The following is a 144,179-nucleotide window of genomic DNA, read 5'->3' as shown; positions in this document are numbered from 1 at the left end:
GGGTGGCAAGGGGCCGGCAGTGAGTTGAGTGGGGCTGGTGGCCGGGACCCCAGATCAGCGGCGGGCTGAGCAACTCAGCCTGCTGCTGGCCCAAGGTTCCGTCCGCAGGCTCCTGCCAGCCGGGGTCCTGTCCGCCGGCCCCGCTCAGCCCGCTGCCAGCCAGGGGTCCCGTTCTCACAGGTCGGCAGTGGGCTGAGCGGGGCTGGCGGCTAGGACCCTGGCTGGCAGCAGCATGCCAGTAAAAATCAGCTCGCATGCCAACTCAAAGCATATGTGCATGTTACCGCAGCTCTGGCAATACACATGCCTTTGCGGCATGCACAGAAGTAATACTGATGGATAAAAGATAAAAGTGAACAACTACTCGTAGTAATCTAAAGATCGTAGCAAGTACATGCTTGGTGTGTATTAATATACAAAATTTCTCTTTTTGTTTTTGTTAAACCCATTTACAATGGATCGCTGGCTAAAAATGGGAAATTTGAAATGTACAAAAGAAAATTATGAAGGAAATACGAATGCTAATGATAATTATTCTGAAAAATGCAGTGATATGGCTACATCAGACAATTGTTACGACAAAATTTGTGAACCATCTGTAAGTTTATTGAATGTATCAGCTGCAAAGAAAATGAAAAAAGCCCACAAATATGTTGAATATCTTAAACTGGGATTTTCGTGGACTGGCGATGAGGTGGAGCCTGTTCCATTATGTGTGATTTGTTACAAGACTCTCACAAATGAAAGTATGAAACCATCCAACCTAAAACGCCATTTCGATAGCAAACAAAGAATATGAGGGAAAACCTGTAGATTTCTTCAAAAATAAGTGCAAAGATCTCCAAAAGTCCCAGAAAAAATTCATAATGTAATGGGAGGTGAAAATATGAAAGCTTTGGAATCTTCATGTAGTGTGGAGTACTTAATTGCAAAGTCCAGAGCTGCTGAAGTAATTGGCGAGACATTAGTAAAAACATGCAGGCAAAGTGATGGTGCAAATGATGACTGGAGACAAGGCTAGCAAAGCTATAGATCGTGCCCCTCTCTCAAATAACACCGTTCATCGTAGAATCACAAATATGGCCAAAAATGTAAAGCAGCAATTATTGTCAAGAGTACAAAAGAGTTGCTACTATGCACTACAAGCGGATGAATCCACTGATGTTGTTAATTTAGCTAATCTTTTGTTGTTTGTCAGTTACGAGCTGAATAATGAAGTCCACGACGATATTTTGTTCTGCTAACCTATGCCAACACATACAGCTGGAGAAGCTATTTTTAAAGTTATTGATGACTTTATCAAAAACAGGGACTTGGATTGGGGTCCTTGTGTTGGAATAAGCATGGATGGCACCGGAGTCATGATTGGTTCAAAGAAAGGAGCTGTTGCACGTATTCAAGCTGTTGTGCCAGAAGCAAAATTGACTCATTGTTGCATTCACAGGGAAGCACTCACCACCCAGAACATGCTGGCAGATCTATAGCAAGTAATGGATGAAGCTGTGAAAATAATCAATTTTGTGAAAGGCCGCCCACTGAATGCCTGGCTGTTTTCTCAGTTTTGTGATGAGATGGGCAGTGATTATACACAACTCCTGTTTCACACTGAAGTGCTTTGGCTTTTGCATGGAAAAGTTCTGAATCACCTTTTTGAGCTGTGAAAAGAACTTCCCTCTTTTTAGATGAAACCTTTAACCTGCCAGACCATATACACGACTGGAAATGGCTGTGCAAACTAGCATATATTGCAGATATCTTTGCTCATTTAAACAACTTCAATCTATCCTTGCAAGGGAAACTCATATCCATATTCCATGTTCAAGACAAAGTGAGCGCCATGGTCACAAAATTGAAACTGTGGCATAAACGTCTTAGTCGTCATTAACTGGATTCCTTTCCATCTCTTCATGACTTAGTAATAAACTCGACTAACAAACTTGATAGTGATGTGTTGCAAACCATGAAGCATCATTTGGAAGGCTTGCAGAAAGATCTTTGTAAGTATTTCCCTGAACCAGATGGCACCTTTGAATGGATAAGGAACCCTTTTATCATCAATGTTCAAACATTGCCAAATAATCTTTCTGCTTCAGAAGAACAGCTCTTGGAGCTGGCCACAGATAGCTTCCTGAAAAGAAAATTTGAGCAAAATACACTGACATCATTTTGGTTGGGGGTTAGCTTTGAATATCCAGCTCTATCGGACAAAGCTGTAAAGTATCTTCTGCCTTTTCCCGTCTCGTATTTGTGCGAGATCGGATTCTCTGCGCTGGTTGGCATCAAAACAAAAAACCAAAATTGTCTTATTGATGTGGAGCCCCATCTTCATCTTAAGATCACAAACATCCAGCCAGATATCCTCATGATAGTGTCTGGTCAAAAGCAGTTCTCTCTCTCACACTGAATAGTTTGGTCTGTACTGAAAATTTTTCAATACCAAAATAGTAAGTATTAAAATTAGTGCTTTCTTCATTAGCCTAACCAAACCAGCATATTTTAATTTCAGAATGATACTAATTCACCATATATTCACTGTTGATTCACTTCTATTGTTTTAATTATTTCTAGTACTATTCCTATATGTAACTATTATTTCTTTTAAAAGTTTTTTTTCAACTGTATGTAATATAATTTTGTATTTATTTCTAATAAACATTTAATCCAGAATGAAATGAATTAGGAGTGTGTTATAAAAATGTGGCTACCCTCCCCTCAAATTATCTTCACCAGAGAAGGGTGACACCAGTAAGACAAATGTCTCAAAAGGAGTACACAAGTATTGTAAGTTTGGGAAACACTGCCTTAAGGGAATAATATGCCCCAGCTACTTCAATGTGAACATACTGGATTAGATTAAATAAGTTTATTAACTACAAAGAGATAGATTTTAAGTGAGTACAAGTATTTAGGCATAAAAGTCAGAAATGGTTACAAGAAAAATCAAGATGAAATGCTTACTGATGCCTAATTTAAACTACATTAGATTCAAAGCAAACTTCTCACCACATACTTCAGCAGATTACTGAGCTGACTCTCAGGTCAGGACTCCCTCCCCCAGAGTACAACAGCTGCTTCTGTCTCTTCTGGGGCAGTGAATGTGATGGATCTGGAGAGAGAGGAGAGTGCATTGGGATGTCTGTCCCTCCTGTTTATAGTTTCAGTCCCCCTCTAGGAAACCATTTCCAGCTGAGACTCGGGAGACAAAGAGGCTATGTGGAAGGGTATTCCCTACTGTTTTTTTCCACATGTTTGAACTTCCTTTGTTTTCCCTCCCTGTTTGATGACTCTGTTTACTCCTTAAGTGCAAGTTAAGGCAAGCACACCTTCCTTCCTTTGTTTAGAACAAACTTGACTTCTGCCTAGGCAGGGGTGTGGGAATTGGAACATGGGTTGGTAACATCAAACAGGGGAATCTTATAACTTCATGTACAATTTTGCCACACATTTTTCTAGGATGATACTGACCAGCAAATTATGAGTTTTCATATGATATCTTACAAGGCATACTTTGTACAAAGAATCTTGCAGTAGAGTGGAGGGTGGGAATATAGGGGTGTATTCCATCACAGAAAGGCAGTGTGGTTTAGGGACTAGGGTACTAGACTAGGACTCAGGAAACAACGTGTCTATTCCTGGCTCTGACCTGCTCTGTGATTTTAGGAATAGAGGAGATGGAGAGGTGCAATGATTTGCCTAGGCACTAGAAAGAGTTAACCCTATGGATTAGGAAGGGCTACAATGATTAGGGGGTTGGAACGGGTCCCATATGAGGAAAGATTAAAGAAGCTAGGACTTTTCAGCTTGGAAAAGAGGAGACTAAGGAGGGGATATGATAGAGGTATATAAAATCTTGAGTAGTGTGGAGAAAGTGTGGAGAAAGTGAATAAGGAAATGTTATTTACTTGTTCCTATAAGAACTAGGGAGCACCAAATGAAATTAATGGGCAGTAGGTTTAAAACAAATAAAAGGAAGTTCTTCTTCACACAGCACACAGTCAACCTGTGGAACTCCTTGCCTGGGAAGGTTGTCAAGGCTAGGACTATAACAAGGTTTAAAAGAGAACTAGATAAATTCATGAAGGTTAAGTCCATTAATGGCTATTAGCCAGGATGGGTAATGAATGGTAGCCTCTGTTTGTCAGAGGGAGGAGATGGATGGCAGGAGAGAGATCACTTGATCATTGCCTGTTAGGTTCACTCCCTCTGGGGCACCTGGAATTGGCCACTGTCGGTAGACAGGATACCAGGCTGATGGACCTTTGGTGTGACCCATTATAGCTGTTCTTATGTTAGTGGATTGTAGTGACTGCTGAGGCATTCAGGAAGAAGAGAAGATAGCAGCAAAGCAGACATGGGGAGGAAGGAGGGAAGGTTACCTGAATCGCCTGTTATGTGACAAGTGAGGGTCTCTGGGGCACAGAAGGAGAGGAAATGGGTGCAACTGTGCTCCCAGAGTGGGGAGAAGCAGAGCAGACTTTCTCTGTGAGCTCTAAGTCTGGGATTCTCTCACTATTTGGTTGCACAGTGCCTAGCACAATAAATAGCACAACTGGAACACAAAGATAATAGTGCTGAAGATAGATGTTAATTACCAGTTACAACCTGAGATGTTTCATATGTAAGCCCACATAATACTAGTCATCGAGTCCATGGAGAGAATGCAGATAATATCACAGTTCTAGACAGTCTACATTTTAGACCAGCTAAAGTCACTATAATCATCTTGTCCAACCCCAGCATGAAATAGTCCATATAATTTCATCTTCTAATGCCAGTGTCGAGCTGGGACATATCTTGTAGCAAGATATCCCATCTTTATTTAGAAACTTTAAATGATGGAGAATCCACCACATTACTTGTGGACCTGTTCCGGTGGATAATTACCCTCAAATCACTAGAGAGGGGTGGAATGCTGCTCTCCTGGAAAAGGATTTAGGACCAATCTTCAGAGTCTATTAACAGAAGTTGAGACAGACAGTACAAGCATGTGGAACCTTGAGTAGCTGTGTTAAGCTAGTAATAAACCCAAATCAGGAGAACTGTCACACTCAGGAGGGGAACCTTTCAAGAAATAAATGAAAGTTGTTCTTTGACCCTTTTTAAAAAAAAACAATTGACTCTTCAGTCCCATGCCTGAAAGAGATAGATGTGCAAGGAGGAGGAAAAAAATCACCACAGAGAACGGGCAATCAAGAAACTGAGTCAAGAGAAAAGAAACAGAAGCAAAGGAGACTGAAGAAAAGGCTTCAGCTACTTCTTCTAGGCCATCTCAATAGTGTATTAACAACTTAGGTCCTGATCCTGTGCATAAATGAACCTCAGTAAGTTACTGTGCAGGTTCAGCACTCTGGGTGTATATGTAACAGAACGCAGGGAGTTAATGGGTGGCCTGCACTCTGATCATTCTGATGCTAATTTGCTCCCCCAGGGAGATCTGAGTGGGGGGATTAAATGTAATTAGCTAATCAGGATAGCAGGCTGGGTGAGCTAACGGGTTAGTTAGCCCATTAGCTGAGGATGGATAAAAAGGGCACAGAAAAGCAGTGCAAGTGAGGGAGAGCAAAAGCCTACCTCAGCCCAGTGTCAGAGCTCTAGGTAGGGAGACCGTGTCTCCTCTTGGGCCCAGGGAAAGGGTTGCGGATACAAGGGACATTGTAAATAGTATTGCTTCACAAATCTGTAAAAGGTGGAAGGAACATAAATCACCAGCATAGTGTAGTGATCCAACCAGTGGAGTCTGAGCAGGTTTCTATAGCGCAAAAAGGTAGGAGGCTAGGAATGGACGACGCCTTGCTACCGAATGTATGGGTGTTATGTAATATCATTTCTAGATGCTTCCAATTAGCCCCATGGTAGTATTAAGAAATAGCAAAACAAACAAGGATTATAACATCAGTATCTTGACAGGACATGAAGAGGGGGAAGTCTAAACCTCTAAAATTTCTGCATTTTAGACCATCACATATTCATGAATATTTTTATATATATACACAAGAAAACTATTTTTCCCTCCTTTCTTTTTGGGTTGGATACCTATGAACAGTGGGTACTTTTGACACCCATATGTTAAAGCAGATGGCAGGTATTTCATTACCCATAAATCTGTAATTGTTATTGTCAGAAAGAGCATATTCAGTTTGGGAAGTATTTAATGTGGCATTTCCTCAAGCAAAACTTCCAAAATGTCCAATAATTTAACCCATTGCTTGCAATTTAGTGTCTAAAAAGGCAGCTTCTCAACTGGTGTAAATTGGCATCACTCCGTTCTTGTCAATAGTGTAATGTGCTTATTTACACAAGCTGAGTTTCTGGCCCTAAAAGCACAACTGACATGGGGAAAAGGAAAAGAGGCAGCCAAGTGAAGCAGAAGAGAAAGTGAATAGCAGAATGCAGAAAAACGAGCTATAAAATATAAGACATTTTCAGAACAATTTAGGAAAACAGTGCTCCTCATACAGACCTATATTTAAAAGATTTCCAGTGAAGTGAGTGCATACGATTGCATGAACAAATAATCATAAGTACTTTATTTGAGCAGATGCACATCAGCATGGAATTATGTCAAATACAAATCAGACTGTGTTAGCTTTTTTAACTATAAAAGTTATCAAGAGTAAAAAAATAAATCAATGATCTCTGTTGAGCACTAGGAGACTTCCATCTCTCACTACGTGATAGTATTCATGACTATTCTCCTCTGCATCCCTGAAAGGGATGCATAATGAACTGAACTGACTTCTTTTTTAATAAAAGCAAAATTTCCATTGAACTAGAATCTACACGTAGTCACATCAAACTATAGCAACCACCTCAAATTTATGTAACATCCATTAGACAAATAGTTGTCTGGGAACACATTACAAAGAATGAAGCTGGGCTAACCTATAACATACAGCCTCTGGAGATGTGTTTTTTGAAACCAGAGTTAAGGGTACCTAATGCATCTGAATGATGGTTTTTTTCCATAATTGTAGTGTAAACACCTTTTGAGGGAGAAGAACATTTTCAAAATGTGGTGTTTTCATATCTTTTCAGGGACATTATGATCATCTAGTCTGACATCTTGCACAGCACAGACCATAGAATTTCATCCAGTGATTCCCATAGCAAGCCCATAAGTTATCACTGAGAGGCAGAGCACATCTCTTTTAGGACAGCTGACAGTTATGAAATACAAGCAGCAAAGTCAATTTATATTGTTCTAATTTGTACTTGTATCTTTTTCACAACAGCTACTCTCTCTCATGCATGGCAAGTAACAGGTACCATAGGCATTAATGATATAAAATGTAGAAAGCCTGGTTCTTCTCTCATTTACAATGGGATAAATCAGGATAATTGACAGATTTACACTGGCATAAAAGCCGGTGCAAGTGAGATAAGAATACAGACATTATAGATAGATTTTTCCATCTTAAAAACACTACAAATATGGATTATTCCTCTCTATACATATTATACATCCCTTCATATTCTGCCAGCTGACACACTTCCTCTAACAGTGCACAGATTTTTGCTGAGAAAAATGCCAGTTCTTTTTCCTGGGCTGCTCCTGTCCTTCCCCGGGAAGCATGTTCTCATTGGGAGTAGCTTCTTGGCAGACTGGGCTTCTTGCCACAGTTTGGCAGATCCATTTTGCTAAAACAAGGCCTTCCTGGATGCGTGCCTTTGGCAATTCTATCTTTAGAAGTCTCCTATCTTTAGAAGTACCTACAAGGCTCCCTGCTCTGGCTCCAGAGAATTCCCTACCTCCAGGAGCAAACCTTCTAAGCACCCTGCTCTGAGGTGTTCTCCAAGGAACTCCTCTCCTCAGGAGCTTCCTGTCTCCTCAGGAGAACCTTTCTTAGCTAACCTCAGATAACCTTTGTATTAGCTTCAGGTGTTTATTTACCATTTAAGTGGCCATCTTGGCAGTCAGTTACCCCCATATAGGTCTTCAGAAGGCAGTCATGAGAAGACTAGGAGTACTTGTGGCATCTTAGAGACTAACAAATTTATTTTAGCATAAGCTTTCGTGAGCTACAGCTCACTTCTTCGCATGCTGTAGCTCACGAAAGCTTATGTTTCAATTAAATTTGTTAGTCTTTAAGGTGCCACAAGTACTCCTGTTCTTTTTGCGGGTACAGACTAACATGGCTGCTACTCTGAAACATGAGAAGACTAGTCCTTGATGCCCCAGGACACATGGGCATATTCATTGTATCTCACTTTCACATCATTTAAATAGCTAAATGAAATTCCTCTGAATGTGGAACATTCAAGGGAGCTGAGTTTGCTGGATTACACATCAGATGTTAAGCAAATAGCTCTAAATTCCTAGCAGCATTTTGTCAAATCCCAAGAGCCAATGTTATCATACAAATGGCTATGCTATTTAATTCCATTGTAATAGGTCTGGTGCATGGGAAGTGGACATATCATTGGTCTTCCTGCCATGAAATGTACTCTTCCCTGTGAAAATAAAGAGCAAGCATACAGCAGCACATCTCACAAAATAGTTGACAATATTAGCTGCATGGCTAAAATCAGAATCCGGTCCTAGATGAGCTGAGACTGCACATTCCTTAATTATATGCTTCCAGTCTGGCTTCTGTCTGCTCCATTCCAAGGAGACCATCTCTATAATTGTCAGTAATTTCCTTCTAGCCAAGTCTAATAGTTTCCTTCTTTATCATCAACCTCCTTCCACTTGCTGTTGCTTTTTATACAGTGGAACTCTCCTTCTTCCTTCCTCTCCTCCTTTGCCTTCTATGTCCATGTGCTCTCCTGAGACTTTTGCCAGTGATCATTGAAGTCAACAGGCATTGGATCAAGCCCTTAGTTCTTCTTTTATTTGTCGGCCCACCTCCTCCTCCCTCATCTCTTTCTCTGCCTCCCAGGCCTAAGTTCTCTTCTCACTCTGTGATCTCCTCCTAGGTGGTGTCATCTTCTCTACATTCCAGTATCAACAATTCCCAGATCTACCTCTCCACTGTAAAATCTACCTCCCTGCAGTCATCATTCATCTCTGTGACATCTCCTCCAGAAGGTATCAATGCCACCTCAAGCTCAACATTGGCATATAAGCCTATTATTTTCCTTCTAAAACTCTCTTCACTGCCTCACCTTCTCATTTGCTGTTGACAACACCACCAGCCTTCCCATTACACAGGCCCACTTCATCTCTGGCATCCTGGCCATTGCCAAATCCAGCTGCTGCTCACTGTACAGCATCTCTAAAATTCAACCCTTCCTCTCATTTCCCACAGTCAACACGGTGGTCTGTGCACTCAGTTTCTCACACCTCGGCTACTCTTCCCCACTCAGGCTTCCTGTTCTCCTCTCTTTTTCCATTATAATCAGTCAAGAATGGTGCAAACAAAATTTCTCTTTCTTGCAACCAAGCACATCTCTTCTTCTCTAGGCCCCTCACTAGTTTCTGTCTTCTAATGCACATGCTGTGACTTTTTTCAAAGCCACACAGGGGATTTGGACACTTAATTCCAATTAATTTGAATGGGTGTTTGGTATCTAAAACCCCTAGACACCTTTGCAAATCTCATCCATGAAGTTTCATCTTTCCCTTTTCACCATCCGGACATGCATAACTCAGCTTCTGACTACCTCTCTGTCCTCATTTCCTCATATATCCCTTCACTCCACTCAAGAGTCACTATTAGCTGTTTCCTTTATCTCGTTGTTGGCACAGTGGCCATTCTGCACCTAGTGGCTAGGGTGCTTTAAGAGATATTGTCCCCAATATCTTCCCAGATCTCCCTCTAGGATCGTGTCGTTCCTCTCAGCTCCCAGTGCAAACACTAACGCTGAACATTCTGACCTGATATTTACTTAGTATAAAAACACCTAGTGGAGTGTGCACTCCTTCCTGAGTGGTCATCGCAGCGTTAAAATGCAAGCATCTCTCTTAGATTTCCTCCGGAACTAGTGATGAGAGATCTGCAAGAAGTTGTGAGGGTCTGTGTGTTCAGATAAGCATCCAGAAGTTACCCCTATCTCTTTGGTGTGGAAATTCAGGCTCCCATCATTCTTTTTTCCTTACAGTGGTATGAGAATTATTGCAAAAATAGCCTGTCTTGCAGCTTTTTTTTTTTTTTTTTGCTACTGATCATTGCCAAACCCAAGATATTCTGACACAAGGGAAAATTATAACAAAAAAACAACGTTGTGGAGCCTCAATAGAGCTTTTGAAGGCATAGTTAAACTGTGAATCTAAACCCAGGACATTGATAGCATATGGTCCTTATTGTCACCTTTGTTTGAAAATATACAGTGGACCCTATTCTGCTCTCATTTGCAACAATATAATCCCACTGAGCTTTATGTGGCTGCAACAGCTTAATGGAGAACAGAATTTGGCTGAGTAGGATCATGTTTTTACAGCACAAAAAGAAATGCAAATGGAAGTGGGGAATGAGATGAATGAAATAATAGATGAGTCAGGAGACTAATAAGGGTTAAAAAGAGCCTTTCATGTCGTAAGGCTGAATCTGATTCCCATTCAAGCGAAAATTCCCCTTGAATTCAGTGGGAATGGGATTGAGCCCTAGGTCACCAGTTCACATGTAATGTAAATTGGTACCAAATGAACATTTTCACCATCAGTTGACTGCTTGGTGGCCTGTGTTACATGAGTTAACAGTGTGTGAGTTAAGCACTAGGGCTAGGTCAAATTCCAATTTGCACAATCATATTCTGCCTACAGTAGCTAAGTGCCCCTTGAAGTTTCAAATGGACATAGTCTTCACAGCATTATGGTAGCCATGTATGTCCCAGGATATGAGACACAAGGTAGGTGAGGTAATATCTTTTATTGGACCATTAGAAGTTGGTGCAATAAAAGATATCGCTTCATGACCTTGTCTCTCCCACAGTATTCACAGTCACTTGCTATCTTAAACTGTTGTGTTGCAATGTATTGTTAACAGCTGCAGTTGTGCCACCACCGAAGAGCTACATTGCAGAAGTGGGTCAGTAATCCCACCTGGTAATATTGTATTAAGTGCTTTAAAATCTTTTGGCATGAAAGGTATTATGTACAAATTATTAACAAGGCCCAAGCTTTCTCATTAAATGCATCAGCAGGCTTCTTTATTGTCTGTACCATGTTGATTCATAGCATTAGAGTCACAGAATACATACCAAATCAACGGTGTCTATAATATCTTCCGTCTGAACTTCCATCTTCATTAAAAGCCTGAACCATTAACCATTCAACTTAATGAAAGTCTTCCCATGGACTTCAACAGCCATCAGATCAGACCTGAAATATATTTGTTCTATCTGACTTAACTGGTAGAGTGGGCAAAGGTACCTTCAGTGATGGCCTATGTATCAAGATCACCTTTGAAGAACAGGTAATGCACTAAATGTAGGCCCCAAAACTGTTCCCAACTCTCAGCCATCAACAGCACAGAAACTACAAGGAAAACCAGAGGCAGAATGGGTTAATATAGGATTTGAATGAATCAACAGAAGACGATATGCTGAAGGAGCATCACGATTCTATCTTCCAAAAACAAAAAATGTACTTGGCCTTCAGCTGTTTCCGGGGTAAGTGAGATTTTAAATTACATAAAGGAAGAGAAAAAGTCTTCTACTCAGAAAATGATCAGGCACCTATAATAAGGGCCACTCTAAATATAATTTTGTAAAATGCCTATTGCATCAATAATTTGCCTGTTTCAAAATAATCTGTGGTGCTCAGACTAACACTTCTCTGTACAGCTTTTGGGCACAAATCATCTAGGGAATCTACATTCTTAGGATGCATAGAGTGTATCAGCTTGCTCACTGTTTCACCCACTTTAATAATTCTGTTCTCCTCCTTTTCATGTTCCTTGATAGATTAAGCTAGTTCTCCCTTTCTACAATCCTATCTGATTGTCGCCTTGAAGTCATATCTTCCTACCCAGTGGCAACTTACAAAAATGCTCAGGTCCATTTCTGAATGAGCACCAGGTTCACATAGCATACCATCAAAAAATAGAATATGAATTTTACGACACATAATATAAAATAAGCTTAATACAGAAATAAATTGAATGCAGAATCCTATATGTATTCATGTACTCTATATTACTGAATTTCTACATTTAAAGTAATTTTCTTTTTTTGTTAATTTTGTCCAGTTAAATGAGTCTCCTTTCTAGACACATCTTATCATTTGTATTCTGTTTTACTCATATTTTTCTATGCCATTCCGGCCCTGCTTCAGCAAAGTATCAGGTACGTGAACAGTCCCAATGGAACTACTCAGGTGCTCAAATTTAACCCTGTGACTCAACACCTTGCTGTATCAGGTCCTCTTTCAGTATGTATTCAATGGATCAATAATGTTTTATGTTGTTTCCCAGAATACTTTTGATACTAAAGAACCCAGACTCAGTTCTGTCCTCCATTCTGCAGGGAGCTAAGAATAATATCTAATTTAATGTGCAAATGAATACCAAATAACTGGAAATGGAGTTCAGCCAAAGCTGAAAAAGATGCCAAACAGTAGATAGAAAAAAAAAGATAGTCACATGAATTTGATCTGATTTGTTATTGCAGCAGATGTTCCTAATTAAACCAACATCGATAATTAGTCAACATCACCCTTACAAAACTGAAGACACTAGATATTAGCTTTCCTATTAAAATACATTAATAAGCTGCTTTTGTCATCATAGCACATTATAGAAAAAACATGCAGGCAGTGATTACACAAAAGCAGAGGAATTTCAACCCCGTTTTCTACAGACATTTTGATCATTCCATCTATTCCATGAGAAAGATATAGATCAACATCCCACCCACGCAACACCCCCCCCCAAAAAAAAACCCCAAAAGGGGATCAGTGCACACTAGGCTTAATCCTGCAATGCAATCTACTAGACAGCTCACTGCACCTGCATGGATTCCACTGGCCAGAGCACTTTGCTATCATGGAGACCCATCTGCACATAGGTCAATTCAGGGCTGAGGTCCTGGTAGGATTTTGACATGACAACAAGCAAAGGAATGAAACCCCAAGCAATCTCAAGAGGAAATGATTTGTTTTTTTCCATTTCCTTGATGTGGGTTTTGGGGAGCATCTTTGGGGAAGCAATTAGGAGTGGGAAATCTGATTTAGATAAAATTAACAACTTCCCAGCTGCAGTCTGTTTTTCAAATTGTACTTGAACTAACCCCTTTAAAATATTAAATGTTCTGATGAGTAATCCTGCCTGTCATCTCCCTCCTACCCAGCCTCCATATCTGGGGTCACCAGCTGCCCCACTCCCCCTTAGTGTTTCCTGCACAGATCTGTTCTCAGTGTGGTTAATATTCTAAGTAGCCTTTCCGCTCCTCTGTCCTACAGTGTAACCTGGAAATTTTCTGCTGGGCTCCATTTCTGCTGACCCTTTAAACTATATGGCACTCTGTGGCTGATTGGAATAAACTCTGCTCTACCTTGATTAACTTTTTCAGTAGTTGAGTTTCTACTAAATTGGACCATTTGCTACTTTAAGTTCTGCATGTGCCTGAAGACAGCTTAAGTGTCTTGTGATGTGATAGTAGCAGGCAGGGCAGTTTATCTGGTTTCCTACTTCTTTGAATGTTCTTAAATTAAGACTTTTGTTCTCAGGCCTCAGTAGTATAGGCTGCATAGGAGTTACTTGGTTTCCTTACTGTTCTTCTCCAGGTTCACTAACCCGGTCCCAAGGCTGATTCTCAGTGTATACAGCTATAGCTGGTGGTCATTTAAATTTGAGGACAGAATCTACACATATTCCTGAATATAATCTTCATATAAACCTGTTATAGCTTTCAACATCATTCACATTAGGCTGACCTATTCCCCCACACATATGTTGAACAAATAAATATCTATGTAGGCTGTTAATAGGGGACCATAAGTGCTATCACTTAGTGCTGGAAGTGTATTTCAAGTTAGTGCTTATACCAAGAAAGTAATTGCTGTATTTTTAAGGCTGTTGGTTGGTCGATACTAGTGTTAATCTAAAAGATGCTGAATGCATGACAAGGCTATTTACTGCTTTCTCTTATCTTAGAACATCTTACTATCCCTTGCCACTGTTAACTCTCCAAATCCTCCCCTTTTTTTCTGCTGCAAAGTGTTTTTCTGTCAAACTCTGGCTCCAGTGATATCAATGGAAAAACTCCCACTGACTTCTATAGGGCCTTCGTCTTTTGATTCTTTTTTTAAATTCTTCTGAATGTTTCTGTCTGTTTTGTTAGCTAGGAATTTGGAGCTCATAGCAGCTTAGGTATTTTGCAGTAACTGTTTTTGCGATGTAATAGCAGCAAAGACAGCCCTTTTCACTCAGGTAGTTCTTCCTTACTGGTTGCCTAGTCTCTACTGATCCTCCATAGGATCTAGACTTATACAGGAAACAACCCCAAGTGTTCAAAAATCATGAGATTGCCTTTAAAGTCATGAGGTTTTAAAAAAAGAATGTTTAGGTTCTCTTCATTTGTCTTCTGAAGTTTATGCCTTTAGGGTTACATTTTCTAGCCTCTCTCTGCAATTAGGAGAGCTAGAAGCTTCCTCTTTTTGAGAATGGAAACTAATCCCATAACCACAGAAGCTGGGGCTTTAAGAAGAACAGAAAATATCACAAGCTTCCCAATAAAATCACACAAGTTGCCAGGACTGGCTCCAGGCACCAGCAAAGGAAGCAGGTCTTTGGGGAGGCCAATGGAAAGGGGCTTTGGCAGCGGGTCCCGCAGTCCCTCTCGGTGTGAAGGACCCGCTGCTGAATTGCCACAGTGCAGTAGAGCTGCCACCAAAATGCCACCAATCACAGCTTTATTATTTTTTTCCTCCCCTGTTTGGTGGCTTAGGGCAGCAAAAAAGCTGGAGCCGGCCCTGCGAGTTGCAATCTTAACCTAAGTGCTCCATCTCTATCCCCCAAGCCTGACATCTGATCTGTGTGGCTGGACACTGAAACCCAACCAGAGTCCCATGGAAGTCAAAGGGACTCTGTATACACAGATCTGCCTGCACAAATCAGATTAAAGGATTGGGACAACACTGAGGAAGCAAGACAAATTAACTGGCTTGGACTAAAGGCGTGCCAGCAATTCCACTGCACGAACTAGCCAGCATATGTCAAATCGAGACAATATTGGTCACTGAGCCATGAGGCCAGCTGCTTTACTTTTATCAAGCTATGCATTTCCCAAGGTTTAACAGGTTTGGCTTTCTATAACGGCTGCTGTTACAGTTGAACTCATTATGTTGCCACTCACATTAGCAGTGTTAATATTCAGTATCTAGGTGCATGTACTTGTCAAAAATCATCATACTAGCATTAGTTAATAGATACGACAGGAAAAGATTTTATTGATGGAAAATCCATTGAGATTTTCAGGTCTAAAAATTCAAAAGTGAATCAAGCTCTGGTAATAGACATTATCTGTTTTGGGGGGGTTTCCTTCTTAATTATAATGTGTAAAAATAAGTAGAACATCTAAATGCTTCTCATTATAGGAAGCCTGTTTTAATGCAGTGACATATTTTGTTTTCACAAAACAGAAATGACTGGAAATTGAGTGAATACAATCCAAAATATGTTGGGCCAGATCCTCAGCCAGAGTAAATAACTGAAGTTAGTTGATACACTGACTTACTCCAGGTGAGAGTCAGCTCCTGTCTATCCCAGACTGCTCATCTTTTTACTCTTTGGCTACAGATTTCTTTGGTTGTCTAGAAATGGCTTCCCAGTGTGCACAAGGTGCTGCATGTACTCTACCTCCTTTGCTTCTGCTCATATCACCTTCTGTGAACCCTTTCTGTACTAAGATAATTCTTACACAGTTCAAGTGTTGGAAGGTGTCACGGGTTTCTGCCTTCTTACCCAGTGCCAAGGCTGGTAAAATAAGAGTTTTCACACCTTCTTCTAGTGTTATATCCTTGTGCTTTATTTTACAGTACCACCATGCAGTCCTCTTTATCCCCCAACAGTTATCCCCTTTCCAACCTGTTCCAGGGTCTCTTGGCCCTTGAGGTTCCCTTCCTGTGGTGAGGAGATAGAGCTGTAGCCTCCTATTCCATCCCAGACCAGCCCCCTCACTGAGTTTTGTTCAAGGCTTTTATAGCCCTCCCAGCCTTCAGCCCAGCTGTATCCGCTTAACTCAGTCTATTGCAGTGAGCCAGCCCTCGTCAGGGCCCTCAGCTGGGCTCCCTGCTGGCTGCTTTGCATCTCAGCCCTGGCCTCTCTGCCTGAAAGCAGGGCTTAGCCAGCATTTTAGCAGGGCATTCAAGGGGTTTCACCCCTGCCCTGCCACAAGGGGACTGGACATTTTCATGGACAGTGAAAGTATCCATAGTTGCATTAGACAGGATAAACAATTTAAAGGATATATACTCTCCTGCTTCAGGTCATAGACCAACCACTAACTGATGGTGGTTAGGAAGAATTTCTTCCTACAAATAATTTATTCCATAAGTATCCTTTACAAAGTTTTCTTGTGCTGTCCTCTAAAACATCTAGTACTGGGCATTGTTAGAGGCATAATAATAGAGTAGACAACCCCCTAATTTGATCTTGTATGGCAATTGCTATGTGCCTAGTGCATTTTTATATATATAAAGCATATCTGTAGAGTGACTTATATCCTTGCTGGCATTTACCCTTGCCAGCAGATCCTTCTGGGTAATGAATGTAATAGCTCCCATTACAATAGATGATCTACAATAATGCCAGCTCTAAGCAAACATAATTCTAACTGAGCAGAAGATTAAAAATAACTAGAGAAATAGTGTGACAGATGGCATCTCTCATGCTGCCGTAACATTTGGGGATGTTCCATTTAATGCTTCTTTCAGCCTCCCAATTCAGAACAGAAAATCCAATTAAGTTAAGCATGTTATGGTAGTTGACATTTTTCTTTGATGTGTTGATCTTCTACCTGAAGGGACTAGGGTGAATTTAGTGTCCAGTTTTGGTGATGAATGGGAGGCCTGGTCAGCGAGCAGACATACTGAAGGCTTCCCCTGCTGTGGCGTGAGGTACCATTCAGGGGGTAGCAATGTATTTCAGTCTCTCTGCTCTTTCAACCTTTCATCTCTTGCGGAAAAGCAGTGAGTTGGCCAAATCTGTGCTGCAATGTGGCCAATATTTCCTTGGGGGGAGATGAAAACCAGTGAGTGTATTTTCTGTATAACTTACTTCTTTTCATAAATCCCACTTCCACCTGAAGCATAGGTAGTGTTAACTTCTTTGGTGGATTTGCACAGGGTCATGCTCCAACTTTGGGGTAGCATTATGGTGATGGGTGCTAGAAAAACCCCTAAGACAGTTAGATAGGTCCAAGACTTTCTCTATACCTTGTCATATGAAGGTTGCATTCAGCTCAGTTGTATATCGTAAGAGTCTGGAGAGACAGGGTAGATGAGGTAATATCCTTTATTGGACCAACTTCTGTTGGTGTGCCTATCAAACATGTGGTGTGCCTCATCCAGTGCATCAAATGCCCCAATAACAACTATGTAGGTGAAACCAGACAATAACTATGGTCTCAAATAAACTTGCACAGAAAAAAAGATAAAAGCACCACATCACCTGTGGGTGAACAGTTTTGTCAACGCAGGCACTCCATATCTGATCTTTCCATACTAATCCTCAAAGGAAACCCGCACAACATCTTCAAAAGGTGAGCCTGGAAATTTAAATTCATAATGCTGATAGACACCAAATATCATGACTCAACATGAATACTGGCTTCATGGATTATTACAATAATTTGTAACACACACCTGCTACTAACCCATAATGGCCCCCTTCATACCGCATTTGCACAACAATCTAACCCTTATTGCCCAGTTTATTTCAAGTGACCATTTCCTACAACGTGTGTTACCCCTTATAGCTCAACCTCCCACCAACAGAAATTGGTTCAGTAAAAGATATTACCTCTCCTATCTTGTGTGTCTCATACTGAAAGTTGGACCAACACAGCTCCAACACTGCAAACAAATAAGATTCCTCATGCAAATAAGGTTTAAATTAATGCTCCCACCCCTAAGAGTTTCCTTTCCTCATTGTCCTTGGTTCAAGCCAGGTGAAGACACTTGCAAGCTTCTCTTCTGAGAGGAGTATACTGTAAACCTGTTTTCCAATGTGCTACCTCTATCTAATACAGCTTGTGATTAGCCTGATAATGGAACTGATGCCATTCTCATGGAAACATCTCTGATGGGATTTCATGGCTCCCATGATACAGGGTATCCTAGGAATGTAATTCAAGGACTCACTGGATCAGCAAATTATTATTAAGACATCAAACCTTTCACCCTGTCTCACTGGGGTGGGGCTGGGGATGAGCAGTTTGGGATTCAGGAGGGGGCTTTGGGCTGGGGCAGGTGGTTGGGGTGCAGGAGGAGGTGAGGGCTCCAGGCTCTGGACTCTGGGAGGAGTTTGGATGGGGGAGAGGGTTCCAAGCTGGGGCAGGAGGTTGTGGTGTGGGAGGGGGTTCAGGGTGCCGGCTCTAGCCATTTGTGCTTACCTCAGGATGCTCCCAGAACTGACCAGCATGTCTGGTCCTAGACGGAGGGTCCAGGGGGCTCTGTGCATGGCCTGTGCCCATAGGCACTGCCTCCACAGCTCCCATTGGCCATGGTTCCTGGCCAATGGGAGCTGCGGAGCCTGTGCTCAGGGTGAGGGCAGAGTGCTGAACCTCCCTGTGCCTAGGAGTCAGACATGCCAGCTGCTTCTTGGAGCTGCACAGAGCCAGGGCAGGCAGGAAGCCTACCTTAGCCCCACTGTGCTGCTGACCAGGCTTTTAACGACTTGATCAGAAGTGCTGACTGGAGCTGCCAGAGTCCCTTTTTGACTGGATGTTCTGGTCAAAAACTGGACGCCTGGCAACCCTAAGCAGAAGAACAATCACCAGGAGTCAACAGCTGAAGCAGTAAAGAACCATGTGTGGATTATCTCAGTCCATCACTGAAATCACAATCAGAGCTAAGAGAAACCTCTGACTTTAACCTTTCTGTATATACTTAAAGGTGGTACGTTTGGATGAGAGCTGACAAAACAGAATATGAAAGTTGGTCCTACTGCTGCCTGATATGGACCTGTTCTGTAGATTTTCCAGGACTTTCATTTTCCACCAACATTAAATTTATATGAAAAAGGGAATTTTAAAAACACTTTAGGATTATAGTTACAGCAATATATGTGTGAGGCTGGATCATTACAGATTGGTGCCCAACTGTTGGCTTGAACTCTTGTGAACTTCAAGCACTCTTCATTACACTCAAGGATGAGTGGGGCTTATCTGCCAAATGTTAGCAAAAGGAAATTCCACAAGAAAGAAACATATTACTTTAGTTTTAAAGGGTGAATAATTTTTCTTCCCATTCCATCAACTACCTCTTAAATTCATCCTAGAGTAGCACTGGAAGACTTTGGGGGTAGGTATTTACATCACAAAAACACCACTATCACCATTTATTCCTGGTTGCCAGCTCAGCCAAGAGTCCAATTATTAGGTACTAGCCATGGAACCCTAACTCATGTTGATGAGCCTCTACTTATGTCAATAATCCCATTGATCTCAGTAGGGCTTCTCGTGAGAGTAAGTGCTCAGGATTCCACAACTGGGAACTTAATATGCATGAAGGTTTCAACTATCTTCTAGCCTGCAGAGAGAGTTCCCACTGTGATTCAGCCTGGCCAGGGAGAGCTATTGCTTCTTTGCTGTACCTTTCCAATGGATAAACTAAAGGAAAAAAACTACACATAGAAAATTACAAGATTCTGTGATCTGTACAGTTCCCTGAAGTCCCATGGGGTGGATGATGAACAATCTCTCTCACGTTAGGTTCCTCAAACAACAATTTGCAGAGTTCAGCAATTACAGATTTGTGACCCAACATCAGTTTACATTGTATGACTTTTTGGAGAGTAGAAATGTACTTTGAGGGAACTGCAAAGTTCTGTAGCTAAGTAAAAGCTAAAGAATTTTTAAGTCACTTAAAAATGTTTTAAATCTCTACCTCTGCCCCCAATCCTTGAGGAGAGTGGGTATGTCTACATTGCAATCTGGATAGCATGTATAGGCATACCCAAGCAAGCTTTGATTGAGTAGCTTACTAAAAATAGCTATGTAGCCCAGTGGCATAGGCTAGCTGCCCAAGTATGTACGCACGTACCTAGGTTCCCAGCTGGGATTGTATTTGCTTGGCTGTTTTTTTTAGCAAACTGGCTCAATCAAAGCTAGCTTAGGTATGCCTAAACGTGCTGAAATCATACCTCCCGGTTGCTATGTAGACATGTGAAGTAACATTTCACACAGTCCCAAAGTACGATAGCTTTTTTGACAAATGAAGAATACAGATGGCAGGGGAGGAGGCAAGAGATTTCACAGGAAAAAACTAAGTCTATAACTCCAACTTCGGTTCCATAAATGTGGTGTTCTGTACACTTGCAAGAAATAGAAATAGAAATTATTCAATCCGAGTGTGAGTTTTCCCTGATCATTATTACAGGAGAGAGAATTGCTATTGATGGCTCTGGATCCAAAATCAAGTTCAATTGTATTGAAATGGGCCACGCTTTTCACCATTTCTGCTTTTGTTGGGTGACAAAACACAAGATAATGCAATGCATTTCTTAATGGGCTAATTTTCTCTACAGTGCAACAAGCTATTTTACTATGACCTTGCAAGCACCAAAAGAAGAAGAAAGAACATGATAAAAGGTATTATTAGAAGTGCTTTCTTTCACTGCTGCTAGTGGAGAGATATTTATTTTTATTTTCCATATTTCAAAGACATTGTGTGACATGTTTTATGCACCAGATTCACTTTTCTTCTGTCAAATCAAATGAAAAACACAACTTGGGGAATTTTAAAATACAAGCCCCTCTTCACCAATTAAATATATAATTTGTTTAAATGTGGCTAAGCTACTTTCTTCATCTCTGGCAGTTTTAATTTCGATACTGTGCTCCCCGAGGATGGCTTTATTTGTGCAGTGCTTTATTTTTAATACTGTACATCTGATTTTTACTCATGTTGTTTACCTTTGGTTTCTCTGCTGTTTGGTTAGCAGGTTTTGGGATTTCTGCTGATTGTGTTTCTAAAAGTATTTTACATTTCTTAAAATGCACATAAATACATGTAACACACACAAACAGTCAATGACAAGACACATTGTGTCTTGATATATGTGCAAATACTGGCTAACGGGCCACCTGAATGTGGGATTTTTCATGAAGAGGCTAGAAAAATCAGAGCTTATGTTTCCTCTCATCCAGGAGTTGGTGGGAGAGGGAGGAGAACTAAACCAATGGCTGTCCCAAGATCCACACACACATCTCAGGACACCTGCAGGGGACAAGAACATCTTCGCAAAGGCCTGTTGCCTCTATAATGTTCGTTTGGTGCATTTCTCTTCCATGATGCCATAGGGTGACTTTACCAATGGGGTTCTCCACTGGTTGAGCACCTCTGACTGGGAGTCATTTTCATGTGGATATCTGCTTGGATTTTCGGAGAGCTAGACTAATAGCAGCATCAAGGAGCACAGCAAAAAAATCATAAACTGTGTCCATGTAGAAGCATGTTTCACTCTAAAGCTAACATGGTTCAGCTTGAAACATTGGCTGAGTGCAATTCCTGCTCCAGAGTCAAAGCAAGAGGGTGACCTTTGTAACCTACTTGTGGCTGCCACCTTTGTTCTCAATGGAGCAGGGGAAAGAAAGTCTAGTAGCAGGGAAGAGGACTCTGCTACCTTTCTCCCCCACAATGCAAAGAAGCCATACTCAGCCCCAGCCTCAGCAACCGTTCACTTCTCTTGCCATCCTGTCACCACCACAAGAAAAGTGGGCTTAGCACCAGCCTCAGTAGGAAAGATCTTCTCAGGGTTCTTTCTCAATCTCTTTTGTAAAGGCACAGTCCCTTCTATAAAGTGACCTAGCTCTACAGATTCATCAAAACGTAATGTAGCAGGACAATACCAACACCCCAATCTAGTCTTCCCTGGACCTGGGGTAGGATGTGCCTTGTGGTGACTCCATAAAATCCCTGGGTGGGGTGTTTTATAAAGCACCTTAAAGCCAGCCACAGTCTAAGATATAAGGATGTTTCTAGAATCCCTTTTAATTTCCCTCTCCCACTCCCCAAAATAAAAACAAGGAGCTCCAGAAAAGCCGGGCCATACTTGGAAGACATTCAGGATGGTGGAGCGGTGCAGGAGACCCACAAATCTGTCACCAAACAAGCAATGCAGGAACTTAACCTGAATTTAACAACCATTACTGAATCTAAATTCTCTGAAACACAAGTGACTAAGCACCAAATCGCTGCCAGGGCAGACAGCTTTCAAGGTCAGATGGCAATGTCTGAAAAGAGAGTTAAAGCCAGAGAGGAAACTCAGATGCTGGCAGAAGCAACACTTAAATGGCTGAGAAAACAAGGTGGCCTATGCAGAGGAGCAAGCTTAGGATTCAGAGAAAAGGATCTGACACACCATTATTCTTTTTGTTCTCCCAGAAGGCTTTTAGTTTCCTATTATAGGCAGGTTTTGGCATGATGCCTCCAGCCATCTTCTGTGTAGTGATGCATCTCCTCCCCTGAAAACCTCCTAACATAGCTCTGGCTTACAGCCTTTCACATCCTAAAGGTTATTATTTGAGTAATTACTTTCTGAGGAATTTTTTTGTACTCTGTTAATACTGAAAGAATCCAGTGACCCTGAGGACAATCTCGACCGATCCAGACATGATGCACATATTTGTCTCCGAATAAAAGCTTGCATCTGAGAAAAAATTTTGCACATTCCATGCGTAGGTTCTGAGCCTGCAGTCCTGTAGAAGCATAATGCCCCTTGACTTCCATTTGATGTCAGTGGAAGATTTGCCTAAGCAAGGCTAAAAGACTGAACCAGAGGTGATAAAGTAAGTGTTAGATAATTGAACTGCATAAACAGAAAATACACTAGTCTGGCCAAAAAAAAAAAAAAAAAATTTAAAGACAAGCAAGACAGTCTTTCACTTACAGAAAGTGATGGCTTGCAGAATGCACACTATTTAGCGAGGCAATACTAGGTTATCGGTTAACCACTTCTCTTAATTATATATAATAATTCTTCAGATCTGAAGAATATCTCCGTGTAAGATCAAAAGCTGGTCTCTTTCACCAAAAGTTGGTTCAATAAAAGATATTACCTCCCCGACCTTGTCTCTCAAATTATTATGGGTCAGACAGATCTACATCAATCACATTAAAAAAACAGAACCAAACCACAAACTAGCCATAGAATTCTACACTTTTGAAAAGATTTGTCAAGGCACTGAAACTAGGAGGAAAGAGTTTTTGTTTCTTGGTTGCTTGGTTTTTAAAGAAGGGCTCAGTTTTTACTAAAGATCTGAATCAGGAACCCCACCCCTAACTGTGTTTCAAAAATGTTCAGCAATAGTAAAGGAAACATAAGGCTTAATTATTAGGACTGCTTATTCATTGCACAGCCACTCCTATTACAAATAATTGTCATACCAGCCAGCTTCCTCTTCCCGTTTGCTAAAAATGAAAACACCAGGTGAATTAGACATTCAAATGTTTGAGTAATGGTCTCTTTGAAATGTGTTCTCATAAAATAGATGATGGATCCATGGTGAATCTCATTCTAAACTCTGGGCTACAATACATGCAGTTAGATTTTTGTATTTCACTCCTGTCACTATGACTGAATTACAAGTATTGTCTTGTACCTTTTGCTTATATACAGCAATAAGCTCCACAGACATATAAAACAGGAGATGCAATTAAAAACTTGTTTGTGTGTATTCCCTAAAACACTTTTCTTCCTCTAGGATGAAATACCCACCAATCAAGTTTATTTGGATAAGAAAGCTCGGGATGTTAAGTTAGCAAAAAAGCCCTATAGAAGCAGCGGGGGCGGGGGGAATATTGATTAATGAAGCAGAACACAGAGATAACTATCAATCTTATGATGTAACTGAAGCATAACATTGGCCAAAGTTCCAGCTGACCTTTAAAATAGCATTTAGAAGGCTAGAGTCTCTGGGGTAAATCTATTAAAATGGAACTTGCTGAGCTCCATCACGTGAGAAGCTGGCCCATGGTATACACAGGGGAATCTACTGCATTTACAAACCCTGTATTTGCATGTACTAAAGGAGTAACTATGCACAAGATTTGCATGCAAAACGATGAGATTTGTACATATGTAAGGATGTGTATGCCAATGATGTGGCATGTTTATAGAAATGTGACCCACTACACCTATATTTCTCCATAAATTTTGTACAGAAGCCCAAGATGTACAGATGCTTCTTTACAAGTGATTTTTCTACTATCAATGAACAGACTCAATAATCAAAAGAGAGACGACAATATGAATTCCATATTATAAGGACGAACAAGAATTTTATCATCCATCCTGACTATAGTTTAAAGAAAGAAGGGAGGAGCAGGGAAAAAATAACCCCAAAATTACCTTTTCTGCAACTCAAAATGTGGAAATGTTCATCTGAACAGCTACCACATCGTACAGACACGAAAGGGTCCATAAACAAAATTAGACTTTTCCTCATATAGTTATAATGGCAAAGACGGTTCCAGTTTCACATCACAGTTTTGTCCTTTTGCACACTGATTTTCAGCACTCATATTTTGCTCGCAGTATGGCTAACTGTGGGCCAGACTGTACCTTCTAAATGCATGCACAATGGGAACCGTCTTTTCAGTGGTGCCCATGAGCATCTTGTAAGTTTAGCCACCTTCGCTGCCCCATCCCTCACCCCCTAAAACTCTGGATACCAATGCACACATCTCTACACTTTGCAGGAAGTCCTGAGCAGCTTGTAGAGGATGGAGAGTAATATTTATACCTAATAGGTTCCATAGAATTTAATGAGATTCCATAAAATATAATGAGGTAACATTTCCGTGCACAGTTCAACCTGTATAGAAATGAATTACAAATCCTAAAAATAGAATTAGTAAGATAAGAGCAGCCTCCTAATCAAAACAGATCAAAAGTGGAACAGATTGAGGCAGATCAAAACAGCAACTGAATTTAATAGAATAACAATAATGGGCGACTCAACTATCTACCTAAAACATAGTAAAAAAATCACAACAGTACAAGGCTTAGAGAAGGTGAAAAAAAATTATATCTTACAATGACTGATTCTAGAATCTAGATTGAGGCGGGCAAACTATGACCCAAGGGCCGAATGCGGCCTTCCAGAAGCTTTAATCCAGCTCTCAAGCTCCCTCCGGGGAGCGGGGTTGGGGGTTGCCCCCCTCCACGCAGCTCCTGAAAGCAGCAGCACGTTCTCCCTCCAGCTCCTATGTGGAGGGGAAGCCAGGGGGCTCCAAACACTGCCCCTGCCCCAAGCGTGGCAGCAGCAGCTCCCATTGGCTGGGAACCGTGGCCAATAGGAGCTGCAGGGGTGGCACCTGCGGACAGGGCAGCGCACAGAGCTGTCTGGCCACGCCTCCGCGTAGGAGCTAGAGAGTGGACATACCGCTGCTTCTGTGAGCTGCTTGAAGTAAGCGCCACCCAGAGCCAGCATCCCTGACCCCCTCCCATGCCTCAACCACCTTCTCCAGCCCTGATTCCCCTCCCACCTTCCAAACCCCTTGGTCCCAGCCTGGAGCACCCTCCTGTACCTCCAGTCCCTCATCCCCAGCCCCACCTCAGAGCCCGCATCCCTAGCCAGAGCCCTGACCCCCCTCCCATACCCCAACCCCCATTTCGTGAGCATTCATGGCCCACCATACAATTTCCATACCCAGATGTGGCCCTCAGACCAGTTTGCCCACCCCTGATCTAGATCATACCAGAAAGCAGGCTATTCTGGACTTAGTCCTAAATAAATACTTGCAACATCAGTTTCTCATCATCACTAAAACTTTCAAACCAACCTTTGCTTATTGTGCAGGCTTAAAAATTTATCTCCTATGAAAACAGAATGAAAATTGTTTTACTCAACCATTTAAAACCAATATTTTCACAGATCTGATTCACATAGTCTGTATATTTTTTATGGCATATTTAGTCCAGATAAACTACTACTGGAAGGGAAAGTCCTAGTTTAATGGTTCTGGGATTTTTTCCCCTAGGGTTCATATGAGATTTAAGTAGAAGAAATGTCCTTTGTGGGAAAAATCAAATATATCTAAATATACCCAATCCAGCATCTAAATCTAAATTAACATGTGATTTACTTTTGGAGAGTCTGATAAAAATCCACCCGGACACACGTGTATCTTTTTTATTTTAATAATGGAAGATAGAAAAAGCAAGAATAATTTTATGTGGGGATAGAATGTAAAACTCTTCATATGACACATTCCAGAATGACCACTCCTAAACAAGAAAAAGAAATCCACTTGCTGTTTTTGTATATAATTAAAGATCCCAATTATAATTTGAGCTGCATACTTTCTGTGCAGGAAGGTGCTGAGAGAGCAATCTGCTGCTCCAAAACAGTAGGAAAACTGTCAAATGAAACAGAGGTTTCTGTGCTGATAACTGCTCTCTTTCAAGCTGCCCCCAAACTGTTCCCATTTGGCATAACCACTAAGAGGATTTGATCCTGCTAATTGTTCATCAGAATTGCAACGAGATGTGTATGGCAGGCTGTACCTTCCCCAAGATATACTGCAGGAGAGGTGTACATTTCCTTTCCTGCATCTAATTGTGTGCTTGCTTCCATTTAAAAAAGCAGCACTAATAACTTGAGACTGTCCTTCAAACCAGTTTCCAGAGAGTAAGGAATGCAAATGAGGCATTTATTTTAGAGATACGCACAGACTGAATTATCCCCTCTCATCTAATTTCTTGGCAACATTAGCATGAGGTGGGCCAGAGTTTCATAGCTAGCCTCGTGCTGTCTATGCATTTGTGTGTCTACTTTTTTGTGCACAATTACCACACCTGCATATGTAAATTGGATTATTTATGCTACCTTTCCAGCCTCCGGACTCTTGGCTGCTGTAGGGACTGAAACAGCCCTGAGCATTGTAAAGTAGCCCCTCTGGGCTGTGGCTCCATGGGGGAGCACAGCAGTATGTATGCAGCAGCGTGTCTGGAGCTGCACAGAGCCAGACACGCTGGTCTGAGTGGCACGGTAAGGGGGCTGGGGGATTGGAGAAGGGGTAGGGAGTTCAGGGGGGGCAGTCAAGGGACAGGGAGCAGGAGGAGTTAGATGGGTCAGGGGTTTAGGGGGGCAGTCAGGGGACAGGCAGCGGTTGGATAGGCATGGGAGTCCCAGGGGTTTGTCAGGGGACAGGTAGGGGGTGGGGTTCTAGGGGGGGAAGTTGGGGGGGGTCTCAGAAGGGGGCAGTTGAGGACAAGGAGAAGGGAGGCTTAGATAGGGGGTGAGGTCCCAAGGAGCAGTTGGGGCAGAGGTCCTGGGAGGGGGCAATCAGGGGACAAGGACCAGCGGTGCTCAGGTAAGGGGTTAGGTCCTGGGGAGCAGCTAGGGGCAGGGGTCCCGGGGGGGTGATCAGGGCACAAGGAGCAGGGGGGTTGGATGGGTGGGGGTTTCTGGGTGGGGGGGCAGTCAGAAGGAGTGGATGCTGGCAGGGTGGGGCTACCCTCCCTCCCCCTGGAGTGTCCTATTTTTTTGAATGTTAAAATATGGTATCCCTGCCCTTCACAGCGCAGCTCTGCATTCATAGCAGGCTGCAACATGAGGTCTCAGCTACCTCGGTCCCTCCCCCTTCCTTTCCTGTTGGTAGTGGCCAAGGGAATGCTGGGAAATATAGTTCTTTCCCTGATTCAAGGCTGGCTCTATAGGCAGGGAGCTAACCAAGGAACTACAGCTCCCAGGGCCCCCTGTTGGTTCTCAGCTCCCATACTGGATCCCTGCCGCCCCTGCAAATGGGCTGCCCCAAGCAGCTGCTTGCTTTGCTGGTACCTAGAGCCACCCCTGATCCCTTAACAACTGAAGACAAATCTGGGGGTGGTGTAGCTCCTCTGTCATCTGCAGTAATACCTCAATAAGCAGAGTAAAATGTGTACATAATATGGCTACATGGTTGCTCTTGTACCATTTTCCATCCTTGATTCCACCCAGCTACTAAAATCCCATAATTAACTTACTTAAAGTTTTCAATGCATAAAAGAATGCCATGGCACGTCTCTCTCTTTTTAGTTTTCCTTTAAAAAAATCATTCTCTGGTTTACTGGACTCTTAGCCATTTATGTTGAGTCCACAAAAGTTTGCCCTAAGTTAGTCACCTTCAACGTGATGTACAACCGGCAATTGTAATGTATAAAGAGCACTTTTCCTGACTTACCCTTTTTGTTGGTGAATGCCTTATTCTTGTGTACGGACACTCTTTAAAATGGCTACTTCCAGGTCTAAACGTTTCAGATATCCAGCACTTTTTGAAGTTGTTCATTAGGCTTTTGAACATTTTATTGTTCCATGCAACCACTTCAGTTGGAACAGATTTTATATTTCAGCTTTAAAAATAAAAGTTGAGGGGAAAATAGGGAAAAAAAACATTAGCCATTAATTTCTAAACATACTAGAGTTTAGAAAGATTTATAAATACTCTGAAAAATCTCTCCTACAGAGCAGAGATTGAGATATTTAAAACCAAGATGTTCTTGTAAGTGTCTGATTAGTCATAAGCTACTGCATTTTTAAAGCCTAGATTTGATTCTTGCTGAATGAGGTTGCTTCAGTTAATAAGTATTGTATTTAGCCCTTCACTTATTAAATCACAAGGCATCCCATATATCAATTGCCTTTTCCTCTCAATTGCCTGGCAACTTTGACTTAATAACTAGACTACATTTTCTGGAGACAACTCACTACAAAAGTTCATAAGTCAAAACAATTTCAATAAATGTTGGGTTAAATCACTGACTATTAACATAGAATTTCAAGTGCTTGCAATTTAATCTTTCTTGCTTTGATCACTGATGAAGTAAAGGATTTGAAACACTATCTCTTTCAGCAAACACGGTACAATTCTGCTTTCAAGATTTCTAGTTTTTTCTTTGTTATAGACCTCCATACATTTTATTTTTCATTTAAACTTTTTAACAAAAAATACCTTTTTTGAATACAGCAACATTTTTTCTGGAAAGTTTTCATTTTGGTTGAAACTTCATTTTTTGATGCAAAATGCAATATTTTTCAGGTTTTTTTTTTTTAAACTTATCCCCTTCCTTCTATCTGGGAGAGTAAAATCAATGAGGTATTTTTCCCAAAACATGAAAAACTTCCTGAAAATTTAAAATGAAATGAAAATCTTTTGATTTTTTTTTCAAAATGTGCTTTCCTTTTCTACCAATTCTATTTATTTTTTTAACGAGCTCTTTGAAAGCAGCTATAGCACTGCATAAGTTTTAAGAATTTTTATTTTTTTAAAAAGAGCAGAGGTTAAAGAATATGTTGGGAAAATAAACTGACTAATATCTGTGAAGAACTCAGATTACAGTGAAAGGAGCTATATAAAAACCTATATAGACTGACCCAACAACTCAGGGACCAACCATTTTAAGAACAAATAAGTGGATAAAAGCAAAGCTGGTCAGAAAATTTTACTTTTGCTGGGGGGTGGTGCGGAAGAAGTTATTTTTTTGGTCTGAAAATCAAAAATTTAAATACGGAAATACACAATGGTAATTCATAGGAATTCTAGCTCAAATGTCTCATGCCCCCATTTCTGGTCTGTGGACTGGGCTCCCTGGCTGGACTACCTCTCTCATGATGCACCATGATCTCCTTGATTGCTAAGATACCAGGGTGCATCATGGGATTACAGTTGCCATAAGGCATCATGGAAGATGTAGCTGAAAAGTCAACATTCCCAAAGCAAGCAGACATTATTCATGGAAACCTTTGTTCTGCAAAAAAACTCAATTTTCTATCATAAAATAGTTTTGACAGAAAGTTTTTGACCATCTTTCAACAAGAGAAAAAACTCTTGATTGAGAGAGGCCTAAATGGAACATCAGGAACCAATAAGAACATAACAATGGCCATACTGGATCAGATGAATGGTCCATTTAGCTCAGTATCCTCTCTTCTAACAGTGGCCAGTGCCAGATGCTTCAAAGGGAATGAGCAGAACAGGGCAATCATCAAATGATTCATCCCCTCTTGTCCAGCCCCAACATCTGGCAATCAGAGGTTTAGGGACACCCAGAACGTAGGGTTGTATCCCTGACTGTCTTGGCTAATAGCCATTGCTGGACCTATGTTCTATGAATTTATCTAATTATTTCTTAAATCCAATTATAGTTTTGGCCTTCACAATATCTCCTGGCAACAAGTTCCACAGGTGAAGAAGCACTTCCTTTTGTTAGTCTTAAACCTGCTGCCTATTAATTTCATCGGGTGACTCCTGTTCTTGTGTTATGTGAAGTGGTAAATAACACTTCCTTATTCACTTTTCCCACACCGTACATGATTTTATAGACTTCCATCATACCCCCACTTTAGTCGTCTCTTTTTCCAATCTGACCAATCCCAGTCTTTTTAATCTCTCCTCGTATGGAAGCTGTGTTATACCCAGTCAGCTGCAGGTTTGCATGGAAATTCAGGTCATCATGAAACGCTCAGAAGGGCTCATAAAATCGTTTTTGTGCTCTTATAGTTCCCAGTGTATTACCATGAAAGTTCACTGGACGCTCCATAAAGCAAAAGAATGAGAATTATCTCTACTTCTATCTGGGAATATTATGGTAAGGAAGCATGTTCTTCTTTCCATTCAGTATAAAATTGTTACCTCTTGCACCAGCTATTGTGGCAGACAGTGCCCCAGAAATTGCCAGAGCTCAGATGGGGGATAGAGTGCATTTTCTAGAAGGGTAATCACTGACAACACAAGGAGAATAAATTAGAGTCAGGAATAAAAGAGGATATTAAAGCCCCCGTGGCACCATCTTAAAAGAATTTCTAATACTCAGAGATATTTCAGTTTCTGCTCTTTCCACATACCATTTATAATCCAGACAAAGCAACTTTGAGGAAACAAACGAGGTGTAATTTCAGGCTTATTATGCATTCAGTGCTTTGTCATATTTATTTTATATTATAGCTTTAAAATGTAAAAAGGAAATTATTAAAATGCACAACTTACATTTCAGCATTGTTTTATTTGGTGTTAGTTCCGTTTTGAAAAGTAGTTCCCAGATGACATTTTGTCCTGTCAGCTCACTTTAGCTCTCAGACGACAGAGTTATTTATTCTCTGGGCTAACCTTAGATTCTTTATTCTTTATTATTTATTTACTTGCTCACTTGCTTGGGCAAAACTCTTAGAGGGTTCAGACTGGGGTGGGGAATACTTTGAGGGCCTGATTCTGGTTTCCCTTTCAATGATGTAGATCAGGAATAAATCCAATGTAGTCCAGAGATACACCGATGTATACGTGAGATCAGATAAGCACATCAGACAACCTGTGCCAGAGTTTCTGCAGCATAGGATTTTGACTGATGTATCCTTTCCCTGGCTGCTGAGTGCAGCTGAAGTGGATTAGAAATATAGATTAAACCTTTCAAGCAGTTCCTGAGCTCGGAATACAATGCCACTCATTTTAATCATTTGTTTATAAAGGGACCCAAGAAGAAAAATGCCGTGTGATTTCTTTATCAATGTTCTTGATATTTCAGGTAGTTCAGCCTGTCATTTTTATTTATTTATTTAGTGGCTTTATTAAATATGCACACCATCCTTTGGGTATGCTTACAAAATATAAACTTAAATGGAACTGACATAATGTCAAGCTGAAAACACCCCTCCGGAGAACCCACCTTCCCAACCTACCCCACCAGAAAACACGTGCCTTACAGCATCCCCAGAAAGTCAATATGTCAAGGCAGCAGGGAATGCAAATTCCAGAGTTAGGGGCCTTTGTATGGAAAACACTCTGCCACCAAACATACAAAGCTAGAGAGCATCAGATCAGTCCTTCGGGCTGATCTCCACTGCTGGCCCAGAGCACAAATGCGGGGGATGGGTGCGATTTCTACAGCAGCCAAGAGACATATTACCTTGAGCTTCTTGGAATAAAACAAATTTGGAATTGCACCTAAACATGCCTGGAAGCTAATACAGTCTGTGGAGCACAGGTGTAATCCAGACAAGAAGCACAGCCCTGTAACCAGAGAGCTCTTTGTACAAAAACGAGGGTCAAAAAGAATTACCCAATATGGATGTAATATTTTTCAAGTGTCAGATCTTCATCTGGTATAAACTGGCATAGATCTGTTGACTTCAGTGACGTGCTGAGTGTCTGACTCTTACTTTAAAAACAAATGAAAGTTGATGGAAGTTTGCCACTTTGCACCAGATAAGGATCTGTCCCTCGGTGTTTAGGGGAGAATTAGGTCCCTGCAGGAGATCTTTTCTGCCTGTTGCTGATGTCTAAGAAATCCCCCTTAGTCCTAACTCTTCAATGACCTTGAGGAAGTCCAGGAGTCACCATGGATACAAATGACTTTAGCAGACTTTGCCACCTGCAGTCTTGACTTATACCCTCACTCACTAATGTTCAGTCACTTCCTGATTCTGAACCTTGTCCTATCTCCCTTTCTATCTGGACTGCCACAATACACCCTGAGGCTCATGATACTTCAGCCAGTATCTCATACAGGTGGTTCCTCAGAGATATACACTCGAAACTTCCACAACAGTTGGATGATTAGGATAATTAGACTAATGCTCCGTGGATTAATCCTGCTCCAAAGATTGATGTTCACACAGAAGCCCATATGTCTGGTTTTGCAGACATGTCCAATTCTAGCACCATGGCAATCTTCATGCACAGTCATACAGGCCAGTGGCACAATTAAAAAAAAATCTCCCAATAATTTCTGAAATAGCCCACCTGACACATAACAGCTCAGAGCAAACTGTATTGAGGAACCCCCTTGCAATGTCAACAGCTCAGATGAGCAATGCTAAATGGCTGGCACTGGCCCATGTCATTTCTTTCTTGCCGTATTCCTCTTCAGTTTTCCCTCATTGCAGAACAGTTTTAAATTACATATCCTCTCTCCCAGCTGTCTTGTACAACTGTGGTGACTTGCTCATCTAAGCGGTGAACTACAAACAGATGTTGTGCATGAAACAGGAACCACTGCAGTTGACATGTATTATCACATGCCAGACGGTGGGGCAAAAGGACAGAGCCTGAGATGAGGAGGAAATCGTGTATGACATGTCCTTCATTTCAATGAGTAGCATGTCACTTCTGGCCTAACTTTTCATCTGCTCCGTTAAATGTTATTTGACAGGTCATACATCTGACTGCTCGGTCTCGGTTATATATACATAGTATAATGAGAGACATAATGGCTAGGCAGTAGGGAGAGCGGGATCCCAGCAGTGAACCATGAAACATACTCTTTGAATTATGTACCAGGTTTTCAGGACATTTTCATTAAGGTGGTCTGACATTTCTTATGAGTGTGGTCCAAGACCACCAGTGAGCATACTTTCGAAGAGAGATTACCAATGGGCAATTTGTTTTTTCCTATCAATCATGGATATGCCTCCAGTAATGCTGTTTACAGCTCACCAGACTAAAAACATTGTTCCAAGCAGTAATATGTCAAAGGAGCATGGGGGACCTGAGTTAAAATGTGAGAACCAATGTGTCTAATGAAGATGCTGAGATGGCCAATCTAAGGGGTGAAGCAATACAGAATTTTGAAACTCCACCTTTAGCTAGGTCAAAGTTTCCCAAACTATGGAGCTTGGACTATCAGTGGTGCCTGGAGAGCTCTCTGGTTACATGGTACTGCCTTTCCTTGTTTCCAGCTGAGAGATTAGAACAGAGGAACATGATAATACCTAGCTCTTATAGAGTATTTTTCTTCAGTAAATCTCAAGGTTTTTAAATTTATATATCCACACAGGTAGAAAAGTATTATCCCCATTTTTACAGAAGCACAGAGATATTTAAGCCCTGTCTATATGTACAGATCTGCAGTGACGCAGTTGTACCAACATAGCTGCGCCGCTGAAGTGCTTCTGGTAAAGGCATTCTAGGCTGATGAGAGAGAGCTTTCCCATTGGCACAATAAAACTACCTCTGCGAAGGGCAGAATCTAACGCTTATATCAGCACAACTTATGTCGTCCAGAGTGGAAGATTCACACCCTATTCCTGAGGGAATTCTGTGCCAATGTGCATGTGCAGAATTTATGTCCCCTGCAGATGTCCTAGGCTAAGGCCCTAATTTCTGAACCATCCTTCCTCTCAGAAGAAGCAAAGAAATAAAGAGGAAAAGGAGAAAGTGTGATTTCTTTTTTTACGAAAAGAACAAAACGGTTATCACACTGAGGCCTGGTCTACACCTAAAACTTACATTGACCTAACTACAGTGGTCAGGGCTGTGAAAAATTCACAGTTGGGAATTCTTCCATTGACTAGCGAGTGTCTAAACTGCCATGATACAACAGCCAAACTGCAGCTGTGCACTTGTAGTGTAGACATACCTGATCCATCTGTATTTTAGAACTGTTCATGTTGGGGGCGGTTTAGCTGCATATGACTCATGCAGAAACAGTATTGCAAAAGCTGTGGGTAATGCTCGAACCCACCACAGAGATCCTGCTGATCTCATTATTATCTGTATTAGTGTAGCACGGCCAGCACCCCATCATGGGATGTTATTTGCCTTGAGTAGGACCCTTAATTTAAATGGGACTAGTACTTACATAAGTTAGCAAACAGAATTTGTACCAGTCATTCTACCTCAGCCTCCTGCGTGTATTTAATCTAATCATGATCCAGCAAAGCACTTAAACGTGCTTAACTTTAAGTTGTCCCACTGGAGCCAATGGGCCTATTCATGTAAAGTTAAGCATTGTGCTTTTTTGGATCTAGGCCCTACTGACTAAAAGGTTTTGTAAAACAGCCTGCTTACTTACTTCTAACACTTCAGCCCACGATTTAGGAAAGTATGCAGTCATTTCAATTCCATAAGAATGAATATCTTGGCCAAGAGGAGATACAAAATCCCCACCCACCTCATCTCGCTTATCTTTTGGATCAGCTCAGGCAACAACTAACTATAACAGTCAGAGAGGAGGCTGGGGGAAGGAGGCCTCATGACAGTGTAATGCCTACAGGGCCAACTCCAGGCACTGGCTCAGCAAGCAGGTGTTTGGGGTGGCCAAGGGGAAGGCTTTTTGGCAGCAATTTGGCGGTGGGTCCCTCGGTCCCTCTCGGAGGGAAGGACCGGCAGCTGAATTGTTGCTGAAGAAGAAAATGGCGCGGTGGAGCTGCTGCCAATCACAATCGTGGCTTTTTTTTTTTTTTCTGTTTGTGGGGGCAAAAACCATGGATCCAGCCCTGAATGCCTAAAATCATTTGTATTCAGTTATTGACATTTTCCCAAAAGCTTTTAATTCTCAGGTGTTCCCAAAGCAAATGCAGTAGGATGCCTGTGGCAGATTTAGAGCTAACTGGGATTATTGTTGGCAATGCTGGTACAATACATGCAGGCAAGAGTCCAGTATGCATGGAGGAATATTTGTTCCCATGCTCCAACTTAGGTTTTATTCTTGATACTCAACTGCCCGGAGTCTGATCCAACTGAAGGTAAGCCTGGCCTCTGAGGCCATGCCAATCCCACAAAGTTGCAGATATTGCCTGTACAGCAAATCAGCCTGTTCAGAAGAAAAGCTGACCTGCTGTGCAGAGCCAAAAACCTCCTTTGCTGTGCACAGAAGATAAACAACCTTCCCATGCTATGCTATTCTGTATCCCACACCCAACCCCAGGTGTTCCAAGTGTTGCTACAACCTTATAATTGAAATAGTAACATCTTTAATGCCTCACTCCTCAAATTGTGCCCCCAAATTGAGGGGAAGAATTGTACCAGACAGTTTATCGGCCATCTAAGGCTCCCCGTGGGTGTTGAGGGTTTTCCAGCACCTCACCACCCCTTGTCTTTGGCATGTTTCAGTCTTCTCACGTGCTGGCTGTAGCTCAGCATCCTGAAACAAGCAGCCACTGGCCACAGACAGCCACTGACTTCCAGGTCTCTGCTGACTTTGCCCTCTCTTGTGCAGGCTAGTGACAGACACACATCAACCCCCAAGCTCCTCTGCCAACATCCCCCTCTGTAGCATCCAGCCCCCGTCATTGGACACTTACAGAAATAACTAGTTAAGCTGTCTCAGAAGAGACAGCGTATACACAGCTTGGCTGTGTCAGGATCAGTCTTTATAACAACACAGCTCTGGAATCTACCGATAGTGCAAACAAATGTAAGTTTATTTATAAAGATTAAGAAAGAGTGAGCAAGGATAATAAGACCAATAGGTTACATGTCAAACATAAGAGATTACATGAGTGTCAGTCTAAACCTAATTCGAACAGGCTAAACTACTTATCTAAAGCAATTTCTCCCAGAGTCACTAGCCCACATGGCGAGGATCCAACTTTCATGAATGCCGAAAGCACTATCCTTTTTGCTTCCTCAGTAAAGGATAAGAAAGGGGTCCTTCTTCCTTCCTCTTGTAGTCCAGTGACCCTTTGAAATGGTCCTTTTGTCGTACGCCACCGGATAAGACTCTTCTTCCCCCATTGCTTGTATTCCAGCGTGCTCCCCCTCCCTGGCATTGGTTTCACATCTCCCCATATTAATCTGCTTCTCCTGTTGACCTCACATGCAAATGGGGCTTCCTTTCTGTTGACTTTACAATGTTTAATGTACAGCATAGACAGGGGACCAGATAAGCTTTTATCTGGCAGAAGCCCTCTTTCTCCACTCTGCCTTGTTACAGACTTTAAAACACAATTCCTTGTACAGTGTCAGTACATACTTTTCACAATGAGATTCATGACCACTGTGCCATCAGCGTTCATCTGATACCTTACAAGGCATATTTTAGATAAATAATATGAAAGCAGTGTGTTGGGTGAGGTGAGTTTATCAGGCCTGATAGGACTTGCTGACCCAGAGAATTGAACTCTTTCCCATCTGGCACCAAGAAGCCTCTGGGTCGCACCATCTTAATCTTCATACACGATGGTTTGTGGAAGTTTTCTCTGAATCACCAAAGTGAAACATACTTGCTCACCAGGGCTGGGCTTGTGGGGAGCAGCTGGGAGAAATCTTCTGTACAGCAGGACTCTTGCTGGAGCCCCAGAACCATGCTGCCAGTTTTTGACCCCCTTAAATTATTATCTGGCTGACTGAAGGGCAGTGAGGAATCTGATTCTTGCATTAGGTCATGGGGATGAACTGGACATTGAGCAGAGACATCTCCTTGGAGGCCATGGGACCCACTTGCTATCCTCAGAAGGAATGCTAAGGAGTGCATATTGCATTTCTCAGACTAAAAGACAGCAATAAATGTGTACACAGCAAATCATACCAAGTTACTGTCTAATATCATTGAAGTTGGTAGTTGCCTCAGCACACTTGTATTTGTTTTTATATGTGCCTTTTACAAAGTGTTAAGGTATTGGATTGGAGGAGAGTACTTCAGTCCAAGTAGCTGGGTAGCATCCTATAGAGTTTGTTTGCAATACCAAGAGTCAGCTGTTTCACTGGGCAGGCTTAAGAGAAAGGATAAGAAGTATCTGAGGACTCAGTAGTATCAGCCTGAAGTTCAAAGGGAATGGGAAACAGCAGTGAGTAGAAGGAAGGGTATTGTATTTAGCCACACGATGGCTCAATGCTAGGGCTTTGCTTGCAAACTGAATTGGCAGATAACCTGATAACAGCTGCCCAGTTCATCAGCCAATAGGACATGTACTATCACTGGAGAACAGCCTGGCTGAATCTTGTTAACCTGTCCAGAAAGCCAGGAAGGCTCTACTGACTCTATTGGAACTATTCACATGCTTAAAGTTAAGCACATACGTCAATGCCTTTTTGGATGATGGCCTAAATGCAGCTGAATTTCTAGGTGAGAGACCTACCTGCCAGGATATAACCTATCATTTCTGTTCATCAGCCCTTTAGAGAAATAAATCTGGTACTGGGAAACAGAGCACTGAGCCAGAAGCTAAGCAAACAAACAGAACATTCTATGACAGAGGACTTGGAGATAATTATAATACTCTTTCAAGTATCAGAGCGGTAGCCGTGTTAGTCTGGATCTGTAAAAGCAGCACAGAGTCCTGTGGCACCTTATAGACTAACAGAGGTATTGGAGCATGAGCTTTCGTGGGTGAATAATCTTTATAAATAAACATGCATCTGACGAAGTGGGTATTCACCCACGAAAGCTCCTTCTCCAGTACCTCTGTTAGTGTATAAGGTGCCACAGGACATTTTGCTGCTTTTATAATACTCTGTGCTACTATAAAACCTCCTATCCAAGGAGCTTAGAGTACTTTATAAGCATGAATAAATCAATATCGGCAATGGGTATTATTTCTATTTTACAGAGCGGAAACTGAGCCAGACAGAAGTTGTAACTTGCTCAGTGCCAGGAGTAAAATCTAGATTTACTAATGCCCATGTTTCTATTTCCACGTAGCCTCCAGAAGGAAAGATGATCTTGTTATGATACGGTGGGCAATGATCTTCTGTTGCATCTTTTGTTAATTATATATATATTAACAAAGATATAAAGAAACCACTGTGTCAATACCTGAGTGGCATCAAGCTCACTGATTACTAGGGACTGACATTCTGGTTCCATGCTCTCTCTGCATCACACCTCCCCTTAGTTATGGCCTGCTGAAAGACATAAACCTCCTCCCTCCCCCCCAAAAATTAATCAACTAACAATATTACCAGAACTTTTAAAATCCTATGGGGAGGAATTTCTTTTCATAACTAAAATTGTCTAGTGCTCTCAAGTTTCCTGTGTCATCGTTTCTGATATCAACCATTAATAGCAGAAAAGGGAGGTGGATCAGTGCGGATGGGGATCTAAACTGAAGGACACCCCAGTGTATGTTCACAGTATACACACACAGATTAGATTAAAAACATCTAATGCTGTTGCTGGAAAGTTGCCTGTAACACGACTTTTATTATTAGAGTCCAGAAGGGTAACACAAAATACAGTAACCAAAAACTGAGAGAGACAAAGCAGTCTGCTCCCTAAGGCAAAGAGGCACAGTTCATTCCATCCTGTTCCAGGCTGGTTCATTCCAGACTGACTCTGATTGCACGCTTTCCTACAGAATCCCCTAGCCTGCAAGCAAGAACAGGAAACCCCTTACAATTAAAGTGGCAGCCTACAAATTTGAGGACAATTTTCCAATATACCACAACTCTTATAAAGCAAAACCAGCTGAGAGGTTTGTACAAGGAGATGAGCTAGCTAGTTACAGACCTAGGAATGTGGATTTTTGTACTGCATACCATAAGCCTATCGTAACTGTGTAGACAATGCTTTCATTCAACTGTATAAAGTGGGTTTTAGTATTTGATGGTGTGTTGTGCTAATGCTGTCCATTGAGCGGTTTATTGGATGAATAGGTCAGTGTACTGGAAGCATGACAATTTATCTGTCCTGAAATCCCACAAGTAAGGAGCACTTTCCAAAGAAGGGCTGTTTGTCCGTGACGTATGTCTAGAATGCATGCCACTGAAGTATCACGGAAACCCAAATGTTGCCTTTAAGAAGGGATAGCCTAAAGAAGCTGGGGGTAAATACAACAAGGAACACAGGAGAGAAGCCATTTGCCAGCTGGAAATGGCATAAAGAGAGTAGCAGCCAGCATTAGATCATCATGGGTCACCACTTACTACAATGAAATCTACCAGCTATCCACATCTGTCACAGTTGATAGACTGTATTAAACAACAAACTTGGCTTGAGGTGATGTGTAATGGGGTTTTTTCCAGTTAAAATTGTTTTTGAACAGCTGTGGTGTAGTTATTGAACCATTATATAAGCAACAGATTAGAAATTACCTGTGCACAGAAATATTTCTGTTAGTTGGAAGACGTCTAATTCAGTGAGGAAAAACTCTGTCAAAGGTGTACAATCTGTCTTTGCTGCCTTGACTTAGTGACATATATTGAGCTGCCTTAAAAACTGATGTTTGATTGCATTGTATAAAAAATAAAGCTTCTGGACTGTGTAATAAAGGCGTGACTTCCAGAGTGCTGGAAGAAGTCTGAGTTTTATTTCCTCATTGCCATCATGTGACATGGGCCAGAGTTACAAAAGCTCCATAACCCTTGTCATACAGGTGGCTTTGGCTACTGTAACATCCTCCTTTGATGTGTTTTGTTTTTAAAGCCAATTTAAATACAAGATGATACCAGTTGGAAATAAAAAATACAAACCAGTGCAGCCAGGGGTGAAAGTAATAATAAATTCTTACCAGTACTGGGGCCGGCTCCGGCCCCTGGAAGGGACAGGGCCTCAGGCGGAAGGGACAGGGCTGGGGGGGGTCAACATCCACCAGCCAGCCCATCCAGCCTGCCTGACACCACTGCCTGGGCCTCTGGCAGTGATTTAAATGGACCCAGGACTCTGGCCGCTGCAGTGGGAGCAACGGCTGGCCCATGGGGGCAAAAAAGGCAATGACATTAATGTGCTGCCGCGGCAGCACTTTAATGTGGGCTGCGTATGGGCCAGTACGCTTCCTACCGGTACACTGTACCAGCCCGTACCAACTTACTTTCACCCCAAATGCAGCCAATTAGTAAAACATACACAGAGAGAATTGTGCATAGTGGCAGCCCGGATAGGTGCCCTGAAGATGGGTCAGGTAGAGAAGATTATTCTGTCTCTCATTACCCAGGTGTCAATAACCTGTTATCTCTAACCCGCATGGGCTTTCTGATCACACAACCACTGCTTGGTCAGAAAATAGTTCCTTCTTCGGCGTCTTCAGCTGCTGATGTGCATCTGCCACCTGAAATCTGTGTTTGCTTCTCCTTGCGTTTTCCATTCTCAATGGCTGGTTGGGCATGTTCTACATCACACAGTCCACAGGGGTCAGAGAATCGGCATTCTGCTTGGCTCAGTATCCACTGTAGCTACCATTACAGAATGTGTATAAATGTTATATGCGGCAGGGAATGCTATGGGAGTCTAATGATATAGACTAAGAATGGCCATTAGACTACAATTAGTTCTGTAAGGAAACCCTACAGCAATTAGCTAGTGTCTTCAATAGAAACATAACCATTAGCCCAACTAAATTCCTGGGAGATATCTAATGTGTACTGGCAATGGCTTTCCTTTCCTCAATTTCCATGGCAATTCCTGTAATGATTCGGTTAGTGCCAACTGTGATCATGTATATGCATGGGCTGTTTCATCAAATCTGTTAGTACTTCAGCTCTTGCAAAAAAACGTGAATTAGATTCTAAACACAATTGAGTCATAAGAGTGTTTTCAATATTCAGTGAAAGCTTTTTACTCATTTGCAAATGTCTATTTCCAAACTGTCAGTTCTCACACTTCTGTGGTATGGCAGCAGAACAAAATAAAAACAACGCCTCCACACAGAGAGAGAGATACACACACACACACACACACACAACTATCGTTATTATGTACTGTACAATAAATAAAAATCTTAGACTGTGGTGTGTGTCCCTCATAACAGCTGTTTTAATTTCTGTCACATTTGCACTAGAAAGTTTAAAGACAAGAAGCAAAAGAGGACCAGAGGACAACAGCAGAGACCAAAAGGATAAAATGGGTATGGGAGAAACAGGCTGACAATCACTTCATTTCTGACATCTGCTAAATGAGAAAAATACCAATGCCTGAGATTCTTTGAAGTATGAGACCTTTTTCAACAGCAGTGGCTGGAAGGTCTTTTCTTTCCATAGGCCCTTAATGGATTTCAGGGAAGAACGAGTAGGAGCTAACTCTTTTTTTATCTTTTTTGTTCTTGTGACAAGGTGGACTAGGTCTGGAAGCCCCGTGCTGGAAAAGAGCAGAGGAGAAGTCCTCCAGGCTGCCTGCAGGGGAAGGCAGCCAATAAGAGGAGCTGCTGGAGTGGCCAGTCGGGGGTGAGGAGGGCCATATAAAAAGGAGCAACAGGTACAGAACAGTTGGTTGCTGCCTGGCTGTCAGAGCAGCAGGTCTGCAGACACCATACTGTGGGTAAAACTGAGCTGTTGAAGACTGGGGAAGTGAAGAAGGAGCTTCTGGCAGGCTTCAGGGACTGACCAACTAGCCGGACCAACTGAGGTATCACAGTGGGCCCTGCTGGACTGTTTTATAGAGGGCAGTATCTCCAAGGGGAAGCCTGGGCAGAAGGTAAAGACTGGAAGAGGATTGTTTGTTCTCTTCCACCTAGAGACAGAGTGTGTGACTAGGCTGGAGGGCTGAGTCACTGATGACCTGCTGAAGAAATCATTGGCTGGGGTGGCTCATGAAAGGTGGGTGCCACCCTGTTGTGAGAACTAAGAAATAGCAGGCTCACACCTGAGCAGAAGGGGGTTCTCATGAGAGGTGGGTGCTGACCCTGTTACCATTCTCTAGTAAAATACTAGAAAGGAATAAAATGTCTCCCAAGGGAAAAAAGAGAATGAACAATGGAAGGGGGTGATGAGACTTTTTTTATTCAAATAACATAATACTCAATAATGAGCTATGGTAACCTTAAGTAAAGAAACTTCAAAACTGGTACCAGGCTGCAGCAGCAGGAGAGGCTAAGAATCAAGTTGGGGAGCAGATGGAGTCTTGGAACAAAAGTTAATGTGGAAAATCAAAGTAAATCCATCGTTAACATGATGATATAGCATCTAGGTTCTCTGTTCCAGGACGGATTGTCCTTCAGCGTCTGGGGATGGGTGAGAGTTAGCTAACTGGGTGTCTTGGCTTGGCTGAGAACATGCTGGCTTTTAATGGATTCTCCAATTGGTCTGGTGGATTTTAAGAGGCCTTATGTTTTTTTCCTGCTGTCACATTACCTTGTCCCCATTTCTTACACCCTGCCCTTCGTCTCTCGCACATGACAGCTCAATCTACAGACTTGGGGAAAGAGGGAAATCTTCTGCTTCCTTGTCTGTGGGTTGAGGGAGAAGGCTAGGGAGCAGGAGAACTCCTAGGATGGTTCATGCTTCAGTGCCACGGCCGTGCACCTGTGTGAAGCATAGCCGTGGGGCAGGCTGTGGGCCATCCAATGTAAATTCATTCCCAAAGCAAAGACCTAGATTAGGACCTTGACAAAGATTCTCCACCTATCCATCCTGACTCTTTGTGCTATGACTTTCTTATCACTACCTTTTTCACACAGCTCTTCACTTCTGCTGTTTTATGCTGAGCAAAACCCAGTGGTGGTTTTGGTTTTGCAGAAGCTCAGTAGCTGAGGGGCAGAAAGGGAATGTTTTGCAAACCACTTTAGTAAGAGTGTCTATATCCAAAGAACTCGAAGGATGAAATCCTGACCCCAAGTCAAGTCAATAGGAATTTTTCTTTACAAAAAATGAACTCTGTCTCACTATAACTGCCTGAGGAAGACATTCATCTCCCCATTTTACAGATGAGAAAGCTACAGTGCACACAGGCTCAGTGAATTACCACAGGTCACATAGTAAAACAGTGGTAGAAACAGGACTAGAACGCTGACATCCAATTCCACTCTTCTCTGCCCACCAGATGACCCTCCCTGCCTAAATTCAGCACAGACTTGACCTAGATCCGTTTCAGCAGTTCTCAGATTGTGGGTTGGGACCCCAAAGTGGGTCATGACCCAATTTTAATGAGGTTGCCAGGGCTGGCTTAGATTTGCTGAAGCCTGAGCCACACCACCCAGTGCTAAAGCCTGAGGGCTTCAGCCCTGGACAGCAGGGCTCAAGTTACATACCCCCTGCCTGGGGCTGAAACCTTTGGCCTTCAACTTTGGCCTTCCTACCTGGAGCGATGGGGCTTGGGCTTTGTCCTTCTGCTCCTAGGCAGCCAGGATCAGGTGGGACCTTCCTGGGGTTGCATCATAATTTTCGTTGCCAGAAAGGGGTTGCGATGCAATGAAGTTTGAGAACTGCTGGTCTATTTATAACTAGAATTTTGTGTTTCAATGAATGACACCACACTAGAGCAAAAATAGCAAAATTGGCTTTAAGAGTGTGTGGGGGGGGGTGATGCTGGAAGTGATGTTTTGCTGTGTGTCATTGGAATGCCACCAAGCTCCTAATACTTCGTGCCAGGAAGATATCATAAAATTCCCATTAAAACACACTGCTTTGATACCCTTCCTGCCAGTGCTCTGGGGAAGCCCTGGAGCCTGGCAGTTATCATTCATTATGATGGTTTCATGCCTCTCTTCAGGAAGCAGCATCTTAAAAAAAATCACATGATTTCCTACCACCCAATCCTTTTTGTTTTTCCTTGCGAAAATGATTGTCATATTGTGACCAAGACTTACAAAGTCTCCCTAAAGACAGGAGCTGACAGCCACAGCAATTTGATTCTGGATGAGCTGCCAAATTTTGTGGTGGAGATGTTTTTTTTAACGCTGTTTTAATAACAATTGCCAGAAGCATTTTTTAAACACTTGAAAAAACTGTTAGTTTGTGACAAAGACTTTACATGAACAACTATGTTTTGTTGATATTGGTTTTCCTTAATGTTCCAATTAGCTGCAAATACTGTGTAGCTGAGTGTTAAAAATAACTAAGTGAGAAATCAACACTGAAATCTGTGACATATAAAACTGGGAGATCCACTTATAATTGGTGTAGCTATCCATAGTCAAAGGCTTATGGAAGCTTAGGCTAGGAACTGAAGAAGTAGAGCTGAGGATTCACAGGTGGCACTCTTCTCTCTGACCCTAGTCCCGCAGCACTAATCTCAAGATGCCTGCTCCTGGGTATAAAGTTAAATACATGCATAAGTGTCTGCAGGATTGAACCGAGTTCAGTGTTGAATCATTTCCCTAAGTTAGTAGGCCTGTCATGGTATAATTCCCCACTCTGAACTTTAGCGTCCAAAAGATGGGGTACCAGCATGAATTCCTCTAAGCTCAATTACCAGTTTAGAACCTGTAGCGCTGCCACCAACCAGGAATTCCAGTGCCTGGTACACTCTGGTCCCCACAAAACCTTGCCCGGGGACCCCCAAGACCCAGTCCCTCTGGATCTTAACACAAGGAAAGTAAACCCTTTCCCTCACCGTTGCCTCTCCCAGGCTTCCCCTCCCTGGGTTACCCTGGAAGATCACTGTGATTCAAACTCCTTGAATCTTAAAACAGAGAGGAAAATTCACCTTCCCTCCTCCTTCTCTCTCCCCCTCCCAGACTCTCCCTGAGAGAGAAAGTAATCCTAACACAGAGAGAAAATTAACCTTTCTCTCCCCCTTCCCTTCTTTCTCCTCACCAATTCCCTGGTGGATCCAGACCCAGTCCCCTGGGGTCTCACCAGAATAAAAAAACCAATCAGCTTCTTAACAAGAAAAGCTTTTAATGAAAGAAAGAAAAAACAGTAAAAATTATCTTTGTAAATTTAAGATGGAATGTGTTACAGGGTCTTTCAGCTATAGACACTGGGAATACCCTCCCAGCCTAAGTATACAAGTACAAATTAAAATCATTTCTGCAAAATACAAATTTGAACCCCTTCCAGCCAAATACACATTTGCAAATAAAGAAAACAAACATAAGCCTAACTCGTCTTATCTACCTAGTACTCACTATTCTGAACTTATAAGAGCCTGTATCAAAGAGATTGGAGAGACACCTGGTTGCACGTCTGGTCCCTCTGAGCCCCCAGAGTGAACAACAACCAAATTCTAACAGCACAGCACAAAAACTTCCCTCCCTCAAGATTTGAAAGTATCCTGTCTCCTGATTGGTCCTCTGGTCAGGTGACAGCAGGCTTACTGATCTTGTTAACTCTTTACAGGCAAAAGAGATATGAAGTACTTCTGTTCTATTAACTCTTACTTATCTGTTTATGACAAGGCCAGATCACTCCCTACATGGCGGTATTTATAAGATTCCTCTGCATTGTCTAACTCCAGGGGAAGAATCAGCAAATGGCAAAACTTGCACAACATCCAAGTCCATGTTCTGTTACCATTTGAGTGCTCAACAAAGCTCCCATTGACTTCAGTGGGACAGGGCTAGTCCAACTGTCATTTTTAAGAATGGTAGTTGTGTTAGTCTGTATCCTCGAAAAGAACAGGAGTACTTGTGGCACCTTAGACACTAACACATTTATTTGGGCATAAGCTTTCGTGGGCTGAAACCCACTTCATTGGATGCATGCAGTGGAAAATACAGTAAGAAGATATATATACACAGAACACAAAAAATGGGTGTTGCCATCCTAACTATAATGAGAATAATCAAGCAACAGAGTCCTGTGGCACCTTATAGACTAACAGATATATTGGAGGAGTCTGACAAAGTGAGTATTCACCCACGAAAGCTTATGCTCCAGTACGTTTGTTAGTCTATAAGGTGCCACAGGACCCTTTGTTGCTTTTTACAGATCCAGACTACACGGATACCCCTCTGATACTTGAGAGTAATCAATTAAGCCCACAAAAGCTTATACCCAAATAAATTTGTTCATTTCTAAGGTGCCACAAGTAATCCTTGTCATTTTTAAATCTCTGCTGATTCCTGGAAGACTTGCCCATAACAAGATGCATTTGTGACAGATGAGCTCTATCCTGCAACATCCTAGATAAACTGTATGGGATTAATTCAATGAAGTTGATCTTAAGTTAAACCTCGTTAAGTTAAATTTGATACCTTTCGGGATCCATTGTATTAAAAATGAAATTATGCAGTTCTTATTGTGGAACTGTATGTAACGCCTGTAGTAGGAGTGGAATGTTAATGCAATTCCTCCAGTTATCTGCCCTTGCAAGCCACTCCCCTGGAGAGATGTCCATATCCCAGGTAAAACTGGATTCTCCAGAGACCAACAGACAAAGGATTTTTGGATAAATATCTTGGTTTTAAGCAGGTTCAGCGCCTTTCTTCCTGACTCAGCAAATGGACAGGATCATTGGTCCATGGAGGGTCCCATTCCTTAGGGAAGGGTTGGAAGGACTGCGCCTAGTGAGGCCCCATAAGACTGTGGTCATTCTGAGCTGAGGTTTTTATGAACTTGTGATCATAGAAGATACCCATTTGTAGGGTTTTGCAGGACCGCTCCTGCCAGACCCTATGTTAGAGTTGGGGGTGATCTCTAGTAAGCTTATTAGCATGTGTGTATGGGGTTTTTTCCTTAAGAATAAAACAGCTTGCATAAAATGCTGTGCTGGGGAAGTCACACTGTAGCCATCTCTGAAGAGAAAGCAAGCAGCCTGCGCAGCCTGGCTCTACTGGGAATAACACAGAGAAGGAGGGAAACAGTGCAGCCTGGAGACACTCTTGTCAGAAGGGGGTGAGATGCAGGTCTCCAGCCAAGAAAGGCAATGTCGAGAACTGGAAGGCTGAGAGTGTGTGTCCTTGCTGGACCACGGAGAGGAAAAATCAGGTGCAGTTGCTCTGAACTGAGACAGCATTCAGGTTGCTAAAAGTCAGTCTTTACTACCTGGTAGCTGCAAGTTAAAACGTGTTGTCACCTTTATAAATGTTCTGTTTTGCATAGGAATGAAATTCAGACATGTCTTTTCACTTTATACATGGTCAGCTACCAATCATAGGGATGTAAGTATCTAATACTGGGACATATGTTGCCCTCAGTTATACCCATGCGAAAGAAAACATAGTCAATAAAGTGGCATTGGCATAATTGAGGGCAGAATTTGGCCCACTGTTACAGCTTTCCTTGGGAGGGCCAAATCCTGCTCACCTTAATCACCTGCATAACTCCACTCAACTGATGACACAAGTAGGATTTGGGCCTTGATAGTTTTAAAGTAGATCTTGAATTCCATTGGCATATGTCTGCAACAGTAGCTGTTTGTGCTTGTTAGAGTTTACTTAAGGATTCTCCCCACCTCCCATAACAGTTCTATGAATCAAATGACTTTGGATAAACTGACCTCCTTTATTTTATTTGCAGAATAACACCTTATAGGTAGGACAGCTTGTCTGCTCCTTGCAAGCCCTGATTTGTGTGATTAGTTAATGTCAAGGGCATTGCTGCATTAGGACCTTCATTTGCATTATAAGAAACAAGACCTGTCCATTTTAAAGCTTAGGAAATCCCTCAGTTTCTTAATTTGAAATTTTACAACAGAAGTCATCCAGTTTCTGATTTAAAAATGTGCAAATTGATTTTTAATCTCTGGCATTTCTATGCTGGATTACTACTCTGTTTTTATTAAATTGGGTTATTTGGAAAATGGCATAATGTTTAAAAACTTACCTTTTTTAGTAAGAGGCCACATTTTAAAGGTAAATATAGCTGCTTACATGCTAGTTGCATGGACAACTGTGTATGGTGTTTAGTTTTTTGAACTGGTACTTGGTTCTTTGGCAGCTGTTCTTGTTTTGGTCATGTACCCTGAAGCTGATTTCAATTTAAATGTTATAAAGGAAAAATGTCTAATGTTTAACTGAAGCATGTTCTATGTTTTATCATAGATATTCCAGTTGTAGGTCTTGTATCGAATATTTATAGAAAATGACTTGGCATTTTAGATATTTTTCCATTAGCACTAATAGGGTCAAAATAACTTCACACAGATAGTCAATAAGGATGAAACTCACCCCTGTACAGAGGGCCAGCACAAGATCTATATACCACTTCAGCCTTGGTTTGAAGATTCAAAACAGTCCTAAGTGGTGCATAGGTTTGTACTGGCTCTCTGCACAGGGATGGATTTATTGTAAGAGACCACAGTATAACAGCCACAATGCAATTACTTTTTGTTCTCAATAGCACTTATAGTTGTCAGTAGCTACCAGTGTGGTGCTCTGCTCTTGTTCGATGATGATAACAGTCGGCTGCGTGCATGTTCCTCCTGTGCTGCCCCGGCTCTGCACAGATAGCCGACACAGCAAACCCCGAGAGAACCCCCAAAGACTCTAGTAAGGTACGAAGGAACCCGAGCCAGGTTTACTGTCAAACGAAGCACAGTAATAGTTTCCTGTAGACTCTACAGAACATTCTACAGACATGTGACCCCTGGCAATGGACCGGCTCAGTCGGTGACGGGACACTCCACTGTCCCCTAGGCTGGACAAAAATACACACTCCAGGACCTACTTTTATACAGTTACAGGACAGATTACTCATCCCTAATGACGTATTGAAGTACAGCCCCTTGGCTCATTAGGGTGCTGTCTCCTCCTTTGATCATGTTGTTTCAAACAGATGGATCTATCCATCATGCTGTCCTTTTGACCCTCTTTAAGATGCACCTGCCTGTTCCTTGTTATGTCTGTGGGCTGTCCTGATATCATCTTGGCACAAGTTCCTCTTATTAGTGCTTATGTGTGGCTGCACCTGCGTCTAACAATCCTCTTCTCACCAACTTCTGTGAGCGGGGCCTGCCTCTGGCTCACAGTCCAGCTTTTGCTTAGCAATGACTGGAAGTACTTTGGTTCAGGCTTCAGGCCTCAGACTGGGCCTCTGACACAAGAATTTGTTTCAGGACCTCATCTTACTACAACAGTGAGAAGGAGTTGCGACTAATTGGTTTGTGTACATTCAGCATGGACATGAGATGATGCAGAGTAATGGCACTTCGGATAGTTTCAAAGAAAACTAAGGGGAGTGGAGCAGAGGACCAAGGAAACAGACCTTTCGGGGCATGTCTAGGCTAGGAAAATAGGTTGTTTGCATGTTTTTAAACCCCATGTTGCACCTTGTAGACCAAGATAGTTAGCTGACTGTAGTCAATCACAGATCCCTGTTAGAGTTAACTGACTAATATGCACTAAAGCACTGCTCATTTTCCCAGTCTATATAAGAACTTCTGTTTGGTGCTGTCCCCATGGTGAGGAGCTAGGGGGTAGCCCATGGACTGTGCAGGTCATCCCCAAACTCTATTCCCATCCTTCCACTCTGGAGTTTCCATGTGGACGAGCTGCTTTTCTGCACTGCCAGGGACTAGCTCTAGGATACCTCTCCCCACAGCTGAGCATTGGCAGCTGCAGAAAGGACTAAGAGATAATGCTTCGGGAAGCAGATCTAACTCGCTGGATCATTTATTATTCCTGCTTCTCACCCTCCTGCTTCTGGCTCTGCCCCTTTAAAAAAAAAAAGTGAAACCTCAACCACTGTGACTCCATTCCTGTCTCCATCATAAGTATATATTGACCCTTCCGCTGCCCAGGGGTAGGAGAGAGAAGCAGGGATAGTTCATTACACTACTGATTTTTGCTAGGTGCTTAGATACCACCATGATGGGCAACAGGCCCCTCTACAATCCCCTCTGACCACCTACTAGAAAAGAGGACTGCAAAAAATCCCCTGTCTCTCCCTCATGCTTAGCTTCAAGTTCCAGGCAGTGCTAATGCATTCACACTGGGGACCTGGGGGGCTCTTACTCCCCGTGTTTTTATGCATGACCCTGTTATGGTCAGGCACAATCTGCCCTGTAGTTCCGATGCCTCGGTTTAGTGCACTTACCCATTGTTGCATGAGAATCTGTGCAGCCTGCATAGGCTAGGAATTTCTCAATCTTTTCTTCATTTTCCCTTCTCCTTGGTATATGAATGCATTGCTTTTTTAAAGTTATGAGACAAAGAGCACTGGCTGAAGGGAGGCATAATGAGGGCATGGGCCATGGACATGGGGATTGCTGCGAACAGCTCTGCTGTTGCAGCTTGCACCTGACCTGCAGCACCTCTGACATACCAAGTTCTGGATGTCTGATGAACAGGGACTAGCAGACGTAGCAAGCTTTTATTGTGCAGAAGTACAAAGATGTGAACCAATGGCCACCGAGGGGATTAAAATGAGCCTACTAAACTTTTTTTCGCTTGCATCTTAATCAGCATTTTGAAGATACAGCTCTTAAATTATAAAACACTAACCAGCTGGGTTACCTTGCTCCCAATCTCCACATTGTGTTGAGTTTCAGTGAGGCCCAGTTCCCTGTGCCTGATGCTACTTGTTTCTATGTGGCCATTGTACTGGGCAGTCCTCAAAGCCCCAGTTTGAGATACTTTTTTGACAAACTGGGGAGGATGAATAAAACCATCTGTGTATAGAAGAGTGATTTTTTTTTTTGAAGGTAGGTAGCAGACTTGGAGCCTGCTTACAAGGATAAGTGACACTTTAAAAACCCTTAGCTTTGGCAGGTTTGGCGTGTGGCTCACTCGTGCTCTGATGCACTTTGCTTTAGTGCATTCACATTAGGAAATCCTCAATCTCTTTTTTTTACATATTATATTTTTGCCAATTATAAAGGCTTTTTATTATTTAAAAAAGGGTTATTTATATTCACAAAGCTAAATAAAGATCAGTGTCATCTGGGGGGAAAAATCTTTCAGAAAAAGGCTCAGTTAAACTGTATGCCTAACATAATCTACATTATATTTGATCAGTGCCTCAAACTTTGTCTTGCAGCCCCAATAGAAACTCAGATTATTAGACTTGTTAGTGAAAAGTCTGGCATCATGTGTTCTTTATACTATATTATCTGGTAACAGCCACTTTCTATATGCTACATACCTGGGCAATCAAGTCTTAGCAGATCACATTATAGAAATGATGTCCCTTAATGCGGTTAAAGTTTCTTTGTAAGTTTCAGGATGGTATTGTTAATGACGGGCTTAGATTATTATAAATTCTTTTTATGATGATTGCCTTCGTTTGGTACTTTAATAATAATGTTAAAACACAATGACAAATGTATAAGTGAATCTAATATTGTACATCAGGCCTTTAGAGATTAATGGTTTAGCTGAACAGTTTAATGCCCTTTGAGATGTCAGCTCACACAGCCTATCTGTAGGAGGTGAATCAATCTAATTGTTCTATCAATGTCAATACGTTTTGTTAATGTTGGAAAGCTTTGCTGCAGATGTATTATGTTCTATTTTAATATTTTGGCAAGTCCTCTGACTCTGAGTAGAGTAATAAAGCTTTTACCACTGACAGTGAATGACTGTAATCTGCATTCTTTGAGTTTCTGGATGCTCATTTTATGGGCCAGATCCACCCTCTGGGGGCACAGCATGGTGCAATCTGCCTTCCCCTACACCCTTAGAAGCAACTGTGCTGAAGAAAGGATTCACCCCCAGATGTCAGGGGGCAGGGAGAGAAATCCAATCCAGGCTCTGCACACTTTGCCAAGGATGGAATTACTAGGTGTCTTGCTTACAACACTCCTGCTAATACAGCGCAGAATAAGGTTTGCTTGTTTTTGTTGGTTGGGTGGGTTTTTTGTGTGTTGTGGGGAGTATGTGTGTGGGTTTTTTCCCCAAAACAGTGTCACACTGATTCTCATTTAGTTTGTGATCCATTATGGCCCCTAGTTCCCTTTCTGCAGTACTCCTTCCTAGGCAGTCAAGGCCCATTTTATGTGTGTGCAACTGACTGTTTCTTCCTAAGTGGAGTACTTTGCATTTGTCTTTATTGAATTTCATCCTATTTGCTTCAGACCATTTCTCCAGTTTGTCCAGATCCTTTCCAATTTTAATCCTATTCTCCAAAGCACTTGCAACCCCTCCCAGCTTGATAACATCAGCAAACTTTGTGTGCTCTCTATGCCCTCATCTAAATCATTGACAAAGCAGTTGAATAGAACTAGACCCAGGACTGTTCCCTGCCAGACTCCATTCTATAGGCCCTTTCAGCTTGAGAGCAAATCACTGATAACTACTCTTTGGGACTGGTTTTCCAACCAGGTATGCACCCACCTTATAGTAGCTCCATCTAGGTTGTATTTCCCTAATTTGTTTGAGAAGCTCATGCGAGACAGTATCAAAAGCCTTACTAAAATCAAGATATACCACATCTACCATGCTTTTTCCTCCCCACCTATCATCAGCAAGACTTGTTATCCTGTCAAAGAAAACTATTTGTTTTTGACAAATCAATGCTGACTGTTAGTTATCACCTTATTATCGTATATGTATTTGCAAATTGATTGCTCCACTATCTTTCTGGGTACTGAAGTTAAGCTGACTGGTCTGCAATTCCCCAGATTTTCTTTATTTTCCTTTTTTAAAGATTGGCACTATATTTGCCCTTTTCCAATCCTCTGGATTCTCTCCCATCTTCCATGACTCTTCAAAGATAATCGCTAATGGCTCAAATATCTCCTCAGTCAGCTCCTTGAATATTCTAGGATGTATTTCATCAGGTCCAGGTGACCTGAAGATATCTAACTTGTCAAAGTAGTTTTTAACTTATTTTTTTCCTTATTTTTTTCCTATTTCAGCCTCTGATTCTATTTCATTTTCACCAGTAGTCACTGTTAGACACCCAATTGCTAATAAGCTTTGTGATGAAAACTGAAATAAAAAATTTAGCACTTCTGCCATTTCCACATTTTTTGTTATTCTTTTTCTCCCCTCCCCCCATTGAGTAACAAGCCTACCCTGTCCTTGGTCTTTTCTTGCTTATAATGTATTTGTGCAATGAGTTTTCTTGTTACCCTTTATGTCTCTAGCTAGTTTAATCTCGTTTTGTGCCTTGGCCTTTCTAATTTTGTTTTCTAGAACTTTAATGTGGGGGTTTTAGCAGATTTTGCTGTGAGCAAAAATAGACTGAGGGTCAGATTTTCAGAATGGCTCAGCAGCCATGAAGGTACACGTAAGAAGTGGCAACACTTTTCCTACAACTCTCAGCACCCAGCAGCTCCCACAGAACCTTGGACCTGCTGGCTGTTGGACTTACTGGAAAATTGGGCCCATGTTTTTTCTCTACGGAAAAATGCAAGGTGTGCCTCAGGCTATGGCTACACTAGAGAGATTGCAGTGCACCACTCTAAGCGCTCTAGTCTAGCCATTCTACGCTGATGGGAGAGAGCTCTCCCATTTGCTCAATCCACCCCTCAACAAATGGCAGTAGCTATGTCACCATGACATAACCCTGTCCAAACCGGCACTTCGGTTGGTGTAACTAATGTTGCTCAGTTGGGTGGCTTATTCACACCCATGAGCAACACAAATTATATCTACATAAATGGTAGTATAGACACAGCCTATGACTGAGATGGGGAAATAAGATCACATTGTGTTTCTTGTGCTGCTGGAGCTCAGTCTTAGTCGGCAAATGCTTCGTGATTCAAAGAAAATGTCTTGGCAGTGACTGCACCTGGAGAAATATTCAATAGCAAATAAAATCCATGTGCCGTGCTAAGTTATTTCTGGAACCTTAGAGACTAACAAATTTATTTCAGCATGAGCTTTCGTGAGCTACAGCTCACATCTTCGGATACAGACTAACACAGCTGCTACTCTGAAATAAGTTATTTCTGTTTTTTTCTTTTATGGGGTAAGAGTAGGAGATGGAAAGGGTCATGAGAACAATAGAGAAGGTGAGAGAAATCTCACCAGATATCAAGTATTATGGGGGGCCAGCAAAGAGCAATGGAAGGTCGGTGTGATTTGTTGGTTAGAATACAGGTTAGAATACAGAGTCAGGATTTCTTTGTTCTATGCATGTTTCTCCTACTGACTTGTGTGACCTGGAGCCTAAAGGAGTCAGGTATCCAACGAAGGAGACAGTCTTCTTCTCATGTGCTCATTCTGAACTTCAGTGTGAGTAAGACATGACTCCCTTAGGCTCCTTGGAGAATCTGTCTTTTATCTGTGGCTTGGTTAGCTTATCTGTAAAATGGACACAGAAATACATACCTTCTAATGGTGCTGTGGGGCTCAATTAAATAATTGCAAAGTGACTTGAACTACATAAATACAAGTTGGTAGCGCCTTCTCCCACATCCCACCTGATTGCTTCAGAGTCTATCTCTCTGGTCACTTCACCGACCATAGCCTGCACTTTGAAGAGTGCTATAACTTCAAACCCTGTGAGCAGCCCTGCTCTCAGCTCTGGTTATTGATGGCTGATGTGATCAAAGAAAATGTGCAACCAAAAAAGTAAAAAAAAATTATAATTGTCATACAGTAGGATTTAGCCTGACTTTAACCTGCACAAACACAGCACCCCGTCATAACAGTGGCCCTTGCTGGTACATCTGGGGGCAATGAACTCCTAACCCTTGGAACTAAGCACCTGAGCCTTGACTATCTAAGCTAAAAGATGAGCTACATTAGCTTGAAGGCAAAAGCAGACTCACAAACCTCTTCGCATGGCCTAGCTACTAGAGGGAATAAAGGGCCACGCTGTGTTAGCAGGGGTTATGCTAATATCATTGCAGCTCATGCGAGTTTTACAATTGGCTTGAGTGGGATCAAGATCTGGTCTTAAATATCTGAGTTCATCCTAGGTACAATGAGTATAGCACCTTTCTTTTTTTTTTCCTAAAAAGGCTACATGAATAGAAACTCAATTACATTGAGGAAGATTTTTCCCTCTGTGGTAGAATACTTTTGTTTACTGTGTCATCCCTCTCACTGTCTTTCATGTCATCTTCCTGAGTGCTCCAAAATCTCTATCTGTTGGCAGGTTCTCTTGCCCTCTTTCCACATAGTACTCTCACTCCATTGCTTTAGACAGCTGTCAGCTCTGTAGCTGTAAAAATGCATCAATCTACAAAAGACACTGTATCAAATGTATGTCTGGGCCCTTTGATTCCATTCTTAACTGCTCACTTTGTTCCAATTAAAAAAGAGAGAACACCATTATCTAACCTGCTCTCTAAGGATTTAGATAATGTCATCTGAATATTTGTCTCACAACACTTGATTCCATCACTTGTCCCTGGTACATGATGCATAGGCTTGACTATTCATTTGTGGAGACAGAGGAGCAGATGTTCCCCAGCTGTTACCTGTTTCTGGTGGTCATTCAGTTCAGCAGGAGTCAGCACAGTTCAGCCTTGTGCAAATGCAGCTTCAGGACATCTCCAAAGTTCATTCTTATTCACGCGTCAAATTCTTTTTGCTTGTGTTCAGAATATAAAAAATAGATAAGTGACTTATTTCACAAGGTTTCCCTCTACCCTCATCAACAGATAGTGGGCCCAGGTCACAGCTTGTAGCAGTGCAGCTTGCACTCCTCTGAACCATTGGGGTTGCTACTCTTTCACCCCCACCCCAACCCAGGGAGATCATCCTGCAGGAGGGCAGGCTGAGACTGCACCATGCAGATACCTGTATTGTCACAAAACAGAGAGAATCCTCTATTCCACAGCTGTCAGCCCCACATCTCTCAGGAGCAACAAATTTATTTCAGAAGTTATTTAAAAGAAGAAAAGTCTTGGAGCAGGACTGTGGTGAAATGGGTGGATGAGGGAAGGCAGCATCTGAGAACATGCTGCTGGTAAGGCATGCTTAGTAAGCCCACTGCCACCACTCCATTTCTGAGTCTGCTGAACATAAAAAAAGGAATAATTTAGATGAACTAGAATCAAAAGCCCAGGCTCCCACATACCCAATCTTGAAGTGGACCTGGATGTGTAGCTTCATTTTGGAAACAGCCACTCTTTATGAAGGGCAGCACCAAATCCCTGGATCGCAATACCCACCAAAAGCTGAACTGTTAGAAATTCTTCAGCTGTGAATGTTTTGTCTCAAACTTGTATCCAATAATTAGGGACGGGTAAGAACCAGACATCCATATCCCAGACCTGATGCTCCCCCTCAACTTTTCCAATAGCTGTATTCCAACTTCACAGCCTGCACCTTTCTAGTTAAAGATCCCTAACCAGAACCCTGAATCCAAATGCCTCTTTCTTTCAGAGAGTTCAGATCTGGAATCTGAGCCAAACTTGGCATTTCAAACCCATCTCTAGCAATACCTTAGCCTGTTAGAACTTCAAAGCACTGTACACATTAAATATAATCAATCTGCCTGGTAACCTTTCAGGATTAAGCGTAATTCCATTCTGCACAGAAGCTTGTGCTTCTGGGAATAAACTAGTCATATAGGTGCCAAAAGGATTTTCTTCCTTCCCACCTATAGCATAGCCAACTCATTAGGTGAACTGTGGTGGAGAGCGTTGTCTTCCTCTGAAGGAAAGTATTCATACTTCCCCAGACATGGTACAAGATTTGATGGACAAATGATCTAATCCAGTATGTCCAATCCTGCGTTCCTAACAAATATGCAAAAAGGGATAAAATTGACCAGTATCACCCTACCTGCTACAGCCTCCCTGAACCTAGTGCTTTTATGGGAAAAGGAGAAAGAGAATTACAAGTGTGACTAGAGCTAAGCATGGAAACTAGCACAGACTCCATTGATAAAACTGGTTTCCGCAGAAAGGAGGTCTGCTTGCCAAAATGCGTAACATTTCACATTCTGTGCATGCACACCCTGGGGAAAAGAGATGTTATTTTATTGATAAGATTCCAGCAAAGGAGGAGATCCAATTTTTTTTAAAGAACAGAGTAGAAAACTGGGAAAGAAAGTAGACAACAAAAATCTACTACTATTGCTTTCCTAGGTAGAGGGAAGAAAGCAATTAATACTTTTCAGAAATGTACATTTGCTCAGGGCTTATTTTAAAAATTAGGCTGAAATGTTGTGATCCCCAGAGCCCTTTGGGTATTAGTACCAATGTCCAGAAGAGCCACCATATATTTCTGGGGATGAACAATCAGAAAATAAACTTATGGAGGCTACAGGGACATTGCCACACGTGAAATATAAAGACACTTATCTTTTTTTTTTCTCCCAGCACTCTCTCTTGGCTTTATTACAGGAGTGCAGGATTTACAATGGAGTGAAGGGGAAAACTTCATAAAAATGTATATTTAATTTGCATCAGTGTCTTGCAAAGGTCAAGGATTTTCAGGGTAAAATCCAAATGCTTTCCAGTAACCAGAGAAACTACCTGGAGTTTCTGCAGTCTTTTTTGTAACTATATTTAATATGATTCTTTTTATAATTAGTATGATTAATATTAGCTTTTGCTGAATCAGCATCATTAGATTTTTTTTTTCCTTTTAGGATTAAGCTCATGTAGCTGAGGCCAAAGTGAAAATCCAGAACTGTTGGATACACTTGGTGGATGCACCATCTGGTGTCTCTTGTTCCTTTTCTAACCATCCTGTTACAGAAAAGCAAATAAGATTGGTAAGTATTAAGTGCAGAACCAGTTGGGTAAACTGGTATCAGGTTATTGAAGAACTGGCATTTCATACCTATGCAGCCAGATTCTTGACTGCGTAAATTACAGTAGCTGTATTGAAGTCAATGCTGATTTACACCAAGTATCTGGCTCATGATGCATAATTTTTTTAAAAACCTTATGTGGGGGGTGAATGACACAGTTTTTAATACTTTGCAGAAGCACCAGATTCAAAGCCCTAGAGAATAAGAACATAACAGAGGCCATGCTGGGTCAGATGAATGGTCTGTCTAGCCCAGTATCCTGTCTCCTGACTGTGACTGATGCCAGATACTTCAGAAGGAATGAACAGATAGGGGATGGATCTCTCAAGTGTCCTTATCTAGTCCCAGCTCCTGGCAGTCAGACATTTAGGGATACCCAAAGCATGGGGTTGCAGACCTGATCACCTTGGCTAATAGCCATTGATAGAGATCTTCCATATAACTGGGTTTAAAAAGCATTAGATCTACTTTGTTGCACTGGGATGTTGTGAAGGCCAAAAGTTCACAGAGTGACTGTGCATTGTGTGAAGAATGAAGTATTCTATTTAACCACAGAATAATCCTGGCCTGGGCAGTGGTAGCACAGTCTTCCCGATGTATCTTACCCTGACCAGTGCAACCACATCTCTGAATGAACGGCTAGATCAACATCCAAGCACAGATAGTCCTTAACCCCATGCTGAGAGAGCCATTAGGATTGTCTCAATGCCAGGTATTTTCTAAGCTAGTGGAAACCCCCACTAGAGGGAACAGAGAATAGGGCTTATAACAGTGTATCCCCCACAGAAAGAGAAACTTAAGACCGTGTCTAAAATTTTCAAAAGGACTAAAATCCCATTTTCAAAAGTTACATATGCTCTTGTGAGCCTAAATCCCATTGGCGTTCAAAGAGATTTAGTCTTCTAAGTCACTTAGAAGCTTTTGAAAATTTGACCCAGATCCTTAGCAGGTTAAAATCACTGCAGCTCTGATGTGAATGACCCTTAATTTTTTAAAATTGAAATGTAGAAATTGGAAAACTTGCCTATTGCAGCGCAAGTGGCAGAAGGAGGCCTATGCCCTGTTGGAGCTGCACATTTTTCTTTGTTTCCCCACCTGCAGTTTTCTCCTCTCAGTGGTGCTCAGGCACTATGGAAGGATTTTGCTGTGTGTTTGATTAAGATATTTTCCAATTGTCACAGTAGCAGCCTGTAACTTAGCAACTCTTGTCTCTGTCAGGTTGGGTGAGGGAGAAATCTGAAGAAGCCCCTAGTGACATGATAGAGAAAGCAGGCCTTCACCAGAGTCTGCTAAAATCTTAGATGCCAATGACCATGCTTTGAAATGATCCTTCAAACACATTTTCTTTTTCTAACTTCGCAGAGATTCTTAACCACATGCCAGCTTCAGAAGTTGTTTTGGAATCTTTTTTCCTGAGCCATTTTGGAGTTTCCAGAGAATGAAACAAAACTGAAGGTTTGTTAACAGCTGCAAAACATAACCATCTCCTTCCCCTCCCCCACTTCACTTCCACATTTCCTTTTAACTCTCCCAAGGTTCCAAAGTCACTAAGCAAACTTGCCTCAAACCTTCTAAAATAGGGTTGTAAATTTCATCCCAAAAGGAATGTGTTTTAAGAAGTACAGAGGGTGCTAACAGATATGTGCACATAACCTTAACTTAGGGTGACCAGATGTCACGATATTACTGGGACTGTCCCAATATTAGGGACTTTACCCTACACAGCTAAACACCCCCCACCCAAAAAAGTGTCCCAATGTTTCACACTTGCTTAAGTATAGCTCTCAATAAACACAAATGATAGGGCCCCGTCCAAGAGCGCACTCAGCAGCTGGTTAACTTTAAGTACTCCTGCTGAAGTTGCATGGAGAAACAAAGAAGATACATAAATAGTGCAGTAAATGGAGCTACATGCCTGCTTAACTAACTGCTTAAATTATTTTCTGGACAGTGAGAAAGGTGAAGAAAAACATGGAAATAACTCAGATATTTATCCTCTTTCTTTATAGTACTTTGAAGATGTATTAAGTGCCCTAAGAATTGTTATGATTGTTTTATGGGTCTCCATATTTAGCAGCTGATTGCAAACATGGGAAACTGAGAGGCTGTGGAGTAAATGGAAAATCAGTAAAAGGACTTCAGATAGGTAACCCTGCCTTAGTCAGACACTATGGGAGTCAGCTTTTGGAAACAGAAAGCCTCACTCTGCGTTCTTGGAGACAGCTGCTTATTTCAGTTACCCAGGTAAGAGTAAATCTGTAGTAACCCCATTGAAATCAGTGCACTCTGGACTCATGCAGGTGTAACTCTCCTTACAGTATATTGTTTGTGTTTTCCTGTAATAAAACCTGAAGAAGCCTGAATCATTTATATGAATCTGTATTTGCCACACTCAGACATTGCCACCCAAAACATGCTTTTTTAAGAAGTGTTGTGGCATAAAAACGATATAATATGCCAGAATCAAAGTTTTCTTTACTTAGAATGTGCAGCAAGTAAAGGTCTCTAATTACTTCTGCCAAAAAATCTTTTTTTTATTTGAAGAATTTCTTTGGCAGAAGACATTCTCAGTTCTGAAATTTCTTATAGAATGTTCATAAGATCCTGTGGGAAATAAAGTAACAGAACATGCTGGAAAGCAAGAAAAAAGAGGAAAGCAAATTTCTTCTTGCAATATGTCATAATTTTATTCTAATCTATGGAGGCACTTTACAGTATGATATAATATCGTAAAATTTATTTAAGGTGAGAGAGCACCCTCATGAGGATCAATGTTGAACTGATACAAAGATGTCAATGAAGGGTCTGTGGGAGCATAAAGTTAGGCCAATATAAAGAAAGAGCTAATGATTTGGTTCTGGCACATCTTAAACTGAAAATCACTTTGGTGTGAATAATGGCGTTTTCTGGGGAGAACAGGAAAAGGCCTGAGGTGTAACAAAGTGAAACATTTAACATATTCCCTGTATTTACATATAACACCAGTGTGTATTCATGGTTATGCATATTGTGTGAAGGATGAATTAATACAATTAGAGGGTTTCTAATCCTTATAACTATCGGGTTGCTCCTTAATGATATAATACTGTGCTGGATCTCTCTCTAGCATGATGTTTCTGTACTGTATCAACCCTAGGGTTCTGACTGGGGAAAGAGGGAGAAGGCCCATTCTATTAGACACTTACCCTAAAGGTCTGCAAGAGTTAGTGGTTCCATCTACACTGCAGTAAAAGATCAGTGGCACCACCACAACTGGCCCAGGTGAGCTGTCTCAGGCTTACCGGGCTCAGGCTGCAGGGCTATAAAATTGAAGTGTACATGATTAGACTCCAGGTTGCAGCCTGAGCTCTGAGATCTCACAATAGTCTCAGAGTTCAGGCTACAACCCAAGCATAAATGTCTATACTACTACTTTTAGCCCTGCTGTTCCATGCCCTGAGACTAGCTGCTGCAGGTGTTTTAATCATGATGTAGACGCATCCTAACAGACAATGCCAAAGCAAGTAGCCGTAGTGGTTTTAGCCCATTCTGCTTGGAGAAAACCAAAACTGCATGGTGCTCCATCCATTTTAATAAACCAGAACAGTAGGAACAAAACCAGCCTGTAGTGCAAATTAACCAAAATCAAATGTAACCCGTTTTGTGAGTGATTAAAAAAAAAAATTCAACATCTAAACTTTTTTTTTTTAATATTAAACTAGGCTGTTTAGTGATTATCCTAGTTTAGCCAATGTTTTACTTACATAAAACAAATTTCATTCAATAGTTTAATGTGTTTTCCTCCAAACCTCAAATATCTGGGTGTGCTCTTGTAACTCACCCGCCTTCTGGGTATGGTGTTCTGTCCCGTCTAATGGCACTGAGACCACTTAGAAAAAGAGATTGAAGCTGCTCTGCAACCTTAGCTAACAGCCAGTTGGCTTTTAGCTTATGCGGTAGAGGCTCAGCACTAAGCACCAGAGGTCCCAGGTTCAATCCTGCCAATGATTGGGAGCTATTGGTGTTACACTGTCATTCTAATTATCCTGTGGTACAGCTTTTTGTTTTTAGTGTATGAAAGAGGCTTGGTAGAATACACAAGTATAGACTGATATTACCCTATTAGAGAAGAAGGCTAAATGAGATTCTAGTTCTAAATATCTGCATCTTTTTCAGATGAAGTGAAACAAGGTCAGTGCTGCGTAACACTAATAAATCAGTTATGGACAAGAAAAGCAGGTTGAGAAACATCATTCTTACATAATTGAAGGATGAGTTAGGGAAGCAAGGAACAGTGGAAAGAAATGCAAAGGAATACAAAGTAAATATGTAACCCAGGTAGCTTTAAATAGACACTGTTCAATGGCATAGATTGAAATTTAGTTTATATGGGACAAATGTATTAGTAAACTACATGAATAATTTCTCATTCCTTCAAAATATGAGGAGCAGTTGCTTTTTGCAAACTGAAATCTCTGATTAATTGACTACATATCAGTGAAAAGCACAAGTTTTACATCTGGTTATATTTACAATTTCCCAGTGGATTATTTAAGCCCCTGTTCTGCAAGATACTTAGCCATGTGCAACAGATCTAATCACATGCTTAGAGATAAGCATGTGCTTAGGTGTCTTGCTCAATCAAGGACTTAATCATGGTATTAATTTCTTTCATGTTACCACATTAGGCACTTTGTTTTCATATTACATAAGTAGTGCTTATATACTGTCTTTCATCCAAGGATCTCAAAGTTTGCTAACATTAATTTTCACAGGCAGCCTTGTGTTATGATAGGTAGAGAATATATAGAGGTGACTTGCCCCATCATTGAAGTGCTACTTTCTCAGGGCTAGAACACAGCAGCTGTACACCAGTACAGCCAAACATTTTGACAAGATACTGAACAATATCACATGTTATAATTGAAACTACAGGAGGCTTTGAGAATGCATAATAAAGAACCAGAATTACCAAAGTGACCAAATACCAGCCTCTCTTCTACTGTCCAATCCTGTCCTGTTGTAGTCAATGGAAGCTTTACCACTGAATTCAGTGGGTGCTGGGACCAAACCTGTGAAGATCTTTACTGACTACAGTAGGATAGGAAGAAGGTTTTATGAATTACCAGAGAGGCAGCAATTTCAACCTTAGGTCCGGGGCCACTGGATCAGTAGAAATGGTGCTACCTATTGAACTGCCAAAATAACTTCCTACAGCACTTAATGCCGATGTTTCATGGAGGTCTCCTATCCAGGCAGTGGTCTAGATTGATCATAATTAAATAGTAAGGTCTAATAAGATCTCAGTTCAAGGCTGAATTCCTGCAACTTTATACCATGTAATTAAAATTGTATATTGGGTATAGAGGTTAGAGGTCAAGTTCAGGAATGGCTGGGTGAGATTCTGTGGCCTCCAGTGTTCAGGCAGTCAGACTAGATGATCACAATGGTCCCTTCTGACCTTAACATCTAAGAGTCTATTTGGGGATAAGGCTGAAAGGAGTTTTGGATACATTTCTTTTGTTAAAAGAAAAGTACTAGCTGGAATGGAGGGCGAAAAGCAGCAATAGAAATGACAGCTGCACAGCACTTCAACCAAGGAGTCCAAAAGAAACTTAGTTGGGAAACAAAAAGAAATACCACATCATAAAATCAACGTCTTTGCTGGAAATCTGAGACTCTCTGCAGATGTTCCAGACTTAATCCTCCACTGAGAATTCCTATTTATGGTAATTACAGTTCTTTTTTTTAAAAAATGGAAATAGAAACTGCAATGTGTCTTCCAACAAAACTGCCAGAGAAGACAATTTACAATGCTTGTCCTTCATCTTTCTTTCAACAAAAAGGTAACTATTTAGGCCAGATATTTTATATGTGATTTGTATATAGCATGAAAGCGCCACAATTAATCAAATGCATATTTAACTTCTCTTCACCTAGGAAGATGAAAATAAACAAGGAAGGTGTGAACAATTGAACAAAATCAGTGGCCACTTCAGAAAACGTGGACTTTATATAACTTGCTAGTGACCATAGGGTGAATTGGAGACAGCTGGGGAAAGTACTAGCTAGGCTCAGGTAGCTGGTCTGAGACAGCAATAACTGCTTAGGACTTCATGAAAAACATTTTTTATCTTAATTTTAGACACCCACATATTTAATGCTCAAACACTTTTCAAGTACAAATATTTGCATGTGCAGATCAGTCCTGCAGATGTGAACATAATTTGCATCACAAACATCAGTTGCTCTCCAAAATGTACATCCCTAAAGTTGGGGACCCCACAATATAGATACTCAAACTTCAGAAGCCAGTTCCAGGCTGCTTTTCAACAGGTATTTTTGTTTACACACTGTACCTTTCCTGAAACTACATACACAATCCATATTAAAAACATTTTATAAAACTTATCAGAGTTGGCACAGTGACAAGTCCACCAAAAACTGCTACAATTGAAAAAAATAAGACCCTTTCTGTTCAGCCCACCTCCTCAGAGAAAACCTGGGTAAACAGATTTTCCTATGGGCCCTGCAGGTTAACAAATGTGAATACTTTTGGAGCAAATATGTGTAGGAGGTGAGCAAAGTGAATATCAGAGTTGAGGGCCATCAGAGAATCTTTTGCCACCCTTCTGGAAATAACAAACTGAGGACTGTAAGCAGAAGTATCTCAGCTGATCAACTACAGTGGTAGAAGATGAAGTGACAAAACCCCAATCTTGAAATGTACCTGGAAATGAATTGGAAGTCAAAGCAGGACATGGAGAAGAGGTGTAATGTGCATCACTCAGAAAGCACAGTGCATTCTGCATTATGGCAGCTGAATTTTACAATGCTTCTTCCAGGGTAACCCTGTGTAAAAACACTTTTTGTACTAAGTTATTCAGGCAAATTGATTGAAACTGTTGAAAGAACAGAATTATCAGACAAGTACATAAACACAATTTGTAGGGGAAGAGTTAACACGGCTTTTGTAAAGGGAAATCATGCTTCACCAATCTATTAGAATTCTTTGAGGGGGTCAACAAACATGGCAAAGGGTGAGCCAGTAGATATAGTGTACTTGGACTTTCAGATTGCCTTTGACAAGGTCCCTCACCAAAGGCTCTTAAGCAGACAGAGGACCGTCCCTCTTATCCCATGAATCAGTAACTGGCTAAAAGATAGGAAACAAAGGGTAAGAATAAATGGTCCATTTTCCCAATGGAGAGAGGTAAATAGAGGTGTCCCTCAGGGTTCTGTCCTGGGACCAGTGCTGTTCAATATATTCATAAATGACTGGAAAAAGGGTAAACAGTGAGGTAGCAAAGTTAACAGATGATACAAAATGACTCAAGATAGTGAAATCTAAACCAGACTCCAGTGAATGGGCAACAAAATGGCAGATTAAATTCAATGTTGATAAATGTAAAGTAATGCATATTGGAAAACATCATCTGAGCTATACATACAGAAAGATGGGTCTAAATTAGCAATTACGACTTAAAGAGATCTTGGAGATCTTGGAAATACCGAACACATTTCCTCTGTAGCTATTTCATTACATTTCCTGCAGATGATGCAATACACAATTATCTACCTTATTATTATCATTATGGCCTGTGGTTCAGAACAAAGTCAAAACCACAATTTACTGGAAATAAACTGATCCCTGTTTTTGCATGCTTTATATTAGCCTAACAGGGTTAAAAACGTTCCACTAACCCTTATTATCAAAGTTCGTAGAGACACAATGAGAAATGCTTAGATGCACTGAATATTGCAATTTTCCATAAAAATCTTCAATTAATTGCGTAAGTCCATCTGCCATCTCTATAGCAATACCTTCAAGCATCAATCATCCTTAGCTTTTCAAAGAGGGCGAAAGCATCTTCAACACTGCGTCTACTGAAAGGTATAATTAGTTTGTTTGACTTGAGTTAAAGATTGGAGTGCTCATGCCACGGTTTTGGGGAAAATGCAAAAGCAAATTGAATAATCACTTGTTAATTACATGTTTTCACACAGATGAAAGGAAAATCAATGTTGCAGCTTTATGACTTCATCTGAAACCATGGTGGTGATGGAGAAAGAGTTTGTGTACACTATTTTTATTAAGGTTATAAAGTTGGTTCTATTTTGTGGCCTGATAGAAGAAAAGGAAATTTAAACCTGGACTTTTTCAGAGAACACAAAACCAGCCTTTTTTTACTTTGCCCAACTATGGTTCGGCAAACAACCAATCTTAAGAGACAAACTACAAAGAAGGCTACAAATCTTCAGGAAAACTATTGTATGATCTTTCCTTTATGATGGAGCGTTAAAAGGGGGATATCTGTTTGTTCACTGAGGTTGTCATCTGATAGAGATTCTTCCTTTTGTTCAAGCGGTCAGGATACTGAGTTTAGTGCCAGCCATTTCAGCAGGTAGGCTGCTAAATTTCACCCAGTTCAGATAAGAGTGAAAACTGACCATTTATACCTACATTTGGTTTCCTATCTTTTAACCTGTTACTGTTCCATGAGGTCAAGTATCAGAGGGGTAGCCATGTTAGTCTGAATCTGTAAAAGCAGCAAAGAATCCTGTGGCACCTTATAGACTAACAGACGTAATGGAGCATGAGCTTTCGTGGGTGAATACCCACTTTGCTGCTTTTACAGATCCAGACTAACACGGCTAACCCTCTGATACTTTACTTACAGTACGGAAGATACTCTCTATGAAACTGCCAGGCTATTTCATTGAGAACGGATTCTTTCAGGAATGAAAATGCCTACCATCATCATGTCATATAAGAACAATTAGCCTCCGGAGAGTCTGACTGATATACCTGCCTTTTCCTTAGACATTTTGTACCGTAACTGCACATACATTTTCTTCATATTACTGCAAGGAGTTTTTCTCTGAAGTTACTTCTTTTTGCTTAACTGAATCCTTCTTGTTCCTTGATCTTCATCAGTTATCTTTCATCAATACCCTCCTTCTTGTTTTAATGTCAGTGTGGTTGGTCCTTATGACCTTTTTATGCTCTTCCCACTTCCAGGTGACATGGTTTTTAATCCAGTGATGTGATGTAATTGATTCTCCAGCAGCTCTGCTCTGTATGCTAAAGATTCAATAAAGAGGGCAAGGATTGTCCCCTAACTCTCTTTACTAAAGATATGGCCTTTTAATCTTCAGTGAAAACTAACTGCATAGGGGATTACTTTTTGACCCATCTAATGGTTCACACTTGTGAATGTGATTATGCTCTGAAACGTGATTGTACCGTAAAAGTGATGCACATCTGGGGTGAAATCCTGGCCCCATTGAAATCAGTGGAAAAAGTCCCATTTACTTCAACTGCACCAGGATTTCAGCCCAGCACTGTAACTACTACGCAGATATTAGCCTTAGAATTACAATAGTTATAATCTTAAGACTCATGAGGAAAGGTCAAAGTCTTGAAAACTTTGTACGGGTGCAGTAGTCTGCTCACACGATCACAAAGCAGGATCGTCTAGTGCTTAGGACAGGGAACCCACAGTTAGTGGACTGTCCTCTCTAACATCATCCCATGGTGCATTCAGGATGGGCAGTGTCAACTAGTGCCAAGCCGCAAGGAGGGCAGAAGACGGGGGCCAGTATAGAGCTTGTACAGAGGCACGATCTCTGCCTGATGTCCTTGTATGTCCAGCAGATCCCCTGAGATCCATGAGTTTGCAGGATTAAACCACCTGCTTTTGCCATGGCTCAATTATCACCTCCACCCATCCCACTGGAAGAATTTGGAAGTGACCCTACACTGGTTTTCCCTAGGGACAGGGATGATTATGAAGATTGTCTACAATAATAGAATATTCTGAAAATAAATTTACGTGTTTGTTTTTCCACACATCCACCTCTGTTCAGTACAGAAGGGTAAATGTACAGAAAAATGTTAAGTACAAAGGGAAGAATGAGTCTCCAAGGAATCATTTTCACAGGAAAATCAATAGTAACATCTGACATCAAAACACTTGAGTCTTGCCAAGCCTTTTACAAAGGTGTGAATTGCTAATCTAACTTCAGTGCAGGACTGGATGTTTTGACAATGATTTGAAAAAAAGCAAAAGATGCTTTACGAAGAAGAGAAACAAATGAGGTTTGCTACCACATGCAGTAACCTCAAACTAAAGGTATGTCAGCTCGAAGAAACTCTTGCTAGCTTTCAGATAGCTGGGGTGCTACAAATAGAATGTAACAGGGGAAGCCTGAGCATTGGGAGGGTCTAGCCACCCCAAGTGTGTACCCATCAGAGAGTAAGTATGTACTTGTGGCCCAGTGGCAGCTAGCCTCTCCCACCACTGTACTGCCATGGCTATATTCTAGTTGTAGTGCACTAGCTTAATGGGAGCTAGCACGGTTATGTCTCTTTGACATGGGCATCATACTCCCAGCATGAAGTGTAGGCATACCCTATAAGACAACAAAGAAACCTCCATCTTTCACAATCTTTTTTTAATCCTGTCTCCATGTAAAAAAAAAAAAGACTTCCAGAACAATAATGGTGTTTACAATGCTGTACAATTCCTTACATTGTGGATATATGCCAAATATTTCAAATACTATTTTTATTAAAGATAAACACAAACGTTAACAGTACAAGTTGTTTTCTTACATAAGTAGAAAAAGAGGTGTCAAATATACAAGAAAAGAGAATATAATGGAGCTGGGTGTGACAAATCTAAATATACAGCTATTAATGTTATTTAACGTATTATCTGGGTTCACTATCTGCAAATGAAGTACATTTCCAAGATCACATTATACTCATATCATTGGTAATCTGTCACACAACGAACAATTGTGTTGCAGCAATTTCTGAGGCTGCATTTTCAAGAACAGATTTTATATTTGCGCTCTCAGTTTTCCATTTACAATAATTTATGCTAACATAACTGAATTTGGGCTTCCAACTGGACTTACAGATCAGGTACCTGGACATCTGCATTTTTGTTATTTGTTGATGCAAATATAAATGTTGGGTCTGAGTACACTTAAAGTATAATATTGTAATTAATGAAGGAAGTTGTTGTTTTGATCAATTTAAATTGGCTACAGCAGTGTTCTGTTTCACATTTTGCAAATGGCAAAAAGGAAGGACCAGTTCAGTGGGGTCAATTGCTTTCACCAGTTCTAAGCACATAAGAATCTGCTTTCATATTCCAATGATTATTTCTCCTGGTTAGAGAATAACAGAGAGACTGCTGTTGATCTTTCATGATCCTCATTACCGAAGGGATAAGGACTAATACTGAATAATCTAGCTAATTGTATTTTTGTGACATTGGTTAAGTGATCATTGCAGCCTAGCTGCAAGGATATTTTGCTAATATTTTAATGTCCAGATCAAAGGATTTGAGGAAGATGCTTTTGGTGAATACACAAGTAATAATAACTAAAAATGGCTTGCAAAGTTCCTGAGAATGTTGCTTGTATATTTCCACCAGTAGGTCATCAGGCCCAGAGCTTTTCTGGCATAGTGCTGTTACAGAAGCTTCCACTTAGGAGGATTTGATATTCCAGTGATGGTGGAACATATGTTATCTTTATGTTACTGTAAATTTGAATGGATTGTTGCAGTATTTTTATAGTATCAAATAGGTTTTGTTAATTTCTATGGGGTTAATTTCTATGGGGTTATATTTGGTTGCAGCATCATTCAGTGATATGTCAGGTACTGTACAGTATGTACACTTTTGTGCTGCCTGAGAAGTCTTGGTAAGAGTCCCCAGTTTTGTCTGCCCACTTATAACCTGGGCTTTCGGCAGGTAGATTTGGTTCTCTTGGAAACCAATTTCTAAGTTAGGTTGGTAAAGGAGTGTCCTACTCCTTTGAAAGACAGCCTGGGATTATCAACAAAAACAGCCTGGGTGCAGTTAAGATGGCTTCTGGGTCTGTGCAATGGCTGGCCTATTTCAACAGGAACAGGAGGGAGGGGGAAGAAGCCATCCAGGTTGCAAGGGTTGGTGATCTCTCTCCTGCTCTGGAAGACTAACTTGACCAGGTGCAGAGATTTTAGTCTTGGACACTGCTATTCCAAGTTCTCCTTCCCTGAGGGTTTATTAAAGGAGACACAATTATTTTGATTACCTTGTTTTGGTTTCTTATTGCCCCAGTATGCGAACATGAATTTACTGATGCCCAATTGGGAAAAGTAAGGCAGGGTTCAACTGCAGTGCCACGCTTAGCCACAGGGACAACTCACACTTTTGCAAGGTGTTTCTAGGATTTTTTGACAGATTTTTTTTTAAAGTTTCCAAAAGTTAGACTCCTAAATCTATATTCTGGCACCTAAGTAAGTTGCCTGATTTTCAAAAGCACTAAGTACTAAGCAACCCACATTTTAAAATCTTGGCCTTTGTGTTTTCTGGTGTTTGAGGAAAGATGGAAGGGGAACAAGCCTAACCTGAAAAAGATTGAGGGTTTGGGGTGATTCTATATTACTCTATAGTTGAGGGGTGCTCCAGTGGCACAATCAGTTAGTCCATGAACATATAAAGCTGTACTGGGTGGAGCAATGCCAAGGCTGTGAGTGTAAGTCTCTCCTGGAACACAAGATTTTAATTCAGAGAATTAGCATGACCTGTAATGCAGGTGGTCAGAATAGATGATCACCGTGGTCCTTTCTGGTTTTAAGCTATGAATATATTACTCTTTTTTTTAATGCTGTATACAAGATTAAGTTATTCCAGATCATCGCTTTGAAAACTTCCGTCTAATGTCACAATTGGTGTCAGATAGTTTTGCTGAAAATATAGTTTGATTTGAGAATGAAGGGAATTATTAAAGTGAGACCTTTCAGAAGTAAGTGATTATAGAATCCAAGCTGATCTTGTGAAAAGGGGATGCTAAATCTAATTTTCATTAGGACAAGAGAAAGCATGACCCCAATATATATGATACTGTCTTGAAATTCTCTGGAAATTAAAAATCTATTAAAGTGAAAGTCACTAACATTAGAATAGCATGCGTGTTTAATTAAAGGATTAATAAGTCACTTTAAAGGTTTGATGCATGTGTTTATAGACTTATAGTTTTCTGATTCTTCACCTGACTATTATGAAAGAGCAATCTACATCCTGGTTTCTGGGACAGTTTCTATTATTCAGATATGTTTAACCATTATAATATTGCTTAAAAATGCACCAGCACAATGTAATAGGGAAAGGATTTCCTGCAGAGGGTATTAGGAGTGATTGCAGATTACTTGGGTCTGCCTCAAACATTGTTGGTCCTAAACAAATCTATAGCTACCCCTTATGGCATCATATACACTAATTCTATATTAGAGTAAAATATATGACCTATTCTAGAACATAATGAAGTGTATGGGAGAAATTGGCACTCTGAAGCCAAATATGTTTTTCCTCATTTTTCCATATTACCTTTCATTTTAATATTGTAATGTAGTGAGTACATTACAAGACAAACTGTCTTTGGATGGCCTCTTGTGGTAAAACTCAACTATTGCATTTAAAATCTGGATGGATTTTATGGACGTATTCTATTGATCCACCTTCCAAACCCTCATGTGTGGTTTGTAAAGTTACAGAAAATAAATGTTCATATAAAGTGGCTTTTGAAAACCACAAAAACATGGAAGGGTCAAAACATCTACAGCATAAATGTACGTGTATGAACATGTAACTCAAATGTCAAGAACTGTGTTTTTGAAGATGGGATTGTGTGGAGATAAGAATGCTAAATGTAGTTGAAAATAAAACTGAAATCGGGGCTAAAAGCATCCTATGTAGTTTGATTGCTTCTTTTGTTCTTTACTTACTTTATATTCTCTATCTACAGCCACAATACAAGATCACAACTTTGTTTCCTGCAACAATTTAGTGCAGAAGTACAAATCTTCCTGATTCTATCTGCTTTTAATAGGGAGTGAAATGTGACAACTTGTTTGTGATGGGTGCAATGCACTGAACCTCAAAAGTAGCATCCTATAAACCCCAATATTCATCATTTGTATATGGCTGTAATATTTCATACAAAGCATGCCATGTAAGATACCATATGCTGAAACTCATTGTTCTGTCAAAATATGTATCTCCTTAGTGTGTATGGGTTGGTCTACACTTGGGGGGGGGGTATCGATCTAAGATACGCAACTTCAGCTAAGTGAATAGCGTAGCTGAAGTCGAAGTATCTTAGATTGATTTACCTCGGGTCCTCACGGCATGGGATCGACGTTCGCGGCTCCCCGTGTTGACTCTGCTACCGCTGCTCGCTCCGGTGGAGTTCTGGAATCGATGGGAGCATGTTCAGGGATCAATTTATTGCGTCTAGATGAGACACGATATATTGATCCCCGAAAAATCGATCGCTACCCGCCGATATGGCGGGTAGTCTGGACATACCCTATGAAGTTATGAGATTTTTCTATCTGTTACTGAAATATGTTATGAATTTGGAAGATGCCTAGCTCTCCAGTGACAACAAAGATGGTGACCCACATCCAAACGGGCATTAAGCGACCATCACGAGCCATTGACCAGCAGGGGAATTGTAAACAAAAGATTTACAATTCTGTGAGAGACCGTAGTGCAAGCACCACACAATGATAATTGCTCAGCTCTATGGTTCAGTTGCACAAACACCACACAATGGGGATTGCTCAACTTGGTGACACAAAAAGGCCCACCAGGACGTGTTTGGGCCTGTACCTGGAACACGAACTGAAAGTATAAAATAAGAGACAGTGGCATCATGAGACCACGTCTCTTCTCCCCAACCTATGCTGAAGGCAACACGAGTGCTGGGAAGACAGACTTTGAACTGAGGAGATTGTTCCCAGGCTGAGAAGGAAATTCAGGAACGATAACATGCCTGCAACATCCAGTGGGGTGAGAAAAGGCGTTTGATTCAAATCTTGTGTAGTCTAATAGAGTTTTGTATTTAGACTACAGTTTTACTTTTTATTTTCTTAGGCAAAGAAGTCAAAGATAGTTACCTATCAGTTATAATAACTTAAAATCCATCTTTCTGTAGTTAATGAACTTTATTTTAATGTTTTATCTTTATCAGTGAGTTTATCTGACGTGCTCGGGGAATCTGTTCAGATTACATGGGTTGGTGCATGTCCACTATCCTTTGACGAAGCGGTGAACTAACTAATAAGCTTACATTGTTGGAGAGAAGGTCTTGAGCAGTGTAAAACAATACATTTCTGGGGTGCAAGGCTAGGGGTTGGGGATATTTATTGGTGTCTCCCTCTGTATAGTTCATGAATAGTTTAGAGATCACTCATGCAATTTAGCGGGGTGTGTCTCTGTATGCTGGTGGCTGAGCAAAAACAGGACCGGGAGGTGTTTTCTCTTGTCACTAGCAAAGCATGGTGAGAGCCCAGGCTGGAGAGTTAAAGGGGCACAGCAGTCCCACAGCTGCAGGCTGTAACCCGGGAATGCCTATCACAGGTAGAGTTTATTCCCCACAATGTCCCTGGAATAGCTGAATTGGGCCAAGTGGGCCCAATCAGCCAATTAGGCTGCTATTTGGGAGAATTAGGCCTTGGCGGCGGGGACCTTACTTAGGGGAATCTCACCTGTGTGGGAACAAGAGGGGTTTATATAAAGACAGGACATTGGAAGCTATAGGGAGGTAGTCTGCAGTCACTCTCTGGGAGGAGGGAGGTATTTTGGGGGACTATAAAGACAAGTAGCCCATGGTTACTCCCTGGGAGAAGGGGGCTGAGAAGCTGGCAAACCCAGAGGAATGGGGAGGCCCAGTAGTTAAGGAAGAGGCTCAGGGAAAGGCAGCAAAGTGCAGGAGGGAACCACACCTGGGCTGCCGTTTAGAGGGGTTCCTGAGCTAGAACCCAGGTACAGGGCAGACCTGGGTTCCCCTACCAGCCACTGAAAGAGTGGCAGCTGGGACAGTGAAATGGGAGGACTGCCTCAAACCACTGGTGAGCGGGGACTTCGATACACATCCCCGGAAGGGAAAACCACACAGTGACCTGTCCGGAGGACTTAGTCATGAAGCAGATGAGGCTGCAGTTCCTGGAGCTGGGGAGAAAAAAATGGGGTTAAACTGTAGAAAGGGGCATTGGCCATGCAGAGCTAATCCCCAGAATGACCAGGAGGAGGTGCCATCTTGTGGTGAGTAGATCACACTGTCGTATTTAGTTGCAGTGTAATTCTCATCACAGCTATGGGGTGAGTGGTGTATCGTTGCTATGAACACTACCTGAGGAATTGATTTCTCCTGGCAAGAAAAGTAAACTTTACTTGTTGATGGTAAATGCTACACTACTATGTGAACTATTTTCATTTCCATATCATCGTCATTTAGTTAATGAATAATAAACATTCAATTAAAAATTAACTGAATAATTAACTCAAAGTTTACATTTTAATGCAGAAACACTAGCTATTAGTATAGAGAAGGTTCCAGTCTGTGACAGCAACATGCTGCTTGCTGCTGATATAACACATAGGCTTAATATACTAATGATCCAAGAGGCGGAAGGAACCATAAAAATGGTATGTGATATTTTTTAAATTAAATTTTATACTTATCACCAACTTTCCAAAAAGGAAATCAGGGTTAATGAATCAACAGACAAGTATATTCAAATTGTTTGAGAAGGAAATAACTATTAAGACCCATTATTCTAACACATGGAGAACAAATAGAAAGGCAGGAACACAGCTGGACAATTATTTTATAAGGCAACAGCATGACAGAATGTTTTTTTTAACAGGATAATTGAGTAGCCTTGAGATTAGGCAACAGTCAAGGTATTTTCCAGGGTATTTTTTAAAAAGATAATGTTTCCATAAATTGCAGAAGTCAATCTTGTGAATCTTAGACTCATACTGTCAGTTCCTTTGCTCAATTTCAGAAAGAGACATCTCTTGAATTGCAGCTGCAAAGTGCACAGAAGTGGCTTTAAATCCAAAAGGATTTCCTAAAAAGCCACCTGGATCAGGAAGACACAGCACACCGAAGAAGACGGAAAATGGTTGGTGGGAAGCAATGTTTATACAACAAAAGGATTTGTGGCAAAATAAAGCCTAGCCAGTACATACCAATTCCCAGCTTCTTGTAGGAGTAATTGTATGAAATGGTTGAGAAGTGGAAGTGGAGCTGTGTTTTTCAATTAAAGAGTACCTAGAGCAATCATTACCCATGTGTCAAATAGCGTATGTAGGATTTTTGTTTTCGATATTGTTGGTTAGATTAACTCTAGCAACTTTCCTTTGCGCTTTTTGTGCTTACACTAGGATTTTGTCAGATACTGTATCAAAAAGTTTTAAGTTACCGGGCTGTAGGATAAAATTGAACAGACGTGGATGGAATACTCTGATTTGGCGCATACAGGGCAACATTTGGAAGTTGTCTCTGCTTGAGTCTAGTGCCTCCCTGGGGATACTTGGAGATATTTTGGACCCTGTATCTTCCTGTCCATAAGGTTGTGCTACTAGTATGTAATACTGTTGAATGTCCAGGTACTATTGGATAATCATGTCTAAGTGTCTAAGAAGACTACCTCCCTCCCCCACATTTTTATATGGCCTGGAGACTGGTGGCTTTGTTGCTATAATATAGCCTTAAATTACTACAAAAGACTATATTTGGGACCACATTTCAAATAAACAAAGCATCTGAAATTGGTGCAGAATATAGCAGGTCTCATATCATCTGGTATATCTTTTCATAGTTGTGGTCAGCAGAAGCACTCCAACTGGAGTCCCCTTGGTATGAAAGAGGGAGCTGCTGGAAGGGATCCTCCTATGAAGAACCCTCAGTTTTGGGACCTGCTATCCACATTGGTCCAAAAATTGCCTAAAGGTGTTGACTTTCAGGGAACATTGCAAAGCTAATCTTTTTACCCAGGGAGCGATGTGATGAGGGCTGGCATTTGTGACTGGGGCAGGGTCTTGTTGCCATTTGGTTTCATGAGGAGAAACTCCTGGTTTTCTTTCTTTGCATTGTATTTTTAACCATGTCAAAGATGACTAAAGCTCTGGATGGGCATTTTTAAAATGAGTTATAAATGTAAGCCTGAGATGTCTCATAGTTTTGGATGAGAATGCCACACTTGGGTCTGAGATACTCCATTTATTAATTCAAACCTTGTTTTAACCACAAGCATTCCTTGTGATTACAATTCTTATTAAAGTAAGAAATTACAGAGAAAAAAGCAGTGGCCTGTTACCTTCTCCTGGAGCATAGGTGGGTCATGATGGAGCTTCATAGGAGAAATTCAACTGTCTCTTACAACCTTCCACATACTATACACATCCAAATTAGATATTCAATAGCTCCTTTCCAATCACCATTATATAACTCATACAAGACACGTGTGAATTTTGAATGACAATTTTTGCTGTCTTTGCTATATTCATGTTAATATTTCTTTTTGATTGGTTTATTACCACTGCTTAGGCACTCATTGTACATATTTTGGCCGGGTCACTTTGACCTGTTTCTCTGCATAGGAAGTTTGTGCCTGTTTTTCTCTAATTGCATCCTGAGATCACATTTTATGTATCTGTTGTCTGCCAGTAACTCCATTCCATGTAATATTCTCCCACTTAGGCACATTGTGTGGCTATACAGCACCTATAAACAAGTTTACTTAATAACAAGGTCACTAAGGCAACATTTCACTCAAACTAGACCAAAGCCATCCTTACTGTCCAAACTTAGGCATTAGACATGATCCTTTAAAAATAAATTGTCTGTGCCAGGCAATAGATCAACCCGAGCAAGAAGAAAAAGGGCCTTGGGGGCTATGGCTGTCCCTCAGACAAAAAAGACATTGTTGTGCCCATCAACTGAGGGAAGGAGTACATCACAGCTCAGACAGGATTTAAACCCCAGGTTTAAGAGTTCACTATAGCAGTTAGCATGAGGCCCCACTGTACAGGGTGTGTGGTGGATGTGGTATTTTTGGGGTGAGGTTTTTGTTTTTTGAAGGAACATCCAAATTAAAGTGGGTGGGTTTTCTTTTGTTTGTTTGGGTTTCTTTGTTCTTCCTCACCGCAAAACTAGAGCAGAAGATATGTTTGAAGCTTGGAGAAAATAGCACATTGGACACTCACTGCGTTCCATGTTGTTGCCAAAGCCACTAAGAAGGAACTGAGGGAGAGTCATGGCCACCTTACCCTTCGAGCCTTTGCATTGGAGCATGAGTCAGCATAAGACACATGTGCAAACCCAATGGCGACTGTTGTTGTTTTTTAAAATCTGATATTGCGTGCATGAGATAAGTGCACGTGGATAGTGGGTTCTACTCTGGCCCATATGGGAAGAACCCACAGTATTTTCTAAACCTAAATCTATTGCATGTCATTTTCCATGTACTGGTCCTTTTGGTAAGTTTTCCTGGAAGAGAATGGCCATTACCATGAACTTTATTTCTCTATTTCTAATTTCTCAAATATTTTTTATATTTGAGATGCTATTGAATAGTACTGCTTCAGGTGAGAGATAGTAACTTGTCCGCTGGACAAACATTTTAAAATCGAACTATCAACATTGGCTTTTCAGAATGACAACAAAGAGGATAATATTACATCTTCCATCTTTACTCTGGATCCATGAAAAAGTCTCTTCATACAGACCAAAGTGTAAGAATGTTGGGAAAGGTGTGGAGTCTGAAGATAAATAGCATTTTAGCTCATCCCCAACCTAGGACAAGGTTAAAGAGAAACTTTTCTCACACACTTCACATACTAAAGAACTCTTTTTGAGATTACACTACTGAACAAGAATTACTTTAAAGGTTCCTTAAAACAGGTGTCTTTTATATCATTCCTGCTGACGAGAGCAAGGTAGTCCAAATGTACTGTGCCAGAAAATAATATAGCACTTATTCCTGCAAGGGGTGGGAACCCTCCTATGAGCACTGTCAGATCCACAGATTTGAATGGAAGATGAGGAACCTTGCAGGATTAAGCCCATAATCCGGAATAGGCAGATGAGCTGGAAAACTGCCAAAGGCTATGGAAGAATTCAGAAAGCAAAGGGGTCCTATAGCGTATTTTAATTAATTAAATATTACCACTTCTTTCTTTAGTCTGTGGATATATTTTACTTAAAACATTGCACACAAAATACTTCACCTACAGAAGTCAAGGGAGAAGCACTTTACGCAATTATTGTAAAACATCTATTTTGATAGTCCCTAGCCATTTTAATGGGTATGTTTCAAAAGGGTCAATAAATAGCAGTCTTCTTTTAAAAGGTAGTTTTGACAAAGTGCTAATCTATAGCGACCACTACATTTTTAAAAAATGACAAAGTAGAGACTGTTCAAAGAGAGCAACAAAAATGTTCATTTGGACAAATAAGATCCATGAGGAAAGGCTAAGAGATGTCATCTAAAGAAAACAAGACTAAAACAACTGTTGGGTTTATAAAAAGGATAGAGATTAAATATTTTCACTAGTTAATGGTGACAGAATAAGAAGTGATGAATTTTAGTGTTAGGGAAGAAGATAAATAATATGGCGAGGTTCCAGCTCAAGGAATGTTGTGAAATTCTCATTTGTGGTTGATGGTCAGAGTCAAATTATACATTTATCTATTCTGAATGCTTTAGAAACAATAAAATCAAGACCCCCATGGTAAAGGGAGACTAATAAATTATGGCTAGCAGGGTCAGCATTGTTCTAAATCTGTGTGTCAAACCCCTAGCCCAAGCTAGCCTGCTTGAGGTATTTACATGGCCCATGTGACACAAACAGCTTATAAGCAGCAAAGAATCCTGTGGCACCTTATAGACTAACAGACGTTTTGGAGCATGAGCTTTCGTGGGCGAATACCCACTTCTTCAGATGCATGAAGTGGGTATTCACCCACGAAAGCTCATGCTCTAAAACGTCTGTTAGTCTATAAGGTGCCACAGGATTCTTTGCTGCTTTTACAGATCCAGACTAACACGGCTACCCCTCTGATACTAAACAGCTTATACAGAATCTAAATGAGATTTTAAAGTAGGTTTCTAGCTTCATGAATCAAGTGTAACCAAATACACTTCTCTTTGAGTTCATAGCCTGAAACAATGAATCAGAGGTGTGAACTCAGAGGAAGGAATTATTAAGCACCGGCAATGCAATCGGTGCTACATAAGAGGAGACCGTCCCTCCCCCAGTTACAGACCATTTGTTTATGAAACCAGCTATTTTGGAGTCAATAATTGTGTTTCCCTCTGTGCTCTAGAATTAGACTGTTTGGGATCCAAATGGCTGTCTCTGTCCTTTCTTATAAGGAACATGAGTATCTCTCAACGAGGCATGGGTAATCATTTTTATGGTGTGATTCAGATTAAGACATATTTGTTTAACAGGATTCTGCAGGGCAGAAACACAAACTGTGTTAAACTGAACCATAGCTGACAGCTGCTTTCAAAAATCATTGTGACTAACATGGTTTGGGTTTGTTTGTTTTTTAAAAAAACAAGGTGGCCTAAAAGACACAGGAAAGCTGTGATGTGATTTCTATATTAAATTCTTCTTTCCTTTGTGCTTACACTTGGCACCAGAAGAATCTCTGAAAAGATTACCTTCATTTATCTCCTCTTGTTTACTTCACACGTCCTTTAAGTAATTGTTTGATTATATCAAGTCTTCCTTTGCTGCTAGCACTTGTTCCCCCACAGACTGCAATCAGTGAGAATCCCTCTCCCAAATCTTTCAGAAATAAAAATTTTATTAAGATGTTTAAAAAAAAGTGAACGGTACAGAGTTTAAGCATAGAAGTTTCTGGTTATCAGGGAATAACATACAGATTATCGAGGGTGCAACATTTGGTTTAAGATTGGGTGGCATAAGGAATACATAATCTGCAATATCCCCAATTGGAGGTAAAAGGTTGATGGGTCAGAGTACAGAAACTGAGATATGAGGGTATGAAGTTCATAAAGTGGCTATGTTCGGGTGTGGAGTATAATGAGTGGCTATGATGATGAGGATGGCCCTCATTTGATGATGACCCTCATTTGGGGAGATTGAATGTTCAGGGAGTTTATGATTCCAGTTCATATGATCCAATGGAGAAAGCCTCTTGGTCCCTTTCTCATAGTCGAAGAACGATGTCACTCTGGCTCACACCTCCTGGTACTGTCGGTGGCCGGTGATGTGCTCGATGTAAATGTCCCTGGACCATCGGATGGTGTCTGAGACAATGAGGCGCTGCATGAACCATGCGTAGCGTCGACTGATCCAGCAGGTCCGCAGCACACGCTCGTTGCATGGGTCCCAGGCGCCCAGGGCTCCAATGATCAGGAAATCCAACTGCACCTCGTAACCCTTCGCTCTCAGGGTGTTGGCCAGGAGGGCCTACATTTCCAGCTTACGAGCTCGGGCTTCGTGAAATGACAGGGTTCTGTTCTCAAAGGAGACCATGACATTGACGAGGATGATCTTTTTCTTGGTCTCTTCGGTGAAGATGATGTCAGGTCGTAGGTGGCTGTTGGTACCAGGAAGGGCACAGTTCGTGGAGATCTCCCCCAGGCATGGTGCAATAGCTTTCATGAGGCAGTTCTGGATGGTGTTGTGGCGCAGCTGCCAGGCTCTGAAGTGGGGTTTGCAGCTGCACAGGACGTGGGGCAGGGTCTCGTTGGAGTAGCCACACTTCCTGCAACTTCTTAATACCTGTGTTAGGATGTCCTTGCACCTAAAGTCTTATACCAGGGGTGGCCAACTTGTGGCTCTGGAGCCACATGCAGCTCTTCAGAAGTTAATATGCGTCTCCAACTTGAGGGCTGAAACTACAGGTCCCAACTCCTGGCTCTGCCACAGGCCCTGCCTCCACTCCACCCTTTCCTGCCCCCTCCCCTGAGCCTGCAGTGCCCTCCCCACCCCCAAGCCTCCTGCAGGACACAAAACAGCTGATCCAGAGGGAAGGGGAGGTGCTGATTGGCAGGTCTGCTGGTGGGCGGGAGAGGGGGCCCTGCTGACATATTACTGTGGCTCTTTGGCAATGTACATTGGTAAATTATGGCTCCTTCTCAGGCTCAGGTTGGCCAGCCCTGGCTTATACCATTCCATTTTCTTTAGATCTATTTTTTAATGTCTCACTTGCGACCCATAACTGAGAACAGGAGTCAAAACATGCACCATAATGGTGCACTTCTTATAATAACTTGAAAGATCTTTAGATACATACACAAATGTTTACTTTTTTGAAGGTATAGCTTTCATATACCAATGTGCATGATTTGCTGTTAAATAAAGATGTTTAATTAGTAGGCGATACCCACATTGTAAAGGAAATGCTAGCAGAATGTTTTCAGTAATATACCTTTAACAAGAAAAGGGAGAGAATGTTTTAGAACTAGATTGTTCCAGAGCAACTGAAGGCCTGCCCTAATAGAGACAGAAGAGTGGAATCTGAATGTTCTGTAGTAATTGCAACGATGGTGGGCTCCTCATGCTGGCGTTCTGCAAACTTCAGGGAGAGTTTCTTTTCTCTGAGAAAGAGAAAGGTGGTAAAAAGAAAAAAAGAGAAATTTCCAGAGAGTGTCTCACAAGGCAAGAGGATAAGTTCGTAGGCTAGCAAGTGTTAAGGAAGACTTTCTGGTAGAGACAGCAGCACTTCAGAGTGTGGGTGGAGATTAGCTGGACTAGAAAATGAAGACATTTTAACATCTTTTCCTGTCCTCTTGTATACAAGTAGTACAGATCCTGGCTACATGGTCCAAATACTTAGACTCCTTCCTAAACAAAAACAAGCCAGTTTTATTGGCTTCAACTTTCTTTTGGCAGAGTCCTACATGTAGTAAGTAATCTTAGAGGGGATAGCAGGTATATACGTTAAGTATGGATTCCCAGCATTTCTCATGCAAATAAACTCATTCGCACAAAAATTCAATGTTTGAACACATGTTCATTCATGAATAGCAATATTCACACAAATAGATTCCTCCCCTCACATCTGAAAGGAAGTCACAAATTTTAGTGGAAAAGCAAATAAGAGACTAAGTATGTAGTCAGATCAAATCACCAGTCAAACGCAGAAAACATGTTCACACAAAAAATTCTGTCTCCTACTACTGTGAATAATTTATTCCAATTCTGTTCAAGTACAGTCAGTAATGCAACTATAAGTAAATACAAACTTCTCACTCTTGTCTTTATGGCCTGATATTTACCTGATGCAAGTGACAGTTAGCTGAACACAAAAGTTCAGACACCCCATAAAACCTTTTTCCAACTGTGCATGCTTTGTAATAGACTGGCAGTATTAAAAGACAGCAATGAAAAAGATATCATACAGATCTATATCTACTGACCTATGCAGCTTTTTTTTTACACTATATTCCAAGCACATAGTTGATTAAAATACACGTCACAAGAACAGTTACTTTAAACTTGAATGTTCATATATATATATACATACACACACACATTTTTTGTGGAAAGAGCATTGCAGTGGGAGTCCTTAACATTCAAGTTCAAAGTAACTGTTCTTGTGACGTGTATTTTAATATATAGTATTGCCCCTAGGTCTCACTGAAAAAGAACCTTTATTTCAGAATGTCTTTATAATCTAATTTTTATTATACAATTAAAATAAGTTACAGTAAAGGTCAACTATTTGTCCCACTGTGCCTCATTTATGGGGCCACAAGTTGGCCCTTAGTGACAGGCTGATTGTTTGTCAGAGGTAAGAAAATCCATGTGTAATGGCTGCAGGCTAGCTGCTCTGATCCCTCTCTGGTCTCCGAGTGCAGCTGCTTAACTGTTAGACTTTGTGCCTTTACCTTTCAAGCGGTAGAATCACATGGTGTCCCTATAGCCTGTTTGCCAAAAGCGAGAATCAGCGACAGGGGATGGATCACTTGATGATTACCTGTTCTGTTCATTCCCTCTGGGGCACCTGGCACTGGCCCCTGTTGGAAGACAGGATGCTGGGCTAGATGGACCTTTGGTCTGACCTAGTAGGGCCATCCTTATGATTCCCACACCAGGCCCTGGGCTACAATACACTGCATACTCAAACAGGTCCAAATGGATTCAGAAACTCGCAGTTCTTCCTTTCAGAGGCCTATAATCAGAGATTTAGTGCCCCAAAATGGCCTTAACACAGAAGTCTTGTTAATTAAATCTTAGGCCATGTCTACATCTAAAATTTTGCAGCGCTGGTTGTTACAGCTGTATTAGTACAGCTGTATAGGGTCAGCGCTGCAGAGTGGCCACACTTACAGCAACCAGCACTGCAAGTGGTGTTAGATGTGGCCACACTGCAGCGCTGTTGGGCGGCTTCAAGGGGGGTTCCGGGAACGCGAGAGCAAACCGGGAAAGGCGACCAGCTTCGCCGCGGTTTGCTCTCCCGTTCCCGGAGCCACCCAGCAAACCGCAGGGAAGGAGACCTGCTTGCTCGGGGTTCCGGGACCGAGAGAGCAAACCGGGGAAGGAGACCAGCTTCGCCGCGGTTTGCTCTCCCGTTCCCGGAGCCACCCAGCAAACCGCAGGGAAGGAGACCTGCTTGCTCGGGGTTCCGGGACCGAGAGAGCAAACCGGGGAAGGAGACCAGCTTCGCCGCGGTTTGCTCTCCTGTTCCCGGAGCCACCCAGCAAACAGCAGGGAAAGAGACCTGCTTGCTCGGGGTTCCGGGAACGAGAGAGCAAACCGGGAAAGGAGATCAGCTTGATTACCAGAGGCTTCCTCCTTCCACGGAGGTCAAGAAAAGCGCTGGTAAGTGTTTACATTGGATTACCAGCGCTGGATCACCAGCGCTGGATCCTCTACACCCGAGACAAAACGGGAGTACGGCCAGCGCTGCAAACAGGGAGTTGCAGCGCTGGTGATGCCCTGCAGATGTGTACACCTTCAAAGTTGCAGCGCTGTAACTCCCTCACCAGCGCTGCAACTTTCTGATGTAGACAAGCCCTTAGGAACAAAGCACAGCATAAGGGTGAAAAGGATTTTATAACAAAAAGTCTACATGCATGTGTATCTTACCTAGAGTCTAACCATTCTCCTGGTGGGTCTAACCTCTCACACACTCTCTTTCAACTCACTTGTATCGTTTGATACCCGAGAGTTACTCATATGGAAACCAGGAACAGACTGAGTCTCAGCATCACTGTGAATGGCCCTTGCATTGTCCCTCAAGTAGTTCCTGAGAAAAGTATATCAGGATTGACCCTTCCTTCCTGGGTGTATTTCCTAACAATCCTGCTACTGAAATAATATTATATGCAGAGACAAGGTGGGTGAGGTAATCTTTTATTGGACTAACTTCTGTTGGTGAGAGAGAGGAGCTTACCAGAGACTTCTTTTTAAAGTCCTTCAGTATAGGCACACAGTAAACATTACAGTAACCAGGTCATGACATAATATTCATAAATTATTACAGACAATTCCAAATCCATCTCAGCATGACAAAACAAATTAGTTTAAAAAGACAAGTCCTGGTAAACAGTGTTTCTCATGAGATTAACATTTTTAAATCAAAATTTCTTTAAAACTTTTAATAAAATATTTAAATGTTTAATACCAACCACCATCCCAGGCATGCATGCTACACTGGGTATATACACAGAAATCTGTAACCACTCATGGAAGTGTTGTGTTCAAGAACGGGCTGGTTAAGATGAAAGAGACAATGGGTGATATCCTGGACCTACAAACATCAAGTGTTATCACTGATTTCAAAGGGGCCACGATTTCAATGCATGACTTTTGCACAAAAACTTGTGGGAGAGTCAACGTTTTGTCACAGAAGTCATGACCATGACAAAACTTGTAAGTTTTGGAAAAAACTTATCAAAATAGTTGTTTTTTCCCCTCCTTTCTTCTTGTGTTTTAGCAGGAAAAAAAACAGTATGCCCCAAAATAGTATGTGATCAGTGTAATAAGACTATCACAGTGCTTACACACGTAACCTTACTGCTGGCATTTCCTAACTTTTGAGTGCTTTACATTGTAATCTTAATGCGCTTTTACTGTTGTTTTATATAATCTATTTATAGTTCACCTTTATTGCCATGTTATCTGGAGGCTAACATTAATAGCTCTGATTTAATAATCCTTAAAAGCCTATTTTTTTAAATACTAGATCCTTGTTACTACGATGGCGAAATTGCAAGCAAGCGCCTTGCCCAACCTACTCTAAAACTAAGCCCAGAAGCTATGAATTGCTGAAAAAACCAAATTATTCCCTCTCTGGCTGCTGGTTCTCCCTTCTCCCCTGGATATCTGTGTACCAAGTGTCTCATTTAATATTTATAAATCAAATTTCAGGCCCTATTGTGCATGCAGATCCAGAGTACAGTAGCACCTCAGTTACAAACACTTGGGAATGGAGGTTGTTCATAACTAACTCTGAATAAAACATTAGGATTGTTCTTTCAAAAGTTTGCAATTGAACATTGACTCAACACAGCTTTGAAACTTTACTATACAGAAGGAAAATGTTGCTTTTAATCATCTTAATTTAAATGAAACAGGCACAGAACGTTTCCTTGCTTTGTCAAAAAAAAATAAATGTAAGCTACTAACAAAAGAAAATTTAACACAATACTGTAGTGTGTATCCCCTTTTTTTTGGTCTCTGCTGCTGCCTGATCCTGTACTTTCAGTTCCAAATTAGGTATGTGGTTGACTGATCAGTTCGAAACTCTGGTGTTCATAACTCTGAGGTTCTATTGTACATAATTTAAACAGCACATCCTACACTTTTAAATAAATCCTACAGCCTGTAGGAGGTAAAAAATCAGATATAGCACTAAGACAAGACAGAGACAGTATTTCTGTAACTCTTAAAGGAAGCCATTGAATCAAAAGGAACATTTGCAAAACATGAAATTTCTGTACTATCAAGACTGATTGTCTTGATGTAGGATTACTGAACAGCACCAAAAACATATACCATAAATCACAAAGATTCCTCCAGACATCTGTGTACACTCAAGCTCTGTGGAAGCAATAGATATCATTTCACTGTATGCCTACATTTTTACACACTATTTTGGGATGCAGTTTGTATTAATCATATCTATTTGTTGTATTGCTTGGTGCTTTCAACGAAAGTCTGAGCAAAAAGAGAGTGGCAATTACTGAATACCACGAACACTTTGCTCCCCAACAATGCCACCTGTATGTAACCTGAAAATCTCTTGCAGATTAGATCTGCCGAACATTTAACATATCCCAGAAGGGGAAACAGCTAATGAGAAATGGCAGAGACCAGACTCAAGGGACCCCTCCACTGACCCTCAGCATGAGGAACTGAGATGGGGTTAGACCCCCACAAGGAATAAAGGGCCTTCTTAACAGCACCTGCGAGGTTTTAATTCAGACCAAACAGGAAGCGCGAAACCCTTTATTAGTCAACGCGTCTGAGGTGCTGCAAAGGGCCGACTCCTAGCCCCAAGCTCCCCGGCACAGAAAACTCCGCTTCGCCGGCCGTGCGGCTCTACAGGCTGCACCCCAGTGAAGCCTCCTTCCTCAGCCACTGTCTCCCACTGGCCGTCCCCTCCCCCCGGGCCGCGGCACCGCCATCCGCCCGCACCACCGTCACCGTCACCTCCCCCTTCCGTCCCCTCCACGAGCCCTACTATCCCCCCCGCCCCTATCCTTGGAGGCAAGGATACCCCCCAGATGGCCGGGCAGGTCACCGAGCCGAAGGGCTCCTTTGAACGCCATGGTAACCCGCGCCTTCCGGGTCACAGGACCTCCTCCACGGGCATTCCCATTGGCCGCCGCGCACGCGGATAGCGTGCCGCCATTGGGTGGCAATGCAGTCGCTCAGCGAGCGGGCGGGCCGCCGTAGCGCCGTGAGGTTAGGTTGCGGGCCGCCGCTAGCGCGGCTGTATGTGTGTGAGGGCGGGGTGCGGCCGGCTGGCCGTTAGGTGGCCGCGAGCGGGGTGTGCTCGCGCGAGTTAATTCCCCGCCCCTCCTCCCCCCGTCGGAGCCCGTCACGTGATGCGGGTTTAATGTTTACATTCTAAGCGGGCGCCCCTCTCCCCTCTTCCCCGCGCGCCGCCGGGTGGCGACCGTTTCGCTTTCATTTCCGGGCAGCCGCGAGCGCGGAACGGAGCCGACGAGCCCCCGCCCCCACCCGTCCGGTTACGGAGCGAACCGAGGCTCCCCTCCCCGCGAGAGAGAGAGAGGCGGTGCCGGGCCTGGGCATCCCGCACCGAGCCGCCGCGGCACAACATGGAGGAGCTGGTGGTGGAGGTGCGGGGCTCCAATGGGGCCTTCTACAAGGTACCACGCGCCCGGGCCGGGCCTCGGGGGAGGGGGCGCGGGGGGGCCTTGGGAGGAGGCGGTGGCTCCTCCCGCCTATGAGGGAAGGAGAGAGGCCTGGGCTAGACGGCGGCCTGGGAGATCCGGTTCCTCCCGCCCCGTACCTGAGGGGAGGGAGCGGAGCGGAGCGGGGCTGGGGACGAATGAGGGAGGCCGCCTTGGACAGAGGGAGCTCGGGGGCGCGGAGACTTCGGGCCTATGAGACCTTCGCCCTGCGCGGGCAGGGAGGCCTGGCTCGCCGCTCCCAGTGTGCGAGGGAAGATGCAGAGGGCACGGCGGGGGCTGCTCCCCTCCTAGCGCTGTGGGGACGAGCGGCTGAGTCGAGCCTCAGCGCGGGGGGCCTTGCAGTGCACCCCGGCGAGCTCCCGCCGGGCGGGGCCCCCGGAAGCCCATTAACCAGGCAGTCGGGATGCAACGCCACCCCCGGGGTGCTGTTAACGCTGCGGTCGGGGGTGCCCCCACCGACGTGAGTTGGAGCATCACTTGGTCTTCAGGCCTGCCCCGCGTTCCTGGAAACCTTACTGACCGCTACGTCTCCCATTGAAAATGTGGTTTAGCCTATTGGATGTATCGGTGGTGGCGTGTGTGCATTGGTGGTGGGGAGAGCCTTCACTGAGCATGGAGATCACACACTGCCGGTTATTTCTGTTTACTGTTTATAGCCGCTAGTACTGCCACTGTTGTTACATAAAATGAAGAGCATTGGTCAGTATACAGTAGGTCGTCATTTGAGTTGTAATGGTCTGTGACCCAGAAGATTTAAAAAAAACAAAACCATTTGTAAAAACACTGTGTTCGGGCCTACTCCCATTGGTGTCAGCTATAGTGGATTCGGGCCCTTTTGTCAAAATACAGTTAACCATAATGGGTTTGATCTGTTCCTGCAAGGTGCTGAGCACTCCATTCATGTGGGTGTTGAGCGTTCTTAGTGCCTTCAAGAATTGGGCCTAGTATTCAGCAGTGCTCTGTGTTTGTTAATAAACTGGAGATGGATAGAACTGAATAGTTCATCACATATTATAGCATGAAAGAGGTAGGAAGGAGGGTCAAGGACCTAGATAATATTGAGTTCTAGTGGTCTAAAATGACGCCAATGTATACAGGGTTTTAAATGTTCATTATGTTTAAAATCTTTGGTTTTTTTCATTAAAATATCTGAAGGGGGATGTTTTAATATTTGGTGCCATCTCATGTGTTTTTATAGTAAGAAGAGAATATGAGTGCTAAATAGCGCGTTTGTTGGGTTTGCAGTGTTTCAGTTGAAATCCCAAATCTGTGTTTAGGTACCAGGAAATAAAATATTGAGCACTCACAAAAGTCACTTTTTTCTTTTCTTTATGGAGATGATGATTGTTCAAAAGATAACTAAAAATATTAAGTATGGATTTTAGGAATTAAAGATGTAGGGTTTTTAAATGACTGTAGTTTTGTATCTAGTTATGCACCAGTAATCAAATACATTATATACAGTATGCAGGCTTTGTAGAGTGAGATCATTTAAAACACATATTCTCTCTGGTTAATAATTTATTAAAAGTATGTGACAAGATTACTGAGAAGATATAAAACCAATTTCATGTACTTTATTTGAATGAGATCAGTGCAGAAAGTTCTCAGTTTGAGAAATATTGTAGATTTCATGATCCCTTCAATTTTTTATTTGTTTTACACTAGACAAATAAAATAAAATGTACTGGGTTACTTGATCATCTGAGATATATATATTTTATTACCCACATTTCTGGTCCCAGAACAAGTTAGGTATATGATAAATGGAAGGTTTTGTTGGTTCATGAGTTACTCTGTTCCATAAACTCAGAGTTTGTTTACTAAATGTGAACATCCTTTAGTACATCCAGATAATTTTACAAACATTTCTCTGAATAGAAAATTATATTTTTCTTATATTTTAGAATTCATATAAACTCATTTTAGAGAATAGGAAGGGTAAATAAGAATGGTTTAAAATGGCAAGCAAAATGATCAACTCTAACCCAAAGGTTACTTAGAGGAAACAATACATACGTTCATAAATGTAGAAACCAGTTCTTAAATAAAAAGTTATTCTCAAATGTTTAAAGGATTAGTATTTAACAGAAAAGTCATAGTTTATCCAATCTAGTTATATCATCTTTATATTACCATTATATCTGAGCCTCTTGCACTTATTAATTAATTTTCATGCTGCCTTGTCAGATGTCAGTATTATCCCTATATTACAGATGGGGAAACTGAGGCACTGAATGAAATGGCTTGCCTAACATCATACTAAGTTTGTGATGGGGACCACAAACAGAACAGCTTAAACACAAGACTATCCCAATGGGAAAATAAGAAATTTCTTCAAGCAGCATCTTGATGGATCCCTCTAGAGTTATAATATTGTAAAACTGTTCATCATCTCATTTCATTTTATGGTATGTTAATATGTAGTGATCATCCTACAATTAGTACTATAAAACCACCTTAATTCACTCTGATTGGAAGACGTTTAGCAAAAATACTGTAAATACATTAAGTCAGGATACATGCTAATATGTATGGAGTACAAGACAAAGAATGAAGACACTTACTGGCATGAGTTAAGGAATGACCATGTTATTTGTGAGTGGCAAAGCTTACAAAGAATTATTTAGGTCATCCCAAATGAAGGTCCGTAGTATCATCATATCAGTAATACCAACTATCAGTAATACTACTTTTATGCCATATATATTAAAATAAAATGTTTTAGTAATATTCTGGAGAGCTTTTAAAAAAGTTGGATATTTTTTATCCCTTTACCAGAAGCCAAGGTGGTTTTTAATACTGTAAGGCCAGTTGTATTAGTGGAGGGGAAAAGGGTAACTTAAAATTGGGGAAGCTTTTGTTTGTACTGTGTCTATTACAGTGGGGCCTTAGTCTGTTTGGCATCTAATATTTACTTCAGTTTAATGATCTAAAATAGGTTTTATAAATCTTACTGTCACAAACTTAAGGGCAGATACCTAATAGCCTACCATAGCTAGAAACGAGTACCAAATCACATTTAAAAGGTAGGATTTCTAGCTTTCAAATGGGTAAAGCTCTCTGGATTGGTTTTTCAGAAGTAATGAGCACTCTGAGCTCTTATTCACATTGCAATGGGAGCTGAGAGTGCCCAGCACATCTGAAATGTAGGATACTTATTTCTAGAGATCATTGTTGACATGAGATGTTGAACATAGAACAGTTGCTGGTCCCAAATCTAATATTGTCACTCAATTGTGGGTGGATGTTCCATGTTTGAGGATAGAAAGTGTTTTTAACACTACATTGTGTGTATATTTCTTTTTCAGTTGCTGTTTTAAGGCTGTTCAGAGGTTTGTAGCTGGAAAAGAGCCTGACCCAAAACCTCAGATTTTGAAAATCTATGAACTTTAGGCATATTTGAAATCAGCCTGACTTTTGTGGCTTCAACCTGAATGTCTTTGGAAGGTTAAAAATGTTAAGTGCTGGCTGATATGGCATTAAGGGGCATAGTGCATGTAAAATAGTTAAAGATGCAAGATAAATGCATTTCATCACAGGGACATCACTACTATGTGTGCTGTACAGTGTTGTTTTATTTTCAGAGGGGAATATTTAAGTACACGTACAGTTTTTGAATGGTATGTGTTTCAGTGTGGGGTGTAGATACAAAATTTACATCTAATGGAAAATTTATACTAGGAAACAAATTAATAAGCAGGTTTAACCCACCTGTTCTACAGCCTCATATACATAATAATTGGTGATGTTTTAATATCCTTCCCTCTAAACATTTATTTCCTGTCAACGTACTTTAAGAAGTAAGAATTGCAGTTGAGGACAGTGACAGTTTTAGAAAATTGTGTTCGTTTCAGTTACATAGGAAAAATATAAAGGATGCTGATAATATAACTATAGTTAATTTTTCTACAGTATATTAGAGAACTGATTTTAGTATAATATCTTAGTACTTTATATTTTTAAAGAATCATACAAATATTAATGCCCTCTAACACCTCCTCAAGGTAGGTAGATAATTTTTATTATCCTAATCTTGTAGATAGGGTAAGTGACTTGTTGAAGGCTGCTCCCTGAGCTATTGACAGAAATATGATTTAGAACTAAGGAGTTCTTGGATTCTAGCTCTATGTTCAATCTTGAAATCGATGATGCCTATCCATAAGTATTTTTCTGTAATGAATACAAACGCAGTAGAAGGCACAATACAATATACAAAGTAAGAAATTCAATAGTGTACTTGTTTCAGTTTTATTTAATTTTACTGAAAATTACCAGTGTTAGGTCTTTTACTGTGTTTATAATCTTTAAATGCATTATGAAACTATTATCGCTTAATCTCATCTTCCATAATATTAGTCTCACATGTAAAATTGATGCCAACCTAATGTGTTGATTAAAACTGGCTAACTTTTTCTCCTAAAGTAGGTGTGTCTTTGGGACTTCTTTTGCAAGAACCAAAGAGGTCACTTAAAAAAACACTTAGGATATACTGTGAGCATATTCAATTACTTTATTTAGATAAGAAAATGTTATATGCAGCTGTTTAATTGGATCAATCCTATGCCAGTGGGGTTGGAATATACTGACTGCTTTTCCTGAAAGACACTCCAATTCTTCCATTATCTCTTGCTGTTGATATACTATTGGCATCCTATCAGTCTGTAACGTGGATCCATTTTTGACCTCTCCATCCACTTCCTGTCTGTGGCCAAATCTTGCCATTTCTTCTTCCATAACATTATTAAAATCTGCCCCTTTTTTATTTCCCTGTGGTTCAGTTGCTTGTCCATTGTCTCAATGACTACAGTTTTTATTTTGGATTTCTGGATATTTAATTTGTCTCCATCCAAACTGGTAATGTTAAAATCATCTTTGTCGTTTGTTGTTTTAATCCCATCACATCCTGCAGAATTTCCTCCTGGCTCCCCACTGTAGTTCCTTGTCCCTTCTTTCAGGGTTACATAATTCATCCCCAACAGATATCGCCAATCGTCTTCGTTTATGTCAGTTCCCATCCCCTCCATCCTTCTAATGGTGCCAGCCTGGACATTCTCTTTGTTTCCTTCCCCTGCTGCTCCTTTGTGACTTTTTGCCATTCTGCTACTCTATGTGCAATGCCTTTCCCAGGCTAGTTAGTCAAATTAGCTCACTTTTCTCTTTCTGATTCCTTTGAAGAAAAAATGTACTTCAGCCATCCATGAGCAGCGAGTTAAATGATAAATTAAATCCCACCTCCAACACTTAATTTAATAGTATGGTCAATATATGCATATGCCATACTGGGTAACTGACCATTTTTCTTACTATAACCTTTGTCTCTGCTCTGCTCTTTCTCTTGGGCCCCCTCCCCCCCTTCTGATCTCCAGTTATTACATCTGATTTTATGCTTTAAACTCCTTGGGACAGGTACCATATCTTTAATTGTTCATGTGATGTGCCTAGCATACTCTTGGGCACTGAAATAATAAATATATTGGTGTTTACAGTAGCATAACATTTACATTTGTAAAATGACTAATAATGAAATTTAGACCATACTATTTGGATCACTGAAAGTAAAGCTTTATTTTGCAGAGTTTGTGAATGTTGACATACTTGAGACCTCCAGTAACATCACAATAAGTTGCAGGGACAGGTTTTATTTATTTATTTTATGTATGTTACTAATGTGAAGCACAGGGATTTAATGTTGTTCAGTTGCCATGATGAAAGTACACCACATGAAGTTTTTCATGTAGGGAAGAGTGAATGACTTTAGTTATTATGCGCTTTCTGTTTTTGTGCTCTATGGCCCTATAGCAGTAAGGGCAACCCTTTCTGCTTTTGAGTTTCTGGGGGGAAAAAAATTGATATGGCCGCTAATAGTGATCTAAATGTATTTCTCATGCTCTGTTCCTCCCTCCCCTAACTTCTTTCTAAATATCATTCTTGGTGTTATATCTACTCCAACCTTTTATCTTCTCCCTGTTTTCCCTCAGCTTAGTCTCCCTCTACCTTTAGTATATTTCATACTCTATCATCTGTCATGCATATTTGCTAAGGCTAGTCTTCCATCCCTCCTTACCCATACACCTATGAGTCTGAAATATACATATCTCTGCATCTTTATATTCCAGTTTTCCCAATCCATCCCTGCAACTTATTGATCTGTGAACAGTGTGGAAACTGTCTCTACACTGGTCTTGCAAAACCTATCTACTCTATTTTCAATGGGACTGGATTTTATTAGTTCCTTGCACTAGAATGCATCAGTTTCTATCCTCCATGGCCCGACTGCCACTGAAATTTGGAACTGGACTTAAACTATACATTTTTTTAATATATTAGTACATCAGTGCATGTACCCTGTATATCATACTGCTATGTTTAAGCTGACATGCATTTTAAGAAACCCTGCCATTCTGTGCTTGGGCAGAGGTTTTGTGGTCCCAGCTAAAATATTTTGTCAAGCATTTTTCTCTTTATAAGTTCTATAATACTGAAAATAAAAAAAAAAATCAAACTATCATAACTTAGCCGGAGCTGCTTGTTTATGGTGTGGCAAAACTTCATTTTTAATTGAATTTATTCTCATGACTAATTCTTTTAAACTAAGTATGACAGGAATTGATTCATACCAACTCGTATAATTCTTAACAGTGCTTGCTGTTGTGCAGGTACACTCAACATTTAACTTTATATCAGTTTTAGGACTAGGTGCATTTTCCTCTGGACCATCTAATAGAGGAACAGGGGAAGACAGTGATAGACATTACAGAGATGTGGCATCCACACATACTCTTCATACTTCATTGGACATCACAGCAAGAGCAGTTGCATCTGAGTATTGCTCTTCATCAGTGTTCCTGGCTTAAGCATTCATGTCTCTTGGTGGACGCTTAAGCCATGTTGAAGATTTCCTTTCTGTGGAAAATTTGTATGGTAAGAAAACAGATGAGACTCATAGAAAATAATTGATGCTAAATCCTCTGCACAGTCTGTTTCTCATCTTCAGCCAAATTAGAAAGGTTCAACAACCTCCTCTTTCTGCTACCACAGACAGTAATTATGGCAGGGGGTTACCATTCAATCTACCTGAACTTCAGACTAATGGCTATGAGAAGAAAGGGAAAAACATCCCTCCAATGGTTATTGTCCTAATCAGTTGCTCATGTGACCTTCACTTTTTCCAAGCAAAACATTTAGTGGATTGTTTTAAGAACACACAGCTTGTCTTCAGTTTGACTACCCTTCCCTTTCTAGGGCCATTTGGGCCATTTCCTTATGGGATGTGGGGAATTAACACATTGTTCTGGCAATTATTGAATTTGGATAGAAGCGCCAGTTACTCTTTCTGCTACCCACCCAACCCTATCCCAGTTCACTCCATGCCACTTCCTGTATTTTTCACGGACCATGTTCAGTGCTTAGAACAGCTTCAGGAATCCTTAAAGATGGCGAAGGCCTCAGCACTGTAAAGGGAAAGATTTCTACTCAGTGTTTCTTCATACTAAAAAAGACATATAGCATTCATCCTCAAAGAAAACCAAAAAGATGAATTAAGAAGTTCAAGTTCTTCCTGCTGACACTAGCATCTGTCATTATTAATTTTTCCCTCAAGACTATTTTGGAGCTCTTGATTTAAGATGTATATTTTCACAATGTAATCAGATAATTTTGATAAGATGATCTTTGCTTTTGCATAGGTGACTGTTACTAATAGTACATAGACCTGCTCTTTTGCCTTTCTGCAGAATGATAGGTTTATACAAAATGTGTGGTACTAATTGCAGTATACTTCAGATGTCAAGGCATCCATGTCTGTTAACATCTAGATCAGTAGCTGGTTCAGACCTGCACATGTCAAACATTTGAATATGTGTTCACTGTTTCAGAATGGGGCACATCTGTTCTAATATTTGTCAAGTGCATATCCTTAATTGCTGCAGTCCTGGACTTATCGTAAGCAAAGACAGAGGAAAGATGGATATGAGATGTATGCAAAATTTGCAATACTCGCATAGGTGTATGTGAACCTAAAGTTCTGTTGTCTTAAATAAATACTATTTCTATACCTATCTCAGCATGTGTGAGACCCTGAAGCTCTGATGTTAGATTTGTTTTCTGTCATGCCGGAGAAAAATATTAACTGTATTTTTGGTATGTGTGGAAAGGGAGGCTTTGTAAGTGATATGGCCCAATTTTATAACCTATATGTGTGCTTTCTGAAGGTATTTCGATATAAATAACATTAATGCTTCCTTTAACGTTACTTGAGTGCTTTAAAGAGTGGGCATGCTGTGAAAGGGGCTCTTTGTCACTTTGCTTTGACCTCAGCTCAAAAGAGATTATTAGGTCATTGCAGGTTATTGAGCCAGTGTTGAACTTCCTTCTAGAACCACGGTTGTACTCTTGTACACCTGTGGTGCTTCATTTTAGCAGTAGTCACTCTTGATGATCTTGTTTGATGCTTAGGTGCTTCTGTTCCTAAGAAAATACTTGGGAATATTTTCTAAAAGACAAATATTGGAAGAAAAGTGAAGTTACTGTGGAATCTGAATTATAAAAGTGTCCCCTCATTTCACTAGAAAACTCAAAATTGGGGGAAGGTTAAATATTCCACATATTTGGTGTAAATAATCTTTAACACCGTCAATGGTCTAGTTCATTTTCATTTTACTGTTGTGCTAAAAATACGATCACTGTTAGTAGAACAAACTAGCATAGTCCTTTCATTCATGTCCCTCTTCCCCATCTGCGTTCTTGAATACACACGTGAATGAACTTTTTATGTGGACACGTGCAAGCAGAAAACCCATGCTACCTATCATCAATTATCATAGTTTTTCAACACAATTACATATATTTATTTCTATTTTAGACACTTGCAAAAGTTCTTTTGTAGGCATTTAGTTAGTGGAAGAAATTTCAAAATTTCTGCCTCTCTCCCTTCCACATAACCATGCTTATCTGGAGGCTCTGAATAATACCACCTAAGTTTTTATATAACACTTTTTCATCGGTACATCTTTAAAGTGCTTTACAAAAGTAATGTGTATCAATATCATAATTTTACAGATGGGGACATGGAAACACTGTGAAGCATGGAAAGTCAGAGTTTTTCCCATGGTCACCCAGCAAGCCAGTGGTGGAGATGGGAATAGAATAAGGCTTCCTGAGTCACAGTTCAGTAGGCCCATTGAAGTCTTTTCCTTCTTATCCCAAAGGAGAAGCTTAGGGATGAAAAATGTACAGAGCCACCACCTTCGGAGGAAATGGAGGGAAGGATGTAGTGTGTCCCACTTGAATTAATCTAGAAAGGCAATAGGAATGAAGGGACTCTGGCTAAAGCTTGGGTGAATTGGGTATAACTGGATCTTGTTGGTGTTACTTGAACTTGTTTTGGGGTGAGAAGGGAGACTGGGAGGGAGCTGAGTCCTGGGATATGAGGGTGGGGAGTAAAAATTTGTTGGGATTTTTGATATACACCACAGTTCTGCAGTCAGAACTACAGGAAATGTAGAATTTTAGGCAAACCTTATTAACACAACATATTAAGTAACTATACATAGTGCATTTAACATTCAGACATTCTGTTTGTATCACACACTGTTCCTTTTAAGACATGAAAAGAACATAGTGCATGTATGATTTGAGTACTACATAAGCATATCAATGTACCAGTTGGTGCCCATAAACCAGGGGAGTACAAAGATATCAGCAACTTTGTCTCTATATTGCTATCTTCTAGGAAAATACTGCAAAATTAGAGAGAGCAGCTAATTTTTAAAACAGACTTAATTTTTTGAGTTTCAGTGGTGTCAGTGGAAAAAAGAAGTTTTAAGGTCGCAATATTTTTAAAATATAGGCGCTATCCATAATTCTACTATTTTTTTCATACAGGCATTTGTAAAGGATGTACATGAAGATTCAATAACAGTTGCATTTGAAAACAAGTAAGTGTACAAATCTAATACTGTGTTTATTTAATGTGTCTAACTTAGTAATACATAAATAATGCTTTTTTTGGTATGGGTAAAAAATTGTAAAACATTTAAAATCTGAATGCTTATGCTATAGCTCTTCACAATAAAAATGATAGCATTTTATTTTAAAATGTTACCTAGGAAAGATGTAATAAAATAAGTTTGTTTTGTTCGAGGGAAAGGTAAACATTGCTGTATTACTAATGTTATGTGTTTTATTTGGATGGCTGAAAAGCAGTTCCATGAATTCAACCAGTATCTCTTGTTAATGGAGATGTTAGACTCACTAAATTATTACAGAAGATATTCTGAGTTGATTTTAAAATGTAGCATCATCAACAGTGAGATCTATGGCAGCCCTCTTGCAAGAAATCCATGCGCTACTCACCCCTTTCCATTTTTTTTAAGAATACATACACGTAGAGGCATATAAAAGAGAAAATCTTCGTAATATTCTGTATTTATATCTCTGTTGGTTTTTTAATGGAGGAAAACAATGCACACCTCTATATAAACCTTCTCCAGCATATATTTGTGGTTGAGCTGACATCACTAAGTGTATGCTGGGACGTTCCTTGCTAGTTTCTGTTAAAAGTATGGGTGTTATGGACCCGAGGAAAGAGTGCATTTTGAAGGGAAGCTTTTAACTTAAGTTATACTTATGTCTCAAAAAAGAATTTACATACTCGTTCTTCGTACTATCACTGTTAACTGAAATTAGAGAGAATTCTTTTTCTGTTTGTTTTTACTTTGTTCAATACTCTGTGTATAAGAGAAACAGTAAAATTGACTATAAAGTCATTGAACTTCCCCTATTAATTTTGTTTGGTTCTTTCAAATGGCAACAGGGAAGTGAAAAACACAAAATTTAAAGATACAGGAAAATGTGATTGAATCTCATGTCAACTCATTTTAGTTTAACAGAGAAGATATAAAACCTGAAACTTAACTTTTTTTAAAAAACATAGCTAGATTTCCAAACTGCCTTTTTCTTGAAGCTGTTGTGCTTGAATATCCATGTTAGCCTGGTTCTAACATGCATACAGCACATATTCCTTAACTTGATGAAATCTTCAATACTTTACTGCACACCTTTAAATGATCAGTGTTATTGATATGTTCTGCTCAATAAAGTTTGGGTTCTTCTATTTTTGAATTTAATAAATAACTTGGAATTTGCTTAGTATAAAAATAGAACTTCTAGGTGTTTGACAGTATTGTAAGCAAAATACTGATTTTTGGGGGGAATTATTTTGTGGTAAGGAAACAAAGATTTTTCTGCTGCCTCCAGCCTTCAAGAAGGTCCCTGATACAGTTTTAATACTTCTATTAGTTTTAAGATTCTTAACTACATTTAAAAACTTTTTCTGCAACATTTTTATAGTAGATTTTGTTAATTTAAATTTCATGAAGTTTTTGTGTGAAAATGTATGAAAAGTAAAGATGTGAACTTTACAGGTCGAAAATACTTGTGATCCTTTTAAAAAGAAAGTGAAAGTACATGGGCCCGTCTATCACTGTATTTTTGTTTTCAGCTGGCAGCCAGAGAGACAAATTCCATTCCATGATGTGAGGTTTCCACCACCTGCAGGCTATAATAAAGATATAAATGAAAGTGATGAAGTAGAGGTATGTATTATGTTTTAAACAGTACCTTTTTAGAATATCAGCTAAGTAAGTGGGAATAAGTACAGCAGTACGCCATCTCATTGATATCAAACATTATAGAAGATAATCTTGAGTCTACTTAAGAGCTTCTTTTGACAGTTGTAAACCACATCCTTGACACATGAGGGATTTGTCTGCTACAGTTATTTCCCTGACCTCCATGGTAATGATAGCAGTTGGCTTACAAACAGTGCTGTAAATTGGATCCTCATGTCTTCATTGATGAAGAAAACTGTGTTAGTATATGCTTGGGTTTGAATCATGTTAGCTAGAACTGTTTCAGGTGTAGTATAGACAGGGCCTTTATGCATATAAAGTAAAACCTCAAGATAAATAAGCAACTTGGTAATATGTACTAAAAAATACCCCAGTGCCCATTGATAACAGACCTGCCAACTTGATGGGTTTTCAGACCTTCCTATAGATCTCTGAGGGAAACCCGTCTGCTTGTGATTTAGCTGTCTTCCTCACTTCCCCAGTTGATTAACTGACAGGGAACGCAGAGTTGATTTTTGGGGAGGGTGAGAATTCTGTGACTGACAGGTGAGAATTAACTAACGTGGGGCTGGGAAGCTCACATTTAATTGACCCAGGGCCAGCTCTTGGATTGCATCATTGACATACAGCTGGGGATAGGCAGATCTGTTGCTGAAGGGGCACGGAACCATTCATTTCAGGGTTTATGGGGAAACTGGAGCCATTTGCACAATTGGACAGTATTTTGTGCAAATTTATATAATTGTATGCAAATTAAAACTGGTTTTTGTACAGGACGTTGGCAGTAATGTGATAGATTATGCAGCAGTTCTCAAACTCCAGTTCATCTTTTTCTGACAACAAAAATTATTACATGACCTTGGATGGGTGGCTGGAGCCATGGAGCCCTGCTGCCCAGAGTGTGGGGAGGGCAGAGGGGGCCCAAACCCCACCGCCCCTAGTTGAGGGAGAGGAGGCTGGAGAACTCTGGCTTTGGCCTCAGTCCCAGGCCCCTGCAAGTCTAATGCTGGCCTTGGTGACCCCATTAAAATGGGATTGCAACCCACTTTGGGGTCGCAACCCACAGTTTGAGAACCGTAGGGTTATTACATGGTATTATTGAGGGTGGGGGGAATTTTCAAAGGCACAGAGAGCAACAATTAGTAGAAGTTGGGTACCTGATTCCAATTTCATTCCATGCATCTGATAAAGTGGGTATTCACCCACAAAAGCTCATGCTCCAAAACGTCAGTTAGTCTATAAGGTACCACAGGATTCTTTGCTGCTTTTACTGATTCCAATTTGTGTTTTGAAGCCAGAGTTATAAATTGGTTGATTGAACATACTATTTCTTGTTCTTTCAATCTTACAGAACTACAATTAAGAAAACATAATATATAAAAATTAAGGTCACGCTAATATTACCCATCTGACTTCCTTATTTTACAAGTTTAAACTTCTTACTCCTTTCTTAAATATTGTCTAAATTTAAAAGTTTTGCTGATATGGCAGTATAGTTTATTCTGGTTCAGAGAGCAAAATAAACTATTCCAGCAAAACCACTTTGCTGATAAAACTATGTCTGAACTAGGGCTTTTGCCGCATATATATGATGTATAAAAACCGATAACATAAAATCATCACATCCCTATTTGATGTTGCTATGCTGGCAGAACTTTTTAGTATAAACCTGGCTTAATTGATGTTATATGAGTATGTCCATGCTGACTATAATATTGTGCACTGGCATGACCCCTAAGTACCTACACGTAATTAAAAGAGAGATGAAAATGAAATATTAGCTGGCCTATAAGTCTGAAGTCCTTTGCTTTTTTGAGTAATTCAGGATTGTCCTGACTTTTGCAGATTCATATAGGCTATAATTTTATATTTGCTGTGGTGTTTAAACTTGGCTCTTAGTTTACATTTTATAGATCTTATATAATTTACTGGTTTGAAAAGCTCTTGCATAGCAGGGACAGATTTAGTGGTAATATCAATCATGACTTGTGCAGAATTTGCATAAAGCACATCACAAGTTTCTGTATTAATATAAAGCAGTTCTCATTCTTCAGTTTTGTACATTACAATTTTTTATTTAGGTTTATTCCAGAGCAAATGAAAAAGAACCATGTTGCTGGTGGCTGGCTAAAGTGAGAATGATAAAGGGTGAGGTAGGAATATATATACATACACACTTCAATTTTCTTGTGTTTCTCTTTTCTTTTGCAACTGTCTGGACATTGGATTTGAAGTTGTTCCTCTTTTAAATTTATTCTTAAGTAACTATGTAGGCTGTCTCGTTAATAGGAAGTTTGATTAGGGGTGTCTTTTTACCTAAAACTAAAAAAGTGCAGAGTTTATCTGCGCAATTAATGAATGCTTCACACTCAATTCAGTCATAGCATAATTCTTGTTCTTGTCATTAAACATGTAGCTTGGATGATTTTATTATTTTTATATCAGTTTTATGTAATAGAATATGCAGCCTGTGATGCTACATACAATGAAATTGTCACAATTGAGCGTTTAAGATCTGTGAATCCCAACAAACCTGCAACAAAAGATACTTTTCACAAGATCAAACTGGAAGTGCCAGAAGATTTAAGGCAAATGTAAGTACAAATCTGTTTGTATACATAATTTATTTTGAAATTTTGCGTGAATATGAGAACTCAGAAAAGAGGGAATTGAAAATTGTCATTAATAGTTTAAATTGTATTTTTCTACATTATCAGATGAAAGTGCAGAAAATGTAGACATTATTAACAATGTAACAGTTTGTACCCATTTCAGGAATTAATGTCTGAAGTGGTACTGCAAGCCTGCAGAAATAAGGAATTTTTTCCTTTTGAGTTTTCATTGTCTTGAACAGTATAGAACCAGACAGATTTTGTGTTGATTTTTGTTTAATTGTTCTACTGTTTTCTGATATAAATAGGAAAAAAAATGAATTTGGTAAGAATTGAATGCATCTTATCAAGTTATTTGAAAACTACATGAAAATGCTTTTTTAAACTTGATAAGCAGACTGTATAAGACAAGTGTCTATATAAATACATGTTTAATGGCTGAGGAAAATACCATGCTGCATATTAAGTGTAGGTTATTTTAATTGTGAATATATGGATGAAATAATTGGATAGTAATCAGTAATGGCAGAAACTGTCTACTGGTTTGAAATAAGAACAATTAGTTGTGAGACTTCTGGAATACTGACATGAAATTGCCTGAAAATTCCAGAGAATGTAGTTCAGAAACCTTGGTTGAAACTCTGACTTCCCTGTATAGCTTTAAAAGATAACCCAAGTCAGAACTGGAGAAGGGGTCTTATAGAAAGAAGCTATTCTATTGCATAAGACCCCCCAAACTTCAAAATTATAAGATTAGTGGAATATTCTGTAGTCCACTTACTGCACTCCTATAACCTTACTGCCACCCATTTTACTGAGTAGAGAACTGGATGCATTTACAGTGCTTTCATTTGTTGTATCATCAATTCTGGCAGGCAAAATATAGAATCCGAAATCCTCGGTCCTAACAGATACATTTTAAAAAAAAAGAAAGCTCAGGGTTTTTGGGTTTTTTTAAGTATTTAAGATTAAACAAGTCTTTTAAAGAGAGAAGCCCTTAACATTTTTTCTTTTAAAAAGCTCGTCATTTCACTTTTTGAAAGCAGTGTTAGATGAATCTATCATGTGCAGGAATAACATAGAAATAATTTCATCTCAGATTTCGGGTGAATGATAAACATTTGATGTTTAAACTTGAGCGCTTCTATTGAAATAGTTCCTTACTGAAGCTCTGTTTTATTAAATTTAATTGAAAATTCAAGTGATCAATCAAATGCAGAATAACTGTACTTAATAATGCTTAGATAAAGTTTAGTAAATATTTTTCTGAAGTACAAAGCTAAGACTGTAAAGCTTGGTTGTGGGAAAAAAAAATCTTACTATTCAACCATTATTTATATAATGTAAAGAGAACCCTCCTGAATTACTTGATGAAGAATTCATGGTTTGCTTATATCAATACAGTAGATAGCAAGAGGAATCTAGTGAAAACTATCCTCCTCTTCCCAAGTGATAAATTGTTCAAAATTAAATGTGGTGTTTATCACAGAAATATGGCCATGTAGCCAGATGTAATTAAAATGTAAATGAGAAAACTTAACATTCAGAAATGCAGAAGAAAAATATATTTTACATAAGACCAAAGAAATGATGTACGTTTCAAGGTTCTCATAGACTCTAGGACTGGAAGGGACCTCGAGAGGTCATCGAGTCCAGTCCCCTGCCCTCATGGCAGGACCAAATACTGTCTAGACCATCCCTGATAGACATTTATCTAACCTACTCTTAAATATCTCCAGCGATGGAGATTCCACAACTTCCCTAGGCAATCTATTCCAGTGTTTAACTACCCTGACAGTTAGGAACTTTTTCCTAATGTCCAACCTAAATCTCCCTTGCTGCAGTTTAAGTCCATTGCTTCTTGTTCTACCATTGGAGGCCAAGGTGAACAAGTTTTCTCCCTCCTCCTGATGACACCCTTTTAGATACCTGAAAACTGCTATCAGGTCCCCTCTCAGTCTTCTCTTTTCCAAACTAAACAAACCCAATTCCTTCAGCCTTTCTTCATAGGTCATGTTCTCAAGACCTTTAATCATTCTTGTTGCTCTTCTCTGGACCCTCTCCAATTTCTCCACATCTTTCTTGAAATGCGGTGCCCAGAACTGGACACAATACTCCAGTTGAGGCCTAACCAGCGCAGAGGTAAAGCGGAAGAATGACTTCTCGTGTCTTGTTTACAACACACCTGTTAAGCATCCCAGAATCATGTTTGCTTTTTTTTGCAACAGTATCACACTGTTGACTCATATTAAGCTTGTGGTCCACTATGACCCCTAGATCTCTTTCTGCCATACTCCTTCCTAGACAGTCTCTTCCCATTCTGTATGTGTGAAACTGATTGTTCCTTCGTAAGTGGAGCACTTTGCATTTATCTTTATTGAACTTCATCCTGTTTACCTCAGACCATTTCTCCAATTTGTCCAGATCATTTTGAATTTTGACCCTGTCCTCCAGAGCAGTTGCAATCCCTCCCAGTTTGGTATCGTCCGCAAACTTAATAAGCGTACTTTCTATGCCAACATCTAATCGTTGATGAAGATATTGAACAGAACCGGTCCCAAAACAGACCCCTGCGGAACCCCACTTGTTTTGCCTTTCCAGCAGGATTGGGAGCCATTAACAACTACTCTCTGAGTACGGTTATCCAGCCAGTTATGCACCCACCTTATAGTAGCCCCATCTAAATTGTATTTGCCTAGCTTATCTATAAGAATATCATGCGAAACTGTATCAAATGCCTTACTAAAGTCTAGGTATATCACATCCACCGCTTCTCCCTTATCCACAAGGCTCGTTATCCTATCAAAGAACGCTATCAGATTAGTTTGACATGATTTGTTCTTTACAAATCCATGCTGGCTATTCCCTATCACCTTACCACCTTCCAAGTGTTTGCAAATGATTTCTTTGATTACTTGCTCCATTATCTTCCCTGGCACAGAAGTTAAACTAACTGGTCTGTAGTTTCCTGGGTTGTTTTTATTTCCCTTTTTATAGATGGGCACTATATTTGCCCCCTTCCAGTCTTCTGGAATCTCCCCCGTCTCCCATGATTTCCCAAAGATAATAGCTAGAGGGCTCAGATACCTCTAATGACACTTTCTGATGGTTGTCATGAGTCATTGTGTAGGAAGCCTTATTGATATGTGACTGAATTGGATCCAAAGTGTGTAGTCTTAAATCTACTATAACTGGTAGAATTAATATAGTTCCTTAATTTTTCTTTAAATAATACATTATATTTCTACCATGAACTATCAGTAATGTTCATTTAATAGAAATATATTATCCTTTAAACACATACCCACACTTGTGAAGACCAAAAAATACTTGGAATACTAATCTTTTAATCTTGCTTAGCATCTTCATAAATTACACGTGCATGCACATCTGAAAGACAACTGGAATAGCTCCTTTTACTATTTTCTATATTTGAATTAGGAAGGAAGTTTTGCCTTCCCCCTTGTTTCCGACCTCCCCTCCCCCAAAGATTGTCCACATCCTTTACAGAAGGAAGGAGTAGTTTTAAGTTTAGATTCTTCACACAGCAGATTTAAACTAGCTTTTTATTTACATCTTTCCTATAAGGATGCTAACTGATTGCCATATCTACTCCTGCCAGCAGAATTATTGTTTTCAGATATTTAGCATACCTACAGAACTACCCTTGTGTTCTACAAAGAAATTATTTTACCATTAATAGTTTCAAAGATGATAAATTTTATGCTTTAGCCACAAATGCATCAAATAAACATTCCGTAAATATGTAACATTTTTATTCTTATGGTGTGCCAAAGAGTCTGCACATAAAGACTTCAAAAAAGCAGTTGGAGCATTTTCTGTAATATATGATTCTGAAAACTATCAGCTTATCATTTTGGTAAGTACTGTTTCCTAACTACCTATTGTAAGGGTTATTTGAACAAATGAATTTGTCAACTATTTTGTTTTTGTCAATAATGTAGTCCATCAATGAAGTAACAACAAAGCGAGCAAATATGCTGATTGATATGCACTTTCGAAGTCTTCGCACCAAGTTATCTCTGATATTGAGGAATGAAGAAGCTAGTAAACAGCTAGAGGTATGTTATCTGTTTCTCCGTCAGATAACCTGAATACTGTACTGAAAACACTTGTGCATTACTGGCAGGAGTTTTTTACCTAGGTGGCATTATAATTAAGTACACCTCTATCTTGATATAATGCTGTCCTCGGGACCTGAAAAATCTTACCGCGTTATATCAAACTTGCTTTGATCTGCTATAGTGCACCCCCCCCGAGCACTGCTTTACTGCGTTATATCAGAATTAGTGTTATTTCGAGTCGCTTTATATTGGGGTAGAGGTGTACTACCAGTATTCCCAGTGTTGTACCAGGTGCAGATAGAGATGTAATCCCTGACATAGGAGATTACAATTTAAGGGTCTAATCTGACATCCAGTCCCACTGGAGTCAGCAGGCGTATGTGTAGGAGTGAATAATTGCTTCATAGCATTAGACCCTAAAATGCCAAGATTTGAGAACAGTATGCTGGGGAATCCAGAGATTTTGAGATAATTTAGAACGTTTGTTTTTAAATATAGATGGGAGTGGCTATAGCATGGCATTGATGTGGGTTAGTGTTTGTAGCCCTCAAAAAAAACAGGTTTCCACATGGGGTTTTAAAATGTTGAGTATGGGAGTCTGGAACTCTGGAATATGAAGGGCTTTAGAGTGTGGCATAAAAAAGAGCACAACAATGAACTGGAGGAGAAAATGAAGAAAATGGTGAGACGGATGATGATGGCAGAGCAAAGAGTATAGATAGTATTTATAGTCAGTAGATACACCATTCACAAATCAACATACTACAAATATATGTCATACTGTCTTAGGATTCAAGAATGTGTTGAGTGTCTGGAACCTCACTTGTGTTTGTACATGGGAAAAGAGGTGAGCAAGCAAATACTTATTTTGCTGTAAGTAAATGAACTTTTCTTACTTTCCTAAGTGTGTAAATCAAAGATAATACCCATATTTGTAAAGAATTTCGAGAACTGACAAGAACTGTGTGTCAAGTATCATTATTACTATTTAAAATTCCATATTGGCAAATGGCATCTCTGTTCTATTATATTGGAGCCTATATTTTCAGAGGTTTTAATTTCTCATTTTAGCTTAAAGTGGGAAGAAACTCATGAAACATAGTGCAGGACTTCACAACTCACGAGATTCAACTGGCATGTGAATAACACGAATGTTCCTGTTGGATTACATCCCACAGGTGATAAACTAAGGGCTGGTCCACATGGGGGGGGGAAATCGATCTTAGATACGTAACTTCAGCTACGTGAATAACATAGCTAAAGTCGAATATCTAAGATCGGATTACTCACCGTCCACACCGCGCTGGGATCGATGTTCGCGGCTCTCCCTGTCGATTCCGGAACTCCGTTGGGGTTGATGGAGTTCCGGGATCGATATAAGCGCGCTCGGGGATCGATATATCGCATCTAGATTAGACGCGATATATCGATCCCCGAGCAATCGATTTTAACCCGCCGATACGGCGGGTAGTCTAGACGTGGCCTAAGAGCAGTAGAATTTTGAAGGCACTGGTACCAAGCCATGAGTTAGGAAAAGAGCAACTCAACTCGCACTGTCCTGATGACCTTTCCTGATGCCAGCTACAGTCCCAGTGCTTCATTCTTTTTCTCTGTCCCATGCCCATGCAATGTGAGGTCCTGGGGAAGTGGTGGTTCAGAACACAGCCTCTTGAAGTGTTACTTCCCCAGAGCTGATAACTGTATGGGGTAGTAAGCAGAAACACTTCATTCCTAAACTTAATTCTCCCTCCTCCTTACACACACCAGCTATCACTGTCATCCTTCAGCTTCCACTCAAAACCAGCCATTGGCTCATGCTGTTACTTCAGTTCTGAAGCTCTTTGCAACCTCAAAGGACGGGAATTTCAGTGAAGTCTGACAAGAAACTATGAATGGATTTGGGGTCCTGGGTGGAAAACAGTTGAGTATCCACTATAATGGTGGGATAAATCTATAGTTGTAGTATAGTGGAATGAAACTTGGCTGTGATACCTATCAACAATTTATTTTTTTAAAATGGCTTAAATGATTTAAAGTGACCAGAATGTGTACCTTCTTCCATGCATTTTTTTTTGTCAGTATAAATATCCTATCTCTTGGCAGATATTCTATCTCGTAAAACAGTTTTATCATGGAAATTTATTTTTGTTTTGTATTGTGGATTGCTACTTATCATGTACACTTCCATTAACATGGGAGTAACTCACAATAAACTGTGATGTATAAAGAATAATAATTGTTTCATTTGTTTCGTAATTCAGTGAACCACAAGAGATCAAAAAGCCAATTTACTATCAGTAGGAATTGTGTTTTCCTGAGTCCCAGTCTTGCAAACTTGCCTTCACATCTGAAAGCTGTTTTTTACTTTGTGCAAAATCTCCAGTAAAAAATAAAAAAAAAAAATACTTCTGCAGACCGTTTTATGCCAATAGTTACGCCTGTCTAGCTGCATTTAAAACTAATGGGACATGCAGAGATGTAACAGTAGTTAATCTGAAGACACTTGCGCTGCACAGGTGTAATTGAAGACCCAATTTGGCCTACAGAATCATTATTACTGCCCTGCTGAGACAGGGTGCACATTTTGTCTTGTTAATGGTACATGATTGTCAGAATAAAGCTATTCACATTCTCTATTGCACCACTCAGCTCTTTACTCTGAGTTTGGGCTTCCTTTATCTGTGGAAGTGCTATGGGTGATTACTAGGGCTGTCGATTTAATCGCAGTTAACTCATGCGATTAACTAAAAATAATTAATTGCGATTTTGTACTGTTAAACAAGAGACTACCAATTGAAATTGATTAAATATTTTGGATGATTTTATACACTTTCATATTTATCTTGTATTCTGTGTTGTAATTGAATGATTACAAATATTTGCACTGTAAAAATGATAAACAGAAGAAATAGTATTTTTCAATTCACCTCATACAAGTACTGTACAGCAATCTTTGTCCTGAAAGTGCAACTTAAAAATGTCACATTAAGCAAAAAGATTCCACTTTCTACCACTGAGTGACACATTTGATAGATGCAAACCATTTCTGAGGCAACTTCAAATATATATATTTCTAATAATACTAGTATCTAGATTTATTTTAGGATTATTATACATGCAGAGATGTCTATTTTTGGAGAAAAGAAGACTTAACTGTAATTTTTCTTCTCCTCCTTACCTTTGGGATTACTGTGCTTACTCTTCTTAGCTCAAAATTTGGTGAAGGCTTCTGTCAGTTTCTGTTTTTTTTAATTGGCAGTTTCTCCATGAACTTTAGAAATTAACTGATGTGGAAAATAGGGAGGTAGCCTATATATGTATCTAGTTAATTAAGTCAGTGTAAATTGCTATAGTTTTTAGAAAATCAAAGTTAACTAGGAATGCATTCTTTCTTTAGAGCTCAAGGCAGCTTGCATCACGATTTCATGAACAGTTTGTGGTACGTGAAGACCTAATGGGTCTGGCCATTGGTACTCATGGTGCTAATATTCAACAAGCCAGAAAAGTACCTGGCGTGACTGCTATTGATCTTGATGAAGACACCTGCACATTCCATATTTATGGAGAGGTAAACTTCCAGACAAATAATAAAATTTAATAAAACTAACATGCTCTTGGAAAACACTGAACCCCTTTTATGTTTTTTTTTTCTATTTCTTAGGATCAAGATGCAGTGAAAAAGGCAAGAAGCTACCTTGAATTTGCTGAAGATGTCATACAAGTCCCAAGAAACTTAGTAGGTATGTCAGTTTTGGAGTTTAGCTCTGAAATGGTAGAAAAACATTAGTTGAGACTTGTTTTAACTTTTAGAAACAATACAAAGAGGGCAGTCTAACATTTTGGAGATGCTTACTCTTTTGTTTTGTGATTGGGTTTTGGTTACTCTTATTGCAGAGAAGTTTTCAGCTCCCTACAGAATCTTGTGGAAAGTTTTATTAAAATGTATTGGCTTTGCTGAGAAACTGAAGCCTGATTCACTTGCCCTCAATGTATGTAAATTTACTAGAAATTAAGTTAAGAAACCCTGGCTAAAACAATCAAATGGGTCACAAGGGAATATGACTCTCCCACAGTCACTTTTTGATTTCAATTGTGAAAATCCATTGTATAGCGAAAACAGACCTTTTTGTAGATTTATGTTTAGCAGACAGTCTTCGTTTTCAATTACTCATTCAGTTACTTTAATATTCCTTGTCACTTGTTTTGGTATTCTGAACAAAAAAGGAACTTGCCAACCAGAAAACAGGTGAAAAAAGTAGGCTGGTTTCAATATTGTCAAGGATATACATGAATTTTCTGAACTGTGTTGAGAAATGTGGTTTCTGCTATACAACAAGCTAATTGGCTTTTTCACAAAATTTCCTGCTATACCTATCTTTTCTATTGCCCTTTACCTGTGAAGCTTTTGTATAGGGGCAACAGTGGGACTAAGAAAATATCCAGGTACCATCTAATAGCAGTTTTCCAATAAAAAGTGTCAAGACTCTAAAACATGTATCAATCCCCAGTTAAGAAATAGCAATATCCATGGCTGTAACCCAACAGAACAAAATCTAGATTTGCTTGCTAGCTGAAATGAGTTTAAATAGCGAATAACAAGTGTATATGTTTTTGGAGATACATATGTGCACTAATCTTTGTAAAGGCAGATATCTTCTGTATTGCTTCCAAAATCTGCTCAACATGCAAGAAGTGGCATGGTCTGAATTTTGTGAGCTTTTAGACAAGTACCAGGATGTTACTCATCTATTTAATTGATGTAATATTACTGTGAATTTCTCGCAACTGTAGTTCTCACTGATGATAAGCAGAAGGGGTAGACTGACTTAAATTTAATTTGGATTTTTAATTGATTCCTGCTCCATGTGTTCAGGACTTTAAAAATAAAAATATTTTTTAAAATAAACTACATTTTATATTTGAGTAATCTTTTTTTACTTAAAGTCTTGTTTCTTGACCTAGATCCCACAGAGAGAATATTCATCATGTTAATGTACTTATTAATATATATCCAAAATAAGTGATGTTTGATGGAACACTAGCACTCCTTTTTTTTTTTTCTCTCTCTTTCAAAGTACACACTTGGTTTACCCATAGCTTGACAGAAAACTAAATTTTCTGTCTAGGTTAAAACTACTGTCAGCACTCAAATTATTTGTAAAATATAATTATATGTTGTAATATTTTTGTAACTTTTTTTAGACTATAAATTCAATTTTAAACTGAGTTGGCATGCATTCGATGAAGTGGGTATTCACCCACGGAAACTCATGCTCCAATACATCTGTTAGTCTATAAGGTGCCACAGGACTTTTTGCTGCTTTTATAGATCCATACTAACATGGCTACCCCTCTGATACTTGAGTTTTTATAGTAACTGTTATTTCTTACAAGTTTAAGTCCACATGAAAACACACTACCTGCTTAAGGACTACGTGAGTTCCAAAGACTGAAGCATAGATTCCATCTGAGCGTGCGATTCTATATTTCATACTGATTAATAATATACATCGTTGAATTTTTAGAGAAGGGGGAGATGATTAGCATTTTATTAATTGTTGAAATAAGCAGTTGCATTTTGAATTACTTAGTTTCTTATAGTGTTTGGAAATTTGTAAATGTCCAATAAGATTTTTATGTAACTCTCTTCATATGCATCTATTGTGTTTACTGGTAACCTGCTAACATTTACAACAGATGAAATAAATTATTAAAATATTCAAAAGAAACTTCTGATTCAACCTTGCGGGTAATGGGCCTAGAGCAATCATCGAGATCAAGAAGAACAAATTGGCTATACTTGTGTCAAGCTTTCTCTGAATATTTTCAAATTAAAATGGAAAATATGAAAATTGGCCTAAAATTATCATTACTTATAAGTAATACTTGGGCCAAATTAAAATAAAAATTTATGTATAACTTGAATGTAATGTAAATACCTAGTCCTTGTTAATATCTAGGAATTTAAGAAAATATTAGCAAAACTTCCATTATGTTGTCAGGTATGAACCATGTCCTGTGTGATTAAAAGTGGGTTTTAATCAATTTGTTCTTGCTGGATAAAATCAGACCAGCTGTACAAATAAATAGTTGTCTTTGATTGAATATTTTTTTCCCTTATTTTTAAAACTCACGTATTGAATGTACTTAACAAATAGATTTAAATTCTTCAGCTGTTTTATGATAAAGGTGCTCATCTTCTTTGTTTGTTACACACGCTATCTTATTTGCAATAATCTTTTTTTAATTAAATTTTTAAATATTCTGGCTAACAGTAGATAACTTGTTAATTACTTTTATAAAACCGCATCACTAGCCTGCCTTTGGGTAGCTAGTTTCTTCTTTTAGTTATAAGAGCAGCATTAAGTGATTTTTTTCCATTGTTTGTTTTTTAATTAGCTTTAAGTATTCTCCAGTTAAAACTTGTATTTCCTTGGATAAATTTCTGTTCCTCCAATATATTTGAGATACACATTTTTGGTTATAAAGCTTTTGTGTAAGATTAATTCTGAATAATTCTTTCCAACTGTCTTTAAAAAAAAATACTTTCTGATAACAGAAATATCTTGCCAAACATATATATCAAAACAAAACTTGCTTCTGAGGATTTCATCAGTTTTGCCTCTGAACTTACTCTCTGATATCAAAAAATGTAATGTAATACTGACTGAAATTTTGAAGACCTAGCAAATCACATTTGCTTTGCTCTTTGCTTGTTTAACCACTTTTGTCATTGGTAAACTTGTAGTACTGTAAAAGGAGAAAATTTATATTCAGCCTCAGAATATATTTGTATGCAATTTTAAATAGTCTACAAAAGCAAGAAGAATGAGAATGTAAAGCAGCGTGAACTTTCATTTTGACTAAGATATGTAGCATTAAGACTAAATATTCATATTACAGATTGTTTTTTTGTGATTGAAATTCCTTTGTTCTCTTAGTTTTCCTAGTTTTCTGTTTGTCAGAGACTCCTATCTAAATATTTTAAACTTGCTTACTTAAATACTATTACTGTAGGATGATATGGCTGCTTTTGAGTGGTTACCAAAATGTATACCTTCTTAGGTTACATAGACATTTTTAGTTCATGACTCATTGACTAATCTTGGTTAATAACAATGTAGGTCAGTGTTGTCAAATCCTTTGTATTGTTATTGAATTCTACTACTAAACTACCGTTATAATAGTAATTTCAGATTTTGGGGAAGAAGCCTAAGGGTAGAATGTTTGTTTATTCTTTTCTGTAGGAAAAGTAATAGGAAAAAATGGAAAACTGATTCAGGAGATAGTGGACAAATCGGGTGTTGTGAGAGTGAGAATTGAAGCTGAAAACGATAAAAATATTCCACAAGAAGAGGTATGTTAATAGTAAATGTGTTCTGTCTGTGTAATTGGTGATATGTTACTCTATCCAGCCGTAAATAAGTTCTTGATGGTAAGAGAGTACAATTAATGTTTTTTTCCTTCTTCTGATGGGGCTTATTTTTCCTCACTGGAGTGAAAGGGAAACTTTCACATATTGGCACAAGTTTTTATGATGTATCACTATTGGTAGCCCTTTGTCCAGTCTTTTAAGTTGGTGATGTATAAATTCATCTTTTTAAAACATTTTTTATTTCTGCTAGAAGCATTTAATACTGGTTTCACAGTGTAACAATATCCCAGAAATATACATAAAAACTTATTTTCACACTCAGTAATTTGCTTTAAATTTGTTATCTTGAACTTCTTCACAATTCTCATTTTTATATTAATATTTTTGATGCATTAGTTAAGTCACTTTCATTATAAATCCCTTGCTGCAGGTATTAGATTATGAGCTCACAATAGCTAGGATATGTATTAATCTGTATTTTTAAAAAATGTTTGGACCGTTGGTATAGTGGTATATGCCAGATCTGCTATAAGAAGAATGCATAAAACTCTGTTTACATTTAAAACATACTTTTGACCTGATACAGGGTCTCAATGAAGCCTTAAACCGCATAACTTGCAAATTGGACTTTTGGGGAAGAGGGGGGGTGGCAAGCAAAGGAAATTCATACCACGAAAATACCCGTATTTAAAAAATACGAAGATTTCATCCCAAATTTCAAAAGTAGAGGAGGGTTTTGTTTTTTTTTAAATTAACTATGCATTTATTTACCTAACATCTAAAAATTTACTGAGTAAGGAACCTTTACTACTACTAAGAATAAGATGTGAAATGTATCTTTTTTTTTTTTTTTTTTTTTTTTTTTTTAATTTGAACATTCTTGCTGAAAAGTTGAGCCAGTTCTGACACTAGCACAGTAAAATTGTTACGGAAGAAGCAGTGGCCCCATTTGTAACCTACTTTTAATAGTGCTTGAACAATTATTTAATGGAATGAAAATATTTAAATGCAATATCAGTTTTTCATCTGACTGCAACCCAAGATAGTCTCCTCCAGCGTTTAGAATTAAAAGATCCACTTGTAATTTTAAATTTTATATATTTCACATTTTACTTCTGGTAACAAAATCTTCTTACAGTGTGAAGTTTGGGACTGTTCGGATGAGTAAAAATGGTCAATATTTTATTCCAAGCTAAAATTCCATCCTTGACTTTAATGGCATTACTGGGTGGGTGGTGCATACAATATAAAAATAAAGTCCCATTGGAGCTGCAAAATTCAAGCAAAAGAGTAGCTATGACCACATTTAGTACATTTAATACATTTTTAGCTTGTAAAAGCTTATTTGCATATGACTTTCAAATCCAAAGGACGGCTGTTAAAGGTGAATTGAAAAGCTTTTACCTGCCAAGTCCTGAGTTCAGAGTTCTGTTTATCTCCTGTTTATAGATAATGACATCACTAACACTTGCATTCCTTGCACTGCTTTAGGTGTTAGTTGTGTCATCAACTGTAACAGGGGAAACTCAGAAACCTGAGATCAAATCTTGGCAGGTAAGAATCATTTAATCTTCTACGCTCTCGTTTTTAAACTGTGTTTGTAATGTAGCCTAATGCATACTTGATTAGATTTTGGATACCATAGCTTTTATTTATATTTTGTAAGGTAGCATTTCCGTTCATTTTTAAAACTTTTTAAAAGCAATTTTGGGTTCCCATTCTTACAGTGATTCCAAAATGATGTTCACAAATTACATGACATTTCATAACTCCTATGATTATATAAACAAGAGCCACAGGTCTTGTTTTGAAGTAATGATATTGTAGGTGTCTTATAGTAGTACATACATGGTATATGATTACATGCAGTTTGTAGTCTTCCCTAAAATACCGGGACAAAATAATGTAAATTTGTCTGCCCGCTGCAGAATCCTTCAGTGATGTCTAAGATAGGGTTTGGAGTTTCTTCCTAGAATACAGAAGCAAGGTTCGAATTTTTTTTTAATTAACCGAAGTCAATTTAAGAGACTACAATTGATCTGGTACCCTGTGTGAGTAAATAGTTATCTTCCTGTTGTGACAGTTTCATATGTCACAGTTGAAACAGAAGTTTTAAAGGATTCCAGTTCTTCTACTTAATAAAAGTTACAGGCCAGTATAGGTGGAGAGATGCACTGCTGAAACCCACAACTGGCAGTTTTTATTATCTTTAATGCAATTTTAAGTCAATTATTATATTTTACTATGTAGTATCAACTACTGGGCAACCAGAATGGCAGTGCAGTATAAATTAATTACCCTTTCTCAATTTGAGTTAAATATAATCAGACTTGAAAATATTCTAGAAACTGAAAGTCAAGCTGAATCATCCATTTTTGTGGTTTGAGGATTTCTGAGGATGGTATTAGATCAGAGCATAGGAGTGATAGGATAACAAATTAAACTTCTTAGTTTTGTTCTTAATTATTTGGATTTAAATAAATTTACCCATCTGATGTGATGGGCATGTAAGTTAAAAGTAATTACCAAACTGATAAAACCAATGACAGAGTATGTATGAATTTGCCTCTCCTTCCAACCTGTCAGTGATAACACACACACAGCATGCAGGCATTAGCTTTGGTTTTTAAGGCTTTCTAATTGCTAAGCTTTGTTTCACGTATTATCTATCTACCTATCCAGGTGACTCCCCTGGAAACCCATCTCCCTAAATCAGAAGTATTTGAACTCAAACCACCCTTAAATTCTTTGGAAATTACTCATTTTCAGTACTATGAGGGATATTAAACAAGCCTCATAGCTTGCTTTTATGTCCTGAGTAATCTTTTAGGGTTCTCCTTCACAAGTGAGTAGTTGCCACTGTTTAAATTCCTTGTGAATGCTCTGGGATTCTGCACTGATTATACCTATGCTAGAATTTACATTACAAGCCATTGGTCTTGAGGCCTGTCTTCATAACTTCAATCAGCTAAAGTTTTTGTGATGGAGTCTCTTCAAGTTTTTATTTGGATTTCTGGGAGAGATGACACTCCTGCAAAAAGGTAACCCTTTATTATAGCGGTATGTGTCTAACAACTTCAACAATACAACTAGAGACCTTTCTTGTCTGCCATAGAAGAGAATGACTCAGTTACAGTAGCAACCTCTGTGTGGGTTGTCTGTCCTTTAAATATGTGTAAGATATTGAACTTAATTCTGCAGTTTTTTCACAATAGGCCCACTGGTGCTGGCACAAATTGGGAGTACTTACTGGGTTATGTGCTCCAGACTGGCAATCCCTCATCTGTGTATTACTAAGGACAGAATCAGATTATTAATTCTATTCCAAAGAAAAGATTTTATTTTTTTTATAGCTGAGGGTCCATGGCCCATAGAAGAAAATATCTCAGCTAAGTTCTAGCACACAGCACCAAAGATTACTTGTCACTATATTTTATGTAAGTTAACATTTTTATTAGCCTTGCTATGGTTTATCAGAAGCCTATGAATTATTTCCTCAATGCCTCCAAATACAAGGTTGGAAAGCAGAAGAAGCCAGAATGTTTCCCTTCCTGCATTTTGCAGAGAGCCTGGGAGTGAGAAGAGGGATTCTCACGTCTGCTGTCTATCTCCTGCATAAAATGTGTACACTCATGCATCCGTAGCTAAAACGAAATTTACAAGAAACCTCAACATATGAAAAGAGAATTCACAGATAATGTACTTAGTCTTGACTCTGCCCCGGTGATGTGATGAGAAAATCGTAGTCTCCAGTTACTTTATCTAATCATAACTTCAATTTAACAGTGACCACCAAAATTAGAATCATTTTATTTTAATCAGCAGCACCCTCTCCTACTTCAGAAAAAATATATAATAGATAATTCATAGTGGTAATGTTAATTTAGTTGTAGTTAGCTTCCCTATCCCCTTGTCCTACTCTAATTTCATTTGGGGGGTGGGAATTTTCCCCTTCTGTTTCCCCGGTCTCTCCAGCAGGCATACAGCCTTAGCCTCAAAAAGGATTTACCCCATTTTTTCCTCTAAGAGACTGACTGAGGCAGGCCAGGCTCACCTAGTTTTAAACGCTGCTTGACTTGCAGACTTTCCATACTGGTCTCTGACGGTCATACTCAGTGTGCTCTGCCTCAGCGAGACACACATTGCTCAAAAGTGCTCACATTGCAGAAAGCTGACAACCAAGACAAGAAAAGCCTGGAATCTCTGACTGAAGCTACTGATGATGGAGAAATCCCTCAGGCCAGCCTCCGACCCTGAGTCCAGATCACCCCCTGGCCAACAGTCGTCTCTGACAGGCTGTGCTCCAACAACAACTGCCAAGGAGCCTACTCCTAGCAGTCGCAGATATCCTCGCACTGAGAGTTGCCCAAAAGAAAGCACTTTCCTACTGAAGGCTCTGCCCCGGCACCGATGGCACCGAGAGTGTCAGACCACGAGGCACCAGGAACTTCCCGCACAAGAGTGCCCAGTGAGCTAAAGACCCTAATGGAGGTTCAAGTACTGAAGTGAACCTTCCAACGTGGCACCCCGGAGCCAAGAAGATCTTGGCACCGAGCAGTACAGTGGCCGCCACCTGCTGTACCTATGCTGTACCTATCCTCGGCACCAGTAGCTTCAGCTCATTCTCCTAGGCCGTCCACTATGCCGTTTCCGGCACTGAGCCGTACTGTACTGCAGCAATTCATGAGGCATGTGGACCTGATGGTGACCTCAACACCTGAGTCTCATCTACTCAGCACCGAGGGTACCCCATCCAGATTGTTACCAAGCCAGCTGACTACTCCCTGCAGATCAGCCCCTTCTATCTCCAGTGATGCAGAAGAAGAGGATGATGCAGCAATACACACTCCTCGCCAAAGCCATGTCCATCTCATCACCAATCAGCTGCAGATAAACAAGAATGATATGGTCACTCAAGGGCACCTCCCCCCATACCATTCCCACCTAACTTGTCATACTGGAATCCATGGGCAGTGTATAGGGCCCCAAACCACAGGCCCCCTAGCTTGCCTCGGTCCAGAACAGCCTGGTCCCCTTCACCAACTGTCCCAGCACCCGTGGAAACACAAGAGGAAGACACTGAGGACACAGCTGAACCTAACACTTCACTTCCTACTCACTTCTCACCTTTGTCACCAGACAAAACCATAATACCACGACCCTCTACTATGGGGGATGATTACAAATCCTTTTAGGACCTCTTCAGAAAGGTTGCTGAATCCCTAGATCTTTTGTTGGCATAGCTACCAGAAGCCCAACCCATCAACAAAGATAGCCTTGCTTATAAATGATGCTATTATGAAGCATGCAAAAATCCTTTGGCAGACTCCAGCTACTGCACCACCCTCATGTATGAGATCTGAAAAAAAAATATTATGTGCCAGCAAAAGGAATTTTCATTCAGTATCCCACACCAAACTCCTTAGTGTTGGAGGCAGTCAATCAAAGGGGGAAACACCAGTCCCAAATAACCCCATGTGATAAGGATTGGAAAAGGCTAGACTTTTTCAGGAAGAAAGCCTATTCCTCAGCTACACTTCCGTTCTACATAGCCAACTGTGCTGCCCTGCTGGCCAAATATACAGAGCCAAGATCAGCCTTCATCGTTTCAAAAATCCATATCTAAATAGTCACTTTGAAGCTGTGGTCGAGGGCACGAGACTTCCACACTCTAACTCTGGAACCAGAAACTGTCCCTCCCGTCCGGAGACTGTCTGTCACCATCGCAACAGACAAATGGGTTTTAGAGATTATCCAGAAGGGCTGCTCCAGTCCTTTATTTCTCTCCCACTCTTCCACTCTCCTTCCCTTTCCCTCGTCAGGGACCCCTCTCATGAGAACAGGAAATAAACCACCTTGTACTATTAGGTGCCATGGAACCCGTACCATTACAACACAAGAGGAGAGGTTTTTATTCACATTACTTTCTAACTCTAATTGTTTAAACGGTCAGCTTTTTAAAGATATTTACATTCCTAGTCGATGAGGCCTGTTCTGAGGAAGTAAAAGATATATTACTGAACAGTCAGACTAAGCACAAGAAAGGACCTAATCCATAAGTGGAAAACAATTCTGCACCTGGTGCCAAGACAAACAGATATTACACAGTCATCCCCCCCTACTGAGGATCCTCTATTTATTAGGACTTAAAAAATTGGGGATATCCACAAGCTCCATCATAGTACACTTGACTGCTATTACCTGCTTCCACAACAAGGTGGACTGGGTCATTATTTGGGCACCCAACAAACGCTTCCTTAAAGACATTGAAAAAATTATCCTACACTAAGAAACCCTTACCACCCATGTGGGACCTCAACCTTGTTCTGCCGCAGGACTCACGGGAAACTGGTTTAACCCCTTGCAACTTGCTACTTGGTGAACTTATCCATGAAGGTAGCCTTCTGCATTGCCATCACGTATGCAAGACGAGTGGGAGAATTAGGTTCCCTAATGGCACACCTACCTTATACAACGTTCTTTAAAGGATAAAGTAATCCTGCAACCACATCCTAAGTTCATACCCATGGTTGCCTCCCCCTTTCATTTAAATCAACCCATTTACTTGCCTGTATTTTTTCCGAAGCCACATGTGGACGAGAGGGAGGCCTCCCTCCCATCCATATGTGACTTTGGAAAAAATACAGGTGACCGTGGGTATGAACTTAGGGTGTTCTCAGAGCTTTAGTTTTCTACATTGAAAGAACAAAGACATTGAGAAAATCGCCTAGACTATTTGTTTCCATAACAAAAATGCCTTGATGGCGTCAAATCATCTCAAAACAGAGACTATCCAAATGAATATCTGGATGTATCCATTTTTGCTACCAAAGCAAGAATCTACAACCTCCACCAGGAGTTTGCGCACACTCCACCAGAGTGCTGGCAGCATCTGTGGCCTATCACTGACATTTGCAGAGCAGCTACTTGGGCATCAGTCCATACTTTCACTAAACACTATGCTTTAGAACAACAGTCAGCATCAGATGCTCACTTTGGCTTAATGTTATTCACCTCAATAGACAGACTCCGAAGCCCCTCCTCTCCACTAAGAGGCACTACTAACAGTCACCTAAAGTAGAGCACCCACAGGAACAAATCCTCAAAGAAAAGAGAAGGTTCGCTACCCTCCCACCTCCCCTTTACTTTGGAGTTTCAGGCCGATTCTCTGAGCTAGAGAAGGAATGGGGATGGTTGGTTGCGCACTTATGTAACCACTCGGTGTGGCACGAGACTGCTACTGTGTGTGCACAGCCCAGCCGGGTACTGTTAACACAAATATCCGAATACAAGCACAGGGCATCAAGACACCTAAAGAGGAATACCCATAGGGACAATCATCTTGAAGAACAATCCTTGTTACAAAAATAATAGATGATACAAAATTGTTATAGAAGAAACAGAAGGGATGATGGGAGGCTTATGTTGTTATAACTACAGAATTAAGTTTTTTAACTTGCCCGTAAATGTCAGTGTTTTCAAATGGTGGAATTATTGTGTTCAGCTTCATAAATGAATTTCCTAAGCTTCTAACATATGATTGTTTAAACTATTTGTGTTTTTTGAAAAGTAATGAACATTCAGACCACTGGTGGTGTGCCTGCAGTCCTAACTTCACCTGAATGAAGATTTTTTATTTGTTTGCCTTTTACAAATTATTTTATAGGATCCAGGAGAAACAAGTGCTATTTTATGCATAGATTGATTGGCCTTATGTTTTAAAGTGCTTAAATGGTTTATTTCCTGAGGTTGCAGATTAAAAGAACCTGGCACCTAGAAGCTGGTTCTGTATGGAAAACATGTTTACATTGAGTTTGAGGGAAGATAAGATAGCTGAAAAGTTTTGCTAATTGATTTTTTTAACATGGCTTAGAAAGTATGATCCAAAATGTGGCTTTGATGCACACTCCCTAAATGTAACTTAGTCTAGAATTTACTTATCCAGCTACTTGCCCACCTTTATTGTGGTGACTTGACTGTTAATGGTCAAAATGAGAGATGAATTTACTTTTCCCTTCCAAGATAAAATTACTATTCTTGGATGAGTGGAATATTGTAAGGTTAGGTTTACTATAGGTGCAAGTAAGTAATTATATTTTTACTGCTGTTAATATAGGTGGTAGGTCAATTGTTTATGAAATTTAGAGTTTGAGTGTCCGCATTATGAAACGTGTTCTTCATATATTTTGTAGTCATGCTTTAATATTTAATCATATTTAATCATATTAGGATCACTGTAATAATAGATATTCTGTCTAAATATCTTTGTAAGGATTTACAAAATATAATTGCTTTTCAGGGAATGGTACCATTTGTATTTGTGGGAACCAAGGACAGCATCACTAATGCAACTGTGCTTTTAGATTATCACCTAAATTATTTAAAGGTGAGAGAAATTATTATATTACTTCAAAACTTTTGTAATAGTTGACAAGGAAATTTAACAATTAAAAAGAGTCTTAGGTTATTTTATATAATTGGAGATATACCAATCTCCTAGAACTAGAAGGGACCTTGAAAGGTCATCAAGTCCAGCCCACTGCCTTCACTAGCAGGACCAAGTACTGATTTTTGCCCCAGATCCCGAAGTGGCCCCCTCAAGGATTGAACTCACAACCCTGGGTTTAGCAGGCCAATGCTCAAACCCCTGAGCTATCCTTCCCCCCAAGTGCTTGAACCTTTAGGGTTCCTAATAAAGGTGATTTAAAAATCTAGTAAAGATGATTTAAAAATTGTTTATTCTTTATCTGTATATATCTATATAGCAGAGTGTATTCTCCAGTAGGTCCTACCATGCTATTAAGGTGTCAGACTGTCAACCCAGGGAGAGGGCAGTTGTCCTCGTTTTCTGAGGTTGAGTGCTGGGTAAAATATTTGGAACAAATAGACTATATTAGTGAGGATTGGGAAACTATCTTCTACATAAACTTGACAAAATTACAATTTTTTTTTGAAAGTTGTGCTAATTAATCAAATGTTTGATAAAACAACTGAGCTAATAGTTAAAGATGAAATTGATTTGACCTGTGCAGGAATCATCACTGAATTGTTCACTTTGGTGCTCTTCACCATTTCCTTTTGAATGGTGGAACATGAAAAGAAATACCTCAGCACAAGGCATACTCTCTTAAGAACCAAAGGAATTAGAGGGAGGAGAGACTTCTGCCGACATACCTACTCAGTAGCCTAGACTTGACAGCAGAGCACAAGGAGCACTCAAGGCTGGCAATGACCAGAGGAGACGTGCACCAGGACTGCAACTCTCAGCTAGTTGCTTCACAAAAGGAGAGTGTGGGAGCAAATTTTAAATGCATAACATTTACATAGCTGCCATCTGACTTAACTATTAATGTTTCCAAAGATGGTAAAGTTTTACTTAAGATTCTTAAGTGGGTAGGAACAAGTCTGGGGAAACAGTTAAGTATCCTATCTGATTCTTGGACTCTTGGGATAATGATACTCGACCAAGGTAACTTTTCCCAATGCACTTTCTCTGTTGACCTTTTGCAAGGAGCAGATGAACAGCATGCATAATATCATCTTTAAATCATCTAAGTGGTTCTGAGTTTCTGGTTGTGACTAACTTGCTTTTCCCATATTTCTGGTGCCTGGTATAGGAAAAATAAGAACCACTGAGCTAGAGGAAGCACATGCTTCACTTCCTCCGCCTTTGAAGAGATTGTTTGACTCTTAAACTTAAATGTGAAATAATTAGGGCCAGAAAGAAAAATCAGCAGCCTTTTACAGACTTTTCTAGCAACAACTAATTTTGCAACAGTAGCGTATTTCTAGTACGTTGACTTGAAGGTTACTGATCTCTGTTTCTCAGGAGTGAGTTTATAAACAAAAAACACACACCTCTTTCATGGCATGTTGCTCTGTGGTTCACTTTCAAAAATTAGAAAACATTTCTAATACATTTCCACACTTGGGTAGTAATTAAATAGCAGTTCTATCTGACAAATTGTTCATTTTATATAGGAGGTAGACCAACTACGTTTGGAAAGACTGCAAATTGATGAACAGCTCCGACAGATTGGAGCTACATCTAGACCACCACCAAATCGTACTGACAAAGAAAAAGGATATATGACTGATGATGGTCCAGGACTTGGGCGAGGTAGTCGGCCCTACAGAAACAGAGGGCACAGCAGACGTGGTCCAGGCTATGCTTCAGGTAGTAACTGCTAGTATGTCTGCAATTTAAGATTGGTCATCTGGACAATGACTTGTTGTCATAATTTTCTGAAATTGTAATCTAGTTAAAACATAGTGCTTGAGCACTGGATGTTTCCAGGGCTTAGTAGTGGAGCTTGTAAAATTACACTAAATTGTTATTCATCAAGAGTACTAATTATAAAACGGCAGTTCTATATCCTACATGGAAAAAACATGTAATTATTGTTCAGTGATTACTAAAGTTGTATATCTGTTATCTATCTTAATACGTTGAAGGGTAGTAATAGAAAAGAAGCAATTAAATAGACTGAAGTACTGAAAACAGAAACCTTCTAAAGTAAAATGTAAACTTTTAAGATTTTAGAGGTAACTAACAAGACTATGTAATTAATCATCATGCTCATTTGCTTATATATGGTTTACTTATCCCTAACCTCTCAATTGTCTGTGTCCTTTAGATTGTAAACTTTCCAGGGCAGGATCTGTCTTTGTATTTGTGTTTGCACAGCACCCAGGATAATTACACTCCATTTCTCATTTTGGGCTTTAGGCACTACCATAGTATAAATATTAATCAGATTAGATATCAAATTTGTTCTTCTCAAGAAGCGCAGAAAATTGTTTTCTTCAGATTGTTTACGATCAAATGTGCACTGAATGGGACTCGTGTGTGTTCAGTGGAAAAGTGTAATCTTCAAAGTGGAACTACAGTGATACTTAAAGCTCACATGTCACATCTCCCAGCAGTTCTGTAATGTCTTGTTCATTCAGAAGCAATCTGTTCGTTTCATGTCCAGAAAATGTCATAGATCAATTGCTAATTATGCCATAACAACTGAAAGGTAAAGACTTGAACTTAATAAGACCATTGCAGCCTTCTTTTATACTAACATCTTCAGTGGAGCACAGAACTAACTTTTAAAATCAATTACTGAAGCACTTTGCCCTGGTTAATACTATGCTAGACTGATATGCTCACAAGTTCACTATTATAAGCTGCAAGTGAAGAAATAAAAAGAGGTAAATAAATAAAAGAATCAACATTGACACTAGTGCAAATGATTAGTTAACATGATAAATGACCTTATGATAGCTACAACCATCCATACAAGGAAAACTTTTTTCTTACTTAATATTGATCATTCATCTGAAAAAAACCTGCAGAATATTATTCCAGGTAGCTGAAGATTCTACCAAGAATGCAAGTAAAAGTATAACACAGGTCTTTGCCGTTTACTTAGACAAGTAACCGAAAATGAAAAAGATAAGAAATTATGAGGTGAAATCATTCCAAACTTGGTATATGGAAGTTCAGCATGCTCTTTAAAAGCCCTTGAGAAAGGAGATATTCCAGATCTTCAGCCTCATAATTAGTTGATTGAAAAAGAGGGATTGATGTCCCAGTTTCCCAATGACGCTTGAATGGATAGGTACCTACAGTTATAAAAGTAACAGAAGAGAAAGTTCAGTGTGATTAGACAGATTCCAGGCTGGTGGCTGCTGGTTGTAGTCTCTGAAGAAGTTTGGCTTGTTCTCATTAAAGAACTATAACGTCACAGAGATCATTTTTATCTAGATAGGTATAGGGGTGTGTGTGTGTGTGTGTGTGTGTTAACCACTTTTCTAATAGAACTTTACAGTTGCTTAACCAGTAATACAGATTCTTCAAGTGCTTGCTCATATCGATTCCAATTAGGTGTGCGTGCGCCGCTTGCACGCTCGTCGGAAGATTTTTACCCTAGCAACACTCGGTGGATTGGTTGGGCACCCCCTGGAGTGGCGTCACTATGGCGCTGGATATATACCCCTGCCGACTCAACGGCCCTTCAGTTACTTCGTACCGCCCGTGTCCGTCGTTGGAACAGTGGAGCGCGGCTTAGCTGATCTCCATCATCCTAGCTACGTGTAGTTCTTTTATTAATTCTCATGTGTATAGTTATAAATTCTATAGTTATAGTTAGTTTTATTCATTCTTTGTTATAGTTAGTGTATATAGTTGAGTGGTTTGGGGATTAGCCCCTTCCCCGCACCTGGTACTGGGCCCCATACCCGGTTCACCGGGCTTCAAACTGTGCTCGACCTGCCACAGGCCGATGCCAACGGGAGATCCCCACGACTCTTGCCTTAAGTACCTCGGGGAATCCCACCTCTTGGGTAAGTGCCGGATCTGTAAGGCCTTTAAGCCCAGGATGAAGAAGGAGCGGGACTTTCGTCTGAAACAGCTCCTGATGGAGGCAGCTCTTACTCTTCTTCCCTCGGCACCGAGTGCTCGACAGTCCACATCAAGCAGAAGCGTCTCTTTGGCACCGGATCGAGCCAGTGCTGCCAAGGCCCCTCGGCACCGACCGTCATCTGCTCAGCACCGTTTCCTCTCTCCGTGGGTTAAAAAGCATAAGACTCCTGCGGCTTCCGTGCCACCTGCACTGCAGTTGGAACACCCACCTAAGCTGGACCGCCCAGCACCGACACCTGCCGCGGCACCAACAGCTTCGACACCGTCAATTCCAGTCCCGCAAGGGCTGTCAAGTCCGGTGCCTGAAAGCTCCCTGGCGCACGCCATGGTTGAGCTCACAATTCACTCCACGCCGGAGACCTTTTCTATGGCGAGGGAGCTGATCGCGCTGATGGAGTGCGCGCTGCCTCAACCCCCGGCACCAGCGGTGAGGGTCATTCAGTCAATAGGCAAGCCTGCCCTGCTGAGGCCACCTTCTGTCGACACCGTCGAGAGGCACCGATCACGGTCCCGTCGCCGATCACAGTCCCGATGCAGCACGCAGTCCCGGCACCGCTCCCCATCTTGGTACTGGTTGCACTCGCGGCACCGCTCAGTGTCCCGTTCACCAGCCCGATACTCTCGGCATCGATCCAGCTCCCGGTACCATTTCCGACACCGCGCCTCTCGCAGCAGCTCCAGACGTCGAGCCTCCAGATCCCAGCTGACCTCCCAGCACCACTCCGGTCGCAGGTCCCGGTCTCGTTCCCGGTACTGGTATGGCAACCGGTACCGCTCTCCAGTGCCACACAGGGAGAGGTCGTTTAGAGATGGACCCCCTTCCCAGGGTTTTTCAGCACCTCCTTGGCCATCTCATCACACATCTGTCATCTCATGCGGACAGTGCTTCCTATGCACAGGACCATGACTCAGATGTGCCCGGCTGTGTTTTCCAGGAAGCCCAGGAACAGGGACCCTATCAGTGGTTATTCTGGACACCTTGGGCATACCATCAAGCCCAAGGTGCGCCTCCAGTGCCATCCTGCTCCACACCATCGGAACACCGGGTGCCGGAGGCAACGGTCAGCCGACCCCCTCCCGCAGGTACACAGGAGGCTCTCATTCAGCCGGCAGTGTCTCAAATTCCACCTGAGACTGACGTTACTCAAGAACAGGAGCCAACACAGGACACTCTTGTCCCTGGCCTTTCCTCTTCCTCCTGTCCAGATGAAGCAGTGGCGGGGGCATCCTCCTCGGGCCCTCCTCCAGTTGACCTGCGGGCACATTAGGACTCCTGAGGCGGGTGGCCCTGAATATGAATCTTCAGGTGGAGGAGGTCCCGGAGATAGAGGACCTGGATGGTGGATATCCTGTCAACTGACACCCCCACAAGAGTGGCCTTGCCGTTTATCCGTACAATACAAGCAAACGCCAATATCATCTGGCAATCTCCAGCATCTATTACGCCCACGGCCAGGGGAGTTGAGCGGAAGTACATGGTACCCTCTAAGGGGTATGAGTACCTGTACGTGCACCCTGCTCCCTTATCGTGCAATCAGTCAATGAAAGGGAACACCATGGTCAGCAAGCTCCTGCTCCAAAATCAAAGGAAGCTATGCGCATGGACTTATTGGGCTGCAGGTATACTCTACTGGGGGCCTCCAACTCAGGGTGGCAAACCAGCAAGCCCTGCTCAGCCGGTACAATTATGACACCTGGACGGCGGTTGAGAAATTCAAGGAGTTCGTTCCCCAAGACTCCTGCCCAGAGTTTGCTGCCCTTTTGGAGGAAGGGAAGAAGGTGGTGAGAACTTCTCTCCAGGCCTCCCTGGACGCAGCTGACTCCACAGCCAGGATCCTGGCTTCAGGTGTCGCCATGAGGCGGATATCATGGCTTCAGGTGTCAGGCCTTCCGCCTAAGTTACAAACCACCATCAAGGCCTATTCTCTGAAAAGACTGACCCCATGCTGCAGAGCCTTAAGGACTACAGGGTCATCATGCGCTCCCTTGGGATGCACACCCTGGTGAGTCAGCGCAGGTCCTGCCATCCCCAGCCTCACCGCCCTTATCCCCCGCCTAGACCAAGACAGGACTTCGGCAGAGGGCGCGGCCGAGGCAATCGTTGACGGTGGTCTGGACCCCATGGGGGCCAGAATCAGGGTCCCTCCAAACCGCCTACAGGGCCAAAACCAAACTTTTGAAGGTGCGCCCGAGGACGGCGTACCAGTTCCTTTCCAGGATCCTTTCCCTTCTTTTTCCAACCGCCTCTCCTTTTTCCTCCCTGCGTGGTCCTAGCTAACTTCAGATCGTTGGGTCCTACGCATGGTGGAACTTGGGTACCACCTTCAGTTTATTTCGTCCCCCCCCCCCCTTCCACCCTCACCACGAGAACAGGAAATGCCAGATGTTCTGCTCCTTCCAAGGCCTCTCCCACGGCATGATCGCTCCAGCGTGGCCCAGGCAGCCCTGGTACACTGTGTTGCTCAACCTCTTGATAGACAACCCAATTACCCTGCCTCTTCACCCAGACCTCATAACTCAGGACCACGGCAGACTTCACCACCCAGACCTGCATTCCCTTCACCTCACGACATGGCTGCTGCGTGGTTAAGCCAGTCAGAGTTACGTTGCTCTGCCTCAGTACAAGTATTCCTGGGTAGCAGGAAGCCTTCCACTCGGTCAGTGTATCTGGCCAAGTGGAAGCGTTTCTCCTGCTGGTGCGAAACGCAAAATGTCACTCCCACTGAGGTCTCAATCCCCACCATCTTGGACTACCTCTGGTATCTCAAACAGCAGGGCCTAGCAGTATCATCATTGAGGGTGCGCTTGGCGGCCATTTCTACCTTCCACCCAGGGGAGAGTGGCCGCTCCGTGCTCTTGCAGCCTATGGTTTCTAGGTTCCTCAAGGGCTTGGAGCACCTATATCCCCAAGTACTACGCCCCGCCCCAAACTGGGACCTCACCCTGGTTCTAACCAGACTCATGTCTGCCCCATTCAAGACTTTAGCAACCTGCTCAGTACTATACCTGTCCTGGAAGACAGCTTTCCTCGTAGCCATTACATCGGCCAGATGAGTCTCCGAGCTTCAGGCCCACCGTATACTGTGTTTCCCACACCCAGCGTTCCTTGCTAAAGTGGTTTCGGCCTTTCATGTCAACCGGGATATCTTCCTTCCGGTCTTCTTCCCGAAGCCACATTCATCACAACGGGAGCAACAATTGCACTCCCTAGACGTCCATAGAGCGCTCGCATTTTATATCGAGCAGACAAAACCCTTTCGTAAAACGCCCCAACTCTTCGTTGCAGTGGGAGACCGAATGAAGGGCCTACCTGTCTCCTCCCAGAGGATCTCATCTTAGGTGACGGCGTGCATCCGTACTTGTTATGACTTGGCTTATGTTCCCTCGAGCCACCTCACCGCTCATTCTACCAGAGCTCAGACTTCATCTGCTGCCTTCCTGGCTCATGTATCCATCCAGGAGATGTGTCACGCAGCTACCTGGTCCTCGGTCCACGCTTTTGCCTCTCATTACGCTCTGGGTCAACAGTCCAGAGATGATGCAGCCTTTGGCTCAGCAGTTTCGCATTCTGCAACATCTCACTCCGACCCCACCGCCTAGGTAAGGCTTGGCAGTCACCTAATTGGAATCGATATGAGCAAGCACTCGAAGAAGAAAAGACGGTTACTCACCTTTGTAACTGTTGTTCTTTGAGATGTGTTGCTCATATCCATTCCAAACCCGCCATCCTTCCCTCTGTCGGAGTAGCTGGCAAGAAGGAACTGAAGGGCCATTGGGTCGTCAGGGATATATATCCAGTGCCAAAGCAGCGCCACTCCAGGGGGCGCCCAGTCGACCCACCGAGTGTTGCTTGGGTAAAAATCTTCCAACGAGCGTGCACGCGGCTTGCGCACACCTAATCGGAATGGATATGAGCAACACATCTCAAAAAACAACAGTTACAAAGGTGAGTAACCGTCTTTTCTAAATGCAAATGGAGATCATATATTGAACACAGAACAAGAAGAGGCAGAACATAGCACCTGGACAGCTATCTGGAGTTTTTTCCTTCCCTTGTAGCATTTAGAATCCAAAGATCCAGATTTCTGCTCCTAGTCTGTTTTTGAAGATGACTGTTAGTTTGCCTCAAAATGTAGAAAAGTGAAAGGACAGTCATGGAAAATGGGAGAGTTTAATTCAGAATTTTCTCAATTTTTTTTAAATGACCTCCATTTTTGTCCAGCCATCAAAGCATTAGTCGTGTGTTCTTAGCACATCTGAGATAGTTTGGTCAAAATTGCATAATATGCTAGGTCAGTGGTTCTCAAACTTGGGCCGCCGCTCATTCAGGGAAAGCCCCTGGCAAGCCAGGCCGGTTTGTTTACCTGTCGCATCCGCAGGATCGCTGATCGCGATTCCCACTGGCTGTGGTTTGCCACTCCAGGCGAATGGGGGCTGTGGGAAAGGCGGCCAGCACATCCCTCGGCCTGCAGCACTTCCCGCAGCACCTATTGGTCTTAAACATGGCTTTCCCTGAACAAGCAGAGGCCCAAGTTTGAGAACCACTGTGCTAGGTAATGAAAAAAAGCAAATAAGTTGACAAAAGCATATTATCTAAGATTTAACTGGCAGTACTCTTTATGTTGCTATTGTGTTTAGAATTACAAGCTTTTCACTTTGGATGATTTGTGCTTTTTTTCAGTTCAAAGAATAAATATGCTAGGGAAGTGAATTATATACTGTTTCGTTTAATACCTTTCAGGCTTGGGGTAGGAGGTTCTTTGGGTTTCTTTTACTATTTTTTGGGTTGGGAGGATACAAGACGGTCAGTGCTTGGGGGTTGGAAAAAATAACAGCAAACTTGATTAAGAAACTCCTTTTAGTCCTTGACCCACTTCTGCTTCCCACATCAGGCGACCACACATTGTCTTCTTTTTACTTTCTCCATTCAGGGATTAATAGGCCAAGAAGTTCAAAAATAGGAATCTAAAGGTAGGCTGCTAAAACCCACACCTAAAAAAGTGGTCTGATGTTCAGAAGTGCAGAGCACTCATCAGTTCCAGCTGAATTCAAGTTCATTTTACATGGAGGATGTCCTGGCAGGGAGAAATTGAAGTGGATTTATGGAATTTCCACCCATCCACTAATTTGAGTCTTTATTCAGCAGTAATAAGCTTTTCATCAACTTTTGAAAATCTAGCTTCAGCAGTTCAATATCAGGTAAAAGTGAATGAGCTAGTTTTTAGTACTTCTCCAAAGTTCTACATTTTAAGGTCACTTTTAATATGGCTACTGCAATGTGCCACTGAACTTCACTGGAGTATATTTTATGTATTATGAATATTACATACAAAATATTGGGACCCCAAAAACCTTTTGATAAAAATGAGTGCTGTATTCAGATTTGGCTTTGTGTGTTCAGAGTGTGGTCTTAATTTTGAACTCATAAGTTTACCATTAAAGACAATTGCATTTAATTATCCTTGCCTGGTGGGTAAATATAGAACATGACTTGCCCCTGGGAACTGGAAGATTTTCTTCTGAGGTTGACATTCATGTTACCTAGGTAAATTGGTACATAAACTCTAACTAAGAGCTTTGTTTCTGTCAATAAAGTTCCACTGATAGTGGAGCAAGAATTTTAAATTAACTCATAAAAGGAAGCTTGTTGCAGTTTAGTTGGTTGATATTTCTACAATAGTCCATTAATGAAAATGGACAACCATCTTTTTTTGACTCTTGATAGGAACTAATTCTGAAGCATCAAATGCTTCTGAAACAGAATCTGATCACAGGGATGAGCTTAGTGATTGGTCGTTAGCCCCAGCAGAAGAAGAACGAGACAACTACCTTCGCAGAGGAGATGGACGAAGACGTGGAGGTGGTGCACGAGGCCAAGGTGGGCGGGGCCGTGGAGGTTTCAAAGGTAAATTGAGATTTAGTGTTCAAAAAAGAAAAGTAATTCAATATTGGATTTTTTTTGAATAAAGAATTCTGCTCCATTCACGTCTTCATTTCATCATTCTTTGTGTAGTATTCCTTAATTGTGAAATATGGCATGTTCTGGTTGCCAAATAATAGTGTCAATTTTAATTTAATTAAACTAGCTTTACTAAACAATGAGAACTACTGTTTTAGAGATCCACTGATAGCAATACAGTGGAGTCGCATCGTAGGCGCATTAACTTACGTGATTTAACTATATGAGCATGACAAAACAAAACAAAAAAGAGGAAAAATAGCAATTTAATACTGTACCTGTAGTGCGCGCTATCCTCCCGCCATTCCACTCAGTGAATGTTTGACTATACGCGATTTCGCCTTACACGCTGACTTCAGAACCTAACCCAAGTGTAAGATGTGACTCAACCTGTAGTTTGATTTATAGAAGCTAATTTTCCCCTTTAATAAATGGCTTGGATTATAGTTTGTTGCTCTCCTGACAGTTTAGCTCATATATTGCAACACCTTGTTTCAGACCTGAAAATGTTGAAGGGACTTGATGTACTCTGATTATTTAGTGTTGTAAATCACTTTGAAGGTGAAAAGTGTTGAGAATACAGTTGCTCTCCGGACTGTATTGGAATTTACTGAAAAGTTGCAGAGTCTAATTTATAACTCTCCATCCAACATTTGAATATTGAATACTACTCAAAAAGAATGCCACGTATTGACTCACAATCTCACACATTGGTGAACCACACATCACATTATCTCAGTCTTATACATTCCACATATCAAACACATGGCTTCCCTCTCCCACTCAGTTGTCTAGGGCAGTGTTTCCCAAACTTGGGACACCACTTGTGTAGGAAAAGCCCCTGGCAGGCTGGGCCAGTTTGTTTACCTGCCGTGTCCGCAGGTCTGGCCGATCACTACTCCCAGTGGCCGCAGTTTGGTGCTCCAGGCCAATAGGACCTGCTTGAAGCAGTGGCCAACACATCCCTTAGCCCGCGCCACTTCTAGCAGCTCCCATTGGACTAGAGCAGCGAACCGCGGCCAGTGGGAGCCACTATTGGCCGCACCTGCGGACACGGCAGGTAAACAAACTGGCCTGGCCTGCCAGGAGCTTTCCCTACACAAGCGACCTCCCAAGTTTGGGAAACACTGGTCTAGGGACTCCACTGTATATCATTCACCTTCCCAGTAAAAATCTGAGGCAAAGCACATTGAAGTTAGTGGAAATATTCCAACTGAGTTCAGTAGGATTTGGATCAAGCCTTTTATGAGTCTATCAATGTTTGCCCTACTCTTGGCCATATAACACTTATACATACAGTACTCTTGCAGAAATTGCCTGAGATATCCCTATGCCCATCTTTTCTTCTTATATCCTTGTATGACTAAAACTTAGTGTTGTAATTTATATATGCAGTAGGAAAGAATTAGCAGGAGTAAAGTATGAGAAACAAGCTTGAAATCTAAACCTTAACTCGAATTCTCACTTCTAAATAATATTTGATAAATTTAGCATTCTGGTTATGTACCATAATTTACAACTTGAAGTCTTTAGAATAGAGATTTTTCTTACTTCTTTTCAATAGGCTACTTTTTGTTTACTTTGACATATTAAGAGCAGGGAATCATGCCACATATTATGTATTTTCCAAGCTCAGCTTTATTGTTCCCAAAAATATAAGTAGTCACTAGAAAAAATTAAATAGGTAATACCCTACAAAAATTGATTCTTCATCTTTCTCATTCTGTGTATCACTTTCCCAATCCATGGGATGGTTCTTTGTTCCATTTTACAGACCTCCACAAAAGATTCTGTGAACCAATGATGGGCCATAGTTCGCAAACTTCTGCTCTACTTTATCTAAGCAATAAGGATATTTTTTATACTATTTAGCTATAAAGTAACTCCATACTGAGTGTGTACTTTTAACTGCTTAGAGAATCGGAAAAAATTACAAAATCAGTGCTGAGAAGCAATTTCGCTGAATATTAGGTTCTCTTTGTAGGAAATGATGAACAGTCACGAGCAGATAACCGTCAGCGTAATTCAAGAGATTCTAAAGGGAGAACAGATGGATCACTTCAGGTAAATTTTCTTCCTTTGTTTGTTTAAAACCTGCTGCCTGTTAATTTCATTGTGTGACCCCTGGTTTTGTGAAAGGGTAAATAACTCTTGCCTATTTGCTTTTTCTACACTGTTCATGATTTTATAGACCTCTAGCCTATCCCCTCTCAGTCTTCTCTTTTCCAAGCTGAATAGTCAGTCTTTTTAATCTCTACTCATATGGAAGCTGTTCCATACCACCTTAATCATGTTTGCTGCCCTTCTCTGTACCATTTCTAATATCTTTTTTAAGATGAGTGACCAGAACCACTCGTCAGTATTCAAAGTGTGGGATTTATATAGTGGCATTATAATATTTACTGTCTTATTACTCCTCTACCCCGATATAACGTGACCTGATAGAACTTGAATTTGGATATAACACAGTAAAGCAGTGCTCTAGGGGTGTGGGGCTGCGCACTCTGGTGAATCAAAGCAAGTTCGATATAACGTGGTTTCACCTATAATACAGAAAGATTTTTTTTCACTCCGAGGACAGTGTTATGTCAGTGTAGAGGTATATCTATCTGCTTCCTAATGGTTCCTAACATAGTCAGCTTTTTTTTGATGGACACTGCACATTGAGCCGATGTTCTTAGAGAACTACTTACAGTGACTCCAAGATTTCTTGAGTGGTAAGTTAGTGTAGACTCCATAATTTTGTATGTACAGTTGGATTTGTTTTCCAATGTTCATTACTTTGCATTTATCTACACTGAATTTCATCTTCTATTTTCTTGCTCAGTCACCCAGTTTTATGAGATCCTTTTGTAACGCTTGGCTTTGGATTTAACTATCCTGAGTAATTTTGTACAGTCTCCAAGCTTTGCCACCACACTGTTTTATCACTTTTTCAAGATCATTTATGAATATGTTGAACAACGCTGGTCCCAGTACAGATCCTTGGAGCACTCCAGTATTTACCTCTCTATTGTGAAAACTGACCATTTACTCCTCTCCTTTGTTTCCTGTATTTTAACTAGTTACTGATCCATGAGAGGACCTTCCCTCTTATCCCATGACTGCTTAGTTTGCTTAAGAACCTTTGGTGAGGGACCTTTTCAAAGGCTTTCTGACAGTCCAAGTAGACTATGTCCACTGGATCACCCATGTCCACATGTTTGTTGACCCCCTCAGAGAATTCTAATAGGTTGGTGAAGCATGATTTCCCTTTACAAAAGCCATGTTGACTCTTCCTCAACAAATCGTGTTCATCTGTGTCTGATAATTCTGTTCCTTGCTACAGTTTCAACCAATTTTCCTGGTACTGAAGTTAGGCTTACTGGCCTGTAATTTCCAGGATTGCCTTTTTTTTAAAATTGGTGTCTCATTAGCTATCCTCCTGTCATCTGGTAAAGAAGCTGATTTAAACAGTAGGTATCATACTGCAATTAGTAGTTCTGCAATTTCAAACTTGAGTTCCTTCAGAACTCGTGAGTGAATACCATCTGGTCCTGGTGACTTACTACTATTGAATTTATCACTTTGTTCCAAAACCACCTTTGTGGAAACCTCAATCTGGGAGAGTTCCTCGGATATGTCACCTAAAAAGACTGGCTGAGGGAATCTCCCTCATATCTTTTGCAGTGAAGACTGATGCAAAGAATTCATTTAGCTTCTCCGCAATGGCCTTGTCTTCCTTGAGTGCTCCTTTAGCGCCACGATCATCCAGTGGCCCCACTGATTGTTTGGATGGCTTTCTGTTTGTGATGTACTTCAAAAAAAAAAAAATGCAACTCGTTCTTCATTTTAAATTGTTTAGTTTTTCCTGGCTTTTCCTGGTTTTTATCAATACCTTTTTGTCTCTTCTTGTCTTATGTACTTAGAACACAAATACTATAGTGGGAAGAGAAGAGAGAGAACTATAAAAAATTAGAAAAAGCATTATTGAATGCATGAAAAATTAGTTCCCTGTGGTAAGAAACCAGTATAGCTTTCTAGAGGGGATGAGGTACATCTTCTAATTTAGTTATGGTATTAAATGAAACATTTGTAATGTTTCATTGCCAGTTAACTAGTCAAGCAGTGGTTAACCGTTTAGACACCAAATTAAAATCCACATAAAGGGACGCTGAATTCACATTTAGTATTTAAGAAAATCTCTCTACAGTTAATTTTGTCAAATATTTTATGACAAGTAAATATTCCCTTTCTGGTGTTTGACAAAACACCAACCTGGGAATGTGTATTTTTCCAGTATATGTAGTGTCCTCTCTGGAAGCACCTCCAGTGTACTTCAGGCCAAGGCATGTGCAGAGTCTTCTGCCACTTACTAAGAACTGCCCCAATAGAAGGAAAAGATGAGCTGCTTCTCCTTCCTCCTGTATTGTGATATGTGAAGTCTCTGCTTGGAGAGTCTGTGGCAACTTTTCTTGGGAAGGCCCCTCTGAAGAAATAAAATGCCATTTCTGAGATGCTCCCACTCCCGAGTGAAATGAATAGGTTTTGGGAAGCTGGGGCCAAAAAGCTATTTCCTGGATGAGGTGAAGTGGAGTTGGTGCCTTCTCTCCGCTACAAACATGAAGAATAAAATTTGTATGCAGGATTTTGCAATGATATATGATTTACAAATGTGCATTTTCTCTTTGCTAAATAATAATTTTGAAGCAAATAAAATTGAGAAATTTTCTGTCAGGAAGACACTTAACCTGTTCAAGTGCTAGTCCGTCTGGGTATTCCACACTTTGGTATGCATGTGCACCGTGGTCCAAGTCCAGAGATTTCTACCAAGTAGCCTCTGTTAGAATGCACATGCACAGCTGTTCTCCTCTTGCTCCAAACCAAGGTTATAAGGGGCGCTGTGGACCATCGTCTTTTCAGTTCCTTATTACCACACCATAGCCTGAGTCAGAATCTCCATTTAGCATAGTTAGTATAGCGTAGCTAGCTTTCCCCCACCTTGGGAAGCTTTTCCCTGTGGACAGGGACCCAAGAGTCTTGGGGTTTAAACATTGCATATCCTGCTGCGCCCCACACACAGCTCTTTTCAGTGAGCAACAAACATCAGTGTTGCCTTTATTGCCTTGGCAGGGGTCGTATCTCAGCTAAGTGCAGCATCTGCCGCTTCTTTCCTTCCCTTCCCAAACATGTGAGGTTTGTGAGCTCCAGCTAAGTAAAATCCCATGGTGAAGACCATGTGACCCCAGTTGGATCTGGGCTGGGGAGACCCCCCTGTACACCGAGCTCAGTCGCCAAGGCTACAAGTTTGAAACCTTAAGAATCCCTCTCAAGGGCTTCTCATGAGAGTAAGGGGCACTCAGGCAAGGACAGATCTTCAGAATCTGCTCCCAGAAGTAAAGATCCTTCCCTGACTCCATTCAAGTCAGGTGAGTCCTTGTACGTGGATCCTAAGGACCTGGGCCCACTTAAACCACCTTGATATGAGTGTAACATGAAGAAGTAAGGCTCCGTTGTTACGGACCTCCGTTCAGTTGCATAAACGTGAGGTTAGGCTCCCACTGGGCACAGTCTACAAGATCCAGAGTAGACTCTGTGCCAGTATAGGCATCTTCCCAAAAGGACCCAGTGTCCACCATAACCAGGGAAGTGTCACATCCAACAGTCTCATTCACCGGTACCCCAGACACCTTCATTCTATTCTCAGTCTTCTCTCCTTTCTGATCAGACTTTGTTCCTTTGGTGTGTCAATGTTCCTGAATAATCTGTTTCAAGAACCCTGGGGTCACCACCATTACCTCCATGAGCCAGAGTATTTGGCCAGTAGCTCCACCAATTGAACAGGAAACTGCCTTCTCATTGGACTTCTCCAAGGTTCCAGATGAACACACACACCTGTCAGCATGCCCTAGGTACTACTTAGTCCTGCCATGAGTGCAGGGGACTGGACTAAATGACCTCTCAAGGTCCCTTCCGGTCCTATGATTCTGTGAACCATCATTCCCACATAAGGAGACTAGTCTGGATAGGAACTCCAGAAGTACTGGGTTCCATCATCCACCTAGATATGAATTCCTAGTGAACCAGTGGTTCCCAGTGCCCCCGGGTCCTCTCCAATCGATCAACCTGGCATACTAGCATTATTGGTGCCCCTGGGATCCTTAAACTAGACCTCCTTTGATCCATGCATGAATTTTACACTCTCCTAGCCAACACCTACTAACTCCGTTTCTTGAGTATGAGGAAGAAGCTGAGACAGATCCGACAGTCCCAAGCTCGGTCTCATCCTCGTCTCCAGATGAGGTGGTTGCTCCATCTTCACCATCTTTGCATTGATGATCACAGGCAATATCAGGAGCTGCTATAGAGATTAACATATGAGCTTCAGATCTGGCTTGAGGAGATCCAAGAGGCGTAGCATAAGCTGCTGGACATTTTGCAGCCTTCAGGGCTGAGAGGCATTAGTTTGTTCCAGCCAAAGAAGAGAAGTTCCTGTTTTCTCAGCCAGCACTTGACAAACAGCCACTGAAAGATCTAGGCTGCTACATCCCAAGGCAACTCATTCAGACAAGGGCACCAAAGTCCTTGATTTCCTGGAGAGACAAATTTTTTCTTCAGAAGGTCTTCCATTTAGAATTAATAACTGCGTGGCCCTGTTAGCAAAATATGGTTTCAACTATGCCAAATGTTAAGACTTGAAGGACAAACTCCTCTAGGAGGACAGTCTCAATGTTAAGTCCTTATTGATCAGGGAAAACTAGTAGCAAAAACATCTCTTCAGGTTGCAGTGGCTGCTGCTGATACTGCTACCAGTACTACAGATCTCTGTACCAATTGTATCCTTGCACTCCTTCCTGTTTGACTACTGCTTAACAATCTCCCACATATAGAATACATATAGGGACTAGCACTCGGAGAAGAAATAGAAGTTAATTCCATTACCCTCCCTCCATCCCCTCTGCTGCCGATCATGACTGGATTTGCAGTAAGAAGAGAAACTAAAGATTCCAGTCCACACTGCCTTTTTATACCCTCAGTCCGGAGCACAAGGAGAACAAGTGCACATGTGTGGACCAAGAGACACTATTTGCTAGATACCTCAAGATTCAGGCATACGGTGCAAATGCGGACCCACGTGTTGAATACAGATCGGGACCACACATCTTGAAGAACCTCCAGTTACAGATAGGTAGCCTCCATTTTATCAACATATCCGGAATTCTTCCTCTTCTGAGAGCTGTATGAGATGATACTCTTTAATAAAATAAGTGCTTCATGTTGGTGAATCCTCGATAATTACTGGATAATCAGGAGGTAAATAATGTGTAAAGTTTCAAATAAACAGTATGCCAAAAATGGATTTAAAGGTGTACTATTATCAAGCTAAACATCTTGCATTTAAAACATAACATTCATCTTGCCGACTTCGAAAGCCACAACTCTTTTTTATTACTTAAATTCAATCTTGGCAAAGGGTGGCAGAGTGGATTTTATTATTAGTAGTATAGTTCCATCACAGCTTTGCAATGTTGATTTTCAAAAATGCTTCTTTAACTGTATGACTAGGAATATCTTGATTTATTAAAACTGAAACAAGTTTAAAACCTTTCAATATATGTATGTATATTTTTTCAGTTCTGCATGAACAACAAAATTATAGTAGACTGATCAATTTTACTTTCTGGTTCTCCTATACTAATACAGTGCATTATGATCAACTTTCCAACACTTAATGAAATGTGTATGTTTTTAAAAGTAACATTAAAATATTTTTTTTAAATCATAAAGGCATTTTGTTTCCTACTTTTGTAAGTCTAGCTTCCTTTTTAAATAAACTTAGAATGCGCCTAAATTATTTGACACCACCCCCTATAACAGTTAAATTCAGGAATTATTAAAGGGTATGCTTTATATAACTGTAATTTGTTTCAGATCAGAATTGACTGCAATAATGAAAGGAGCGTCCACGCTAAAACATTACAGAATACCTCCAATGAAGGTAGTCGATTGCGCACGGGTAAAGATCGTAATCAGAAGAAAGAGAAATCAGACAGTGTGGATGGTCAGCAACCATTGGTGAATGGAGTACCCTAAACTGCATAATTCTAAAGTCATATTTCCTATACTGTTTCAGTGATTCTTATTCCACGTTAGAGAAACTTGTTAGGCCAAAGACAAATAGTAGGCAAAATGGCGCAGGGCATGAAATGAACATAAACATTCTGTTAGCCTTTTTTAACATCAGCAGTATGCAGTTGTTTTCAGAATAAGAAGTTATACAAATATTTGCATAAAAATATCTGAACTTCTGAAAAATGCTTTCAAGTACATCTTGCACTTCAAACAATGAAAGATTCTTTTTGTTTGTTTTAAAATACTGAGCTGTGCATTGGTATACTTTTTGTTCAGTTGTACCATTTTAATGCATTGGGTCAAAAATCACTGCTCAATTTCAATTTTCAGAATAAATAGTGTTTGCAGTAATAAATTGGACTTCTGTTTTCAATCTAACTTACAAGTTCTTCATGAAATGCTATGTCGTTTTATGTCCTGTGTCAGTTCACGTTTTGGTCCACTTTTTTCAGTATTTTAGTGGACTCTGAAATATGTGTGATGTAACAATTGTCATTTTCATTAGCAAAAAAAGTTGTATGATCTGTGCCTTTTTTATATCTTGGCAGGTAGGAATATTATATTTGGATGCAGAAATCAGGGAAGATGAGTTGGAAACACTAAATGTAAAATATATGTAGCAAACCTTGTCAGACATTAGTACTTTATAGAAGAATGCATGCTTTCCATAATTTTTTCCTTACATAAGCATCAGGTTAGGCAGTTATAAGAATAGGAAATTTCTTTTGCACTGAAGATTTGGCAAATAGTGCTATTGAGACAGGGGTGTACATTTTTTTTGTAGACAGTACAAGAAGTTTACAAAAAAATCTTTCCATTTCTGGGAAACTAAAAATTCATTGTTACTGAGGGAACAAATGTAACTTGTTCACAGGTTAGTAATGTGTGCCTGCTTTTTGGCCAGATGACCAATTAAAAATAACCTTTTTTCATCCTCTCAAAAGTTTTTTGAAATGGTTTAAAATTTTAATTTGGAGCTTATCTCAAGAGAGATAAGAAGAACATTCCCACATGTGATAGATAGCCTGTTAAGTGCAGGGAGTAGTTTAGCTAACTAACATTGGAGGCAGGACAAATACATAATTTTTTGAGGTACAAGGTCTGATTCGCAAGCAGGTTTGGAAGGAGTTAGGGAACTTGGTGCAAAGTACATAAAGGGGGAATTAAACGTACTTTTTTCTTTATTTCTGATCATGAATTAAATTTACTGGGTAAAACTATGTGAGGACTTTCATTTTAATCTATTCTATTTTTATTAAAATTACTCCAGTAGGAGTGCCACTGATTATGTACAGAACTGTACAAACATGATCTTGCCTCTGATGTATTTTGTGAGTTTTTTCTTTGCTTTTTTTCATTCCACTGTTTTTTTCCTTGCATACAAGTACGCATATAAAAATGGCAACAAACTGCACATGATTTAACACATATAAAAATGTCTTAAAAAGTATTGCCAAACATTAATGTTGATTTCTAGTTATTTATTTTGGGAATGTATAGTATTTGAAAACAGAAATTGGTACCTTGCACACATCATCTGTAAACTGTTTTGGTTTAAAATACTGTAGATAATTAACCAAGGTAGACTGACCTTGTAATGTAACTGCTCTTGGGCAATATTCTCTGTACATATTAGCTACAACAGATTGGATTTTATGTTGACATTTGTTTGGTTATAGTGCAATATATTTTGTATGCAAGCAGTTTCAATAAAGTTTGATCTTCCTCTGCTAACTGATGTTGATGCAATCCTTATGAATGATTGCTTTTAAAAACAGTCAACTTATAACAAGTAGAGAGAGCCTATATTTCTCTGTTAAAGTTTAACTGTAGCCATTGTTCCATATGTTATAGAAAGCTTCTAAAACGTTACCAGTTTTCGAAAATTGGCAGATAATGCTATAAATACGGAACCACTTTGGTGAAATGGTACAATACATGTTGAGCTATTATAATATGCACTAGATTTTTTACACTCAAAGGCTGAGTTCAATAAGGTGCTAACTAGGTTATATGCGAATTGCTAATTACTAAAACTTCAATTTGATGGGCTAATCACATTCCAGTTTCAAATGCATTTTGGGGTAATGACATATTTTACAGTATTTCTGTGTGCTAAAGTTAAACATGTATCCCTTTGCATTCAAATTTCAATGTTTTTAAGTGTTAGTAAATTTCAAAAACATAAATTGTAAATCTAAATGTAAATTTTATTTTGAAAAATCATGCATTGTTACAAAGCTTGAAAGTGCAACATGTCTGATGGTTGGGTTCAGATCCTACTGGTAACTTATAAAGTATGGTCTAATGAATTAAAATTATTTTAAAAAATAAAGTTTTTTTTTAAACAGTGAAAGGTATTTGTGAATGATGCCCAAAATTTAAGCTCAATAGGATTAAACACAAACCCTCTAAAATAACAAATGTACCTTCAGAAGTAAGGAGAAAATCACTTTTCTTTTCTTGGCTCCCCAGCTGTTTGTTATTGGGAGGGAGGTTAAAAAGTTATGAAAGTTAGTGTATAGCCTTATCAAGGAGAATAGATGTTCTGTTTTTTACTCATACTAAACCTAGTAAAACAGGATTTACCCTCCCCCCTTCCCTCCCTTAGTAGAATGACAGGGGGGAAATTCACCAAGGGGGAAAACAAATGACTAATAAAATTAACACCATTCTCCTGCTCACCTTCATTGAGTGCATCTGGGGGTATAATTTTTAATTTTCAGTTCCCCTGATTACCCTTACAAAGTGCAGCCTGGCAGATGAATCCCTGCCCGGCACTAGAGATATGCTGAGTACTTAGGGCTTGCACAGACACACCCACACAAAGGGAATTCTGTACTCAGGAGAGGAAGGCCAGCAGTCCAAATCAGATTTAGAGAAACAAATAGTAAAATATATTTAAATATAAACCACCAGAGGATAGACTGTCAGGTAAGAGAGTACTCAATATAGTACTCTGAAGTTATGCTTAAGTATGCAACTGCCCTGGACTAGCTATAGTTACATATTCCTCCTTACGCAGCCTGGGAAGATGGAATACAGTGGGACTGATTTCCTGCCACACTTAGAAGATTAGAGAAGTATCAGGCTGTTTTCCCTAGCTGTTGTGGGTCACCATGCCCCAATGTGCAGAGCATTGTTCCCAGTTTCTGTTGCAGGTTACCATGTTTGACAACCACCTCCACCCCCCAGTAGATGACTGTGTAGTCATGAGAGGGACAAAAGCCCAGATATGGAAGAGGCGAGCAATAAGGGTCCTTTTGGCATACCATTTATTTATTTCTGTGCCAGTCTCCATTTTATAAGGCCAAGATGTTCCTCATTGTGCAATAGTCAACATGTAATGTGGTATCACTACTGAAGATAAATGTGGCCATCTTCTCTGGTGGCCAGGGATTATGCAGTGGAGAACTTTAACTGAAAGAGTTGATATTCAGAACCCCTTCTGCCCGGGCCCGGTAGCTACAGCCTAGGAGATGTCATCTCAGCTGCTGCTTTTGGGCATGAAAGTTCTGAAGTGGCAACAACAAAAATATGAATGATCAGCTGATATCCTAAGTGGTCCAGGCATCCTTTCAGAAGCAATGCTAACTTGAGTGGACGGCATTGCGAGGTATGGTCTATCTCAACCTTAAAAATCACATGGCCTAAAACTGGAGAGGGGAGGAATAATGGGATTCAGTTCTGATTCATGCATGTATATGAGGCTTTGATCCTTGGGATCTGGTGCTCTGGGATATCAGTTCCCAGCTATCTTTGTGATAGTGTGGGAAGCTCAATTTCTAGTCCTGACCCTTGCCAGACTTTATAGAAAGGAATAGGGGGGATTGGGCAAGTTTGAAGCAGTGTGTGAAGAGCAGCAATAGAAAATACTTCTTTACATATAGTGCTACGGCAAATGTGGGATCAATAACTGCACTCTTGCCCCAGAGCTGGAGTTAGACACCTGATCAGTGCAAGGTTGTTGGGCAACAAAAGGCCTGCCTATAGCTTTGATCAAATGAAGTCCCTGGGTATAGGCCAGAGACTACCCTGTGCAGTTGTGCAAGAATTTTAGGAACAGCTTTGTCCCGTTCCCTGCTTAACACATGGAAAGGCCACAACATGAATGAAATCATCCATCATCTACTTCAGAGCATTTTAATCTGCTCCCAATCTTATTTCTAGCCTCAGAAAATCAGACTAGCAGAAACATCCAAAGTTCCTAAAGGAGGCTTGTCTTCAAAGCATTCCCAGTTTACCAGCGTCAGACCTTCCATGCTTTGCAGATGGATGGGATGGCAGCCTTTTTAATTTTCCCAGCTTTGATCATTGCTTTTTGATCTTGCATGTGTACCGGGATCATGATAGCAATAATATTGGCTTTTAGGGAAGAAGGAAATTCATTTCTCTTTTCCAGGATACATTTTTTGATTAGGGTATTGTCCAGAGAGCTAAAGGTCAAACACAGTGATATGAGAATGGGTGCCAGAAAGAGCACAGTGCTCACCAGTTGGAACGCAATGATTCTACTGTCCTAAGGGATGGAGCAAAGTGTCCTATCTCTATGCACACAGCCCACTCAAGTGGAGATGATCACCCAAGATTTGCTTGGCAGAAATCAGCTTAGCAGAATGGCCCCAACATCCAGAAACAGATCACTCACTGTAAATCAGTTTGGTGGGCTGGTGACCAATCTGTAGTGTAGGAAAGTAGCTTTGAATTAGCCTGACCATGGAAGTTTTGCCAACTGAAGGGAACTTCAGGAGCTTGGGCATTTCACTGGTCTCAGTGACTGACAGGTCCAGCTGCCTCCAAGCAAGCTGCAGTACCTAGTGTGAATGGTCTGTGGACCTTATTACACAAAGAAAG

General features: G+C 40.6%; 1 protein-coding gene and 1 long non-coding RNA gene across 5 annotated transcripts; one reads left to right on the top strand and one right to left on the bottom strand.

The window, feature by feature from the left end:
- Positions 1 to 79,614: 79,614 nt before the first annotated feature.
- Positions 79,615 to 80,853, bottom strand: LOC115657696. Its single transcript, XR_004002032.1, has 3 exons — positions 80,843 to 80,853; positions 80,232 to 80,234; positions 79,615 to 79,979 (listed from the first exon to the last, which is right to left on the bottom strand). It is a non-coding gene; the product is annotated as an uncharacterized LOC115657696 (long non-coding RNA).
- Positions 80,854 to 86,708: 5,855 nt separating this feature from the next.
- On the top strand, positions 86,709 to 141,681 carry FMR1 (FMRP translational regulator 1). 4 transcript variants are annotated; one of them, XM_030574283.1, is made up of 16 exons: positions 86,709 to 87,092; positions 97,023 to 97,075; positions 98,641 to 98,734; positions 100,852 to 100,923; positions 101,216 to 101,364; positions 105,169 to 105,262; positions 105,348 to 105,464; positions 108,865 to 109,035; positions 109,129 to 109,207; positions 112,715 to 112,824; positions 114,334 to 114,396; positions 121,142 to 121,228; positions 122,824 to 123,019; positions 130,980 to 131,159; positions 133,198 to 133,277; positions 139,125 to 141,681. In XM_030574283.1, the coding sequence occupies exons 1-16, from the start codon at positions 87,042 to 87,044 to the stop codon at positions 139,284 to 139,286; spliced, it is 1,758 nt and encodes a 585-aa protein (XP_030430143.1). In that variant the 5' UTR covers positions 86,709 to 87,041; the 3' UTR covers positions 139,287 to 141,681. The 4 variants fall into 4 exon arrangements, with proteins under 4 accessions (XP_030430143.1, XP_030430142.1, XP_030430145.1 ...); XM_030574282.1 differs by lacking the exon at positions 86,709 to 87,092 and adding an exon at positions 87,526 to 87,597; XM_030574285.1 differs by lacking the exon at positions 86,709 to 87,092 and adding an exon at positions 87,526 to 87,597 and having other exon boundaries at positions 139,130 to 139,213.
- The last annotated feature ends 2,498 nt before the right edge of the window (positions 141,682 to 144,179 follow it).

The sequence above is a fragment of the Gopherus evgoodei genome, chromosome 9, assembly GCF_007399415.2.
Source record: "Gopherus evgoodei ecotype Sinaloan lineage chromosome 9, rGopEvg1_v1.p, whole genome shotgun sequence".
Lineage (NCBI taxonomy): Eukaryota > Metazoa > Chordata > Testudines > Testudinidae > Gopherus > Gopherus evgoodei.
The sequence above is the reverse complement of the archived record's forward strand: the minus strand, read 5'-3'. Positions and strand labels throughout refer to the sequence as shown.

Coding starts and splice junctions, on each gene's coding strand:
- FMR1 (XM_030574282.1), top strand. CDS start 87,541: ATGCAACGCCACCCCCGGGGTGCTGTTAACGCTGCGGTCGGGGGTGCC. Junction 97,076..98,640: donor ACAGTTGCATTTGAAAACAA/GTAAGTGTACAA, acceptor TTTTGTTTTCAG/CTGGCAGCCAGAGAGACAAA. Junction 133,278..139,124: donor GAACAGATGGATCACTTCAG/GTAAATTTTCTT, acceptor AATTTGTTTCAG/ATCAGAATTGACTGCAATAA.